Source organism: Cyclopterus lumpus, chromosome 12, assembly GCF_009769545.1.
Source record: "Cyclopterus lumpus isolate fCycLum1 chromosome 12, fCycLum1.pri, whole genome shotgun sequence".
Lineage (NCBI taxonomy): Eukaryota > Metazoa > Chordata > Actinopteri > Perciformes > Cyclopteridae > Cyclopterus > Cyclopterus lumpus.
The window spans coordinates 16,278,217-16,401,895 of NC_046977.1; the positions used below are offsets into that span (position 1 = coordinate 16,278,217).

Genomic DNA, 123,679 nt, shown 5'->3' on the forward strand with positions numbered 1-123,679 from the left:
AAATCGTTTGAAATTGAAATTGCAATCTGTCCAGTCAAAGTATTGGCCAAATTAGAATTTTGACCTGTGGGTGTAATGCTAAATGAAAGATCAGGAAATCATAAAAGTTGTGAAAATTCATTCAACAAATGTGACCAAATTTCATAGCAAGCCATCAAACATGATCTTTTCCCCTTGATAAACAATCTCGTTGTGAGATGTTCTATTCTCAACTAACGTGGTGGCCTGAGACCCAAAAAAGACATTGCCATCAATTTAGCCATTCCACTAGCATTGCTTTAAAAAATAGCTGCCATTGTAAAGCTTAACGAGTACGTGCAGCTCAGTGCATCCTTCAGCCCTTCGTTCCAAGAAGTCAGAAAGTTTCTTTTAAGAGTTTTCTTTTAAGCGTCTCCATGGATTGGTTTGCATCATGGAGAACAGCAGAGTAGGCAATCAGCAACAGTCAGTCAGATTTGGTTTATCTTCCCCCGACAGAGAGCCCTAGTTTGGGTTGGACAGCTTAATATCTTTAGTTGTCTCACCCTGACAAGTTATACACGTTGAACATGTCCATTTACTTAGAGAGCAGAAAGGCCTCAGCAGCAGATGTCGGCCAGCTGTTGCTGAAAGGCTGTATCACAACAAAAGCTAAAATAAATACCGTCTCAGCCCATAAGTCAGGGATGCACCGCTACCAACACTGTCAGGATGGTTTACCAATTGTCTCGATGAGAAGGCTGTGACGTCACACATCTGCACCGGGGGGAGCTAGAACCCGGACAGCTGAGGTTGCAAAAGGAAAGTGCCTTCAGGAGTGGGAACGGGGACAAGAGTCAAAATCCAGGTTCAGCAAGGTGAGAGATGCTGAACGTAGCACCGTAGCATTAGCACTGTAGCACCGTAGCGTTAGCATCGTAGCATTAGCATCGTAGCATTAGCACTGTAGCACCGCAGCGTGAGCCTCCACAAGCTACGAGCACGCACAAGGGCGTTTATGCTCAAGGCGCTGTTGGTTGCATTCTTCTCCGTAACGCCAAAGGGCGTACAAACAAAATGTACTGTGAAGAAGCAAGAAGACAATGAGAGTAACAGCCATAAACCAACCTACTGGTGATTTACTGTAAACTCATATTTCATATTTGCTTTATTGCCTTCATTCAAGCCCTTTAAAGAATAAAGTTGAGTATCCATTACATTATTATGAAATAAAAGGTTACATATCCTGTGTAAATAGTTTGATATGGCTGGCAAAATCTATATTTTAATGTAGAACTAAAAAATAATAACGTTACCGACATCTGGCTGTAAATATAGCAGTATGGTATAAATACTTTTATTTTGAGCTGGAACTAAATGTTATTTTAATTAACAATTTAAACAAGTTAAGTTGTTAAGTTAAGTTGTCATCATAACGCCATCTCACGGAAGTTATATTAAGGAGATACCCGAAGCTCAAAAAATGAAAGCTTGCTAGAAGTTGTTAATTAAGGTTTCCTGTCGTCAACCGATGCTTTCAGTTGAACTCAAACATTGACTATTTATTGCCTTGTTCTTACTTTGGAGAGAAAAAAGGGAAGAAGTGGAAACCCCAAGGGTGTTTTAAAGCATAATTTACACTGGCCAGTTTGGAGCTGCTGCTGTATTTTAAATCAATGACTGCACTTAGTATCAATCTATTTATAAAAGTATGTAAGTATATTCCAATATCAATAGGGGGAACAGGCATTCACGCTTTACAGCTCCGACATTGGCAGAGCTAGAAAGCATGTTTCATTAACTTGACTACAGTAATAACTGGATTTAATAAAGTGCCACTGACAGCAGTATCGGATTATTCTGAAAATCCCGTGATTTTAAAGCATTTTAGGGACTGCAACATTTAGCTCCGACTACAACAGCCATCCACTTATCCATCTTGTCATATTACTCAGACTAACCGAATCTGCTCCCAAATTGAGAGTCAATAGAGATTGTTGAGCTGGCGCACTGAGAAGATTGAAGATTATTCACTTTGCTTAGCTCTGTCAACAAGTGCTGCTTGTGAGAGGCACGGTCAAACCCTGAAATTACAAACCATATGTCATCGTTTCTCTTGTTGCCATACAATACATGCTCCCCCCCAGTACATCAAAGACACAAATGGTTTGAGCTAACAAAGAGTGTGAGAGATAGAATTTGAGCTTTTTCTCTTTGCTTTCTCTGGATGCAAGCATATGTCTAATATGGTGTTATTGCGGTTATATTAATGTAATTTATGACGCTGTTGGATTGCTGCTAGACCACCGTAAATACCAGAGAGAATTTTTTTAAAAGGCAAGGAAGAGAAGCCGGTGGACTTTCCACACAATGTTTCTGTAAATTGTTAATAATAACAATCCAAATGTCAGTGTTATAAGTAAGACTTGAACTATTCGGTACAGAATAGTTAATTATTTCAACTGTTAAACCTAATTACCATTACCTCATGGCAACATATGCCTTTAAGATGTTATCACTGACTAAGGTCGGTGGGAGGTGCTTACTGAGGACTTCCACCACAGCGTTGGCTTTTGTAAATTTACTAAAAAAGGTCAGTGCTATACCAATTTTTATTCTATTTGGATGTTTTTTTCCCCTCCTAAATATATGTTAATAGCACATTTCCTCTTTTATTTGTATTCATTTCAAATCTCCACAGTCTTTCCACGTACCGCCCGGGGTACAGTATTGCCTTCTAGTTGTTTTTTTTGACAATGTTGGCTGATCACTGCGGTTTCCCTCTGGGCACCTTTCTTCGCTGACACATCATTGAATTACTCCCACAACACTTCACGAAGGCTTCACGGGGAATTTCGGCTGGACAGCAACTTACAACCGCAGGGCACAACCTACCTTTACAGCCCCTTTCTGCTGCCTCTAAGCTGTAACCTCAGACAACATAAGCTTCCTCGACCGAATCCTCCCGTGGCACCACGAGCATGACAACAAACACAGAGTGCTGCGCCTCTGAGCACTGCACCGATGTCTGAGATCACTATCTTCTAAGGGATTACAATCATCTTCCCGAAATCCCTCCTTCTGCCTGTGTGGCCCTCTTCCTGCTCTTCAGATGTAGGCGGAAATATTTGATGTGCTCGTTTCCAAAGAATGAATGAAGAGGTGTCCGTAATGGCCAGTTTCTGTGACTTTCTGAAACTGGCAGCTATCCGTCTCAGAACAGCAATGAGAAGCACACAGAGGTGTAAATGAAGAGCTTCAAGTGAACTTTAAACTCTTTGTCTCCACACTCCTACTTTAGTTTCTGTCCCTGTGTGCTGCCAAACTACACTAATATGGCAGAGTTGGAGTTGGGATTTCTTTTTCAAATAACAGATGGAAAGAGTGGCCGTTTCTCAATATGCGTTCTTGTCCGTACTTGTGTTCTCGTGGACTCGTGAAACGTCATCAGTCGCGGCCCGAGTACTGTTCCAATTCAAAAGTTCGCTTCTCGCAAAGCACGGTAAAAATGCCCGGATGTGACTTGATCCGCCTATTTCCCAAAGGATGCATCAGAGGAGACTTGTGCGTACTTGGTCTCTGGCTTTGAAGTCAACCACTGCTTCTGCCTTTGCTAATGGCTTATTAGCAAAGGCAGAAGCAGTCGTTGTGTATGTCTGGGACTGATATGTCGCCTAATGCTTCTACAGCACAGTGACACACTGGACAATGCATGAAGGAAAGCTCGCTTCTGGCAGTCAAATACAAAGCAAAGAAACAAAAATAGAAGACAAGTCTGTCTGATTAAGATGAAGGTCAGAATTATGAAATAGTTAATGAAGGAAACTTTCTTGTTTCAGTAAATATTTTTGAGTTGTATAATAAGAGTTTGACCTTTTAATATTAGATAAAATGTCAAAAATGTGAGTTGCTAAATATAAATGTTGGGACAAGAACTCAACATTGTATTCTATAGTAATAACTTTTTATTCAGTAGGTAAACATTTCAACTCTTTCATAATTTTTTCTCAGGTCAAAATCTTTATCTCATTATTTTGATTTCAACAACTTTTGACGTTATGACTTTTCATAAATGTTTGTTTCCTTTTACTGTTGGAAATGAGCTTTCACACAGTTAGTGTTCATTGATGTTCATTGATCTCTTCTGACTGTGGCTCAGTGGTAGAGCACTGTCGTCCTTCTATCAGAGGATCGGCGGTTTAATTGCCCGGCTTCGCTGGGTCCTTGGGCTAGACATTTAACCCCAAATTGCTCCCGTAGGTGTATGAATGTTGTATGAATGGTAGCTAGTCCTGATGAGCAGGTGGCACCTTGCATGGTAGCCCCTCCCATCAGTGTGTGAATGGATGAATGATGTCATGTAGTGTTAAAGCGCTTTGAGAGGTCGGAACACTAGAAAAGGGCTAAACAAGTACAGGTCCGTCCATTTACCATTCAGTACGTAGAGGACGAGGCGTCACCCAACCTTGTCTTCAAGGGGTAGAGCTTTAGTCTCGGCCATATTTCAACCTGTTTAACAGAAATATATACACCTAAGCAGTTTTAAAAAACAGCTGCAACAACTGATAAACAGACTAACTGGAGACTTACGTGAACAATGTAAGTTCTAAGTTCTCCAGTCTGTCCTAAGACATATGCTTGGCCGCACCTGATCTCAGTGGTGTTGGCAGCCGGCCCAGGGCCGGAGAGTCAACTGAAGAGCTGCCTGCGTGAAAGAGAGAGAATAGAGCTAGGGGGTGGGGGGATGGTTGGAGAGAGAGGAAAACGAAAGGAGATTTAAAACCTCCATCTATTCGGATTGGGCAAAGTGAGATCACTGGCAAAAAAACCCAGAAAAAAGATTGATGAGCTTCCTGGCTTGGTTACGACCCAGCAGGAATATTGTGAATGGATGTGCTTCACAGAACCTTTGCTACAAGGGAATACACCATACTCTATGATCACACTCGGGGGTTTGAGGCAAGCAGACACATGGAATCCGAGCAGTAAAAATTAAGGAAGAGCTCCTGCTGTCGATAACATTTATAGAACGCAGATTATTTAGTTTTTCCTGCGGAACAAAGGCCGCACATGTAAAAGCTTGCTTAAAAAAAAACCACACACTTGCCTATGAAACGCACGTCTTTCGCCAAGATGTTTTTTTTTTTTTTTCTGGGAAGGGACTGTGTGAAAAATTACACAAACGTAAAAGCTTTCCCATGCTGTGCATTGCTGAAATCATTATTGAACAGGATCAATCACTACAATAGAGTTGTTTACTGTACTCCATCTTATCTACAGTCATCCAATATGAGTAAAACCGGAGCATGGGGAAATGGTAGCGGTGCATATAGATTCATTAGTGAGCGTTCGTTAGTCATTGGCATCAGCAGGTGCTTCCGCTGATTGGCTGAAAGAAAAGCCCGCAGACTCTTTGTCCTCTACGGATATCGATTCGACGTCACCGCTGTACGTGACTAAATGCACATATGGTGCAATAAGAGGAGGCGGTAAAAGGTATTGGGCATATGTTATTTTAGAAGGGTAAAGTCAAAGGCATGTTTCCCCGCTTCATCTAGAAATCATCTATGAGACTGCTTTCCGCGGTTGGAAATGGAACCTTCGGCCCTAATGCCATTGCCCCCCCCCATTGTAGCGATCCGCACTCAAAAAGGGAATCGACAAGCAAGCAGGACGGGTAGGTGTAGGAATGGGTTTTATTTGGACGACAGCTGGTGATTTGTATGGCAGGAATCGAATGCAGGTATAGAGATGTGGTGGCGTGAGCGGCGGTGGCCCGGGCTGAAGGGTCGGTACGGGAATCCTCTGACATGGCAGAATAATCTGGCGACGAGTCGAAGGAAGCCGGGGTATTTCACAGGGGGGTTTGATTGCAGACAGGTGCTGGAGATGAGCCCAGGGTCCGGTTGACACACACACACACACACACACACACAGGGGACACAGGAAGCCGTAGAGCCGTGATATTATCCTTTCTTTTATTACCACATTTTCCCTTCAATGCGACTGTGTGATTGGTAGTCGAATCAGGCTCCTTAGATCGACTTGTCGACTATTCTGGGTCACCCTTACCCTAACTTCAAACTCTCCTCATGATATTTAAGTCCAATAAAAAAATGTTTCCCAATAAACACAATCTCTTTGGACGCAGAAAAACCCCAAAAAAGTGAACTTTTAGTACTATAGACGGCGACAAGTCCACGTCTGTCCAAAGATAGCCAAAGAACACAGAGTGAGAGGAGACTGACGGCACACTGCAGCAGTAAATTGAGGGAAAAGAAGTGTGGCTACAGTCAGCCAGATAATCACGTCCATGATTATCCGTTATCACACAAGGGGGTCAGAGCAACAAGACCAGTCTCCAGTTGTTCTCCCATTCCCTACCAGATTCACACCAATGGCACCTTTTAATTTGTGTGACTCTTGTGTAACCGGTATGTGAGCCAATGAGTCAGTTCAATGTGTTGGATGTATATTTCCCTTTGTTATAATTGATCTGTTGCTCTCTTTCTCTCCCCATGTATCCGGTTTGTGTCTCTTGTGTAAACTATCTAATGAAGACAGATTGCCTTATGAGAGAAATCTCACAAAGAGATTTGAATAGTGTCCGTGAGTCAGTTTCTCTGCCAATTTGTTCCAATAGCAAACTGTGACCAAAAACTCCACCGCAACACACAAAGCATTTCCCCTATAGAGAACAAAAAACACAAAAAAAATACATGCCTTAAAAACTCGACACTTTGCAGGCACGGCTTGAGAGAAATCTTCACGGGGCTGGCGTGGAGACTCGGGCTGGCAAAAAACATGCATTGTATTTCCCAGTATTTGCTTGGGAAAACTCTGTAAATGAAGATATTCTGACTTAGCTTATTCCATCATTTCAATATTTGAATAATGTTCTCTCAATATGCATTTGCCGTTGCAAATTGAAAGCGTACACATTTATTAGTGGTTGCCTTTGTACATTTCTGCTAGACAGGGTTGAGTGCGCCACACAACACGTCAAAGCCAACCTTTTGTGTTCGGGCAGCCCATCTAATCCTCCATTTCTCATCTTACATTAATGCCAAGAAAGCAAAAAAAAAAAAATGCCTCGCAGGTTGACACCTGTCAACATTCCAGAATAGCAGCAATTTCATGTAATGCATGACGTTATGCGTGTTTTTTGTTGCTCTTATGACTAGACCAGGAGAACACATGCCACATTATGCCATTTCTGAGTAGCTTAAGCTGTCCTTAAAGTCCCAATATACTGCATGCCTGGCTGTAACATACATTGACTATGCAATTAGCCTAGAATAAAAGGGAGTGAAATACAGCCTCGGGTTCAAGTGGTTAATGGGACTCATTCGGGGATTTCCGAAAGTGCTATTACACCAGTGTTGAAACAGCGTGAATGCAAAGCGTGAAAGTGCCAATCGGTCATTTGGTGGTGCGTCTCCATGCTCGTCCTGCAGTGCATCTCACACACACTGCCGAGGACGTGGACGTAATGATCACCGCGCAGGGCGATGGGGTTGAGGAGCTGTGGCTGGGAACGAATGGCGGCTTTAAAAACTGGACCGGCGTCACTTTGCGATAGCGGGTGGGCCAGCGTTCATTTCGGGAAGCGATTCGAGGTCTTTTAAGATATGCAAGAGTCACTGGTCCATGCTGTGCCGATCGGTGGCAGCTGCATAGTGTACTGCTTGCTGCAGTGCAGGAGGAGGCTACACAAATACATGGTAAGGAAGGTAGGATAAAACGGCATGAGACAAAGCCCGACGCCGACTGTGTGGCCAACATCCTAGCAACCCACAGAGACCGTTTGATCTACTATAACAACAAGCAGGCCTACAGGATGGAGGTGTGGGGGCCGTACCTGTGCTATGAAGAAAATAGCCAGTCTCTCAAAACAAAACTGGTATTGATTTTTTTTTAAACACAAAAAAACAACTTCTCTTCACTGTCTATTTATGGCAGGTGTTTGACGCTGTGATATTATTACTATTTCCCCACAAACGAGTAGTGTTAGGGATAACAATTTCCAAAACATATTATGAATATTCATCCAAGTTTAAGTAATATATAATATGTCATGTTTTGATACCAACTGATAAGTCATTTTTAAAAGGTTAGGTAATAACTAGCTTATCTTCCTGAGTTACTTGCACAAAACCATCTATAGTGCTGCTTTTGTGACTTTTTTTACATTTCAGATGTTCTATTCCTGCCATTGGCATGGCAACAGCCAGATTAACAAAGACTCCTCTCCCCTGGATTAAAAAAATAATAATGTTATGCTTCAACTAGGACAATATTGAAAGCAGCCCAATGTTTATTAGTGTCATTTGACGCCTCATCTGTAAAACATCTGGAGCAGCTCAGACTGTGTACCTTGCTGTGCGCCTGTCATTGAAGAAACAAGGACTACCCTCGTTTCTACAATGACAGGTGCACAGCAAGCTGTCACGGCCTTCGGGGACAAGTGTCTCAATGCAGGAGGACGGCATACATATTATTATAATTCCTCATCCAAGCAATGATCTATTTACTACATTGTTACCATCTGAGGGTTGTCAGGGCACCACCAAGTCCCACACCACCTGCTTTAGGAAGAGCTTTTGCCCACAGGCGGTGGGACAGCCCACGGGGTTGTGGAGGAGAGGACGATACCTATAACTGATTATTCATTGATGGAATTGGTGGATCATGTTGATTCTTAGCTATGTTACGATTCAAAAAAAGTTGTAATGGGCCCCATCTTGAGCTCCTCTTGAGATGATTTTAATGCGAACAATGTCGATAAGGAACCTCCATATTTGACTTTTAGTTAGTTCGTCTGACTGCATGCACACATGCACACTAACATTATTCATTTCTACAGCGACAATATTCTCAATTTGATAGGTCATGAAAACATCATATTCTGCCTGCGTATTCCAAATGGGGGTCTTATGCTGAATGGAGCATTTTCCTATGAAGACGTGTGTGATATGCTAATATTATTTGGGTTTTAGAAGCATGCTTTGGGGCGTGAATTAAGAATATGCGTCTCAATACGTCAATACTCCCCCACCCCCACCTTCCTCACTGCCTCTTGTGTGAGTTGTACACTGCGTTACACAAACAAACAGTTCGCTGAGATGAGTGCCCAAAAGAAGATCCCACAGTTCTGGTCCGAAGGAAAAAACACACCCACTTCACTTCATGAAAGGATTGGATATAAGCAGGTTTTTGGCAACCCCGTCCCCAAAGAATTGCGTTCCCATTCAATGGAACTGCATTGTGAATTACATGGGGAAACGGATTTAGGAGTGGATTACGTTTGGTCGAGGAATCACAAATAAGTTTCAAATCAGCAGCAGTAGGGAGGAGGTTGTGGTGCTGGATGGGTGATCAAAAACAAAACCTTCTGTTTGTGTCGCGTGTTAACCAAGTAAGGATGCATGAAAACAGGAGTATTAATGTAATATTCATTCTCATCTGCCATGTAAAAAGGTTAGTATATAAATATGATATATTATGTGGAATAAGGACAAACACCAGAATGTTATAAGCTTATAATCATAGTCTGTGTTTTACTTAATATGCAACACATTGGTTGAGTTGTAAGCTGTCCAGAGGGCTGTTGCCAGGGCAGATGCTTTTAATTGCATTGCTGTACTTTTCAATATATACTCACATATATATATATATATATATATATATACACACATATAGATGTATATATATGTATGTGTGTGTGTATATATATATATATATATATATATATATATATATATATATATATATATACACACATACATATATATATATACACACACACACATATATATATATATATACATATATATATACATATGTATATATATATGTGTGTGTATATATACATATATATATACACATATACATATATATATATATACATACATACATACATACATATATACATACATATATATACACACACATATATATATATATATATATATATATATATATATATATATATATATATATATGTATATGTACACTGGTTGACAGTTTTATTAAAAAGTGCATGCTTTTATTAAAAAGTGCATGCTTTGCATGCCATGCTTTTTTTACTTAGGCTAGGTAAGGCTTTATGCTCTGCTCCCATTGTGTTTTCCAGACCATAAGTCACAGCTATAATCATCTGCAGGCATCTATTTCACAAAAATATTCAGGCAGAAATAGAAAATATTCTACTTATGTGTGTGCCAACTTATATTACTCAATGTCAGCAGCACTTAAAGTGATTCTGACTGTTGGGGGGGAAAACACTTTAGTGTTACCTTTCAAAAGAGACCAAAACCTGCATTTACTCCAAATGGTTCTCCTACAGCTTTCAATTCACTTTGGGTACGTCTGGATAGGCGTTTTTCGTGAATTTTACAGGTGATTTTAACATACAAAGACTGCTGCCTTGCTTAATAATCCTTTGACGTCCCGCAGAGAATACAAGAGCCAACACCAGTGGAAGGGTCACAGCTTTGATCTGGTTCTGTTCAGCCTCCTCAGCCCCGGCAACAATGAGACCAATGACATCTGTGCGTCTGATCTCAACCAGTCTTATTCAACTTCCTGTCACACAGTTCCTCTGCAGGGTTTTTCTGCTAGCAAGTTTTCTGGGCTTTTTAACCGCTGCTTCCTTAACTGGCTTTAATCCACATTTTAACATAGAGGAGCTGGTCTCCCATTTTAATCACACATGTCAGACGGTCCTGGACCCCGTGAACCCCCCCTACAAAGACAAAAGGTTCAAGTAGAAAAACCTGCACCTAAAGAATCCAGCCAGGAAGTAAAGAGACTGTCGGAGTATTTCATGAGTTTTGGAAAGATGCAATAGAGATTTCATTTATCAAACGGCAGTTAAAGAGGAACATCGTTCTTCTTAGACTTGATTTTAGAAAACCAATCTAACCCTAGATCTTTATTTCAGATAATTGACTGATAATTTTCCTGTCACCTCACAAGAGATGTGTGAGCAGTTTTCAAACTTTTTTTTTTTCTTTCTTTTCTTCAAATGAATGCCGTTAAACTGGTTTTCAGCTAATCTGCCATGACCGGTCTCATATTTCAAATGTTTCTCACATTGCCACACGATGGTTTAACACGCAGCGTGGAACCTCCTCAGTCTGAGTGAAGAAAACACGAAGCTCACAATTTGATCAACCTTAAAACAAACTTAATCAGACACTTATTATATTGTAATTAATTCGCATCATTCTGCTCATAGTAATCACAGTGACCGGCTCTTCTGCCAACAGCCCGGGGTCTCTCCTTATCTCACTCCTGCTTATAACGCAGCTAACCACTCCATGTGTTCAAGCTCTACTCAGTAAAGTCAATTATGATCTATCATGATGTGTTCATGTATCTTGTAACATGCAGTTTTTTTTAGAGAAATTTAAATACATAGTTGTTTGATGGAGATTATTTTCACAGGGAAATAAAAATATGTATTCATATTAGAGAGGGAATTGTGACCTGTACTAATACATACATAGTCAAAACTAATAAGTACAATAATTATTTTAATTTTGATTAAAAAAAGAATTTAAAGAATACAATCATTACCTACCTTGTCATTTTAAGTGTGTGTTTAATGCAAATAATCCCTATCGATGGCAATAACAAAGTAAAAGCATAACATTTAGAATGTTTTACTTTATTTTGAACACTGACTTTGGGACGTCATAATACATGGAGACGGCGGTAAAAATGTTACTTTTCTTAGAATGAAAACTGGATTTGACTAATAAAATTGCAATCGGTGGATGTCCAAATAAAAAGGCATGGCTGTCATTTAAAAAAATCTGAATTCATATCCCACATTCTCAATCTTCATACAATTTCCAAATCACAATCCCCTTGCAAATTTGGTGCTCTGCATTGTGCTTTGACATTTAATTTATACAAAACCACTAATCGTCCTGCATAATGCATCGAGGCAAGTGTGGAAACAAGCTCACAGGCTTTGGGTAATGCTAATTGAATTTGAAAATGAAGTATCTCGTCGACAAATTGTTTGCGACTTCATCCTGTGCTATTATTACTCATGTTAAATGAGGGTGAAACATGGAACAGTATTACAAATGCATTCCTCCAACAAACAAATCACATTTTAATCTTGTGCCTGGATGTGTCTAAAGCTGTACTGAACACACAATAAAGTACCATTCCAATTTTCCATGACTTTGTCAACCAGTTTGCTCATTACTTCATGTTATCTGGATCTCATTAATTAGTGCTTTTAAATATACCAATTTATTGGGGTCCTCGGAGGCCCTAGCATCCAATAATATGGATAGAACCATTTATTGAGTTTGCCCTGGGTGCTAATTTTAAGTATTAAATATAATCAAGTGTGGTGGAGGGGACGGAATTTTGAAGGAGACGGAGATGCTTTTTCTGTTTTTATTTTGCACAATATGTAAATTAACTGCAACTAGTAAACATGAATTAAACAACTATATATTTGTGCTATCATAGTTCTATGTTCCTCTTAAAATAGACCAATAGAAAAACTGATTTATTCACATGCGATTGTGCCTAACAAAAGAACAAAGGTTCCATGAAGTGGGAGAAACTAGGGCTAACTACCTCTAGGAAAGAAACAAACAAAATGGCTTCACATGCTTCTCTTACAATGTTCTGCCAAAACACTACAGAGGGAGCACCAATAACCTAATGTTCTAGACGCAAAGTGCCTACGTGATTGCACACATTTACAGGGTACCCCAAACTTACCTACTGTCCTCAACCTCTCACCACAGACCTTCACGCCTAGCACTGTCAGTGTGTACGTGGCATCAAACGGGGCCCACTCAGCTGATTGGCCAGCTCGCCTACAGGAACCCAGGTGCAGCAGGATTGGCCGGCACAGGTGGCAACTATTCACCAGATTGGCACCTGAAGGGAACACAAGGGGGGGAAGGGGAGAAACACACAACACTGGCACGTAACAAGCCCAAAATCACATATTTGCCTCAGAGGGCTTTACGCTCTGTATGACATCCTGTCCCGGGACCTTGTTGGGAGGGCTGAAGAGTGTGACAACCACCTGACACTAGTTTTTCTTTATTTGACTAGTTGGGAGTCCTTGCACGCTAAATATGTTGCTAGGATGAGGGTTAATTAACTCCTTGCACAAAGATATTCCATCCTCTTTGTATGCATTCCATAAAAGCACTGCTAATACGATCAGCCCATTCATGTAACAAGCAAGCATGAATAATACCATCAAAAATGAAGCAGGCTGTCGCCATTAATAAGGCTTCCCCACACCTCCCACCTAGATCAGAACAAAAGAAAAACACGCACACACACACACACACACACACACACACATGCGGGCCATTGCATCAAAACATTAGTCAGGGTAAAGCAGATTGTGGATGTGACTGGTCGAGTCAAGCAAAAAAAGATTAACCCCAAGTAAGTTTCGACCCAATAAACATCCCCTGAATGCCTGTCTGTCAGATTAAAAACCTCAATTTAACAATGTGCTCTTGGCACCACAGAAGGCTCTTGGTAAGACAACAGCAAATGCCTAAATGCCAAAGTTGCTTTGGGTTAAAGCATCAACTTCACAAACATAATAGAACATAATTTGAGGAATGAGCAAGCAAATGAGTTACTTGTATGAATACAAACTGTAAACCAAGCCCTAAGACCTTGTGAAGCTCAAGCAGTGATCTTGACACTGATACACCTTCTGGTTGAGTGGGCGGCGAGGCCCTTTAAGGGCTTTTGCACTGTGTCCTCTGTTTAACTGGCGTCTTCAGCCCGAATTCCCTGTTTTAATATCCTTCTCGGGCTGCATGTAAGATCTGGCAGGCAACCAGTTCAGCTCACATTATGGAAATATGTATTGCCCCTGAATCTATGTATTGTTTGCGTAAAGGGCGAGTCCTGCCAGTTCACTGCTTCAGTGGTAAAACTCTCTCATAACTTCTCTGGAAGTTTAATATTACGACTTTTATTGATTTGAATTTTATTTTGTATTAAACCTGGTGCCCTTTTAAATTTTCTTGTAAACAAACGAAGTTACCATTGTAACTCATGTTACAATCAAATGTCTCATTCGAAAACATTGCATGTATCATTATGGTCTGACAAACATGTTGTTTCCTTGCTGTCTTCTACTTCCGTCCCACCTTTTGCTGTTGATCAGTGGAGTGAAGCCATCAGCAGTAATGCACATTGTGTTGCCCACGAGTAGATACAAACATTGCTTCATAGGGCTTCTAGTGGTATCAAGTATATATAGATATATATATATATATATATATATATATATATATATATATATATATATATATATGTATATATGTGAAGATGAGCCCATTAATCCATTTTAGAACTTTTTTACTCCCTAATATTGGGAAAAATGGGGGAAAGAATCCCTTATCGGTTAAATTATAGTTTCATAATTTTCATGTTGGTCCTCTGACACCATTTCACCACTCATCATAGTTCTGCCACTTCCTAATTGGCAGTAGTTTACATTTCTGAATCACATTCTCTAACTCCTCTTGTGGGAGGAGGTAGTCCCAGATGGTTTACAGATGGTGAATGGACCTGTACTTGTAGAGCGCTTTTCTAGTCTTCCGACCACTCAAAGCACTTTAACAATACATGAAATCATTCAGCCATTCATACACTGATGGGAGGAGCCACATGCCCATCAGCAGTAACTAACATTCACACGCCGTAGACACAGCTAGTGGAGCAATTTTGGGGTTAAGTGTCTTGCCCAAGGCCACATCGACAGGGCCTAGCGGAGCCGGGGATCGAGCCGCCGATCATCTGATTCAAGACGGACCTGCACACCACTGAGCCACAGTCAAACCACAATAAGATATGGTGTATTATTCTTCTCGGGCCTTGTGGGTTTACCTTCGGGTCTCCTCCCAGGTGGACATGACAATAATTCAGGCTTTTGCCCACACAATCTGTCATTTTGGTCTATCAAACCAGAAACTGGAGGCTGCTGCTTCGTACCAGTCTTGATTTCTGTGCTTTTCAGTCAAGAGGTTAAAAATTAAGTCTCTGTCTGAGACATGAGCATTTGCTTTCAAGACGATTCCCTGAGGCAAAACGCAGTGTAGCCATGTGTGTGTGTGCGTGTGTGTGTGTGTGTGTGTGTCCATCATACTGCCAGCCGCTGTAGAGGATCTACTGGATTGCAGTAATTGGTCCAGTTCTTTTTGATGTGAACTTCCAGAATGTTTGGTAATGTATCCAACTGGGCTCCTAACTTCTCAAAGTATAGATATTCTACTGCTGCAGTATAAGCTTGAGAAACTCTCCTTGCTTTTGTTTTTCCGCCTCACAAATAAGGGAATCATCACTGCTTGAGGGCTACATGTCATTTCATAGAAGGACGTTTTGCAGGGAATAAATAAACCAGGAAAAAAATGCATAAGACTCTGTGTGCTGGGATTCATTTGATGATATGTAGGCCAAACGATGTTTGGGTGTGTAGGTTACAAGTTGAATTAGATACATTTTCAGACATCAAGGTCTTTCGGGACTTTCACCAAGGACACTGCCATTCATGTCCTGTGTGAAAGCCCAAAAAGTCAACATAGATGTGTTTTAACTTAGGTCACATGTGTAGTGTACTTACTCTGACAGCACTGGGCAGCTCCTTCAGTGACAGGCTGCTTCACCCGCGGTGTGTGAAGGAGAGGTACCGCAGGTCTTTGCTTCCTGCCGCTGTCAGACTGCACAACCAACACTGCTCCCAGTAGACCGCGCATACCAACACACTGAGTCCTCAATCATTTATTCATTAATGTACAATATAAATAATATGTTCAATTCACTGTGCTTATTTATTATACTTTTACTGTGTGATTACTTATTTACTATACTTGTTTTGATCTTGTTTTGTTTCACTCACGTCTCTCTTGTTCATTCGCACTCTCCACTTTGTTGCTGTGATTTCCCCCGCTGAAAAATACAGGATTATCTTATTTTAACAAACACACTTATTTTAAGTCAATGCATGCATTTGTCCTCAACCACATTAACCATGTATTTTAAACTGTGACTCTTTCACAACATGTGTCGGACGCTGACAGTCATATATGTTGTTTTGACAAGCCACATATTAAATTCTGTTTATTTTGTATAGCCCAATATCACAAATTACAAATTTGCCTCAGAGAGCTTTACAATCTGTACACATACGACATCCCTGTCCCAGGACCTCACATCGAATCAGGAAAAACTCCCCAAAAATAACCTTTCACAGGGAAAAAAGGGAAGAAACCTTCAGGAGAGCAACAGAGGAGGATCCCTCTCCCCGGATGGACAGAAGCAATAGCATTACAGAGTTACGTAAACACATTACATGAATATGACAATGTATGAATGGACCTCCACAATCCATGAAACAGAAGGAGTTAGGGGGGGCATCAGCAGGGTCCATGGCAGGAGGCCGACTCACCAGGCTTCAGACACCTCCAGGTCCAATGGACCCTACGAGACGTGAAGTCACAACGACTCGGGGGAGGAAGCAGAGTTAGTACGGTGCGATGGAGAGATGTAAATTCATCCATAAGTAAAGAGACAAGATCAGATAGGTGCTCAGTGTATCCTAAAAACATCCCCCAGCAGCCTACATATTCTGTTTAGAAATGTGGATATGTTGTGATTTTTATAAAACAAAATTACTGAAATGTCATTGAAACACTGAACATCAAATCAACATTGAAAACAAACTTGACATCTCGCAGAAACAGAAACACAAAGTTTCACTTTCCAACCAAATTTGACCCAGTTGTAATCTAAATATAGATGTTTTTTTGACATTCAAGAAATATTCAACTATTTTTAATATGGCACAGAGATAAGAAAATAATACACTCATGGGAGCACATACAATACAATACATATTACATCATTTGATCACAAGAGAAAAACATATAATAAAATAAATAATTAAAGGTGTAATGAATATATATATGTAAAATGTCTGTTTGTCTAATCTGAAGTGAAAATCCACAGTTTTGGACCAATGACTGCTAGAGAGTGAGCAGAACACTGAATAAGAAGCATATATATATATGTATATTCCGCTGGCTGTAAACAAAGGCATGACTTGTGTCCTGAGATGAAAGAAAAAAGATTGAATTATGTTTTATGTTGAAGATGAATAGAGACGCCTACTTCTATGAGTAGGGTCTGCTATTTTGTATACCCTCTGTGCTTGATGGGCTAAATAACATCTTTTCAGTTTCATCTGCATTCATCAGATGTCAAGGGACATTATGTCAGACATCCAGGACTTTACATCTGCCATGCAGGTTGTGGCAGAGGAGAGTTCTGTTGGATTTATGGACAGGTCATCATCATCAGCATATGGTAGGAGTGATAAGACTTTTTTCCAATCAGCTGAATAATGTGTGATCAATAGGGGTATATATCACAAAACACACATAAAAAGAGGAGCAAATGTAACTTTGGTGGCCGATCGTCAATGAGCCATGTCGGCCAAATCAAATCGTTTGTTGTCGAATCTGAAAAAAATGAATGACTAATTTTCTATTGAGAGCAAAACCTTGGCATCAATAGTTTATATAATGTAGATTGGGAAGATCATAATTATCGCTTTATCTTATATTGCTTGTCCTTCAAAAACCGTACACTTGTTTCCAACATTACATTTGAGTACATCATTACAACGTTATAATTGACCATTGCCTGATACGCACGTTTACTGAAATGAGCATGAGCGCTTCATAATGTAACTCATGTTTACATTATGAGCGTGGGCGCTTCATAATGTAACTAATTGGAACCTCCGAAAGTAACCTGTGAGCTCCGGCGCTGCCAATGTTGCTAGTTCTCTAGCCAATTTCAACTTCACAATGTAACATTACATTATCATTGACTGGCGATTAGAAAGCATTAATGCCAATTTTTGGATTGCACATTTTTATTTAATATTGGCTGATAATGAATTCCAGTAAAACTTGATTTCAAACTATGATGATAAAACTTTGTAATTAACATGCACTTGACGGAGGGGTCCCTATGGACCACGGATCAACTTCTGTCCATTACACGACCAGTGATTAATTGAATAAAAGGCAGCAGAAAGGTCAAACAATATTAAAACGTTACAAAAGCCAGCATCTGAATTCAGTTCGAAACGTCATTCACAGAAACCTCAGGATTCAAAGACTGCAGTCTCTGTGGGTTCAAAGGCCTGATTGGAACCTTTCAAAGAGAGAGCGCCCATTCAAAAAGCTGTGCATAGACCACGTTCTCTAGGACCTTGGCAAGAAAAGGTAATATAGTCCCAAAATCAATTCCTACAAAAAAAAATAAAACGAGAGAGGCATCCAGGGTGGTACATGCTGCTTTTAACATTAAGGAATCTATTCTGAGCCCGGACACCCTGCAAAGCAACCTCAATCCAGCCACTTGTATCTATGGCCTCATTCTGTTGGTTTCTACCCAAAGCTCGTGACAATAATTGAGGGTTGGAGCACATGTGGACTAGTAAATTAAGAGCTTCAGCTATAGCGTCTTGTTCAGCACAATAGTCCTTCATCTGCATGACTGGAGATCAGCACCAAACTGCCCTTTGGTCTCAGACTCCATCTCACTCTCACCAAGGTCGTTAACATGGGGCATCACCTCACTCCCAAACCGCAGAGGGTTAATACTCCATTTGCCTTGTTACGGCACTCTCTGCTCACCTTGCGCAACTGTGTTCTTTATACGATGACTTTCATTTCACAAGGTGTGTTTTTCCTACTTCCGTTTGACATTTTCTTGCCTGAAGTGCGACATTAATCCTTCCCTTAAAACGTGCAATTTAATTAGAGCCAAAAGCAGCGCATAAAGAACGAGCGGACACTTATGTTTTGTTTACCTCTTGGCTATTTGCTTGCCTCAGTTTAAAATTGTACTTTCCATTAATTGGTTCTTGAAGTGCGGTAATCCCTCAGAGATAGCTTTATAGTGCTCTATATTCAATAGGCGGGGTATTAGAGAGCCAGCGGCAGCACCTTGCCTCCTCCTCTGAGACGGGGAGAAACAGTGGGTGCTTTCTCCAGAGAACAGACCCCCGTATTCATTAGGATATTCATGGGCGCAGAGGGACGGCTGAGAGCAGCTCAACGGCATACACTGTGCAAAGCAACAGTTTAACGAAGAAAAAAGGCTTATACCGGTGCAATTATTATTATGGAGCACATCTCACAAAAAACACGGACATACTCATGTAACAGACGTGCATGCGCGTCAGTCATGTCTATTTTATTTTCCCGTCTCCATGCCCATGTTTCCTGGTGCGTGCACCCATCCATGTATTCCTCTAAGCCAATTGCAGGGTAGAGGTTTTCCTCCTATGCCCACATAGAGGTCTATACCTCAGGCAGCCTGTTCCTATCGCCGTCACCAAGGCGTTCTGACTAACCTCCACACCGCTCTAACTCAGTCAGGCTGCATGTAATTTTAGCTGCCAGACAGAAAATGCGCTTGTGACAGAACTTCCGTGGATGCATTCTGCATCTTTCGGCTGATGCACAGCAGGTGCCCAAAATACAGTGTTGCCAGAACAGAAAATGATGCTGCAGCCGACACGCTGTCAGTGGCTTTCACTCGCCAAACCTTTTGTGTGTGGATGTCTCTCTATTTTAAATTTTATTCTGGATAGAACTGGATTCAAGGATATGTCCTCAATCCTCACAAATACACATTAATGCATGTGCACCGTGTGCACCTACACGCACCTACACACAAAACGATCTCCTCCTACGTGTCCTCCCCGAGCGGAAAGTAGCATTGTGTATTGAGCTGCAGTGTGAATTAAATTGATGTGATGAGTATGGTGCACTGTTCACTAACACTCATCATCAGCCTGCAGTGGGGAGAAGGGGAGAAAAAAAGCAATGACAGTGATGAGTGTGCGTGTGCAGAGAGAAAAGGGGATTGCCATCACTTACTGCGTCAGTGGGAGAATTAAAAAGCAGACAAGTGGAGGAAGGAGATATCAAGTGGCAGAAAAAGAAAAGAGGCGAAGCGAGCTGCATGTTTCAAGATGTTAGGAAAACTTTTTAATGAGGTCAATTCAACACACTTAACACATACACATTCAGAAGTTAACAATATATATATATATATAGATAGATAGATATGTTGTCCATATATTAAGGGAGAGACACGGTGGAATCCAAGGGTGGAGCATTTCCACCAAGGGGGAAATAAATAAAAAATTGTGGGTTACATCGGTGTTACCAACAAGCATTGTGTTTGTTTTCCTTTCTCATACAACATTTGCAAAGCTGAATTTTGAAAAAAGCCTTTTTTTTTTTACTGTATATCGTGCATCGTTTACATACGCTAGCTTAGATTATTATTTTTCATTGCACACTTTTCTCACCAGCCATCCATCAAAAATAAAATGGTCACAATAGATGAAAAATCCTTTGGAGACTATGAAGGCCTGTCCTGAATTTCAGGGCAATCCAAATGCTTCATCACTCTCAACCAAGTGTGTGCATCGACCAACAGACCGAGCACGCAGTATTCTTACCACTTTCTATGACAGAAATATTTTTCTTGCAGCATCGATCCATCAACTGAATGGGGAAAACAGCACAATAAGTAGATGAAAGAAATCTGCTCATTAAAAAAAAATAAAAAGCTTGCAATTTGTCCCAACTGCAAGTCCCAAATATGCCGTGGCGGAGCATAAAACATTTTGAAAAAAACGAATTTAATCAGACTCTTTTGATATTGTAATTCATTCCCATCATGCTGCGAGTAATCACAGGCTCTCCCCAGCATAGTCCTGCTTAGAACACAGCGACCAGCCAATGTTGGCGGAGGTTGCGTTGTCTTACATTATGATGCATTCAAGCTCTATTCAGTATAAATGAACGTTGGGCAAGGGCACATTATATCACTGCTGATCTGTTCAAATGTAATCTCTTTTAGGTAATAAACTTGGATGAATACAGTTGTTTTAAGGAGATCTTTTCATAGCAGTAAAACGAGACATAAAGAGAACTATGATCTGATGAACTTTTCAACGCAGCTTACATAATACATAATTACATACATCAATTATATACATCATTACAACTACTAATGTCATTCATTCTTATATTCAAAGTAAGTAGTTCAATCATTAAATGGTGTGTATTCATGCAAATGACCACTATAGAAACTATAAAAAACATTTAAAAAGGATGAAATTGACAATTGCTGATGGTTTACGCTGACAAATCAGATGCCAGTATTTGCTAATGCAATAATTCATATTGATATCAGATCTACAGCCTGGCATGTTACACTCAAATCACCGTCTCATATTTATATTTATAATGCAAACATTCTGCGCAACGTTTAAATGTTTTATATTTCATGGCAACACGTACGATCGTGTGTTTGTGTGTGCCTTTCACGGTGCAGCGCGCTGTTATTATTAATAATGAAAGGTTCATCTCCTGTCTCATTAGGTGGGATGAGAACAGCTTGCCATCAGAGAAGCGTCTCTGTCACTCTCGCCTCCATACTCTCACACTGCCCCACTGCACATGCTATTATTAGACGCCAGATGAAAGGTTGGACACCACTGACAAATCATTATGATACATTAATGAGTAGAAACACCTGAACTTATCACACTGACATGAATGCTATGATTCCATGCGTGTCTGAGGGAGTTGGAGTAAGTTGGGTGTCATCAGTGTGACATGCAAGTCAAAATACACAATAAAAATACTTGATCACTTCCCACCTGTGCAGTCTGTGTAGCTGTTGCTGCTCGTGTATGATTTGAAGTAACAAAGAATGGAAGCAATGGAGTGAATTTTGTCTCAGAAATGGTCACCAACCTGTGAGTCACATCTACAAATGAAAAATAAGATGTACAGCCACGTACAACAATTTTGTGTAATATTGGGTATTCACAAAAACGTGTTCCAGACTACACACAAATACCAAACAGTTACAAATGCTGAATATATATTAAAATGTTTTTTTGAGAGTATTTTCCGTCTCCAGCCCCACGCCGATCCACACACTGCATGCTGTGTTTAAGTGCTGCTGGAAACCTGGGACTGCTGGGCTTTTAGTGATTGTGCAATTGCAAAGTGAGAAAACAATTTTTTTCCCAAACAGACCTATTAACTTGTCACCCCTCAATTCGAACACATACATTGACCAACTATGTACTCTATACAATAATATATGAATGTAAATACATATACAATACATATTTAGTCAAAAAGAAGTCAGCGGCTGAATTTAAGCCCAAACACCCGAGGAGGGGAGCTGTGTAAATTCTGACGGGAGGGAAACCTATTTTCGGCTCAAGTTGTTTTAACATTTTAAAGCTGGATATGTATGTGCAGTTGTTTTAAAGAGATCTTTTCACAGCAGTAAAAAAATAAATAGAGGGAACTATGATCTGATGAACTTCCTAACACAGCTTACAGACACAGCTGGGGATATCTGAAATTGATATCCGCAGCACTTAAACGCAGCATGCATTTGTGGTTCTGTGTGGAGTTGTATTGTGAAATATAGTCCCAAATCATTCGGCTCAAATGGAACCTGTGTGTGTGTGTGTGTGTGCGTGTGTCTGTGTGTGTGTGTGTTAGTGAAAAATTAATATTTATCCGGGTTGTGATGTGTGCATCTGTAAAACAGTTGTAGTTTTTGAATTCCCAAAATTAAACACACTGAATCATTTTACACGTTTCGTAAATCTTATTTTCAAGACCATGCAATACACATTCATGACCCTTTTGAGACTAATTTCACTCAGCCAGTAAATATTTAATTGATGCCTCAGAGGAACGTTAAAAAAAAAAGTGTGAAAAGCAGGAAGCAGAAAATGAACATAAGGACGGATGAAATTTAACACTCACATATGCATATCTTGTTTTTTTTTTACCTCCTGCTTCTTTTAATCTGATGCGTTAATGGCATTTTCATTTCTGTGAGCCTCAGATCGTTTCGACCACTTTGGAGCCCTCCTCCTACCTGTTTTTAAATAATTTTGTTTGCAGACCAATGAGAGTATAAGTAGGGAGATGGTACAAAGAGCTACATTTCCAAGTTAGTTTTTAAGCATTTTTAATTATAAAGTCCAATTAATTATAAGGAGGAACTGAGCATTTGGGGGCTGACTGTGAGTTAGTGTTCAAAAGATAAAGCAAGCTACCAAATTCATTCCGTTCACCAAGAAAAAACATCAAAGAGACTGAACTGAAAGAACTTCTCTGTTTTACATCAAACATCATACAGTCTTCGGCTATCGGTCATTTTACTGTTATTCTTTCTTGGGTTTACAGAGTGGCAGAACATCCCAGTCAGCAGCACCAACAATGCATAAGATATTTAGAGAGCAAAATATATATTTTTTTTAAACTCGACACAGTGAAGAAGTAAAAAAGACGTTAATTCTCCATTCAAGATGACGGCTCATTCTGCATAGACGAGTCCCATCAGTGAAATACATCTTACTTATGGAGCATGGTCCAAGGGGAATGGGTCAGTTCTGTTATACACTATAATATAAAATGGTGTTGCAGACTTGTCTTCAACACTGACAGATTATGACAAAAAATAACTTTTACTGTAGCTAACAAGCCAATGTTTTATTATCGATTCATAGTCATTATTATTGAATAACACTAAGGAGTCTACAGCCGTGGAAACGGCGGTGTGAGGCTGCACTTGGGCACATCCATGCCAACATGCTGATGTCAACTGGTTTAGCATCTTAGTAAAATGTTAAAATTAGCAATAAAACACGCGTAACACAGCCGAGGCTGATGGATATGCCATTCGTTCTCAGGACCAGAAACAAAGGGTGTAGGATTCATCTCCTGGGGACCACGAATGTCCTTACAAAAGTTCATGCAAAGTGGTGGAGCGGCAGACCGATAAACACATCGTTTGTGTAGTCGTTCTGCGCCGGGTCACATCTTTGATATGATTGCCATTTGATTGAGACATTAGCTGGAGTCTAATGCGTGCTGCAGTTCACAATCTGCTCACAAACGGGGATGCAGATGGCGGGACGGTGACTGTCGCTGCGAACGCGGTTGAACAAATGAAACGCTTGACGTGCGAAGGGGTGCTCCATCGGCAATAGACGGACAGAAAAACAACAGCTTTGGGCACACGGCGACAGACGGAGTCGTATGATTGAATCGGCGATGGCCGTGCGTTGAGCAGACGAGCTGCCTGTGAACGCCCGAGACTAACGCGCTCACAGCATCGACCGAGACGGCCATGGACCGGGAGTCAGCTGATTGCTGAGGAAGACCGTCCCTGAACAGAAACAGAAGGTTACGAACCTACAACATATGCCTCCTTTTGAGATCACATGAACAAAGTTCACAGGAAGGGAGCGTTGCAAGAGAGCGATAACCGAAACTCCCTTTTAGTCTCATACACGTCCTGTGTTTGCTTGGGCCAACAAATGGTGCTGTAAACACGTGCCTTCCCCATCACACAATCAGAGTTAATATTGGTTAGTACTTCACCTTTTCTGTGTTCCTTATTATTTCTGGAGAACAAGTGTGTGCTCAAAACAAACAAAACAAAACGTGACAATGTATTCCACAACTTCCACCATTGTCAACCTTCCTCACACCCTGCTTCTTCTCCTCGTTTTCTTATTACCTTGAGACCTCAGCTGCAGAAGGATGTGAAGTGCATAAAGGACGAGGAGGCACGGGGAGGGAATAAACGCTGATCCGGCAAGCAAGGGAGATCCCGAGGGAACCGCAGAGTGGGCATCCACAAACACAGAAACACACACACACACATCACACACACACACACACACACACACACAGTTTTTAGACCTTGCCAACTGTTGCACTTTTAATACTATTTCAGTTTCGAGAGTTCAAACCAGTTGAAAATATGCCTGTAAAACCAATTTATTGGATTTCCACGTGACATCAATAACAATGGACTTTGTTAGCTCGGTTTCCTTTGAAAAAGCCCTATCAAAGTCGAAAAGCACTGTAAATGTAATTGGAGGAGGCATTTTTGGCGGTGACAGGAGGCTTCATGATGAACATGGTGTAACATATTATTGGGTAAAGTAGCTTTGTCAAAATGTGTTCCATTCAAGCCGGCGAGGCACACAGAGCGCTGGAGGCAGATAAAGGAGTTTAAAAGACGAAGAATGAAATTTGGGCCTCACAGCAAAGATAGCGAGGCCAAAGTGTCCATTAGTTAAAGTTTGCAGCACATTCAAGGTGAGGCACGTTGTTTACGCCAGTGACGCATTACTAAAACCGGCTCGTTCATTCCCCTTAACTGGTTTTTCAATGAAGTGTGTAAGCAATTTTTAGATGAAGGCTTTGTCAGTAAATAAATCGCTATGTTGATTCCGCCCCCCCTGCATCTACAGAACGCACTTTCATTTAAAAGTGCTTTACTGCCGCTAGTCATATTTAAAGGTTATGTTGACAGCATCCGTGTGCAACGTATCGCCCCCTTCCCATAAGAGAAAAAAAAGAAACCACCTTCTGTCTCTGTGCAGCTGTTCAAAAGACTGTGTGGACGTTGAAAGTGAATTTGTTATCAGCCCGTGGGACCTGTCTGCTGGTTGAACATCGGGCCGTCCTTTATAGCTGCCTTGACAAAAGGGTTCACACGACCAGTTTCGTATCAGCGTAAACCCCCCCGTCACGACCATCTGTTGCCGAGGCGTTACCAAGTGGGGTCAACCCCGGCAAGATCTCTCCTCTTTAGTTTGACGCCGCGACTTTGGCCAGCCGAAGGTCGCCGGAGTTCAACCATTTATATAAATGTAAAAATATATGTAAGCAGATTTCTCTGTTATTATAACATTAATCCATTTAATTTACGGTTAAGAAGCCCACATTACTCTATCAAAGATCAAACACACGTTATTACATTAACCTTTTTTTGGGGGGCATAGTTGAGAAGGACATAACTCTTAAATGGTCTGGGGCAGTGGTTCTTAACTGGTCTGGGACAGTGGTTTTTAAATGCTCTGTGGTAGTGGTTCTTAACTGGTCTGGGGCAGTGGTTCTTAAATGCTCTGTGGTAGTGGTTCTCAACTGGTCTGGGGCAGTGGTTCTTAAATGCTCTGTGGTAGTGGTTCTCAACTGGTCTGGGGCAGTGGTTCTCAAATGGTCTGTGGTAGTGGTTCTCAACTGGTCTGGGGCAGTGGTTCTCAACTGGTCTGGCTGTGTGACCCAAATCAAAGAACTTTTGTAATTGATTTAATGACAAGATGCAGTTTGAACCTGAGATAGTAAAGAATATCACAGTATCCACGTACAAAACTAGTTAGGAATATTCCCTTTTTCAGTCAATTAAAAAACAAACAAAGTGCATCTTAAAGATACAGGGTAATACAACAAAAATAACAATTCAGTAACTTCAGCAGCTTTTATCCACAAACTGCAATTAAATAAGTTTCAAGTATACAACATTTACTTTTCTTTTGATTATCTTATCAGTAGGTAAATACTGAAAAAAACATTAAGCAGGACTCACTTCAACCTGACCTGAGAACTGGGGATGTTTATTATCAAAGTGAAGAATGTGGCTCATTCTCGCAGAAACTGAATTTTTTTTCGCGTGAAAGTGTGTGCCTCTCAGCGTTGAGATGCTCCGCCTGTTGAATCAGAAACTATGGACGATAAATTGATCGTCTGGAAGCGGCCGTCATCCAGACGCAGTTCCTGAAGAAGCTGTCTGCGGCTACGGATAATATTATATATCATATTAATATTATGAACCCAGACATGATGGTGCTTGATGGTCCGACGTTTGTGGGACTTCCACAACACGTACAAAGCAGAAAAAGTGGTTATTTCTTCCATGGTGGACGGCGGTACTTAACAGTTTTTTTTACAATAATCAGAACCATATACTGAATAATTGTGGGATCAAGACGTGTTCCCTCAAGAAGAACAAATTATGTATGAACAAGCAGAAAAGCATCACAAAAGACACGCAGCACACACAAGAAAAGCGTGCAGTAAAAGTACATTTGGTACAAATACGTAAACGGGCTTATTGCTGCCTGCCATTAAGGCCCAGTGGGAAACTGTCCATTGATACAACTCGGTGTCACAGCGACTCCAGGAGAAGATCTCCTATTCATCTCCTATTCTGCAGGGCTGGGGGGAGGACACAGGGAGAATCTGCTGCTTCAATGACCACGGGGAACGCAGCAATGAAACTTTGCCACATTAATATGCAACAGTAAATGCCATCCATGGGGGCGACCTGAGGATCGTGAAACATTTCTGATATTGCATCCATGATGCTATTAATAATGAAGTAAAACAAATGTGCCCTGAGCACCACTGGCTTGCAAACAGATCTTTTTGCCATGTTAATGTACAGGTTTTTAATTGAGTTATGTCTTTACAGCCTTCATTGGCGATTTAAACTTCAAAACGTAATTCGTTCCAGTTCATTTGAAGACAAACCATGTAGTCTATCCTAAAATATGTTTTACGTGTGATTTACAGTATATGCCTGTTTATGCAGCTGAAGGGCAAGATAATACAAGCATCATAGACTATTGGTGTTAGCCTTCTAGTTATGATAGTATCCACAATGTATGCTTACAACTCTGCAGAATCTTATCAAATCTTTGCGCCCGTACATTTTTCAAGGTATAATCTGGTCTGGCTGTCTTCAGTTCATTCTAAAGTTTCCATCCATCTTTTTTTAAGCACATTTATTTCATTTGAAAAGTGGAAATGCTGAAAATGTGATCATAAAAGGCTAGTATCCCACAGGCTGGCTGTGGCTTGTAAAAGGTAAATGGCACAACTTAAGATACGCTTTTTATATATTAATAAGTGGATAAGGGATGTGATATTGTTTTATCCAACTTTAAGAGGAACTACTTTTTCTAGTGGCTTCTATGGACAGTAAATATAGTTTGGCTTTCCGAGATGCTTTCTGACATGCAGAGTCCAATAAGTTCTGTTTAATTTAAGAAGATGTTACGACGATGCCAGAGTGGAGATACAGTTCATGAGGCGTGACAAGGAGGTTATTAATGAAACTTGTCACAGCTGAGTTCCCACACTTTCTTTCTGCAGAACCATTCTGACACGCATGTCACCTTGGTTCATAAACATGGCTGCTCCCTTTTACAATAAAGCTGCCTTAATTGCACCTGTCAGTTGAAAACTGAAATTTCTAAATTAGCACAAGAGCAAAAGAAGAATCCTTGGGATGTCATCTGATATTCACGAAAACAACTCTTTTGTTTAGATAATGTTTAGACACTGTTCATTGTTTTCACAGTAAATGAGCTGAAGAGTCTAGAAATAATGAGAGAGACATGAGAATAAAACGTTTTTACAATGTTGAAAGGAAAATGTACACCAACGGTGTCAATACAACTAGTTTTTTTAGGTGTTGTAATAATTTGTTAGAATTATTAAACTTGAAGCTCCACAAAGCATGTATAATCAGAATTAGAGGCAGCAAAAGCCCGCGGAATATCTCTCATATGAAAAAAAGTGATGAAAATATCTAATTTCGTAATACAGCCATAGGCTGTTATTCAGTGTTTGTAATATGCTGAACGGAAGATGACAATCTCCAGACGAGCCAAACTTTACACTACAAAACCTTTTTGTGTGCTCCTGCCAGAAACACTTAGGTCCAGCGAGGAGAGACAGACAGGAAGGTTGTTTTTTACAAATCAATATGAGAGATCAGACCATTCGTATCATCGCCAGAAAATAAGAAATCACAGTGTCTTCCCTGATAATGTCTGACTCAATATTTCCTGTGAGAAAAGTGGTACTATGCGATGCTTGGACTGATGATGGCCGTTCACCGACAGCATCCGATCAAGATGTATAATTAGCGCAGGAGGTGAGTGCGCTCCTGAGATCCATCTATCCATCCATCCATCCATTTTCAATACCGCTTATCCTCATTAGGGTCGCGGGGGCGCTGGAGCCTATCCCAGCTGACATAGGGCGAAGGCAGGGGACACCCTGGACAGGCCGCCAGTCCATCGAGGGCACATGTAGGGACATACAACCATTCACTCTCACACCTATGGGGCAATTTAGAGATCAATTAACCTGCAGCATGTCTTTGGACTGTGGGAGGAAGCCGGAGAGCCCGGAGAGAACCCACGCTGCCACGGGGAGAACATGCAAACTCCACACAGAAGGACCGCTCCGACCGGGAACCCGCGGCCTGTGAGGCGACAGTGCTAGCCACTACACCACCGTGCAGCCCGCTCCTGAGATCCTGCACTAGAAATCATTTTCATTAGAACATGAAACACAAATGTATGTTTAAACTGCACACTGGGGCTCGGCGGCAGCTTAAATGCGGCACGCATCAGTTGGACGCCGGAGTCTAAACAGCAGTGGTACCCAAACCAATACATGAGCAAAAGTAAAGATACCTTACTGGAAAATGACTCCAGTAAAAATCACCTCTGAGAATACTACTTGAATAAAAGTCTTAAAGTATCTGATATTTAGTGTATTGAGTATTGAAAGTAAAATACAAATAAATGCTGTTAATACAAAAGCAAAGGGTCAGAATTATGAAGTTTATTCTTTTAAGTGCTGTGGCCACCATGACCAAGGACACGGAGTTGTGTTGAACATAATTGGGTTGGCGGTGATCCATCCAGGAGCAACAATGTTCAACATAATATATTGTGCATGCTTATACTTTTGCATCTATGAACTTATCATCATAATTCTCCGAAAAGCAATATGGCACTATGAAGGAGTTGTAACAGTGTGTTTATAAGTATGCTCATTCCGACTAGAGGATGTAGAGGGCAAATGCAGAATATTGTGTTCAGCAAAAAATATCAACTTGATGCATCAGGTCCGTGTTTTGAGAAGCTGCCTTCCATCAAAACTCGATCTGATCATCCACAAAATGACTCAAATATGATCAATACTAAAGCAGCACCGAAAGTAACAGCCTGGTCATTTATTGAAACTGACAAATGTCCTGTTCATCTTCAAAATAACTTTTTGGGCTGAAGACTAGTCCTGAGATGCCATGGAGGAGAGTGGTCGTGCCACAACCACAAGGTACCCGGTTCGATCCCCGCTCTCCCCATAGTTGCATGTCGAAATGTCCTTCAACAAGACACTGCATCCCCAGTTGCTCCCCGGGCGCTTCACTGCAGCCCACTGCTCCTTAATAACTAAGTATGGGTCAAATGCAGAGAAGAATTTCCACACTGGGATCAATGAAATAAAAAAATGCGCACAGTCGGCGCACTACAACGCGGTTCAAATCTAATGCTGTGCTCTCGCGGCTCCCGTCAATCCTACGGTGTGGTGGCTAGTTAGCTAACGTTAGCCAACTTGTGCTGCAATAATTATAGCTAAAATGACTCAAATCAATAACATCTCACAACTGTCAACACTTCCTCAGTTCACTAACTCGCTAGCGATCTGTCTACTACACTAATTGTCTCATTTGATTTACGATAGCTAGCAAACGTTAGCCTAACATACACCATGTATAGCTAGCGAACGTTAGCCTAACATACACCATGTAATAGCTACATTAGAAGATCTGACACCTGTCTCCACCCCTCCCCCGCCAGAGATATACTCCAATCCGATGTTGGTCTTCGTCACCACCGTTGTTTGTTGCGGGAGTAGCAGGTGCTTCCATTTCTGCTTCCATCATGAAATCAGTCATCTACTCATGTAGTCGCTCGCTAGCTAAGTTAGCATCCTGGGCATCACTGGGGATCAAAAGAACACGGCTTTGAGAGCACTTGTTGCAATTGCGCAATAACGTGATTAACCAATGATCTAACTTTTAAGTTTTTATTGTCTGTAACTATTTTATGTTGTATCTCTGAAACTTTGTTAAATGTGCTTTTGCTGTCTTTTGAGTCTGTGTTCCACCACAGTCCCCGACGTTGGTCTCATGATTAATTTTTTTTCTAAAGATAGATTTGATTTTGTAGCGAATAACGAAGGTTTCAGGGGAAATGCATCGGAGTAAAAGTATCAGTTTTTTTGAAGTAAAAGTGAAAGTCAACTGAAATATAAATAGTAATGTAAAGTACAGATATCCCAAAAAAACACTTAAGTACAGTAACAAAGTATTTCTACTTCGTTACTATACAACACTGCTAAACAGCAACACTGCTGAAGAGGCCAGGCTGCACACATATTCCTAAGTGGCCTGGTAAAAACGTCAGCCATATATCCCGAGAGAGAGCGGTGGAAGCTGCTCAACTAAAACATTTAATTAGACGGCAGGCCACTAGTCATCTGACGTGTTCGGATCCGAGGGCGAGCATTTTAAAACCGTCAGCAGTTGACGTCTCCGTCTCAACCTGCTCGGAGCGCGAGGGATCAGAAATGACACGCGGCGTTTATTTATTGTCGCCGATCCCAATCAGAGCACCTGCCACCGCCACTGATGACAGTTTAACAAAGAACACAAGGAACTTTGACTGCATAAGTTAATTATATTTTTGAGTGTTTATCATGCATAATATGATCTCCTGATTAGTGTGGCATGAGAAATATGTGGTATTAATGAAGAAGAAAGTATCTCCCAGCTGGTTCCTCTGTTGTGTTAAAACAATTGCAACAACTAAACCAAAGGGGCCAGCTGCATTGGAAAGTGGGAGACGTATGGTGGCAACGACACAAAAAAGGTGTAAATTCTTTAGATTTTTTTGAAAAGTAGCACGATACTACAATTATATTGCGATAACGTGCACGAACGAGATCATGTCACCTTGTGTTGAGCCACTGTGTTGTTGTACACTATCGTGTCCCGTTTTGAACATGTCCGTTCCACACAACGTGATTAGCGGATGCCTTTAGTCTCAGTGCTCAAGGTCCCAAAAATCAATCTCTCTCCTCATAAGGATTACATTGCTTTTTCGCAACATAGTATTCACAATCTGTGTGACAGTACCACGGACAAAAAAGCGCACATAGAAAATGTGTCCCGACCCCCCCCCCCCCCCCCCCCCCCGCATGTAAAAGGCCTTAAAAAAAAGCTGCTTTTCAGGTAAGGAAAAACTCCCAACATATTATTCAGTAACAGTTGAACACTGATTGGTGCGTGGAGTTTTTAAATCCTTTCGCCAATTGGTCAACAAAAACAACCGCCGCAGCAGGACCCACATTAAGTCGAATCCTCCTAGTCCCTGTTCAATTTGTGAAAACAAATCTATTTGGGTTCACATCCTCCAATGAAGCCTCGAGCTTCCCCTTTCCCCCCCCCTTTTGCTCACACACGCGGGAATCAATCACTAATCAGCGTGCTCTTAATTGACTCAATAAGCTGTTTCTATAGCTCACTGCCTCCAGCACCTGATGCCGACATCCAAACAACATCCTTACCACCATCAAGCATCCAGCATCCATTCAGAATGAGAGTTGAGAGGTGACAGCGCTCTCTGATTATTATTAATTTCCCTGAATTTGTGCGTTGGCTCTGCATGGAGTCAATGCCTATATCTAACCTATCTTTACCAAAAGATGAGTAATTCAGACCACAGTGAGTTACTTCTGACTCAGTTTAATTCAATCATATTAATGTAACCGACATCATCCCACCTATTCATTTTTTAATTTGGTAAATGTCAAACTGGTTTTACAGCTTATCATCGTCACTAGGGAACATATTGAATTAGTGTTAATGTGGTAATTTTGCCATTTCTCAAGGGTTTATTCTAAACTATCAAAAGGAATAATATTTCCAGCCACTTTTATGCTACGCCTTGATTTACAGTGAGACTCTTTTTTTGCATCACAGTTGCTGCCATAAGCTGCTAAAGAAAACCTCTGTGAAACCCTTAAGGGAATAAGTTATGGTCCATCAGCCTGGCCACAAAGTCGATGCCTTTCAGTTATGGTGGGAATAATGCATGTACCGTGTGTGCATATGCGCCCATTTGCTGGCAACCAATATAGCAGTTCTATGAATAAAATGTATGTATTCCATGAAATTGTCATGTGTCTGATCTGCTTCACTGCAGGGATTTCATCTTCTACGAAATATAAATAAACAAACTGCACATTAAGTGTTTGCAGAAACGTGTTTATTCAGATGCGCAACAGAGATTATCGCACGCGTGTTCTCCGCACAATGCTTCCATGTATGATTTAGGAAGAACAATGCCGAATGTGTGCTTTGAGGAACGAGCAAGGAGCGCCAGCTGAGGGATGTGAATGTACAGCCACGGCTCCGGTTCAGCTACCGAGCCGGGACTCTCCTCTCCGTGAGGCTGCTCGGTGTGCAGCGAGTTGGCCTTTGGTCTTGGAGCGCTGGCAAACAAGCGTGAAGACCGTTTATGGGGTCAGTGGCGTCTGTAGCGTACGTGATGTTAGTCATTCGCCGCTTACACCCATCTGCTGGCTCATATTCTAGTCAGCAGCTGTGGAGCGAGGGCCCAGCACAATTATAGCAGGGAAGGGTTCCCCTTTCAGCCAATGTCAGTGCAGTGGGGGGGGGGGGAAATCAATGGCTGCTTATCTTGTCGGCTGTCACGCGACTGGAACAGCGGTTAGCAGAGTGCCTTTCCACACAGACAGTGATACATGGGCGGGCTGGGGGTTTTAGGCGTCTGGCCAACAGGAGTCACTTCGCCCTGCAGTATGCGAGGCCATTAATGGTTTATACCCACGAGCCGAAGGCGACGCTGTCATTCCAGCGTCAGGAGGCCTCGCTGTCAGGCAAACATGGATGGATCACATTGAGCTACGGCGAGAGAAAGGCAGTCCAGGTTGAGGTGACAGTGGAAGTCTTGCGGGCACAGTGTTAACTGGAATGTATGCCCACGGTAGGGGGTGGGTGGGGGGGGCGCACCATCCACCAGCCGCTCGCACAAGAAAAAAAGAAAAAAAGGGTGATATTTAGAGTAATGAGCATCATTTATGCAAGCTGCCTTCCTCTGGTTATAATCAGAAACACACCCGTGCTTTCTCCCACACACAGTGTGACATTAGCGCAGTATCAACTCACACACTGTTTCGGATGCGACAAACAGCTAGCATCAGTGGCGTCTGGAAAACATCTGTCCGAGATGCATAATTGATATTTATGCAATTGTTTAGCACCTAGTTCTTTCGTGTGTTTGCTGTGTATTCACTTTATTATTATTTTTGCTGTGCTGCTCCAATATCTGAGGAGGAGATGTTTTCAAAGCAGACAAAGATGAAAAGTATTCTCCCAATGTATGTTCAAAGAAATGGCATCTACTATTGCAGCCAATTAAAGTTTGTAGGAAAGTGTGACAAATTCAAGGTCTGCAGGATGGGGCAGAAACTGCTTAGTTTCTTATTCGTTCATATTTATTCTCTCAGCTTTTAAGACATGCCATTAAATATCGAAAAGATTATTGCTGTTAAAATTGTAGACAAACACAGCATCCCTTTTCGGGACAATCTAATGATACTCACGTTTAAACAAAAATCACCTTATCCACCTCATACAATTATTATTTTTGATTCACTTGGTCAGAACATGGAAATTAATTCAGTGCCAAAACTGCTGACTCATTCTCTGAGGCCTTTTCCCCCAAAATGTTAACAGTCATATACGAGAAAACACATCGTCTGTCAAAGCAACGTTTCCTGTTCCTTTACACACCACTTTTAGGCAGAAACTTGAGTGGTAGACATCCGGGAAAAAAAAGTGATGGAAACCTGGTCAGTGGGCTGCTGGTGCAGAGTGAAGTGTGTTTGATAGGGTCTGCAGGGGCACTGCTCAGCACCGCCAACAAATGGACTCCACTGAGCGCCAATCACAAGGAGCCAGCAGGAGTCCAACTCCCCCACTGAGGTGAACTCCACGGTCGCTCAGGCAAGTAGTGCAGGCTTATGTGCATTGTGTGTGTTCACTGGTATTGATGGAGGTCAACCAGGGATGGCCCGACACGACTGCTGTGTGACTCAACTGGACTGACCTATGAAAGGGGAACGGTCGTACGGGTTTAATCTGCAGGGACACGTGTCCATGAAAGGCTGCACAGTAGCGCTGTGGAGTGGAATCAGCACTCCAGTGGAGGACAGCGATACTAATTATTCCATCGTGAATAGTGCAATTTTAAACACAATATTAGAGATTTATTGTAATTAAAAGCTTTAATAAAAAGAATAAAGAAAGTGCGTTTCAAAACACACTTTCTTTTTTATTCTTTTATTCATCAAGGTAATGAAGCACCTTTTTAATAAAAAGAGCAGGACTACTTTATGATAATGTTTGATTTAAATATCATAAAGAGTAGTCGCGCTCACTGATATGCAAACATGTTCATATCGGTGTAAAGTGGACACGATGGTGGCTACTCCAAAATAATGTCTTTTGTACAATACCTGCGCATGGCAACAGAGTTATGGTTAAAAGATAGATGTCTTAAAACAACCCTCACACACGCTTTAATGGTTCCCCTGGTCCATAGTGGCCGTGAAAGGTTCACTTAATAACACTCATACATATGAGCACAGAAGTCAGGAGGAGTCTCCGACAACATTTCACGTAAGACCAGATAAGATACAGGTCACACATTTGTGTGCCTCTAAAGTGGATTTCCCTGTTGTCTTGAGACTGAGTGCTTCTCCAAAGGTCGCTATTCACAGCTCAGCACTACAGTGGGTTAATGGCCACCAATGTGGGCAAGGAGGGAGCTGTCGTGGGTTTGTAAGAAACCATAAGACGGCAGAGAGTGACGCTATATTTCATCTCATTTTGGCCAAGAATGGGGCCCACAAGTTGGCCATGGCAGGAGAGCAACTAAGCCGATAGAATTAAGGAGTAATTGGAATTTGCTCTTGAAAAAAAAAAGCACACACGCACGCACTTTCAAGTTCCTTTCCAATTTTGGTATATATTAAGAATGCTATGTTCAGGCACAGCCATCCTTCAGGAGGAGTCTCCACAATATCTCCTCTTGCAACACTGGAACCAAGTTGAGTTTGCCAGTAATAGAAACGCAGGCAGAAACCACACGGCAGACAAATGTGTGCGTATTCACTGCGGCTTTGCGGCTCCCGTTTGTTCATCAATACCTCATGCCGGTGGAGAACACATGCAGAGAACTAACTGTAACCTGGGAATTGAGGTGGCCACAGCCGTGGCTGTGATGAAAAGAAAAACTGCAACAACAATAACAACAACAACAACAACAACAAAGGCAGCAAAGGGAATGTTTGATCAGAGCATTTGTCGTGCAAAAGTTGACACATAATGTGTTAGAGACATGCCAACAAAGACCCAGAGCAGGAAAAAGTCTTCCGGCACACCAAATATCAATATCAATATCATCACTACAGATTATGTAGTGTATTACTGGACTCGCTTTTCTGTCATCAGACAGATGAAGATCAGATGAAGATTTACTCAGGATTTGTAAATATCCTTTTATCAGGCCTAGTTCACACTTGTCTTTTCAATGTGACTTGTGTGATGGGATGTTCCAGATCAGAACTCAGCTGTGTCTGCGTACGTGTGTGTCCACACGTAACGCTTCAATGCGACCTGCCTGATCGTATAGTGATTGGCTATCACGGTCAGAGGAGCGCTGTAAAATGCTGGATATACAGATTTAATTTCCTATAATTTTTTTATTATTTCTTTTGACCATAAAGTGCCCTCGTAATTTTTGCTGTACGCTCTTCTTCCCTGCAGTGTATGTAGCCTGCAACAAACAAAAAAATTTTTTTAGCACAATAAAAGCACCCCATTATTTTGTGATTTGAAAGCTTTTATTTTGATGGAGCAAAATGAAGAAATGCTGTGTTTCTATCAGCAGTAACTTAACAAGACAGCGGTACCCAGCCTCCTCTGATCCCATTACTTTCCTCCGGAGAGGAACTCCCGTCTGGGGTGGGGGGGTGGGGGGGTGGGGGAGATGATGCGAGATCTTCATCTGATAAACTGTTGGACCGTGCCAACATGCCGTCCACACCAAGAGCCAGGCCGCCTCGGCATGTTGCCTGGCTGATCCGATCCCAAGAGGAGCAAGATCCGATCTCGGAGCGAACAGACGTGACAGTTGATGCGTCTGGCACGACCCGATCGCCGGCGTAACCACCTACAGAGTCTTCACCAACTTAACTTCACTATGCCGTTAAGCACTAGCCAGTCACATTAACGTTTGCCTGCACGCTGGTTTGGCGCTGGTGAAATTGGTGAAAAGTTGCGTGTTTGGTCCTCGTTGAGTCTTCGTCCATCTTCTTCTGCAATGGTTTTATTGGTAACCGACTAGAGAATCACTGACACCGACTGTTTATTTTGATGCGCCCAACTATTTGCATAACAGTTATGGATGGAAATGCACATTAAGTATATTTTTTTAATTTACGATTATCCGGAAATTCAGAATTTGCAGTCAATTTGGATGACAATGTGAGAGAAACCGTCAGAGCAAGAAAAACACCAATTATAAGATAGATTTAAACGTCACTGGCACTCTCGGCTCAGCACGACAACAGAAGACAAAAGAGCGACAATAAAAAACAACTAAACAAAGACTTAATGGCTCTCAGCAGCTACCGTCCAGTACCATATGAATGAAGCAGCATGTATTAAGAAGGCTGTTATCTATTTTGATCTCTTTACAGAAATAAATTACAGCAAACAAAGCAACTTGGAAAAGCACCCCCACTTATTGTCATTAGTCATTCACTCACTCGTGGTTTTGTTGACCTGTCAACATTGTCTGCGCGAGAACAAATATTTGAGGAGTGCACAACGTTTACAGCATAAATGTCTTCATTTATGTTTATGAAAAAAAGCTAAATTTAGGGGCCGACACATACAAATGCAATGGAATATAATGCGATAAATATTAGTTCCCCCTGTAGATCCGTTCATATAATGTGATCCGTGCTGTGTAAACACACGTAAACATATGATTTACTATTCTTTCCTTTTTTTCTGTTTGGGGAAATGGCCTTTTGTTAAATGTGCATTTTAATAAATGCATAAACCGCTGTACTCTAATTGCTCATACGTGTCTCAGCAAGAGTTCTGCTATTATTCAAAACCATCTGCACATTCAAAGCATGTCCCAAAAATGACTAGGGAAAAAAAAGTCATTGTTTTAATAAGAGGAATCTGCTGTGCATTACCGTCTGACACAAAGTTATGCACTTCTTTTAATCATCCGGTCAGGAAGCGCCACCAAATTTGATTTTGCGAAAAAGGTAAAAACCACCCACATAATGCGGTCTTTTGCGAAAAGGTAAAAACCTGCCTGAAGCCGGCCTGGCCGTGGTTTTATGATGTTTTTAAACCGAGGAGATTGTTTCCAAATGAATAGTTGAATAATTTAACTATACCCATTCATCATATAATGATAATTCATTTTGAGAATGTTGCCGGGGCTCAAAAGCTCCATTAGCTCATCATGTATGGCTCGTTAAGGTTTATTCATATACAGCCATCCTTTTGCAGGGGGAAGACGGGAAAAAACATGTTGTTTTTGTTCCATTCACATCTGTAGTTCTAGTAAAAACACTGCCCAAGTGAAGGTAACCAAACGTTTTCAGTTTTATATACGTGCGCCGACTGCATGGAACCGACACGCGAAGGTGTAACAAGTTCACAGTTGGAGGTTGGCGCCTTGGCTGAAATGCATGGTGTGAAAACCAGTCAATATACCAAGAAAAGAAGAGGTCGAAGGTGGAGAAACTGCAAGGGTGAGTGGACTGACACAGATATGTGTTCACTCTCAACCTAAAGGGAAGCGGGAGCAGTGGACTTAATTTAACAGAGATAACTTGCCATCACGTTGATGCCAGCAGAACCGTTGTCATGCAGCAGGAGAATGCGACGGAGTCAGCATCTTCAACGAAGATTATCACAAAATGAGGATTTACATCAGCGTCTACACCTGGCCATCCCATCTTTCATGGTCTCGCTTACAACACTTCTCCCTGACATATGTAGTCCTGCAGCTTTAAGAGCTTCAGCATCGCTCACTTAATCCACTTAAGGCCATTTGACCGTTGAATTAAATATTTTTTGTGTTTGCACTGGCACTGAATGTTCCCTTTATTGTGAAATAAAAATAAAAAAATCACACAAATAAGCTACATCCAAAGATAATTGCTAAGCGGCAGTTTTGCAATCACCCGGCGAGGCTTCCCACTGAAAGCTCTAAAGGTTCCATTTTTTTTTTCTTCCCCCAGACACGAACACGTGTGGAGTCTGAAACATGTGCTGCATTATTCTCCACATCCCACTCGTTCCATGTAGGTATAGAGGCTTTAAATCGACTTTGTTCGTTTCCATTGTTAACTAAATCACTCAATGGAAGACCCCGGTAAGATGGATGGGACGCGTGAGGAGAGTGTTATTGTACATTCCCGCTACAAACCATGAAAAAAAAAAAAAAAAAGTTAGACCTCTCCTGGTTTTCTGCTCGAGTCTGACAAAGTAGTGGCGCTGCATGGGAGGCTACGGTGTGGCACAGACATGGGGGAACAGTGTGGTTCCTGCCTGTAGACACCCCGGGGACCTGATTGTTGATTGCAGGCAGAAGTCATATACATAAATGTTTGGCCTGTTAGTGCTGTGGGAAAAACAACAACACATAGGTATGTAAGCAGTTTAAGTTAAATGCATTTTCTGATTTCTGTCAATGTAAATCTACTTAACTGAAAGGAATCTCAAGCTGAACACCCTTGGAACAAACTAAAAGCTCGGTTTCATCCTCGTATGTAGTTTCTCCAGCAAACCTCATAAAGAATATAAAGCACACATGTGGACAACAAAGTGCAGGACATTGGCCCCTCTTCAGTCCACTAAAAGGTGGAGAGTGTTTGTGTGTGGACGGAGGCGTAGAGTAAATTCATTTAATCTTTGCTGCTGCTTCTCGGTTGCTGGTTCCCTTCTGATGTGTGGCTCTGCACATGCTCAAGACTCTGTGCAACCTAGCAACCAAATCTGCAGCTTATGCCAGTACATCATGAGTGGGACTCCCACTTAAGAGACAGACCACACTGTGTAGAACAGGAAGCGGCCCAGAGCGAGAGTCCCGCTGCACGGGAACACTGTAATGTATCCTGTTAGTAACATTTGAAACTTTGATATTTTTAACCGTTAGATGACACTCTCGCTTATCGTTTCTCAATGCCAGGTGCAAAGCAAATAGCTATCTCGCTGACCTTAATTCAAACGGCCAAAGCAGCCGTTCCATCCAATTACTTTATAGCTTAACTTCACTTAGACTGTTTGCCACAAGAGAGCCGTACAAACGTACATTGATGACTGTCTGCTAGATGGATGAGAAATTGCTTCTTTTCTCTTTGTCTTTCCCTGTGTTTCATTCGTTCTCGGCTCGTTCAAACACACACACACACACACACACACACACACACACACACACACTAAAGATTCTATTAAGATTATCCTGTATGAAATGGTACAAATTGAAAAACTGAAACTTCTTCCTCTAGCTCCAAATAAAGTACACAAAGCGAGAGGTTCTTCTTTTATCGGTTTGTTTAAAAAAGAGGAAGTCATTGATTCTTTATCCTCAACAAATTCAAAAAGAAATCACCTCAGCGATCTATGAATATAGGCCAACCAACTATGACAGTACATCACTGGTGAATTTATTCTGAAGGAATTAAAAGCATCCTATAACCTTTACCGAATAGTAAGTATGGTGCATGTAATAAACAGGTCATATGATTGGCCAAAATATATACTATATTTCAGTACAACAAAAGCATTTTATGGATCTACTTCCATACATCTATTGTAGCGTAGGTTTCACTTCCAACTATTAAAAAGGTAGGAGTTGGGCGCCAGACAGGAGAATAATTTAACTTCTAGCCTGTCATTTTAAGAGGATGCTACAAAAACAGTTCGAGGATTAGCCCGGTTAGCCTGCTAACCCCACTACAAAACCGCACAAGATACACAAAACAAATACAGTTTCATCCACTTTTTACTGCCGTTCCATCGTAAATATGAATGGTCAAATCAAATATAGCGTACGGTGTATACTCGATACGGTCTTACACACAATGTCCATTAACGAAAGAAACAATCCAAATATGGCAATAAAATGTCCTTAAAGTAATTAACTTAAATGATGACTCCAGGGAAATATTAAGTATTGTGGGTCAACGGGGTGGCGTGAGTGTTCAGGAGGGTGAGTGTGTTGGGAAGGGAAGGGTTGGTGAGTCCTTTCAATCCGAATGAATACTTCAATTCAATGTTTGAAGGTCTGATGATAGGCAGTTCAGTTAAGTCCAGTGTGTGTGTGTGTGTGTGTGTGTGTGTGTGTGTGTGTGTGTGTGTGTGTGTGTTTTGGGGAAAAGAAAGGACAAGCCTGGAGATTTGCATTTGAAGGAACTAAGCTTGATGGCCCAACAAAGGAGGTCCACAGTGTTGGCAAGTATATATATACACACACATATACATATATATACACACATATACATACATACATACACATGTGTATATATATATATATATACGTATATATATATATGTATATACGTATAGATATATACATAGATATATATCTATATGTATATACATAGATATACATATATATACGTATATATGTATATATATACACGTGTATATATATATATATATATGTATACGTATATATATATGTATATACGTATAGATATATACATAGATATATATCTATATGTATATACATAGATATACATATATATACGTATATATGTATATATATACACGTGTATATATATATATACGTGTATACGTATATATATATACACACACACATATATGGATATATATACACACATATATGTATATGGATATATATATACTGTATATACATCCATTTGATTTCTGTGATGTTGAAAAATGTATAGAAATAGTGTAAAAACTGCCAGTAGCATACACAATTTCTCAAGAAATTTAGATGAGTCGGCTACTGCCGTAAGACGTGTTATTGAGGTGTCATTTCTGTATTTGTGATGGACTTGAGAGCAGCTATTGCTTCACAGACACAGGTCACTATGGTGAATTTTCTACAAAACCATCTGGTAAACCCTGGCTTCCAAGGCAAACACATGGTCAAATCAACAAAATATTACAATAAACAGAGAGGAAGGGACTCAGCCGAAAGCGTTGATATTCTTATTATGTTTGTCGACTTTAAAATGCCGACTTTAAAATGTGAGTGTCTGTGGATCTGTTGCTCGTGTCATCTCTGTATTTAAAGTGACATACACACACGCACACACACACACACACACACCTGAACGTACGCCTGTGCACATACGCGTACCCACATGCCTACACAGACAGTCAGCCATGTTGTCTAACTAAAGCTAACTTCATGCTAGCATTACATTCAAGACTTCAGTTGGTTTGTGTGCGTTAAACTGCACTTATTAGCTCATATGAGCACCTGTGTACCTTAGTGTCGGTGTCACTCGTTTCCAACAGCTGGGTGAAAGGCAGCCGACTGGACGGTGGATTTAAAGAAAGAAACCTGTCAAACTCCTGCATATAATAAAAGAAACCATGACTCCCAACGGCAAAACATCTGAATCATGACAGAGATAGTACTTTTGTGAATGTTTAGGCGTCTTTAAATGTTTGTTGGGTGTAGAAATGAGAGCTTCACGACAGATCAGAAAGTGCACCCGTTTGCTTCTAAAAGAAAACTGTGGTCAGATATACCAGTGGAGTTGGTTGGACTTTTACATTACATTACATGTCATTTAGCTGACGCTTTTATCCAAAGCGACTTACAATAAGTGCATTCAACCATGAGTCCAAACTCAGAACAACAAGAATCACGCAAGTACAATTTCTTCAATAACGTTAAACTACAGAGTACTATCCGTAAGTGCCATTTAAGTGCTACTAAAGTGATAAACAACAAAGTGCTATCGGTAAGGGACATTTAAGTGCTACTAGAGTGCTACTATGGCTCTACCCTCCCTATTCAAGGTATAGTCAAAAAAGATGTGTTTTTAGTTTGCGACGGAAGATGTAGACACTTTCTGCTGTCCTGGACTTCATGTCGCTTTCCGGCTTTTTGACAAAAAAGTATACGTCTGTTGGATTCCATCGACACGAGTCGACTAGCACGAGATTTCCTACGTTTTGATCCAACAATAGTGTATGAAAGAGTTTACAACTGTCTGTTGCTCCCTCTCACTCTGACAGTTGGCTCTCCACTCTAGCTCTGAACATTCTGTGCCATACACACCCATTACAAACTCTGAAACGGTCCCAAATGGTTCCTAAACTTGAACAATGATTACATGAAAACTGTGCTAGCTCTCAAAAGAGTTTTGTTAACGTTTCAAACTTTCAATAATTGTTCTACGTTAAAGTATGGCGAGTCCCTGTGTGCACAAAGATGATCTCTTCACGCCTGTTAAGTATTTTGAAAGAAATGTATAACTCTGCTCAGTAGACTTGCTCATTAAAGAAATGCATTCAGCAATACCTCATTGTACCGCCATGCTTTAAACTATGTAATGGATCTCACTATTAAAGAAATGCATTCAGCAATACCTCATTGTACCGCCATGCTTTAAACTATGTAATGGATCTCACTATTAAAAAAATGCATTCAGTGCAATAACTCATTGTACCGCCATACACAACTGCACGTGGTCTGTGGATCACAGACGCTTATGGGGACCTCAGCTGAGACCATACTCTGTATGTCAACTTATTCAATGCTTAATTAAATACGCTTTATTATAACCATCTATACAAGATGTCCTTCCTGAGTCTCTTGAAGATTTTTGAAGACGACACGCCAAAACCCCATTCAAGTTAATTTCTCGCCATTTTTCGGGAAATGGACGGGCAAATCAAGCAAGTCATAGCCAACGATTCCCGATGCAGGCCGCATATTGTGATGCATGTGCTGGCACTGCTGCAGGATGAGTTACTCTACAAATTTTTGTACGGAAGATGGAGAATATGAAGATTAAACCCACAGGAGAACAGCCAGCATACCGAATAATCTGTAAAGCAATAATAAATGAGGATAAATTCATAAGGTTAAATGTTGCAATGCATGATCAAAGCTACACTCTGGATATTCTGAAGAGGATAACATGATGTATAACATCTGAAAATTAATGTTGACAATGTTTTTATTTTATAGTGTTCAAGAAAAAGGAAATCGCACCCTCTGTATTCCCTGCCGGTCTTTATCTCCGTGACTACTCGCTCGTCTCTCCTGTCAACACATATTGAAAACTAGTTTTGAAATTATATGAATTGTTGGCGTTTGAGTTTGCATCATCATGGATTTGAATTACAGACATGTGTATCAAATGGCACATAAACATAAGCAAAATGTGTGTTTTATAATTACAAATGTAAACAATAATACTATGCATAAAAAAATGATGCTGGGTGTTTGTGTTGTAAAATTGAGCCTATGCATAAACCAAGGAACATATATATATTTATGTGGTAACAACATTGATTGAATTGGATCCGGTGAGTTTTAGTTTGTGTTGAACGGCGTAACTCAAATCCTTACCATGGGCACATCTGACAAAACCTGCTCTTCCTCTGTCATCTCTATCGCCGTCTCCCTTCCTGTTTCCTCTGGTCCTCCTCATCTTGTCCTGTGTCTCCTCACTTCCCCAAAAACTGAGCTTTGATTGACAGTTGTTTCATCTGTTGTCTCAGTAAAGAAAGTAAACACACGCATAGGGCTATGTAGGGGGCAAAAGTGAAACTAGCACAGACCAGGAAGACATCAGATGAGTGAGCCTGACATCTGTGTCGAACCGACATAAATCCATTTTTAGTCATAAAATACCAACGTCCAAACCTCAGTGACCTCAATGGTGGTCAACGAGCCATGGTCATTGGTAATAGTAGTGCAAATACTACCCTGTGGTTTGAATCAACACCTACATGCTGTCTCATTTGCAATAGCGCATATGGTAGTGTATAGGATATGGGATATTATTCATGTTCAATGTTAAAAAAACAAGTGAAAGACTCCGGAGAAAGAACGGACAAGACGGGCCTCCCTGAAACCTGTGATTTCACGCCTCGCCAAAGTGTTGCCAGCACTGAAATTCAAAAGGGCAGAAAACTCACACTAAACACTGCCAAGAGGCTTCGATCTGGGTGCAGAGTATCAGCTACTTTTTTTTTCTTTTTTTCTCAACAGTGCCAAACCAGCTTTTTGTGTGGCTGTTTTTCTTTGCATTCACTAAGATATGTACTTTTTTCAACAGTTCACTCTGTTCCATTCTTGTTAGACAGCCAGTGATGTCACTCTAAAGAGACCAGGGCTCCAGTATCAAAGCCGGCAATCATCACGCCCCATTCTTGCCCCGAAATGATTGTAAATTGGCACACATTTTCTTGAGTGCCTATAAATACATTGGTTTGTTCTATACCTTTTGACTGCCAGAGGCAGAGCTGTAGCCAGGCCACATTTTTAACCAGGGTCCACCATCTGCCATGGGGGTAGTGGTGAGTTAGCTTCCATCTATTCTTAAATGCAAATAAAAATCATTTTGAGCTTTGTACTTGCTCATCCTTATCTCAGTTTAAGCTGGTCGGGATTTTCCATTGTCTCAACTCTCTCACCAGCTGCGAGAAAAATATATAATAAAGTGAAATACTAGCTGAATTCAGTAAATCACTGTAACTTATAAATGTGCTCAATTCAACATGTCTTGAATAAGATTTATATATGTTAATGTGTGTATGTATGTATATATATATATATATATATATATATATATATATATATATATATATATATATATATATACACACACACTGTATACGTATGTGATCTGAGGTTCGACAATCAGTTGAAGCCTCCTTTCGGGCCCCCCCAGGGAATAAACTGTCCTTGGGAGGCCGAACAGTGGGATAACCCATAATTGGAGCACACTCTCCGGTCCCCATTTTTTAAAACGGGAGCAACCACACAGCGGTCTGCCACTACACAGGCGCTGCCCCCGACCCCCAAGCAGCACTGGAGAGCAGTGGCGGCTGGTGGACATTTTTTTGGTAGGGCCAACCAATCAATTTCAGCAAACGTACCAGTGCGATTCAATATATGTGTATATATATATATATCATATAATAATATTCAGTATAATATGATATATATTAATACTATCTAATGTAAATATACATTAACCTCCTGAGACCCAGCCCATTCATTTGTACATATAAATTATAATAGAACATGTGTATATATTAAGATGAACCTTGTTAGGGTTAAAGTGTGCCTGTTTTTATCCTCATTGTGTTTCTTCACCTCATCCCGTGTCCGTCGTCCAGCTGGTAGTGACGTTCACTTCGCCCAATATGGCTGCTTGACGGAGTTATCGTGTGTGTCCTGGTGTTCATGTTTTCTTAATTCTTCCAACAAGTGCTTTGTGTTCTTACTCCCGTAACTGTCCATGCTGGATCTGTCCCCGTTGATTTTACAGAGTCGGGTCTTCTTGGAAGAGAAGTGCTCGCGCTCGCCGTCATGTCGTTAAAAAAGAAAAGAAAAAGCGCCTGACGAGAGCGCGCAGCTGAACCTATTCAAGGACGCTGATTGGCTGAATTGTATATCACTCATTTATATCTTTAATCAGTAATTGGCTAAACTGCTTCTTAGACCCATCTCTTGTGGGCCAGAACGATTCGGCCCCAGCGCAGCTGATACACGCAGACAGGCGGAGAGGACGTGCAGGAAAAGCATATATTTTGCGCAGATATCCTATTTTACAAATATTACTGGGTATATTCCATATCTCCAAAACACATCCATCCATTATCACCCGCTTATCCGGGGTCGGGTCGCGGTGGCAGCAGGTTCAGCAGGCCGACCCAGGCCTCCCTCTCACCCCGCAGCACTTTCCAGCTCATTCTGGGGGATCCCGAGGCGTTCCAAGGCCAGCCGGGAGATATAATCCCTCCAGCGTGTCCTCGGTCTTCCCCGGGGCCTCCTACCAGTTGGACGTGCCCGGAAAACCTCTAATGGGAGGCGTCCAGGAGGCATCCTAACTAGATGCCCGAACCACCTCAGCTGACTCCTTTCGACACGAAGGAGCAGCGACTCGACTCCAAGCTCCCCCCTGATGTCCGAGCTCCTTACCCTATCTCTAAGACTGAGCCCGGCCACCCTACGGAGGAAGCTCATTTCGGCCGCTTGTATCTCCAAAACACAAATATTGACAATTTGTATAATTTATCAATATAATTAATATTATTATAATAATATCATTTTGTAATACTTTTTTTTTTTTTTGTGACTCAAGGTGGGTGGGGCCAGGGCCCTTGGCCCTCTATTGGCCAGCCGCCACTGCTGGAGAGGCTTCTCGGCTGTGATCGATTTATCTGCCTGTCCAACTGATCGGGCGGCCCTTTCAGTCACTTTCGCCTCTTGAGAGCTGGCGGTCTGGTCTGGTGAGAGAGGCAGCAAGGGTCTTTTCCCAGCTGTGATCACCGAGATGTGTATCCATATGTTTTGCTTTGAGAAATTGCATTACACACTAATTTGTGATCAAGCACCGAAACCATTTTGGCTCTGTGTTGTGTATTGATAAAACTTCACTGGATAGGATGAGTGGTGGTTATTATGATAATGTGACCTTATCCGCTTCACCGACCTCTGTGTATAATGTTGAATAATTGATATGCACGCTCACAATTTATGTCAAATCTAACATGCACTGTTTAGTCTAGTTAAGAGAGAGATTAGGCCTGAAGCCTCAGCTTGTACTTCTAAAGTGATTTACAAGAAAATGACATCACTCATACTCAGCTTTGCATTGGCTCAGATGACATGTCTCTAAAATTATGCAACCGCAGTTGTTCATGTCTTTTCAACCTTTGATATCAACTCTGTCATTGTATAACATTTGTTAATCAGAGTCAAGTCTAAAAAAGTATTATATTTTCTACTCTTCATCTTACTGTATTTATGGAAGCCTTGAGAGGCAAGTGAGAAAAGAGCAATTCTGATGGTCCAATTTCTAAGTCTGACCTAAATTGCTGTCTTTTCTGTGTTTATGATTTGAAAACAAGACTTCATAAAATGAGAAACACTTCACTTGTTTATCACAGAAGCAAATCATGCAGGCAACAACAACAACAACAACAACAACAACAAGAAATCACCTGCAAATACTTTTTTTCCCCTCCTACCCGTTTTACTGATGAAAAAAAATGAATTAATTATGAATTCATGAATTAATTATTGATTTTGCTGGCAAAACATTTTTTTCACCTGTTTACAATTTAGATCAGACTTAGAAAATAGTTCACCGGAATCTTTTTTCTCTCCCTTTCCTCTCAGGGCTTCCGTATGCACGTGTTGCTCTTTACCTGAATCCTTGCAACGCGTTGTCTCGGTTGCAAATTAGCAACAAGAGGTTCACAATTTAAAAAATATTAGAAGTGACACTCACTAGCATTTCACAATTTATAATCCTTAATGAATGAGCAATTTCATTAGTAAATAATCATCTGGATACGCCATCAAAAATCCTCTATCCTGTTAATTATGCACTATTATATTATTAACCTCCCACTGTATGTTCTAACCATTATCCTAGTTTCATTTTCTTGATCCCAATTAGGACATGCTGTTCCCAATAGGAGGCACTAGAACATTAGTGAATGACGGAATAAGAAAATAAATTGCATCTTATATTTGTAAGCTTTTACAAAATGGCAAGAAATTACTACTTATCATCACTTCTCCTTTTGGGACAATATGAGTTAATGGAACTTCCTGTCTGTAAGTCCATTAAAGACAACATGGGGAGTGAGACAACACCCGCTACCCACTCTGTGCTGTGTGACGTCTCCGTGCAGAGCTTCAATAACCTTTGATGTGAGCTACTATTGATTTTTGCTGCAGTTCTCGCATGAATCATATGTCATGATTCATGTCATTCTCAGCAGTCAATTAGAAGGTGCACTAGGGCAGTTTAGGATCATGCAGTGGAATTAGTGATTTCCATTACACCTTTAATTAATAAACATTATACCATTTCACAGTAAGTGACAAAATTAGTTGAAAAATTACTAATTTAGATTATTTATTTACTTAGGCTTTACAACAACACTGTAATTAGTAAGGCCCTTTGGTTTGTGTTGCTTAATGTGACAAACGGCAGTGACTTTGGCTGGCAACTTCAAATTTATCTTGGGAGACTGAAGGGTGAACCGTGATTTTTATTCATATATCTGTGGATTCCAACTGCTGCCTTTTAATTTCAACCATCAAATAGAAGTGTGATATTGTTCTGGAAACCTGCTAGATGTAATCATCCACCTACTAGGATAGAAAACCAGCAGGATTCTGCATCTCGAGGGCCATAATTTAAAACCAATTCTATGCAGGTCAGCGCTGCATAGCAGCTGTCTTATATCATAATCTCAGACATATGACAAAGACGAGGTACTACACAGAGCTGCTGGTCCTGGAAACTTAAAAGGTCCAATGTATCAGATTTAGTGGCAAACACCCCTCCCTCTCTGAGACTGCGGTAGCTTGAGCCGCTGAGTGGAAAACCATGGCAACGCCGTGGTATCTTTCACAACTTTTGCCTTGTTTAGAGGCCATTGTTACTGGAATAATATAGGTGCTCGAAAATTCATATATTGGCTGGCGTTACCGCTGTTTCACGAGCATGTTGGAGAACTTACGGTGCCCCTCAAGTAACAGAAAAAAACCCAGAAAGAATCTTCAGTATTTGGTTTGTCCGATCTGGGCTAGCTTAAAGAAACATGGCGGTGCATCGGTGCAGACTCCGTGAAAAAGGACCCTCTCAGTAGAACTGAAGGGCTCATTCAAAGCTAATAAAAGCACCATTCTTATAGTTGTAGGTGATTATACACTAATAAAAACATAGTTATTAATATTACATAACATTTCTGCTAATAGGGACCCCGAAATCTTACACGCTGGACCTTGAGGCACAGATCATCGATGGGGGACCAAAGAACTTTGATTTAAGAATTTGGGTATTGCATTCAGGGAAAGAAAGTGACCAAGTAAATTAGCCGAAAAGCTCAATGATTTGTTTCTTAAACAACATATTAGAAAATATCCTTTTTTTCTCTTTCTTGCAGAGAGTCATTAGCCTAGTATATTTAAAAGACTGGAATTGAGTCTTATTCACAGGGTTGCCAGGCAACCAGTTAAGACTCATGACAATGTGATAATCCACAGACCTCTCTGTCTACCATTTGCCAATGAAAACTGGCCTATATAATAGCATTGTTTCTCGGAAGACATGTTGTTGGGCGTTTTAAATGTCATGTTTACTTCATTTGAGTAGTGCTGAGACTGATATATCTATTGACAGAAAATCAATCAACAACCATTTTGACCCATTAATCGTATTGTAAGCCATTAGGGAGCCACACTGTGATGGAGTGGAGCAGCTGGACCCAAATGCAGAAGACTCCAGGCAACAGACTTGAAGAAACAACTTTTATTCAAGGTCCGTTCTAGCAATGCAAAACTAATCATTCCTGAACAAAACCAAGGATCCAGCAAAGACTGAAATTAAAAACTTGTAAAATCATTGCAAATCCATTTTTCTCGACTTCGCCCAACAATAAAAGCGTACATTGTAAATAGCAAACCATCAACAAAATGGCAACATTAACATTATATTGGCCTGTATTCCATTGAAATAATACACCATAAAGTATAAATGTAAATTCGAAATATGCTGCAATGTTTATAGGTAGCTGGTTATGGTAAACAATCTCTGAACGTTATCTTCCCTGATCAAAAAGGCTGTGTGTACACTAAAAAGGTTGATGAAGGGCAGATATGGAGAGATGGTTAGAGAAGCTCATTATGGAGTTGACTGGCAGTGGAAAAAAAGGTTCGGAACAGGAAAGAAGCTGATTGGCCTTGAAAGCTTCTGGGAGCAGGAAAGTAATGTCTCTAAACAGACTCTGGATTCACATGTAGAATCTGGAGGCAGCATTACCAGCTTTGGAAGCATTCTGGTCTCCATTTGTAGTCGTAGTGACCAATCACGTTGGGGCAGGCTTTGGATGAACGCAGTCTTTTACAATTCGTAAACAGTCCAACCAAACCCCCAGGAAGAGTGCCGGGCTTTGGAGCAAATTGCACTGGTCAAACGGTGGAATTACCATGATGCTATGGGTGATGCCATATACTTTCCCCCATAGACTTCCATTGGGAAAGCAACGTCTGTAGTTCAACGGATCATTTTTCTTCTTCTTTTTTTTTTAGGTATAACAACTTCCCAGTACAAACGCTTGAATATCCCTTGTTTAAACCATTAGGTCGTAACAGTTGGTAAATGAACTAATAGCCAAATCTGTGTAATAGTTATTTTCCGTGAATGAGCTCGATAACAAGTGTTGTACCTTTTTGTCTGAGAAGAGGGGTTAAGAAAAAAGCAATCGCACATGCTCTATCGGCCCCACAATGCGGAAGATCCGGGTAATAAGGACTGCATCCAGTTCTCTTCATACATCCATGATATTAATACACTCGTTGATGAACAAAGGGGGCATGACAGTGATCACTCCATGTCTGGTGGCTGCACAGCATTGTGAGCTCCATGTAGAGATGCTCTTCTCATCTCTGCCTCTTGAACAGAGCTCTCTCCCCATTGAAGGTTGGTTGGAAATATGGAGTCTAGAAACCAGCCTCTGCGCTTTGATTATATGACACTGACAGCAACTGTTTCATGCTCCAGAGAGCTGAAACATGTCCTTCAATCAAACTCGATAAAAAGATATACATCATGTTTTCTGATCTGCATTTTTTCAGCATCATATGAAAAATAATACAGGACTGTTCATGGACTAGAAATGTACTTTAAAATCGGCAATACATTTCAACACAAGTTGAACAATAGAACACAAGTTTAAAGTTTGGGTTGTGCATTAAAAATCAAAATGTTGCTCATTCTTCTCCTCTTCAGACTCTCCCATGGCAATGTTCTGACTGTGTGTAGTGATAAAGAAAGATGGCTGCCCGGTTGAGACATTTAACATTTGGTATTCTTTCTCTTGTCATAGATATGACAAAAAGTTTTTACCCGACTCAAACTTGCAACCGATTCAACAACCGAATCACGGACAGATCCTTCGCCTAATCATAACCACAGAGCCCTGAAAGATGTCGAGAAGTTTGATCAACTTTAATCCTCAAATAAGAGAAAGCTCTTCTTCTTGCCATTCTTCTTGCAGCTTTTTGCACTTTAAAGCAGGGGAAACTGCATCATGCATAATAATGAAGCAGCAACTTTCACACAATTTGCGAGATAATTTTTTCATGCACACCTACAGGGGGTGGACTTTAAAGGTAATCTCATTATAAATAAAGCCATTAGCCAATTCCTTCATCACAATCCTGTCTTAAATCCTCGCACGTATTAGGAAATGTATAAAAATATTAATACATGTGGAAGCCAGTTATGTAAGTAAATGTATTTTTAAAATGGCCTCGGTGTGCCCATACAGTGTGAACACAAAGGTTAACATTAAGCTTTATCATGAAACCACATCGACATTTCTCTAATTGTATTCCATCTATATAGGCAACATGCACAATTATAAAAAAAAATTCTCTCATAATCTGGACAAAGTAATTATATATGAGAGCACTATACAGGAAGGTTGACAACTTAATGAAAACATTGTTCTCTGATTTGCAGTCATTAACCCTTTCAACCTTCATGTGTTCATCAGCAAGTAACGAGGACCAGCCAATCAGAAGCCGAGTAGGGCGGGTCTCCGTGGAAAAAGGAGCTACCAGGGGTGAGCTACAGTGTGCCAATGGTGGCACACTGTAGCTCACCCCTGGTCTAAGGAATTATCTACGCATGTTCAGACACAAGATCCTTTTGTCAGTTGAGTCTGGGTTAAATTGTCCATATATAATAGCTATATTGAAAGCAACACTTAAAATCCAAAGTGCTTTACAGTGATTAAGTACATATTAAGAATTTGGGCCTCACTTTTTAACATATAAGCATAGGGCAGCAAAAAGCTAAACGTGAACCCCAAAATAATTGAAAATTGTTCGCATTAGTGATAATTAAATGTTGTCGCTTTAGTTAGTATATAATAGTTGTATTATTTTATTGACTGTATTTTCCATTTCATAACATAAAGACATATGTTATTGTTATTGTGAGCTGTTGCCTTTTTGGAAATTGTTTGTTCAGCGTTCGTACAGTACAAAACAAAAGAATGTCGTATGAATGAAATGTTCCTTCTGTTTAGAATAAAAATAGTTTGGGCGGCGCGCTACATCAGTCCCCAAGAGGAGGATTGTGTCTCTCTTTCACATGAATGGCGTATTAGTAAAGATTAACAGTGTACAGTCACATATGTTAATATGGGACAAGATAATAAACTTTTTCTTTTGACTGATGTAGAATCTGCTTGTCTTTTTAAAAGTTGATAAAGATATAAAGTACATCCATTCGTGTTACTCTTATTCTAAAATAGTGGGGAAGTTAAAATGAGTACACACAAGATGTTGTATGTTCTACTTTTCATGCATAAACTGGTGCCATTGCCAGCACCATTAATAGGTGGGATCACCGCTGAGTTTGCATGCCTGGTATTAGGGCCTGAGTCCATTTTGTGCTTTATAGAATAGGAGAAATATGATTTTGGAGTGTATCCTCACACACAGGAAGTCAATGATCCAAGGGCCGGTGTAATGTGCTCCACTTCTTTGGTTTCATTGAGAACATTCTGGACGAGCTGCAGCTGTCCTGAAGACGTCATTACAGCCTGCTGGAAATAAATAAAAGGATGTTTTTCTGCATCCTGTTTGGACAGAAATCCTTTTAATCTTGCTACATTTTTTTTTTTTTTAAGTTTTAGACGGCTGACCCGGCCCACAGGATTCTCTCTTTGAGAGACCCTGTTGGGTGGAGGAGACCTAGGGGTCGCCCATGTGCCTCGTAGCTTCGTCAGGTTGATCGTTACTTCGGTGGGATGGGGCTGGGACGAGTGTCCTCCTGGAGGACGGCCATACGGAGACCCCCGGAGTACCGTCGGAAGGTGGACGCAGCAACGCGCTGCCTTGGCGCATGCCCCCATACCTGACCTGACCTGACCTTCATGTTTTTTTTATTGTCTTGATATGGCTGTTGAAATTTAGGTCAGAGTGATTTCTGGCTTAATCTCTACATTTTAGTGTCACGAACTCTCGGTGAACACAGACTTTTAATCTTTCATCTTTGTGGCCAAAAACGATTATTTCTGGGTTTTTTTCTGTCAATACATTCAGTATATCCTCACGGCAGTTTCTTCAAATTAAATGAATAAGTTGTTGGTCACTGCCCCGCAGATTTTGGATCAAGCGTATCTATTGAGACGGTTCTCGGTGAAAAGAAACAAGCGTATCGGTCACTTCAACAAACGCTGACAACATGTTTATGTTCCAGTGACCAAGCCCTCTTGGAATTATGGGAGCAGAGGTGTATATTGTTGTTATGGAGCCACTAATTCTGCAAAGAGGGAGAGTGCCGTTTGTTTTCTGCTTCACGCTGACAATCAATGACCCCGCGCCTGTTTCCCTAACCTGAACCACATGGTAATTATTGTAACCACAGCAACGGAGGTTCCTCTAAGCCAAACATTTTTCTCTATACCAATAGCGCTGCTGATTTACGGCCCTGCCTCTTTGTGACAGTGGCTCCAGGCACCGGTGGGGGGGGGGGCACCGTCAGACCTCCGTCTGCTCCGTGTGCTTGTTAGCTCCTTGTCCGAAGCGTCTTCCCTGACTGAGCTACACTGCACTAAATGTTATCGCTATCACTCTTAATTGTATCGTTGAAATACGTGCGACATTCTGGAAAATGCAACAATAAAATCAAATGGCAAAAGGCTGAGGGGCAGGATCCCGCACACACCTGCGAGGAGTTTTTCTTTTGCACGGCTTGTTAGGAAACATCCATCCCAAAAATAAAGAGGCGTCGTCTGACAGGTCTGACGGCCAAAAGAGCTCTGAGCTCCATAAAAGATTCTTGTGACAATGTCAGTTTGGCTACACACGGGCGAATACTGCAGCTGTTTTGCCAGCAGCAGGAAGGAATACAAAAAAAGCCCCAAAAAACTAGGTTGGAAAGGTGGGTTTTGCATCTCCGTGGCTCAGTTCGTATTCCCGTCTCCTTGTTGTTATGGCTCGCTGTCACACGTGCACTCTGATTTCAGTACGTTTGCCGAGTCGAGATTAAAGTCAAAGGCACGAAACCCTCCTGGAGTTCGGGGCTTTATTTCAAGAGTACAAGTGAGGATATTTTAAGAAATGCTTTGAATTTTAAATCAATGTGCCTTCTGATAATTGGCCCACACTTTATGGCGCGTCCCAGATAATGTTCGTGAAATGAATGATAATGAAAGATCGTGGACACGGGAGCGTGCCCACCTGATGCTCGATTGCGGAACGTTCCATTCCAGAGCCACACGTTTTTAATGTGCTGCGATTACAGCCTCCATATTTTATCCTCTGTGTGAAACTCAAAGATTGACTGAAGGAGGTCATCGTTAATGTCATATCGCCATAAAACTTTTACTAAGTAAGTAAAAGGTGTTCCATGGCTAGCCTCAGTCAGGCTGGAGCCATTTTTTATAATGGGCACAGTTTTATAATAATTGATTGTCTTTTTTTCCATTTCTTGTGTCTGAAACGAGGTATAAGTGGTAGACTAAACACCATTCCTGGAATGAATCACAATGTGATGTGATTGAAGAAGGGGGAGGGGACAAAATCAAATATTTGAGGAGTGTTATGGACTGTGACGCGTATAACTTCCACTGAATATTTCAAATTACAGAGAAATGTCATTGCCGTAGGACTTTTTTCTTGAAAATGCCAGTAAGATTGTCTGAGAAATTCACGAAAGCAGGTATATTAAAAATAAATAAATAAACAGATGCTCTTACAAGGCTTTGTTGGGAACAAATAAAGAGAAGGATTAGACTTGTACTTAGCTTTGTGATAAATGAGTCATGAACGCACAAAACACCATGGTATAGTGCTTTGCAATAACTTAAAAAAGGCTTTAAAAAAATGGGACAAGTGACTGCTCGCAGATATACCAAAGCTGCCAGGCAATTGCAATGCAGGGTAGAAATGGAGAATGTAGTCAAGCAGGTAGGTGTGCATATAAATAGGTCAATTATAGCAAAGCATTACTATCTTTAAGGTTAGCAAGTCCAACGTATTCACACACTTTTATTATGGCTCAAGAAAAGAGACAGAACTACGGCTTTTTTATTTAATAATACAACAATCCAAAAAACAATTGGGACTTGAAACAACCTCAATGACTTTATGCTTTAGGGTATCGATTATTTGTAATTTTTTTTGCATGTCTTAGAAAGCATGTCCAGCAGTACCCCAGCTGCAACAGCATTAAGGCTTCCCATCCGCAATAATTATGCAACAAGATGTGGGATCGGGCCGGCTACCCACTCGTGCCATAATGATGCCCACATCGAGCCATCAGCATATCCTCCTCAACACCTGCATCATGGACTTAAATATGAAAAGCATGAAGAAATGGGGGGAGACGGCTCCTGCATTGGGTTATTTGTGTTGGTGGTGATGGAGACTGCAAAAAAGAATAAATACATAAATAATAAAAAGGCAAATCTAGAAGAAACAAAACCCAACAACATCTCCACATTTGACCAAAACAAAAGCCCGAAGCTGTTAAACACTGCATCGAGTGCTTCTCTCCCTCATGTCTTTTTTCTTTCTTTCTTTCTTTCTTTCTTTTCTTCCCTTTCTCCCACATGCGCGCTTTCTCTGCACACGCGCGCGCGCGCACACAACGTCTCCCCACGCAAGCCGGGCGCGCGCACCCGCAGACCTGCTCGCCAATGCACAGCGCAGCACAGGAGCCCCGGACAAGTGCCAGTGCCAGACCGTGGAACGCTCTGCCTGGAGCCTCTTCCGCTCCACTGGATGTTTGCGCAGAGGACACCTGCCTCCGCCGGCGACCCACGCCGCGAGATCCGCCTCGCGCCCGCCTCTTAACTTTTGCAACGACGTTTGATTTTTTTATTTTTTTTTATCATTATAACAACAACAAAAAATTGTCCAAGACTCTATGCATCGGGGGGAAAAAAAGGAAGAAAAAGCCCGTACAGCCGTGCGTTTGACATTCAACTCGGCCCTTGATGGATATTTGTGAGTGACCGCTCTGGAAAGTTGCCCTGCGTCAGGGAGCATGGGCTCAAACTTCCGAAGCTTTTTTCTTTTTGTTGCATTCTTATAATCGAGAGACAGTTATTTTTTGTTGTTGTAATCTTCTTCAAATGAAGGCAGGTGAGTCACCCCTCGCGTGAGAGACGCGCAGAGCTCCGGGGGCTCTCCAGGCACGGAAAGGGAAGGGAAGGCGACGCGGTGGAAGTCGTGATCTGTGCGGCGGATTGCGCCACGGAGGACGGAGGGGAACGGACCGATGAGACAACATGGGTAAGGAAGTGGAGGGGTCGTGTCGTCTTGAAACGAGTCGCGCAAACCATGTACCTAATAACCATATTATTAGTTGAGCGCAGTCCTTATGACGGTCATGTGGGCTGATGTTTCTCCTCTGGCGCATCTGAGAGTGTGTTGGATTTCCAGAAGATCTCCCCCCAAAAATCTATATTTGTCGCGGCTCATTCCTGGGCTGAGAGCTGACACATCCCGTGGTTCAGAGGAGCACTTTTGTTCTATTTTCCATCAAAATATTCAAAAAATTCTTTCATTTTCATTCAAGAGCCTCCTAAATCACCATTCAGAGCTTCTCCATCTCTACACTCGCGAATACAGATATATTAAAAAAAAAAGAAAAAAAAGAGGCAAAAACAAATAGCCTGCTGCAGGAGGAGGGAGTGCTGGTGCCTCAAGAGAGGGAGGAGGGAGACAGGAACGCTCTCACCTTTTATCATGTGGGAGAGATGGAGCCCATATTTTTAATCGTCCGTCAGTCTGGAGGCTCCAGTGAAAACGCAGTTGAAGCTATACAACAGCTCATTATGTGACGTCCCTGTTGTTATTGAAGCAACTTTATTGCCCCAAATCCCAAACCGACTTTAAAAGGGCGCAACTGTGATGATTCGGTTTTTCTGTGGCCTCCCCCTCATCCTCCCTCATGTCGTCCACCTTCAAAGCATGTGGCATGTTTTGACTCCATCATGTTTCTTCTCCCCCCCCACCCCCCCCCCCTCCCCCCCATCTCCTCATCTCCTCTCTGTTGACAGCTCTAGGCACCTATCTCATCCCACAATGCATATCACCTCCACCATTTTACTGGCTGTAAGAGCTCCAAACCTAAATTCACCGCTCAGCCTCACAAACCTACACTTCTCTTCGATGTATTTTTTTGGGGGGGGGAGGGTGCTCAAAGAGAACTGTGGGTGTCCCGAATTGCCACTATGCAATGAAAACAGCGCTGACTTTTCGAGAACTCTGCAGCTGCTCCGACAGAAAGCTCATTCGCTTCATTTACTGCTGTTTTGTTTGTTTTTTTCTTCTTCAAATTGACTTAAAAGCTGAGACATTCTAGAGAGAGAAGCCTGCTGCCCGAACATCTGTGCCGAAACGCGGCACGTACGCAAGTAATGAGCAGCTTAGTGCAACTAATGAGCACATGCTATTACAGTTTTGATTATGTCATCACAATTATATCCCAAATAAGAGGTTGTATTTGTTAGGATATCAACACTTCTGACTGAAGTAGACCCCCCTCCCCCTCTTTATCCTTCCCCTTATTTTCCACCAATTAAATGGGAGTGAAAAGTTCACGCTGTCTGCAGTGGCGATGCTTTTTTTTTTTTTTTTTCTCTCCTCGAATTCAACAATAAAACACGACCTCAACACGATTTGGTTGTCATAATCATCTGCACGGAAAGGGCAGACTCAGGTTTGGCTCTATGTTTGACAGAATAGCGACCTGAGGTGCAGCTCACCATCTTTTTTTCAATATTGATAATTAGATTTCTGACAATGTGAATATTGCCCATCACAGTTTCCCCTCCAATTTGCTTGCTTTTGCCCAATCAACAATTCACACCACCAGGATATTCAATACATGATATGAAAAGGAGCAAAGCAGTGAATCTTCACACTCTTGGGAGGCTTGAACTAGAGCGCGTATGACATTCTTTGCCAACTGGTCATTACAAAACTAGTATCAAGTCACTTCTTTTCATTTTCAACATGAAAAACAAGTAACGAGGAGCATACTTTTTTTACTGACAGCTCTGATACAGTGCGTGCTGATCACATATCTGTGGCCCAAGCTAGGAAATGTACCTTTCCTCCTCCTCCTACAACAACAACAACAACACGAGGGCTGCATTTCCCCGCTGACAGAATATAAGGGCAGGGAAAAGCAATGCAGGAGTCATTGGGATCAACACAGGGAGCTCAACGGTCTCCGGTCTGACTGTACACACTCAAGAGCAACAGGGCAATTACACTCAAATAACCTTCAATTTATTCAATGATCCATCAGTTTCTGAAGGCAGACAGAGACAGTAATTGGTCCAATGACCACATGTCTGGAAAAACTAAGCTTTTTTTATCTTTGAAAAAGATAATAACCAACCTGCGGGGCACATTTTCTTGTCTTCTATTTCTCCATTCCACTTCTTCGAACATACACCAGATGAGTAGAAGGTATTATTCACGGGTTTCCCACTGGCACAAAATGACGTACTTTTCTCTTGCCGATGTGAGACCATTATGTGGTCGTAGACAATCGATGTGGATCTGGTGGCTCAGCTCTATGCGTTTATCATTAGTAAAACTGCCAAGTCCTAATTAGATCAATTAATGAGATTGACACCTTTTATTGAAGGACAAGGTCTCTCTTATCTGTAGATTAAAGCAGCAGCACCACATGTTGCTAGACTGCGTGTGTTTTAACACGACTACGTGGTAAGCCAGTTTACGGATAGACAGTGTTAGTCGATGAGATGATTTGTGGTCAGATTGTCACGTAGGGCGTATGAGAATTCCTGGATGTGAAACGCTCTCCGGAATGTTTGATAATCGTCCGGCTAATAATCCGACTACCATTGACGTAGCATATCGCATGGCGTGGGTTAAGCTGCGCTCGAGACAAATCACACAGGACTCTTTCAATGTATTCAATCCAACAATATGATCGCCAACAAGACCCGCGTACGGTGTGATTGTGTCATTAGCCTTTACTTTGTTTACTAGGTGGCATCCCAAGACCGTTTGACATGCTCGCCCACAGCCTTTAAATGTCGGTGGAACAGTAAACACAGATAACATTACTGCTTCAGGTTGCAGACGGTGGTTGGGCCGCCTCAGGGGAGACTTTGTTTTGCCCTCGGGGGGCCAAAGCTGATGCTCACTTCGGTGAGCTGCAGCCTTTATTCACGGGCAAACACTGAACATTTATTACTTGACAACTTTACTGTTAATCTCCTCTCTCATCGCCAACAGCTGTCTGCTTCCAGCGCCCTCATTGTCACGACCCCCCCCACCCTCTTCTTCTCTCTCTCTCTCTCTCTCGCTGCCACTCGACCACACAGCGACGCCCACACTACCGCTACTGTTATGACATATGCGTAAGGCCTGGGTCATCCCCCTACAAATAGAAGGGTTGGAACACATATACAAGAAAACAAACGTGTGGGAGAGCAACAAGTGGATCGAGACGATTTACCACACAAGGCAAAAGTCGTCACCGGTGAAAACGCGGGCCATTTTTTAAAGCAACGACCAATGGGAGAACTCCAAGTCGACCGACCAATGACGTAGCTCCGCCACTCACTCACTCGCTCACCCAGTGACAGGCTTTTCCGTTGATACTGTGGGGCTGGCCGCTGCTTTTCCGCGGTCCAGTGAGAACGGAGAGTAGAAAACCTAACTAACCTTGAACAGGCTTCAGCTGCAGCTCCTTTTAAGACCGCTAAAGCCATCAATAAGGATTATTCTGTCAGTGTGAGGCGTGTTTCCTCATTCTGAGCCTGACTGAATGCCCCCACCAGGCACTTTTTGAAAATTCTTCCCCGAATAATGTGCCCTGCACATTGAGCTCATGCGGTGGAATACGGGCAGAGAGACACATAACTGGGAACAAAGTCTGGCAGTTAGCTGTGGGACCTGAGGTCGCACAAAAAAAGAAGACAATGCAACAATAAGCACATGATGATGGATTGTGTTATTATTCGTATGCCCCCCCCCCCCCCCCCACCCCACCCGATGGACGCCGCGGCCCACGTTTGCTTGTCACGGTCTCCGAGGCGCAGAGATAAAAAAAAAAAGAGGATTTGCCTTCCAAAACAAGACATATAACCTTGTGGATAAGTTTTAGGACGCAACATGACTTGAAGGTCGGGGAAAGATTTTGGACACCCTGTTGGTACAGTAGATGACATTATAACAACGTGAAAATACTCCCGCCTTCATTCCTCAGTCATTATTCCCTCAGTCAGAAGAGGTCAGTTCTCAAAAAAGCCCCTCAAAGCTTGGTTTGCATATTTTGGGGCATTTCTCGCTTATATAAATATCAATGACAAAATGACCAAAGCTCAAAGTCAAGGTTCTGGAACTTCTCTTTGAATAAACAGTGTCAACGTTTATTCAATGTGACACAGCTAATCTGATTAATCGGGACGCGGCGTGGTGTGATTAGATTTGATTGACAGTGGCATGGCGACGTTACCTCGCACGGCAGCTGGATTCTCCCAATGTCACGAGGATTAGGGGAGAATCTCTGGATTACATATCGCAGGGAGGATCCATCATGTCGGGCCTCAAGAAATGCGTCTGCGTGCGGGCAAGCCGGTGCATGGACCAATCAGCTGTGGCTCAGGTGCGTGCGCGACGACGTCAATGGCGGCTCCTGAGCGAGATAGCTTCGGCTCTTCAATAGCATCGTGTGTATCGCGACAGAAAAGTATTTCTCCATCGAAAGAAGAGCGAAGAGCGGCCCTGAAGGCTCTTCTTGATAGAACAGATGTTTAGCCTTGGTAAGAGTTTGATTGACAGATGGTTCATCCAGTGAGCCTCCACATATCTTTTGAAAGTGCCCGACCGTTTTCTAAACGGACTTAATTGACGTCTCAGATGGTTCTGTGTGACACACCATCTCGTCGGTCAGGTTACTGGCAACATGAGCAACGCAAACAACCCCCTCAACCTTGGTCATACATACACAGATATTGGGATTTTCAGAAAAAATAACTTGACTTTGGTGTGGCTAATATATTATACAATGCCAAGATTACCAACATGTTCATCTCATGTACGCTTGCATGTGTGTTCGTGTTCGTTTTTTGTACAAAATCTTTGCTCGCCCCGGTGTTTTTTTTCATTATGTCAACAGGCCGGACAGGCAGCTGAATCCATGCCAAGCGTGATTCAGGTAACGAGACAATTTACCAAGTGGACTGTTCGGAGTGCGATGCTATTCATCCCCAGACAGACATCGGCCGACAATAGCTCCTGTGCGCTCGCGCTACGTTAAGCAGTGGTCGTCAGTGATGCCGGTTCGTTGGTTTCACTTTCACCCTCAAATAGCCGACATGTATTTACTTTCTTCACTGAGACTGACCAATCAAAGCTCAGCTTTGAAGAGGGAGGAGATAGAAAACAAGAAGAGGAGCCCCAGAGAAAACAGAAAGAGATGGGGATAGGATTATTATGCTGTTCAACACAAACAAAAACTCAACTGATCCAATCTGAACTTTTATTACCACAGCAATATATGTGCATTTTGGTTTATACAGTGGAACCTTGAGGCTCACTTTACCAATAAACAATTATAGGGAAATAAGCTAGTATTAATGTATAAATATGTTATTGTCAAACACGCATTTTGTCAATGTACCGTTTGAAACGCATTTCTATGTTTCAAATCCAAAATAACGCAAACTCAAGCACAAAGATGAAGTGAAGAGGGAGCAATTTAATTCCACTAAATTCTTTTTTAATAAACTTTGGCAGGAGAGACAAGCGAGGAGTCAGAGACAGGCGGTGAAAGCACGAGGTGAGAGAGAGCAAAGATTCAAGGACAGAGTGAAATTAACAGAAATAATGTAGTGTTGAAGGCAGAAAGATGAGACGATACCAGAGGGATGGGGGGGTGGGACAGGTTATGGGAAGTAGAGAGACACAGAAACAGGGTCAACATGATTTTTCAAATGTGTTTTGCTCATTTTTCTCCTCATCTCTGTTTTCAGATTGTAGTGTGTGGTTCATTCATTGCAACATTTCACCTGCTGTTCATGTATTACTGCTGACAGGTCATTTATGCTCATGCCCACTGACATGCTATCAAAGCTATTGTTATAGCACTTTCGCTCTCCAGACATCTTAAAAGGTACACTTTTGGTCAAGAGGCATATCCCCGACCGTGGTACATCTAAAACCCTGCTTATGGCCATTCCAACAACTGTCAACAACTGTCATCATATTTTGACTTGAGAAAACCAGACTGGTTTGAAGGAGGGGGGGCTCCTTCAAACCAGTTAGAGAGCTTAGCCCAAGACAAAAAGTCTCATGTGAAATAACCCTAGCTGTGCTGACTATGTCAAAACATGCGAGTTCAGGTATAGCACCAGAAGCACCTCACAGTAGGAGGCTGATATATAAATATGGTTTTCAGGGCTTTTAAACAAATTGCCATTGCTTTTCATTTTTCTGATGAGGGTAGTTACTTTACTTAACATACGAATCCCCACGGAACATGGAGACGAATATAGATCTCAAAAAGGTTTGAACCCAGATGTCCAATTGTTCTTTCAGGTCAATTGGACATCTGGGAAACAAAGACAAAACAACAGTAACATTGTTGGTGTGCACCTATGATATAACGTGAGTAAGGTTCCTATCAGGAGCAATATTTCAATATATAATCTGTGTAGTTTTATAAAGGATACTCAATATTTATTTTGGACATCGAGCCTATACTGACTCAAATGGCTGAATAAGGTATCAGTGACTATGCGGATGATCTATTAAATGTATCAATCAATCCATTATCTGTAGGATCCCCCTAATGTCGCCCAAGACTGTCGCAGCGATAGCAGGGTGCACTCTCGACAGTCCGCCAGGCTTTCCCACAGCTGAAACATTTAAAAAAGCCATTAACGCCATTAATTACATCGAAGTGCAATTTGGAGTCCTCAGTTCACCTAAACTGTAGGAGGAAGCAGGAGAGCGCCAGGAAAAACCAATGCTGACACAGTTGGACCATTTAAACTCCACAGAGAGGGCTGGCCACTCTTGCTGTGAGGCGGTAGTGCGAGTAGCACTGTGTAGCCCCCTATTGACCAATTATTTTTGCTGCATTAGACATTTTTACACTTCAATTCTACTTCCCGTTTGAAGATTTTTTTCGAAGTTGTTCGCTTGTACGATACATTATTTACAATTCAGTAGATTTATATGACGGTATTTATTTCTACAAAGTTCAGAAAGCAACGTTTGAAGAAAAACTCTCCACCTAAACATGTTTTTAAGCTGTAAACCAAAGGATATGACGGTGTACTCTGATAACACCCATCAACAATAATAATAATAATAATACATTTAATTTATATAGTGCTTTTCAAGATAGTCAAAGACACTTTACATTATACACCGTAGACACAGCTACGGGGAGCAATGCAGGGTTAAGTGTCTTGCTCAAGGACACATTGACTAGGGCGGGGATTGAACTGCCAACCTCCTGATTGAAAGACGGGCATGCTAACCACTGACCCATAGTCGCCCCACAACGGCGGTGTTAATGTTCACACTCCTGACCAAATTTGTCAAAATCAGTGTTTCATGTTGCGAGGCAAATTATGAGATACAGCCCACTGTGTAGGACTAAATTATGGCCTGAAATAAAAAAATTTAAGGGTTAACGCCCTCTAGCTTACCTCAGGTGGTACAGCAGACCTATGCTGTCTCCACCATGGCCACTAAGCACTGGAGCTAGCCAGTAAACTATGAAGGCTGTCCTGGACTTGACCCCGCCTTCGCACCACCTTTTCAGGGCCACCCACTAACGAGCGGTTTCCTCTCAGCCAGCCTGCTAATGTTCCCACGTAGCATTTTTCATCTTCACAGTACATGCTCCCCAAACCAAACATCTGCACAAACAGCTGCAGAGACAAACCCAGACATTTCATCACATTTTCACGAGTAGCAATCCTCCTTATTAATATGCATGACTGACCTTAAAGAATTATCAACCGCTTCCCTCTCGTCGGAGTGGGTTTGTGGGGACGTCCCAGCACACAACCTGTATCAAACTCAGGGTTTTTGACTGCTGACGCTGTCATGCGTATCCCTTTTGAGCCACTAGCCCGTTTTATCCAAGCTGCACCTTCCGAGGCTGAAAAATGAAGCCAACGTAGAATTGCCAAAACTGCAGTTCAGAGGGCCGCCCCCCTCATAGAACCTCAAAGTGAATCACATTGCCTATGCGATTTGGCAAGTCAGTTATGTATTGTGACTCCAGAGTCTATGAGTATTGGCATAGCCGTCTAAGCTGTTTGCCGCTTTGGCTCCATCTAAGCCAGCTGAAAAGAAATGCTGTTTTAATTTCGGAGCAGAACTATGGGCGTATGGCTTTTATGTGTCACAAGTGCGGATGTAAGGGAGGTCCCTGTCGAGCATACGGCTACGAAAAGAAATATTCTCAACTGCACATGTGCACGGCGCTAAACCTAATAGCATCGGCTCTCACAGGGCTCCGCCTATATTCATAGAACCTGGAGTTACAATACCTAATTAACGGTATTTGGTATTGGCCAATACCCAAAGCCCAGGTCATCTTTTTCGCATCGGGACTGAAAATGTCCTTACCGTTTTTGTATGTCCGTTTTTTTTAATTCAGTTATCATTGATGGTGCTTATATAAAAAAAATGATTCACTTCCAAAGGCTCCACAATAAGGGTCACATACAGAAAGTTAATTTGTAAAGGTTATGTATATACAGAGTGTATATTCAATGGAATTAAGTGCTGAATTCTGATTAAAGATAAATAATGTTTTTCACAATATTGAACAGATCTGCTGCTGACCTTTACTGATTACCAGCGTACCAAACACACACACTCATCCATGATGTGAACTCCTCAGCCTTAACACCAGACTTGCCTCATATCGATCAATGCAGCACTCTGCCGCTCTGCACAGCTTTCTAAACCAATAATGTGTGTGTGTTCATTTGTGTGTGTGTGTGTGTGTAGGTCCATAGAAATGCCAGTGTCAATAAAGTTCCTGATATGTGTAATATTATTGGCCCGCAAAGCCTTTCGGCTGTCACTTTTTGACACGCTGAGTCTGGATGTTAAGCGCTGTGGGTGTAAAGGGGGGAGACTTGAGATTTATAGGGTGCAGCTGCAAGAGAACTGTAAGCTGTACGAGGCACACTGTATGACGTAAGCAAATATAAATATATATGACGACTAAAAGTCAGACTTCACCCCAATTAGACCTTAAATGCCACCATACTCAAATAGTTTCCATTAGGCTTTAATCATTTTCAGGGGGAACGTTTTGTATCTTTACAGCCATGGAATGAAGCTACTGCCAGTGTCTAAGGAAGATAAGCAGTACACTAGCTGGATAAAGAAGCGGATATCAAGGCAAAAAAATTAAATCGGTTCACTGTTTCATAAATTTAATTATCTCTTGCTGCAGTTTTGCTATCTTTGATAGATCTTCATCGGGCACGAACTTCCTGTTAGATCAAAACACTGCAGCAAGAGATAATTAAAGTTTGAATGGGAATATAAAGCAGTGTGAACTTTTGCCTTGACCTCTTAAGTCCCATCATCTTTTTTTTTTGTAATCTTTTTTTTGTTTTGTTTGTCTCCTCTGAAACGTGGCGTATTCATGTTTTTATTGAAATAGGCTTCACGAACACGCTGAAACAGATGTGTGGTTACAAGATATTTATGGAGGCTCATAGTCTCAAATGGACCTCCATCCAACACCACCTCACCTGATTCTACTGTCACGCCCTTTGCCATCCGCCTTATTCCATATCAGTGCAGTGTTGGGCTGCCTCTCTCCAGAGGCTTCCACGGCCACCCAAAACCTGCTGGTGTGTACATGTTGACATTCAAAGTAATCCATTTTTTAAAAAGTCTCCCTAAAGGCAAATTATGTTTCACACCTTTTACAAGTGTACCAAGTGGTTTCTGCAAAAACTGTTTCAGATCAACTTCTAAATCAATGGTTTTTGAAGATTTGTAAACTCACATAAAAGCTTGTGGACATCAATTAGAATGCTAAATGTCAAATCAATTGGTTGATCAATAGATATGAACAGAAAAACAACAATTTACATCTATCATTAAATGACCCATGGTTCTCTGTCTCTGTATGACTGTAAATTCAATATCTTTATGCTTTGAACGCTTGGTCGGAATCTTCAGAGAGGACAGTTAATCAAATAATAAATAAAATGTTGTTATCAGAAGTCTGAATTTACAGTTAATTAAAATACTAAATTATGTACTAATTATGTTTAATTTCAACATCATGAGATGAAGAAATTCCACAGTTTTATTTCCCCAAATCCTGAATATACACAACAACGACTCAGTATTTAAGATTAGAGAATGTCATTAGTCTTTCCAGTGGAAAAAACTCTCTCTCTCTCTCTCTCTCTCTCTCTCTCACTCACTCTCACACACACACACACACACACATTGGAGAAAAAAAACAACTTTCAACAAAATTGTATGTTACATACCTGATTGTTATACATGACATTATCAATGCCCCTCCGCTGTGTGGTTACTAAAAGTTAATCCACACCTGGAATTTATTTTGAAATAACCACTATTTCTGCTTTGTACGTGTTGTGGAAGTCCCACAAATGTCGGACCATCAAGCCCTCGTGTCTGGGTTCATAATATTAATATTATATATTATATTTTTACACTCGAATAAACAATAAATGCAAATACAGTTATTTTATATGTTCGTGAGTAGTTACAATTATAGAGTGTTACAGTTACAACCTGCCCGCGGTGAAAATGAGTTTGACACCCCTGAACTAGAACGATCGACACGTCAGTCAATAGAAATGGCGTCCAGCGCTGCACTTACAGTGAGACGTTGATGCTCGTTACAGGCTCTCTCTTGTGGATGAATACCAATTCTATACACCGTATGTTGCTAATCCAATTGCTCTGGAGTGTTAATGCTTAGACTTAGCAAATCAATGCACCTAATCATGGCATTAGATCTTTAAGTGATAATAATTTAGCCCTCTCTCATTTTGTAGAAAAAGGGGCCAGCAGGCAAAACTCGAGCAATCTGTCTGCCTTCATTCCCCTTTTACACTTTCCTTTGCGAGGAGGTCACAGACTCGGTCGACCTCAATTACTACATTCCTCAGAAAATCCAGACAGAATAACTGAGTTTACAAAATCCGCTGTTGATTTAATTTCAGCTTTTAATGGTTGCTGCCCCATTCAAGCTGTGTTTTGCCATTCCTACTGGGATATTAACCAGCCGCTATTCCATACATCTTGTCTGCGTCGTGAAGCATGAGACTGGCTCTCTGCATGCATGTGAAGCTCCAGTTGTAGTAAAATATAATTTTAATCATAAATCGGTTGTTTTACACTGCCAGTTCAAATTACAGCTGACTCCAATTTTCAAATTAATGGGCGTAAAATAATGGGTTTTAAGGGTGTAAAAGGTATTGTAAGCGTGTCCAATTAATCAGCGTTGCACGGTAGGCTTCGGGACTGGTGATATGTCACACACTTCAGTGCCCTCAAAACATTTTTAATCCTATGTGCCTTAAATCTGAGCGAACACACTCAATAATGTAATATATCACGTATGCTCTAGAGTTTTGCTTGCCTAAGCTCGATCGCACTTCACACACTCTTTGCTTCCGTGTCAGAGAGGAAGACAGTCGGGGAGGGGAGGGAAGGCAGGAGGTTGGCTCGGAAGAATTGCCAAATCCATATCTGAGGCTTTAAGTTATGTAAAAATACACATTATATATCATACAGCCTCTTAATTCTGTTGTGATCAGTCTCTCCCTAAGAAAGCAACCTGTATACTTTTCTTACCGTTTTAGGGAGGGGATGTACACAATCTAGTATAGTATATAATGTCTGAGTTCATACACATGTTGATTATACAATTCTGCCAGTCTATAACCTTGAAAAGCTTCCACTTCCTTTTTAATGTGTATAATGTGTATTACAGTAGACTATTTAATAAGAAATATTTTGTTTTCTTGCACACTTTTCATTTCTTTGAAGTGCCCGAGCGTGTGGCCTTATCCCTGCTGGCCAAGCCACTCGGGCACTCTGGGTAATAGCCTCTGCATCAGTGCTCAGAGCACCGTGCATTCAAATGTAATATCAACTTTGTCGCACCGCCAAAGAAGACGACAGCTGAATCGGTTGGGCCTGCCAGAATCCACTCTTTCCCTGGGGGTGGGGCGGGGAGGAGAGTCTCATTGGAAGTAAACCGTAGGTGAGGTAATCGGGGATATGATATATTTTATTAAATTAACATTTAGTGTCCAGTAGCTGAGCCCAGAGGGAAACTGGAGCCCAAAGCCTGTTCTGTAATGGATACTCATTGGCTGCAATTGCATCTACATGAGACGCAAATTGTGTTGAAACATTGTTCACTGCATGCAATAAAAGAAAAAAACAATGTGCCCCAGTTTTCTTGAAGCACAACCACCCATCGTGTCCTTCTCCAAGAGCCATGTGCCAATGAATCAAGTGCAATGCACCGGCTTTTAACAGCAAGGTTCTAATTTAGGTCAGTTTGAGAATACAAAGTTTTACTGTTGCATTGTGTGTATGTAGGCACCGGTTTTTATATGGTAGAAAAATGACTCTCTGATCCCTTCTAAATCAATTTTGATTCTTTATTTATTTATGTTTTACTGCCATTAATGAGTCTGTCAATGTGTTATAGGGTTGTGTCGCTAAATTGGTGCAGTACTCCAAATACACAATAAATACAGTGTTTGGAGGATGGCGAGCCAAGTTTATTTGTATTGCACATTTCAACAACAAGACAATTCAAAGTGCTTCACATCAAACCATTAAAAGCATCACAACATAATGCAAAAGAAAACATCAAAACCTTTTTGGTAAAGTATAATAGGAGGATTTCATGCAGAAAAAAAAGACTGTACGCTCAATCCACTGATGTTCTGTGACAGATATTAATCAATGCACAATTATAGCAGCTAACAGCATTATCATACTGCAAGCCTACCACACAAACCCCATCCACTGCCATTTAATACTTAAAAAGAAGTGGAAAAAACAAACTTGGGACTTGAAAGTTATTAGGAAGAGATTTATCTTTGTGATAACTATACTAATGTGTACTTCGGTATTGCTGCATTGCATGTTGCCCAAATCTCCAAGATTTAACTTCTGCGAGATATGAAATCTCCAAAACCCTCCGGCTCTGATTGGTCATGCTCTACTAAGGCGAGATAGCCAGGTAAACAGATGTGTGTAGCTTACCACATTAGATCAAATCTCTTCTGGGGAGGGGGAGAAACTGATAGCAATCCTTGCCTGAACCATGTTTGCACATTTTATTCATATTTAATGTTCTAACTTTTCCTGCAGTGACGGATGTAGGGATGTAGATCTCTGTGCCGTTAGCTGTAATGGCCGTTCCAGGCAGCTATTTTCTGTGTTTTCTGTCGGTCAGACTCAGAGACGAGCATTTAAAATGATTAATGTATATTTGGAAAAGCTGTAGGAGGCTTGCACATCATGCCCAAATACAGGGTATGCATTCTGCCGGAGTCCTTGTTTCTTGCTTCTGACTGACTGGGTAATCAATCTGTGCTAAAGTGAAAGTCTCTCTTCATTCCGCTCTGTATAATCTCCCCTGGGAACCCGGAGTACACATGTCCAGTTAGTTGTTATTACTCTTCAGTCGACGCAGAGGTCCATGCTGAACCAACGTGTGCTAATTAAAGATAATGTCTTGCGGGGGCGTCAATGAGCCGGTGTCTGAAGGTTGTGGCTCGCTACCACATCGTACAGCCTGAAGCTTTGTACCATCTAAAATATATGTAAACCCTCAGGCTCGGTTTGATCCCAAATGTAGTTTTTGCGATATGACATAATGAGGTTTCCTTGACGGCTTCACAATGGACACATGATAATTCAAGGTGCCGCGGACGCTTCAGCTCACAGAGTACCTAATGGAGGTGATGCGTATCGTAGTCCGTCTGTTTGGGGCACTCAAGGGATTTTTTTTCCATCACATATTTTCACATAGCGTGCATCTACACATCTGCTTATTGTCTTTTCATGATAAACATATGTCCTTATGGAAGTTAGAGTTAGGTAACAAAACCACTTAGTAAGGTAGGAAAACAAAAGTGACTAGCGACTCACTTGACTAACAACACTTTCGACTCACGTGACTAACAACTCTATCGACTCACAACTCTAGCAACTCACGTGACTAACAACTCTATCGACTCACAACTCTAGCAACTCACGTGACTAACAACTCACGTGACTAACAACTCTTGCGACTCACAACTCTTGCGACTCACGTGACTAACAACTCTATCGACTCACGTGACTAACAACTCTAGCAACTCACGTGACACACAACTCTTTCGACTCACTCGACTAACAACTCTATCGACTCATGTGACTAACAACTCTAGCGACTCACTCGACTAACAACTCTAGCGACTCACGTGACTAACAACTCTAGTGACTCACGTGACTAACAACTCTAGCGACTCGCGTGACTAACAACTCTATCGACTCACGTGACTAACAACTCTAGTGACTCACGTGACTAACAACTCTAGTGACTCACGTGACTAACAACTCTAGTGACTCACGTGACTAACAACTATCGACTCACGTGACTGGTTGACTGATAACAGTTTTAGTTTCACATGCAACATGAACTCCTGGATGAAAGTCCTGTGTTCGTTCCTTGAGCTGTTTTTACTCACCTGTGCTTCTTTGGTAACTTTATGGCTCAAAACAAACCTGCCTGTACTGAGGTGTTGCATAGTGACACACAGGAAGTTTGTGATAATTTTAGATCATCTGTGACAGTGCATATTTGCTACCCATTTTAGCTAAAAAGTTTACCAGTGATGTGTGACATCCAAATATTTGTGATGTAATGATGCATAATAATGTGTTTCGCATACTTTCTGCCAGACGATGGAGGATTTATTTTTGTTACAACAGCAGGTCAGCACACAGAACAATTGTAATTTTCTGTACATGAAATACTTCTAGTCCTGGACCCTTGCTGTAGCCAGCTTTCTGAGGACTTGTCAATGTGAACATAAAGTGACTACTTCACGCAATATTGATCAAATTCCAAATTTGCATTTCAAAATGTCATTCCGTCTGTTTATCTTTAATAATCTCTGTCTGTTCACCAAGTTCTGGAAAGCAATATGTCTCTCCAAATGTTATGTATACAGAGTTGCACATTCTGCAAGTAATATGATCAGTATCTGTATTTGTATTCATCTCATTCACTTGCTGTCATTTTATTAACCTTGTCAAAAGTCAAACTTTAACTTCTTATGCATATGCAAAATCAAAACATTTGTGTGTGTTCTTGTACTTTTATTTTTTTGTGAGGACCAATTTGAGTGTTAGACCTTAAGAGTGAGGACATTTGATCCATTCCCTACCTCGACCAAGAGATGCTGTTTTGGGGTTAAGACTTGGTTTAATGGCTGAGGGTGATACTAAGTTTAGGTTTAGTTTAAGGTTAGGATAAATGTGTGTGTCCTGTACACGTAGTCAACTCCTTCCAACCCAAATACAGTTCTGTTGGCAACTAATAACGTTAAGCTAATAAAGTAAAGTCTCTAATATGCATGAATTGATGCTGATGTTTAATCATCATTTATTTTATATACTTGTTCTGTCAATATGTGTTTTTTCATATTTGCAACCCATGTGTATGAGAATAAATAGATGGAGGTATTTTTTGGTCATGTATAATATATGTAGAGCCTTGTAACCTAAATCATGTACAATACCAGCACTTTACAAACACAACTCAAATCAGTAATACAGGATGGAAAAAAGGAAAGCCACCCACTATTAAATATGTCATGAAAATACTCAAATAGGCTAAAAATGAATACCTTAAAATGTACCCCACTTAAGGAAATCATTTCTCTCTGAGATATAACAATCACACACACAATGTATAATATTAGTAATTCAACAACTGATAGTGCTCCCACCACTCAAATTACAAGATACCTGTGGCATCATTTATTATTAAAAACCACTAGACCTTGAAACCTATGAAATAAAAAAAGAAACTAATTAGATACAAGCTGTAACTACTACTTTATACATCTCCACAATGCTACTTGTCATTCCCGCCCTCACCTTCTCCCTATGTAGAACCATTGTCATTTCAGCCTGTCCAAACAAAAATTAAAACCCTGCCTCCCTTAATGCCCTTTTAGAAGAGCTTCTCATTGTTGATTTCAAAATCTGTCGCTGTTAACTGCAAAGCAGCTGCCGCAAAACCAAAGAGCAGATAGGTGCCTTGGGGGAGGTAAAAGTATATTTAAAAGCAGCGTTGTCCTGAGATATGAATATCCCGAGTCAGAGCATTACTCAGTGTGAGACCAGAAGAGAGCCCTCGGTCAAGGATGTGTGTCCTTGACATATAGTGCAGTCAGAATGTATTAGGTCAGTGACACATCCTTTAACTGTTGGATGTGTACTGCAATATGTACAATTTGAAATCAAACAAGATTATTTTGGTTAAAAAGTGTGAACTGTCAGCTTTCATTTTAAGTTTTTGCATCTGGTTACTGACATCGACAGGCAAAAACATTCAAACTCTTTGGCTATGGATAATCTTTGATTGCTTTGCCTGTATTTGAGGATTGTTGTACAACTGCATTGTTATATAATTGTAGGACTACTAAAAAAAGGTTGTTCAAACAAATTAGCTTATTGAGGGTACTTATAGTGATAAGTACCCTCAAGAAGCTAATTTGTCATTTGTTACATTTATATGAATTGTAAAGGTTATGGTTTCCATTGATCCAGATGAAAATATATGTATATCCAAACCAGCTCAATGCTGGTTCCATCAAGAGTGACACACCTTTTTTAAAGGCACAGCTCAACCTAAAATGAAAAAAAAGATGTTTTTCTTCTTACCTGTAGTGCTATTTATGATTTTTTTTGTTTGAGTTGCTTAGTTTTGGTGATATCGGCAGTACAGATGTCTGCCTTCTCTCCAATATAATGGAACAAGATAGCACTCGCCTTGAACCGCAATGTTCTTTCCAGAAATCAACACCCAGTTACTCAAGATAATGTACAGACCTTGTTGTGAGCAATTACATGGAGGAACTATTTTCATTCCACCAAACTACACCCGCACAGAAACATGCATCCATACCCGCACGTCACAGCTAAGCGATGATATTAATGTTTAAATCTCACAAGGTGGATTTTCTGCAACCAGGATTTCTGGAAAAAGAAATTGATCTTGAGTTTTTCAAATGTATTTGTGGGGTGGCCATTTGAGCAAGTGCCATCTTGTTATATTATATTCAACAGAAGGCAGACATTTCTAAGGCCGATATCACCAGCACATGACAACTCTCCACCAAACCAATCTAGATTGATGAATAGAACTACGTTTAAGAGGAAAATGTTAATCAAAATGTATGTTTAAAAACCTTCCCTGTACAATCAACATGGGGGTCATAGGGGTCTTGCAAATTGTGCCAAATGTCCAAAACTGAATGTTGAGGGCTGGTGCTTATCCTGAGAAAACAGTACTTTCATATGATCCTCTAAAACGTATTGACTCCTTGTTGGCTTTGTGAGTATTAGTATGTTTGAGGAGAGCAACATCACTTTTTTAGAAACGAGCATTGTGACCCATGATTAAAGGAAGACTAAAATGTGGTATGCAAAGGATAGATTGTGATTCTTGCTATGGCTGCGTTAACAATAAGTACCAGTATTGAAGGGAGAATAACCCAAATTATTATCGCAGAAAGAATTTTCCAAAAGTCGATATTTTTCAGAAAGCTTTAATGATGTTCTTCTGAAGATCATTCTTTTATTTAAAGCACCTGAGAGCATTTCAGATATATTTTTTTCATGTGCTTCTGGTACTATTTAACAATAAGCTTTGAAAAATCTTTCACTCACTAAATCTGTTGTAAAAGTTGTAAATCCTTTTTACTTCACAGAAGAAACTGCATGTTTTACTTATCTTTACTTATCTAAGGCTTGTCTGCATATAACTTCTAAAAATGTGACTTCAGTAAAATCCTTAAATTGCCCTCTTTCTTTTGTCTTATATTCTCTTATAGGTCCATTGCTGTGTTATGGAAGACTGAAACACCTCCTCTTTCCTCTTCTCCTTCTCTTGCGGGCTCCTCTGTTGTTCAGCTTTGGTGAACGCACCTGTCCCAATAGTTGCCGATGTGAGGGGAAAACAATCCATTGTGATTCAGCTGGCTTCTTAGATGTCCCAGAAAACATCTCGGTAGGCTGCCAAGGCCTCTCCCTGCGCTACAATGAACTGCACACCCTGCTGCCATATCAATTTGCTCACCTCGGCCAGCTTCTCTGGATATATTTGGACCATAATAAGATTTCAGCTGTTGACAGTCGAGCATTCCAGGGGGTCCGCAGGCTTAAAGAGCTGATACTGAGCTCCAACAGAATCACATCCCTGCACAACTCAACATTCCATGGAATTCCCAATCTCCGCAGTCTGGACTTGTCCTACAACAAATTAGAAATTCTGCAGCCAGGTCAATTCCATGGCTTGCGAAAATTACAAAACCTACACCTACGCTCAAATGGTCTCTCCAACATCCCAATCCGAGCATTCCTGGAGTGCCGAAGTTTGGAGTTTCTGGATTTGGGCTACAATCGAATCAAGGCTCTTACCCGTACCACCTTTTTGGGGCTGCAGAAGCTGATGGAGTTGCATCTGGAGCACAACCAGTTCTCACGGATCAACTTTTTTTTGTTTCCACGATTAGCCAACCTAAGATCACTCTATCTGCAGTGGAACCGCATTAGGGTGGTCAACCAGGGCCTTCCATGGACTTGGTATACACTGCAGAAACTTGATCTGTCTGGAAATGAAATCCAGATCCTAGACCCAGCTGTGTTTCACTGCTTGCCCAACCTTCAAGTCCTCAACCTGGAATCCAACAAACTGTCTAATGTGTCTCAGGAGGCAGTGTCAGCATGGATCTCACTGACCTCCATCAGCCTAGCAGGGAACATGTGGGATTGTGGAACTGGCATATGCCCACTTGTGGCTTGGTTGAGGAATTTCCGTGGTAGTAAAGACACCACGATGATATGCAGCAGCCCAAAGTATCTCCAGGGAGAAAAAATTATGGAAGCCACAAGGAACCATGGTATCTGTGAGGAAACTGATTATGTTCTGACTGAAACACCTTCACCAATGTCAGATCTCATTTCTGAAGCCACTGGTGAACCAACCTTTGCCCCTACTAGCGGCTCTCCACCTATGCCACCAGCCAGCACCTTTGGTCCTGTCCCACCATTTAGACCTCGACCAATTCCTCATCCTACCCTTCCAGGGTATATGAGCAAAGACCCCAAAAACTCAGTTACTCACACTCTACCCACTCCTATACCACCCCCAGAGATGGAGCACATGACTCTGCACAAAGTGGTGGTGGGCAGCGTGGCACTCTTCTTCACCATGTCCCTAATCTTGACAATTATCTACGTGTTCTGGCGGCGCTATCCAGGTGCAACCAGGTTGCTGCAGCAGCGATCCATGGTGGGGCGGAAGCGTCGCAAAAAGAGTCCAGAGCCAGAGCAGAACCTGAGCTCCCAACTCCAAGAGTATTACATGAGCTACAACCCTGCTGCCACACCAGAGGCATTGGAGGTGCTAGGCAATGGCACTGGTTCCTGCACATGCACAATTTCTGGCTCCAGGGAGTGTGAGGTATGATTCATCGCCTCAGCCCTAAAAATAAAAACTCAAAATCAAAATACAAGGCTCAACAGAGAGGTAAATCCTTTATCAAGTATGCCCTGTAAAAAGAAACTGTTGATTCACAGTTAAGCATATTTGACTCTTCACTCATAACACAATTGACTTCAAATGTTAGATGTGTCCAATTATTTAGGTTTAACTTTTAAAAACCTTAAAGTGGAAAACAGAAAATAACTAATCTGATCCAGGGAAAGCAATCTACAACATGGGTTCAGAGGGCCACTGTTTAACATTAACGCAGTACTCAATTGTTGTGTTCTCTGAGGTTAATTGTGTGTGGCTTTAACATGGTTTTCATCTTTGTATCAAATTGTTATTCTGAAGCTACTCTTTTTCAAATGTTCTTTGAGGTATGTTGACTTCAAGGGACCATGAATAATTGGACGCTGTCTAACTATTTTGACACTGCATCAGCATGGCATGGCAGAAGCCGTGTGCTTGTACCATATGTGTGTGTGTGTGTGTGTGTGTGTGTGTGTGTGTGTGTGTGGGGTGGGGAGTTTCGAGGGGGGTCTACAGACCTTAGATTATCTGGAAATGTGTATTTAATATACCAATACAAACCTGTGGATGTGAACTGTAAATGCCCTTCATGTTTCCCTGAGCTGTGTGGTGAGATTTATGGTAATCTGCACAGAGGAGAGGCACTACGGTAATCCCAAAGTGTATGATATGTCTTGAATGTGGATCACTCCGCTATGATAAGGAGCATATTTATAAACCAGGGTAATTACAGTCACTCGCCTCGTCTTTATCCCAGGAGGCATGGTTTGGGTGCACGCCTATGACAGTTAATGGGTGCTACAGGGTGCTTCCTTGTGATTAGTATTTAAGGAATACCCTATGCTGTAAAATATAGTAATACTACTAAAATCCTACATATTGTTCGAGCCACATTTATATTGTTACTGTTTCTGTGAATGAGAAAAAAAATACTCTGTATTTATTATTGTCATTATCTTTTATCCAGCTTTACTGCATAGGGAGGGCCAAATGGATACAAAGCATGTCAACCCACTTTGTAGAAGTCATACATCTCTTGATATTGACAATGGAGCAGATACAGCTTTTATCTTTTTGCATCGACTAACAATCTTCTCAAGCTCATACTTGCAATTACGGCAATTCCTGCTTGTGTACTGTGTTCAGAAGAAAAGCTTGACAGCTACAACAAAGTGGGTTTATTTCTTACTTTCTTATGTTCAGCTGGAACATTTGGAGCTATAGAGGAACTGTAGTGATTGCGCTGGATTATGGTGTTATGTTGCGCATAAGCAATTTTGAAAAGGCAATGGCAAAGAACATTATTGCGAGACCAAATTGATTCCGGTTTTATTCCGCCTGACTTGTGATGCCTATCTCCATGGCAGGGTGGGGAAGTTTCCATTTTTCATGTTAGCTGAGGAACACTCAATTTTGTGACAAAAGATGAGCCACAGCGTGGTTCAACACATAACTTTCAATTTGTGCTGAGTATGAACAGTAGCTTCAATGCTCTATTGTCCGGCCATATTTAGCAAATCACACATTGACCTCCTAACATGATCTCCATGGCATGCGTCTCATGGCAATACAGCATTGGCAGAAGTAATGATGTAGAAGAACGCTGTGTGCCTCTCTGAATTCAAAGTGAACCAATTCTATCCTACAATCCTTCTGGGGACGACCTCAAACGGGACAGAAAATTGATATTGTGATTATCTACGTTCCAAATGAGTCAGTAGCATACAAGTTAGCTGCTTTGTCGAATGGGGAGAGAAAGAAAAAAACACCTTTTGATGTATTTTTAACGAGAAATAAATACATTCTCATGTTTAGGTATAATCATTTTGAAGCTGCCATGCTCTAATATGAATATAATATAGTATGTCATAAGCAAATTCCCAACATGACGGATTTATTTCGGGCACGGCTGCAACCCTGCTGCGTTAGTCATACTTTTCGAGTCAATACGGAGCTTGACTTCACTCTGCTGGAAAACAAAAGAGGTGTTCTCATTCTCTCCTCCAACACTGCAAGTATTTCTGTAGCAATCAGCGTGATTGTATTGTGTGTCTCTACATACCCATAATCCAAATCCCCCCCATCTCGAGAACAATCTCTCCTTTTCAACATCACTGACAGGTGTCGACGCTAGTTTGCTGCCGGGTGGGCTCCGCACTGTTGCTTATTTCAGCCGTTTAATAATTGAGAAGCGGGCGTAAGCTGGGTTTAGTTTGATGAAAGTGGCATTTTTCTGGCCGGCTGTGCTTTTCATTATGAGTGTGCAGCGGCAGCAGTCTCTGTGGATGGCAATGTGCAAGAACAAAAGGCAACACATTCACCCTGCTGTAGGATTCAATGAGGTATTGACAAGGCATAGGATGCTATCAGAGCCCGGCAGGAGACGAGTTTGAACAGAACACTGTCTGTTTCACTTTGGGGCTGGATACTCCAAACTTAAAAGCTTCCTCAAACCCAGAAGGGGATCATATCTACTCTGATTTAGTCTTTTGCTCACGTAGACGTTGGGTGCAGAGACGCTGGGATTTTGCTGAGATCACCACCATCCATTCACGAATACCAAATTCACACCATATTGTACAAATGTTAATGTGATCAGTGGAATGGGAAATGCAGTTTAGGTCATCTCGAATGGGAGTAAGTTGGAATAAGCGAACAGCTACAACGTCTCCACTTGGAGAAAAGAACTACAGAAGTGTGAACAAATTGATAACAGAATGACTGCAAGGCTGTAAACATTAATAAAAGGAGGCTAATTAAAAAGCTAGCCTACACTGGTTATATCTATTAGGGCTGAACAATTACGTTATTTAATATTCAAGTACTATTTTCAATTCGCCAGAGCCACAATTGTAATTCTAAATGACATAATTAGCAGTGCCCTTATAACTCTAATATATATATATATATATATATATATATATATATATATATATATATATATATATATATATATATATATATATACTGTATATATATACTGTATATTTATATATATATATTTATTTATATTTATATTTATATTTATATATATATATATATATATGGCCTCGGCCACACAGCTATGTCCATACGCTACTCTCATGACGCATGCAACACACTGCCATAAAAGTCACATATGCATCAAACTGTTTCAACATCCTACAAATACAAGATTATTCAAGCTTGAAACACATATGCAGGAGAATTTATATTTAATAGGCCTATGGGAGAGAAAGAATCTGCCCATGTATTGAGGAAGTGGACGGTACACATTCATTTTGAAAGAGCATAATTATGCAACGTTACCACGCGAGTGAGGTAAACACAGAGGGAGTTTAGGAGCTTTAAAATATGCCCAAAACACAATTAGTGGTGCAGACTGCAATATGTATGCTATGTGATGTTATGTGACACTATTTTATTGTCCACCACTCAACTTTCTGCTGAATGACAATTGTATAACAAGACAGAATGAGGTTCACTCTGAGTTTTTCTGTAAATTCTTCTTTCGTGAGCTGATAAAACACAGTGGGACTGTTTATGAACTGGTAAACCAGGTTAGTAGTTAAATATTTAGTGTTGTTTTCAGACAGAAATGTCGTGGGGTATATTGGGATTTGTCTATAAAAAAAAAACACATTTCATGGCATAGTACTCTTGAGTTCTTTATTAATATCTGACTGTATTTCTACAACAATTACAATAAAGAACATGTATTATCAGCATGTTCAAAGGCTAAATAGAACATTTCCTCTCGAAAAATATGCTGATTGCATAAACTTATAATGCAGTCTCACGTTCAGATTATGTTCTAGATTTCTTTTTTTGGACGATAGGAAAAAGTAAGAAACCAACATCAATATCAGCAAGAGTTAATGTTAATAATACAGGTCAATACAATTGATTTACTCTATGCCTCCTTATAGTTTAACACTTTTTAATGATGACGATGCCTTGAGAGATGAATAACAATGTCTTTCAGACAGCATCAGTTACAAATACACCTCCGATGAGTTAAAAGAAAAGCAACTGGGAATACAAGAGTTTAATGTTGCTTTAGGGATGGTTACTGATGACTGATCATAAATAGGTACCGGTTCCAAAATGGTAAATTCAGTAATAACTAGTAAGCTATCGCACCAGTCGGTAATGCTATCTGTATTTGATTTCATTTATTCATTTAAAACTCAGCATTATCAGTTTGCCTGCTGAAATGCTCTGATGACTGGGTTAAATAACCAACGAGTCCTCTAATTAATTTTATTTAAAATTTTATTTTTGTATCTCGAACAACACATAAGCTATCAACAAGACAACATCATTTGTCTTCCAAGATAAAATTACTGACATTTGTAACATTTTGGTCTCCCTCTCGTTTCAAATCCAAGATGATATTCAATGTGGTTGCGCTTTGGTAAATTTAGGCACAAATATCAGGGGAACCTTCTTCGCCATGGTTACAAAGATAACTACTATTGTCAGGGAGCAGGAGGCCCTAATGGGACAGAATGTCATATTTTCTGGTGTTTTTATAAATGTTCTGTACCATATAGGCTGTACAGCCAATAATTAGATCTAGAACATTAATTATCTCTACCTCCCTGTAAACAGCAACTAAGAATAATAGGCCATGGTCATTTTCCAAAAAAGAAGAAGATATGGGCACATTGTGATACATTTGAGTCCATTTGGAATTATGAGGAGTATCTATAAGAGTCCTGGTAATCGTTGATATTGATCGGCAGCAAGGGCACCAATATTGGTACTGCTGGAATCCTACAATAATCGTCCCCAGTCATCATTTTGATGTGATTGATGGTTGAAATTGGACTACAGCATGCACAACTCTGAAAGGACGAATATATGACGGTACATACTTTGTTGGCAAACACAATCACAGAAGCAGTCTAAGAAAGCAACACTAGGTAAGTGACAAAACAATTGATTAGCCAGTTCACCGACCCCCTCCAGGCTTTCTCCTCAAGCACCTCCTTCCTGCTTCCTGGAAATATAGTGACCGTACGCCTCCTCCCCTTAGAAGAGAGAAGGATGTCACACAGCCTGCCACAGCACTCACTTTGCATGTCCCCTGGATAATTTCCCCTCCAGTTCCGTTTCCACTCCACAGGCGTTCCGCCAAAAAAACCATTTAGAAGAACACTTTCATTTCTCGGGTCCCTCTCCCATTTACTTCATCAGTTTTTAAGGAACCATTAAGAGCTTAAGTGCAAGCAGGCGTGGACCGCTGAGTGAGATCTCAAGGAAGTTGGTCTCAGAGCCCAGTTAAGACGTTTGTTCTCCGAGCCCAGCTACCCAAAAAGTATTCTCCCTTCAAGGCAGCTTTGAATGTGTACATCTTGAAATCTTGCTTTGAATTATTAAATTTGTCATATCTGTGATCAAGCAAGAGAAGAGTTTTAAAAGACTGAATTATTAAGAGTATTTTACAGTTTACAGAAAGCGATCCGTTTCTGGCCTCAGTGTGTGACTCTGGAGTTGGAGCGAGATCACGCTGCTCTCGTCAGCCAATAATTGAGCCGCTATTAAAGGGAACAGGGGGGCTAATTAGGACAAGATATATGTTTTTCTCTGCCTGGCTCAAGTGTTTTTCTGCTTGACGAAATAGAAGGAAACTGCAAAACACCTTGGTTTATCATCATTTGGTGAACGAACAGCTGCTCGGATGACAATGCCGGAAAAGCCTCTTGGGGAGAAGTATTTCCACTTATTCAGTGCAAACGCCTCTTAAATATCTCAGAGGGGCAATTTCATGCCATCTTCCCTCGATTGCTGGGTCATCCTCAAAAGAACTCCTCCTTGCATTAAGTACAGGATGATGATGCATGTGCTGAAATGTTGTAGACGTGGCTCTTTCTGCCCCAGGCCCTCCTCCTTTATTGCACATGCAGAAATACAGTCACACGTACTCCAAGACCCCAATGAGCCGTGTATTATTAGCAGCATCTGGAGCTTGGCTCGGCCCCGCAGCAAAGACAAATAGGGATCTTCTGTTTCCTGGATGTCACACACACAGAGAGAGGAGATTCTACAGCATGTTTTTTGAAACTGTGTATATGCATGTCTCTTTGTTTCCCAGGTTAACAAAGGAAAACAGGGCTCAGTTGCACCTTGTTAGAAAAAGATTCCCCGCATCTATTGCGCTCTCTATTGCCCCCAAATTGAATTGTATAAGCCCCACCTTTTTCCTCTTGCCAGGGGCTCTGGCTACCCCATCGTGCTTCGTCCTCAGATAACAGGAGTATCAACCCCCCCCACCCCCCTTCACGTGTTCTTTCAAAAGCCCCCAAACGTCTTTTTCTGCATGAATACATAACCGTCCCAGAAATGTACAGGGACTGAGAGGGGCTAAGTAACTGGCAGTATCATGACACTACGCCACTGAAAAGTGGAAGTGTAATTAAAGTGAACAACACGCCCACACAGTCTGTTTCCGAAAGTGCACACAACTTCACGGCTAGTAGTGAGCGCGCGATACAACGCTCAGACAATGAACTGATACATTGATGAGTTGCTTTACGAAACGTCCAGCCTTGACAAAAAAGATGACTGCGGTAAAGAAAGATACGGAATGGCATGCAACAAAGGTCCCTGGCCAAATTCGCAATATCGTGATTAGCGTCTTAAACACCCCCCCCCCCCCCCCCCCCCCCCCCCCCCTGTTTTCTTTGTCTCGTGTGATAGCAGAGAGGAATTCTTTTGGGTTTTACAATATATGCGTCCTGTCTGGCCGTGTGACAACCATCAATGTGAAGATGTCACCAAAGGCTTTGGGAAATTGCGATGGACTCTTTTTTGACAGTTTCTGACACATTAAAGACCAAGGGATTATTGAGAAACAAATATCCACAAGCTGCTGACAAACTCCTGGCCGTGAAGTTTGGAAGTTTATAAAAAACACCCGCAGTCCAGCCGAGTTTGATATGAGGCTTTGGCAGTCTTGAGTTTTTAAATTGAGTCGGTATCCTCCAATCTTCCACTCTTTTGCCATGCCGGCAGCTGTTTCAGGCTGCACTTCGGCGCAGCATCTCTTTGAGCTAAACGCTCATTCTAGCGTGGCACCGTGCTTGAACTGACAACGCTCAATGTTGACCTTGTTTGCCATCTGTGTTTCAGTCGTGGCAATCCATCCCAACACCTATGAGGACACACCAGTCCGCACCTGCAAGTGGTGGACTGGTTTACGGATTAAACCCTTAAATTGATAACATAAGCAAGCGATATTTACTCCAACAAGGAGTAAAAAATACACGCGGCCATTAACCCATTTTCCTGTATCAACCTTCTTCGCTCGGAGCACATTTGATTCCTGGTTCGCAGTTTTTTATCTGCAACATGTGAGCCAACTGAGTTGAGAGGATGAGGCGGAAATTAAGCCTGCAGGAATTCAGCTGGAATCATAAAAAGGAAGGAAGGAGGCTCCATGCCATTTCAATTGCTATTCATATACTTATGAGGTTGGACACTGCAAGAGGTGCCATGAAATCACCTCAATGCAGAGAGAGCGTGGCTGCAGCTCGTGACCAGTTTGAAGGTTTGAATAAAGCCGTCCTGCCACATTAATAATCCATTTATTCTTTGTTAGTAGTTTATAATTTAGCACAGTTCATTGTTTTGTGCTACAAGGCAAAATATGAGGTAAAAAAAATTAAATAAAACATGATCATTCGGTTCAAGTCAGAGAATATTAATGTTGTTGTTTTTCTTCTCTGGAGTGCCTCATTGTAAGGCGCCAGTATTATCAGACTCCTATTGGACGCTGTCTATACTATATAAGTTTGTCCTGTTTTTTTTAAAATCTTTTTGTTGCCGTTTTTGCTGAAAATGAACTGTATTTTACGAGTCACATTAATTTTAATTTCACAAGGATTTGGCTCCTACTCAGCAAATGTTTGAATTATTAAAGTGTTGTTCTCTGAAGGGAGCCGAGACATTTGCGGAGATTACATATCTTTTGAATGGCGCTCCCCTATAGGCATGTTCGTTTTGCTAGAATCAGGCTACAGCCACCCACGGAGGCTGCTCCTTTTTGGGGAACAGAGACGTCGAAATTTGCTTTTCTACTTTGAGAATATTTAAATTTGATGCCATCATAGGGGAGAATAAATATGGACAGACAGTTTTGTTTCGGATCTTGTAGTGTAAATGAAAACTGATTGCCATGTGTTATCAAGCATTCATAACTGTTTATACCACCGTTATGGACGTTAAAAATGTCTCCATATCGGCTCAGAAGTGCACAATATTATTTTATATTGTGTTATAAACTATTCGTTAATTGTTTATATACTGCTAATGCTTTTCAAGTAGACAGTATTGAAATGAAGAGTAACCATATCAATATTAGATCTGATTCAACTTTCAAATGCATTGTCACAGTAGGTACCAGTCCAATGAAATACTGTAGTAGTAGGAATGATATATAAATATGATCTTATATAAACATAATGAAGTGAAGACCCAGGTGGGTAGTGACAGAAATAAGCAACGCGTGATACATACAAAATATACAATAGTCATTTACAAAATGTAAAGCAGCTTTGAATGGTCTGATTGTGTTATCAGTATAAGTGGTGAGTCAAATGTCAGATTACTTTGACTAAACTGCTGGATCTGTGATGGGGTTGGCGTTACCAAATATGCAGTAATATCCATCCCTCAACATGTGTTGCCTTTTTTTTGCATGAGATTCTGATTTAAATATATTATTTTTTCGTTTTTTTCACATAATTCCTACCAAATCGATACCTCTCTCCTTTAATCAATTCTTGTAAAAAAACTAATAAAAATGTAAACAGCCTTTTGAAGAGGTTCCCCGTTGTGAGCTGTACAGCCTTTTTACTCCACACAAGGTGCTCATCCTGTACCAAAGGGGGGCTCTGCGCTTACTCAGAAAACACACCAAGATCAGCACCCCAGAGTCTGGTTCCATAAACTTCGAAACCCACTGCGGGAAGGAAGTAGTGCTGGAACTCGTGTGAAGAAATTATGACAAAAAAATGTTTCTAAATGTATTCATTTAAATTGACGCAGCTCCCGAGGGAGTCGGGGCTTTTCCTTTTAACTTCCTTTCCACGTTCCATTTGAGCCCCGGTAGTGTTTTCATACCAGGGCGCTTGAAAAAGTTCAAGGTATCACATTCAGGATCGTGATGTCATTTGGATTCCATATTCTGTTAAATGTCACATTATGCCCGCTATTTTTTTTTTTAACAGAGTATGACACTCGCTGGTAGTTGCTGTCGGAGTGCTAATTGCACAATTGCACCCTCTGGCAAGTGTCAACAGCCACTCTGGGAAGGGGAGGGAAATGGAGCTTTTGCAGTTCTTCAGGATCAAATCCAGTTCTATCAAAGTCTCGGCTGATTAGGAAACACGTGAACCTTTCATGAAGAACCTTTCACAAAAGGACAGGAAGGCACATTCCTACGCTTTGTACTTTAAACACATTGTTGTTACTGGCACGGCTTCGGCATGGCTGGGTTCCCTCTGAAATGAAGCCGATGCATTACTCAAGCTGAACTAATACAACTTAACTAAACATGCTTGTTGTTTTGGCCAGAAAACTAGAAAATAGAGGCAGAGTAGCATAACGATGAAACTGTGTTTGAGTTGTGTTGGATTAATGAGACTCTCAGCCACAGCCCTGTTATATTTGGATTCCTTTACATTTCCGTAGCATGTGACCAACCCTGAGATGCAAAAGAGGAGTTTTAACACCCTCTCATCCAAGCCGGGAAACCATTAACATTTAGCCCTCACATTACACCAAAACATTAAAAAATGACATTTATTTCTGAGATCAAAATCATACACCATCCAAAAGCTACACAGTTTCATGAAATAGTTTGAATAGTTTGACTCTGATCCTTATCAGAGCAATAGCAATATTTTAAAAGCAGCCTTTTTGATCAAAATGTCAGAGCCATTTTCGCTCTGGGGGTGTGGACGTGCTTTGCCCTCTTTCAATAAGTACCAGAAATGCAACTGAATGAGGCAACATTCACTAATTTAATATAATCTGAACATGCTTAACAGGAGTGCACCGCCTGTATGATTTAGATTAGTTTCCAATGAACCTTGAGTTGATTTAGATTTAGCTTTTTTTATGATCAGGCAGCTATCCAATTCATCCAAGATGCATGAGATAACATCAGATATCGATCTGAGGACGAATACGCCTCTGGGGGGCAAGGGGCTAGATTCCTCCAGTGTAACCAGCGGAGGCCAATTGTTTACAGTCCGAGTAGCAGCTTGAGATGCTGCACTGGAGTTGGAGTTGGATATGATGTGTGTACGACCACATTGTTTGACAAGTACCCAGCATACAAACTCATTTTAAAGCACTAAAAATCTAAATCGCCATCAGACGACGGCCGCTGGGTTCCACCAATTGCATTTCAGCCGATGCGTTCCGCCACACGGACTGTTTTCAACCAAAGCTCGCAAACCAGATCGCTTCCATTGCCAACATATTGTCCCGTTGCCTACAGATTCAACATGTGAACGGTTGTGTGAATGGCTCAATTTTGGGTCAATTTACTCCTGGAGTAGATGACGTTTACAGTATTTCATACCAAATGTGGCCCGTTCAACAGCCATTTCTTTCCATCTGGTTCACTTTATCTGCAGCCAGCTGTAAGCGTGCCATCATACAGCTATCAATATACAGTGTTTTTCACTCACCAACAGCTTTGCATGGTAACAATCAAATATTGGAGAAACAGCATATATAGTGTATACACACTACTGCAGCGTCGCATTATGAATAAACAATAGCCTCTTTTGAAAGGCTTAATTTGAGTTGACTGATTTCCATTTTACTTCTAATACAATTAGATTGTAGCAATATTTGTCCCAACGGAATATAATTAATCATCTAAAAAGGTTTTTATCATGATCATTACATTGAGTCCATTGTAATTTACATATTTCTCTGGTACTGATGCCAGAAATGCCCTCCTTTAAACAGTGGCCAAAATACTGTCCAGTAGGAATAATGGAATAATAAAAGTGTTCACAACAACTCTTTCAAGATTAATCATATTCAAATGCATTGTATTGCATCGAGACAGGCCTGAAGTCAACACGATTGATATTCTATATAAATATGTCAGTGTCAGAAGCAAAGATACAACCCCAATAAGTGACATATTCTCATTATTGGCAATAAATCATACTACTACTAACAGTATAGATCGCTGCACATTTTAGCACTAAACTGTATGAAGTCATGAACCAACAGTGTGCCGGTGGCAATGAGATATTCATGCTTATGAAACGTTAATAAATTGAACTGTCTGTGGCAAAAAGCTCTAATGAAGTCTAATTTGAAGCAGCTCTTTCTTTCCTCGATAAGTTATAATTGGGTAATTTCACACAGCAATTCATTCTGTCAAATATGTATCAGTTCAACTTCTAATGTTAATAATAGAAGATTAGAAAATGTACTTTAGTTTTGAGACACCTTTGCAGCTCGGGGTAATCACAGTATATTGCTGCTTTTTGACATATGACCCCGTATTCTCAAATACTCAAATAAGAAGCTTGTTTTTTCTTCAAAACAAGCTTTAAAAAACAGATGTAGAAGCTGAGTGTTAGTCACACAGAAGAACTGAAGGAACGTCCTGAGCTGAGGTGACAAAACGTGCAACGCCTTCAGTTTCCTGTCTGAGTCTCATAGCAGCACAGTGCACAGTAGGGATGGATGATTTGTTGATTTATGACAAGAAAAAATGGAAATTCTTCTGCAAACCAAAATGCAAATCTGTAGCCCTAATCATGTTAATTTGTTTAGAATGAGTTATAGAGTGGCCTTTTTTAGTGACCAGCTCAAGGTCCTAATAACCATGCTGTTTCATCAACATCCTTTTAGGTGGGTGGATTATATTGTTGTATAGCAAAGAAGAAGTGCTCCCTAACACAGAACTAGAAAGAAAAAAAGTGCTGCGTTCATATTTTTCATCAGTTACTGTTACTTATTTGAAAATAAATGCAATGCGGCATAATCTTCAGGCTGTGCTCAAATACTTGTGTGTTAAGAATCATAATGTAATTTAAAAGCATTAAAAAAAAAAACATTTCAGCAAACTATACACGCAAAGTTTATACATGGCAAAGTGCAAATCTGCAAATGTCTGAGGCAATGCAAATGGATTCGGCGAGGACAATGAAGGCCAAGGGCGCACAGAGGACACAGTTCATCAGCCCGATTGTCTGTCTGTAATGGAAACAAAGGCTTTAGCCTGAGGGTAGAATCTGCAACAGTCTATCAATATGGTGGTGAGGATCCTTCATAATCCTGCTCCTTCTGGTCTAAAGTGGGGAGTTCAGATCAGATGGTCCGCTGCTCTCTGGAGGCCAATACGGTCCTGGAGGGGGGGCGATGCCTTCTGTTGGAACAACCCGTTCTCAGTCACCACCGCGTCACACATTGATTGACGCACGAGGCACCCTTTAGCCGTCGTGTGAAATGCTCAGGGCGCTGCAGTGGAACCCCCACCGGGCCGGCGTGAGACGGTCAGAGCAACTGAACACGTATAACGAGAAGGGAAAGTCCACTTAGAGAGGCGGTCTGGGAGGATGGATGCGTCCGACAAACACAGAGTTTGACCCAGGAGACGGCTGTTTGTGTCCTGTGCGAAAACCACGTTTAACATATTTGACCGTAGTTTGCTGCATACGAAAAAAAAGGTAGTGAGAAGCACACTTATTCAATATAACGCAAACTTATTTCAACACAAACCATGATCTTTTCTGTCCGTGCCTTCCCTGACACGTCCAACGGCGATGCCAGAGCGTTATAGTTTAAAGAGCCTCGGAAACAACCTTCCGTATTGGACGAGTTGGGAGAGAGAACGTTTGGTTGGGATGCTTTCCAAAAGCACCACAGGAGACGGTCTGACAAAATGTCACTTTGCGTGTACTTTGATGAACATTAATTTGTCTAACTGAATGAAGAAAACATACACATAAGCTACACACGCTGGTGATGCTAGGGGACAGTTCCCAGCAGCAGGATCAGCTCCTCGGAGAGCTACAAAAACGTGCTTCTGCGGCTGGGCGCTGGCTCATAGTAAAGCCAGATTTACACATTAAATGGTGAGGATAATACACGTACACAAAGTTCCATTAATTGTGGGTAAATGTCTTTATTTCGTTGTCGTTCTCAGTCATGTTGTCGAGGGTGCAACACTGTTCTGTATTCTTCGCAGTGCGTTCATTAATTCAGAGCAGAGGATCACGGACGCTTTGTGTGATGAAACTTCTTTTCAAAGGTGTTGGAGACTTTCAAAAAAGCAGAAATCCTTGCACAGTCATGTACTTGTAAAGCTGCTTTCAGCCCTTTCATGTTAAGCCAGACTACATGCTGCCCGGCAACACAAACCGAAGGAATTCTAAAAAGGCACAGGAATATTTGGTGATATTTATAACAAAAGGGCAAGAGCAAGAATGAGTTATAAAAAAAAGAAATCATACATAAAAGATTTTTTATTGAGGACTAAGTTTGTTTGCAACTGTGTATTCAGGGGTAATATTAGTAATGGGTGTGCCTATATGGGTATGATGCCTTAGTATAGATACATGTATCCTAACGAGGGTAAGAAATCATTGTCTTGCTTTTTGTATACATTTACATACGTATCTTTATTGTTTTGTATTCATTGTGCATCACATGTAATATTCATAGAGAGACTTGGTGTGTGTGTGTGTGTGTGGGGGGGGGGGGCGGGGGGGGGTGAAACCTGCTGCTTTTAATGTGGTCATCCATCACCTGCATAAATCACAATCATCATAAATCATAACTCTCCGGGCACTGATAAACATGCATGTGCATGCACTTATGGATATATGCGCGCACGACTGAGACCTGTCGTCAGCCACAACGCACTAGACCAGATTTCCTCGGGGAGACCTTAAGAGCTCCACCACAGGTTTTCATCGCATTGTTTAATGCTTACACGCACACAACGTCGCTCTCTATTCAACTTCAAAATGATTCTCTTTGAGAGCAGCTTACCGTCACCGGCCCACTTGAATACGTGTCATTATGCCCTTGCGTCTAATGACATGTATTTTGTGTCGTTTGAAACGGGGATAGTGTGGAGCGCGGACGCACTCAAGCTCAGTTGAGCTTATTTCTTTTACTCTCAGATACTGCGGTGACTCAACACGCAGGCATTAAAACAAAAATGTATTCGGGTTACGCAGAAATGTGTACATTTTTTTAGAATATCGTTCACTAGAATTTCCAACGTGGCCGGATGGTAGTTGTTCCTGTTTGAATTGGTTGATGATGTCGCCCCATGAAAGTGGAAGTGACAGGTGGTACGAGGAGGAGGAGACATTGATTGATTGCATGATGCTTGTGTGCTATGATATCCATCCAGTTCACTCGCCATATGTTTTCCGTAATAAAAGTCATATATTATGGCAGGAGGCAAAATATTGCAGTTACTGTCAATATTTGTTACATACACGTCCATTCTTGCTCTTAGCATATCAATATGGGAACATATAACAGAAACGGGCACGCTTTTCAAAACGCACAACTGTGTTGGAAACTATTCTTAATTGGTATTCTCTACCTATTCATTTGTTTGAGATGCTTTTTTTGGAAATAACAATTTGTAAAGACAATTTAATTTCCCCACGATACAAGTATTGCATCAATAATGTTTTATAAATGTAATAGACCCGGCATGGCGGCTGGGAACTTGCTGAGATCACAATTACATTTTGTCAGACCATTAACAGGAAGTCCATTAATCTACCTTTCATTTCCACTCAAAGCTGTCAGTCTTTCAAAGAGAGAGTCCCAATTACTCAACGGATATTTACCGACACCTTCGTTCCCAGAGACCAATCTACCGTTGTGTCCCGTTACCGGCGACCGAAACAGCAAACACAGTGCCGCAGCTTGTAAATACATAAACATCACTCGGTCCTGGTTAATCAGAGGATTGAGTGTGTGTTTGTGTCGGGGAGAGAGAGCGAGGGCTTAAGAGAAACAAAAAAAGTGTAAGTATGTTGTGTTGCCGAGATCAAGAGCTTATACAGGCCTCAGCTCCTCGGGAGGAGCGCCCCTTTTCTTAAAGAAGGAATAAGCTCGGTCGTGATGCTTTAATTTGTGTCGTTTGTTGGGATTGGAGCTGATCCACGTCGAACATTATTTCATTTTATTGTCGGAGCGCGAGGATCTAAAACAGACATGCGACCACACACACACACACACACACTATACGTATGCACATAATGAACACACATTAGCGACTGTTCATGCAGACATACATATGTACATACCGGACCAAGTTGCAGCGCACACTGTAATTGTCTCATTAACTTTTGGTAAAGAGAGTCTGGCTCTCCTTTCGTGGTTGCTAGGGGAACAAGGGCAACGAGTTCGGGAGACGGAACCGGCTCGTTGAACATAATCAGAACATAAACCCTTTTGCTATAATCAGAGCAAAGTAATTACATCATGTATAAAACATGTTAATTAGCGTCCTAATTAAAACCACGTGAAGGCGTTTTGAAAGTAGGGACGGCTCTGGACACGTAACCTGAGTTCTTTGAAAGACCCAAACTTGAGTTTTGGAAGTGGTTTCCCATTTGGAATGCATTTATGATTATACGCATCTTTTATGATTCATAGTTTTGGTTTGTTGTGTACGCAATGATTTCGGAGGTCTACTGTTTTTTTGTTTTCACTCCCAAAAAAATACCTGGGTTTGTTTTTCAGTAGTAGAAAGATAAGTTGTTTCCCAGCTGTAAGTGGACTTACCGCTGTAATTTAAGTAAAAGGCAAGTAAACAAAGTCCTCTTGTGGTGTCCACAGTCCTGTACGTGACATTTCAATTTAACAGACAATGCATTTTGGAGCTTTGTTCTGATGTTTAAGATCATATTGCTTGGGCCAATGTCAGAGGATTGCTGAACTTAATTAACAACTTAATTAAAACGTTGGTCTTGGTGAACAAAGAGCATAACTCTACTGTCTTTGACACATGATTGACAGTGTGTAATAAAGAAAATAAAGATCCTTAATTAACTTTCCAAAAAATGGATGAATTAAGATTGTGAACATTTTCAATTAAAATAAAGAATATAAGAAAAAACAACTAAAGACCAAGCAAACGCAACATTGTATTAATAATGAATATTCAAGCAAACATAACTTCTATTTTAGATTTGAGGATCCCCAAAATAGATCAGTTTTCTGTGTTTTTGTTGAAATAATAATGTATCCTCATATGTCCATATGACATTCATAAACAAAAACTCATGGTCAAACCCAGCAGGTCCTCGAGCATGTGCCCCTGGAGAATTATTGGATTAGTCTTACTGCAAATGCACAAGCATCTTTGTGGTTCATGTACAGACCTCTTCAATAATGACATCTACATCTATATTCTATGTTCATTTTGTACAGTACTTTGAATGCTATCACACCAGAGTCTGGTTTAGATTAGCAGGAGTTCTTACTTTTAATGTCACGCACTAAAGGCTGATGGGATGTAGACGGGCTTCCCGAGGGTATATTGTCATCGGGTGGCCCGGAAAGGACAGTGTTTGTTTGTCCATGAGGAAAATGAAGCCGCTGTCTCTAAGACTCATTTAAATCAGACTCAAATGTTCAGGATGCTCGTGGCTTGTCTCTGAGGCCGAGCAGACGACTTGTGGCCCAGTGACACAGGTTCTCAGAGATCTTGAACAGTGTAAATAGCCAAAGGCTACACTTCTACCACGCGCCGCCATGCTGCATCGGTGGGAAGGAAGGACCCCCGGATCATAATGTCTGCCAAGTTCACCCTGGGCCCTCGCCAGCTTGTCGGAACTCCCACTTTCTCTATAACCGAGGAAGCTACCTTCTCCTTTGCTTTTGCAGCATTTTCAGAGGCTGCCACAGGGAGACAGTTGCTCCTTCAGATCCATTAAAGATGTCTCGCTCCGTTGTGAAAAGGCCACTAGTGCAATCCAAGTGCCTCAGATGTCAATGCCAGAGAACCGGCAGCAAAACATTGGAGTAAAGCTCCGCGCCTGAGAGTGTAAGAGTGCAGCCCGTGTCCCCGGTGAAAGGTGACAAGACCTCCTCGTGGAAACATTCCTCGTCGCCGTGAAGGAGGCGAGCAGTCAGCCTCGACCGCCGGCAGCAGACGTGATGAGGATTGGTGGACACCGGGCAATGCATATTTATATATGCCCGGTGCGTCCTCTCATGCAAAGTGATGTAAAAAAAAAATGACATTAAAAAGAAAAGTGCTGTCTACCACTTTATGGCTGAAAGCCATCAAAAGACTTTTTGGCTGTTTGCGAGGCTTGTTTTAAGAGGCGCGAGCAGTAGAGGGAATTCCGGCGCTCCTCATTAACGAAACACTTTGAAGAAAATCATGTTGAAGCATAATGAGTTTTTTCGCAAATAAAACAGCTCAGCTGTGTCGTGAAGCACGCATTTGTGCGGGGGAGGGGGGGGGCTGAAATACCTAAATGATACAATATGACGGCAACACATTTACAGAAAAGACAATAAAGGAAATTGCTTATGTTGCTGTGTTGTGAACATTGTGGTCTTTTACCAACAAATGAAGCATAATTGAGGCGGCACAAGAGCCGGCCCTGTAACCACCATCTTACACGCGCTCCTGCAGTCGCTCCACCAAGGGGCTCGAATCAGAGCGATGTGACAGCGAATTACTTTCCATTTGCCGCCATGTCACTGCATTTGACCGGTTTAATTCTGATTCTTCAAAGCATGCAACTAAAAAAAAGTTGAGCCAATGAGGGGGGGGGGGGGGGGGGGGGGGGGGGGGGGGGGGGGGTGGGATGAAGAAAACAAACCAATCATACCAGGCAGAATGTTGTATAACTTGCCATTGAGACCACATGCCTAAATACAAATATATCAAAATATAAACGGTACACACTCGTGTTACTTACATAATAATGGATTTCCTGTATCCTCTCAAGGCCAGCTCATGCAAAGAAGTGTCATATTAAATCCTGTGTAATGACAACATTTAAAAGGGTAGATGATCTGCTAATTTCATTTCTGTTTAAGTGCGTGGGTGTGTGTGTGTGTGTGTGTGTGTCGCTTGCTGCTCAGAGTTCACCTCAACGCGCACATGTTCACAGCCGTTTCTGAGCTTTTTTTTTTTTTTACGCTGCCACTCGCTTCTGTTTTTGTGCTCCGGTGGAAATTGTCCTAAGGTACGGACAATTTGTGCTGGCGGCCGTCTTCCCTTCACTCACATCCAACTGAGGACGGAGATAAAGAGTTGAGTGAAGGCTTATCAGCCCGCTTGATAACGCTTAAATAAAAGTCGTGCTCAGGGCATACTCGTCTGAAACCCGGCGTTACAGAGATCCGCTTCACGCCGACATCAATCTCGACTCGAGTCGTACAAAAGTCGATCCGGGATAATTTTTGCAGCAGGTTCTGAAAGCTTTAGAAATTTGCTTCGCCTGGCAAAACAAGGTTGATGTGGATTACCTGTAGCCAAGTTTGCAAAAAAAAAAGCCTCTTTCAAAAGGTGAAGATATAAATGCAGGCTCTGTGTTTCACTCGCCGCATCTTCAATCCAAAAGTTCAAAGCTCTCAAATGAGAGTAAAATGTGAAAAGAGAATTTGCAAGCTCGAGTTGTTGACCTGTGTCCCAAATTATTCACTTATCGTGATTTCTAATTTACTGTTTCTGGTGGTACGAATATGCGAAGTGATAGGAATGAGCCAGTTCATTTTAGGAACATTTATTATGTAATTGTAACCTGCATTGGGAATACACAGAACATTTATAAGCACCCTATTTTTTTGTCATTATTGAAAACGTATTGAAACATAACACAATGTGTTCTTTCTGTATCATTTTATTTTGTACATACAATTGAAATGTCATTTTAAATGCAGCATGTGAGAACTGCGTCGCTAAAGGAAAACCATCCATCTGAAAAACAAAATTAAAAAAACAAAAAGTAACATCTCTTGCATACGCTGACGAGAGGATAATTAGAATATCTATTGTTGCAAACAAGCCGACGTCATGTGACAAACAATTTTAGGTGAGCGGGTTCAATTAATTACATTTCTCTTTATTGAATGAGTTCATCCAAAAGAAAAAAATGTTCAGCACACATACTCGCACGAGTTCTCTGTGTTAAGCGTTCATTTTAATCTCAGCCTGGGACATTGGGGAGGTCTCTCCACCTCAGCCTTCTAAGCTATCTAACTACGTGGGATTTCATCATCTGCTTAATTGCCTCCCCTAATTTGCTTTGCTGGCTCTGTCACAACCCCATTGTGCTGTTATCAAATCACTGGACACTGCAATTAACTTTACATTGTTACCACTACTTCTATAACTGGCACAGACCAGCTGTTAAATGGATTTCACTACATTGTCTTTTTTTGTTCTCCTTTTGTTCTTTCCTTTGCAGAATGAGCTACACGTGCCACGCCCTCATACCTGGTGCCTGGCTGGGAGATGTGCCGACCATCCATAACCCTGAAAGCTTCGGATTGGTGCAGCAAAGCACTCTGAAACGGGGGGGACGCAGGAGAGAGAGAGAGACGTGTGCAGAGAGAAGCCATCGTTCACATGCAAGGATACATTTTGAGATGGTCCTCCCACGCTAAGGGGCATCCACTGACCCAAGACAAACGGGAGATAACGCTGTCTTTTTTTTTCTTTTTCTTACGATTTTATAATGTCTTCTTCTTTCTTTTTGTTTTTCGACCTGTGGTCTTTGGTCATCCGCTTTGCTGCATCCCGTCGCGATTCATCACCACACAAACACTGACACAGATGGCTGTGGATATGCGGCCCTATGATGGATAGCAGACACTCGGAAAGAAGGCTCATGGGCACTAATGGATGGTTATAACCAACATGGGAGCTTATTGTATAGACTTTAATAGCGTATTGTCTCCACGAGGACAATGTGGCATTGTGTTAAAAAGAGGCGAGAGACTGTACAAATTCAAGAGGCTTTAAAAAGTGTAAACTGAGCAAAGAATCACTAATGAAAATGCACTGACGAGGTGGCTCTGACCGCTCCGCTAACACAGCTGTGTATAATTTAAAGTGGGTTTCCTTATTTTTGATTCCATATTGAGCATCACGTTAATCACCTTTCAACACTTCTATTTTGTAAGAAAGACTAATCGAAGGCTAGGATGGTGTAAATGTGCCTCGCTTTGGAGCAGAAACATTATAAAACGAGGAGAGTCTGTGCGCCTGTCTGGTTTCCACCGATCCGCTCCATCAGGTGGAAGTCGAGGCAGCAGCTGGGAGATAGTTTGAAGCCTGTGAAAAGTCGCCAGATGGGAAAGCAAACTATCCCCCAGCCAAATGACCTATGGGGAAGTTTTTTGGTTTGGTTGTTTGTTTGGAGTTTTCTTAAAAAACAAAAGAAGAAAAAAAAAAAAATGTTCAAAGTTGTTTCTAATTGCAATCAAACCCTCGACTACTTAGTTTGATTTTGAGGACAGTAAGGGCAATCAGAAGCAAAGGAGGAAAAAAGAAGAAAAAAAAAAAGCTCTCATCAAGAGGGTTAAAGTGTAATTTTCTGGAATTATAATGTTGTTAATGTTGTACTTTATGAATATGTGTTTCTGCCATTTTCAACACCAAATACCAAAGAGCCAAATGGAGCATTTTTTTTTGGCTCTCCTAACCAATGGGGTGGAACATGTCCGGGAGTCGCGCTCATAAAAGAAATCCACGACGAATCAAAAACAAGCCTCAACTTTCCCCCCCGCCCAGCAGTGCTCTGTTACCCCATTGGCTTTCTTTGTTTTCCTTTCATTTTTTTTTTCTACGTGTGTAACGTGTTAGTCTTCGTGAACAAAGGATCTTTACAACGGAGGTCTTCATTAGGAGGATCTCCTCTAAAAGATAACCTTCGAGCACTGTTTACATGTTTACATTTTAGGACTTGTGTTCGATACGTGACTTCCATTCCCTTCAAAATTGATCTGCCCGTCCCTCCCGGGTGTTGCCGTGCACGGCTACGGGTGTGCTTGTGTTTCATCCGTTTATGGAGTTATGAATTCATTTTTGCAATTAGTTGTTTGTCTTTCCAAACCGTCAGACATAATCTTTCTACACCTAAAAATGATGATTTTCTATTGTACATTTCTCTTCTGCACCCCCCCCCCCCCCCCCTTCCCCCCCCCCCCCCCCCCCCCCCCCCCCCCCCCCCCCCCCCCTCCCCCCCCCCCCCCCCCCCCCCCCCCCCCCCCCCCCCCCCATCTTGAATTTGTTGATATTTAGTATGCAGCTGTATTCTTTGTTCACTTTCAACAGTATGTTTTATAATGAGAATAATGACTTTATTGGTGAGCAAATTGAATTGGTCAGATTAAAATATTCATTAATCATTTATTTTGTGTTCAAGTGTGTATGAAGCATTTTCTTAGAGTGTGTGTGTGTGTGTGTGTGTGTGTGTGTGTGTGTCTGTGTGTGTGTGTGTGTGTGTGTGTAATTCAATAAACCGCGCCCCAGTTTTGCGTGTCTCCATTCACGCCCGTTGAAATGTGTCCCGATCCCCCACAGATCCGCGTTGACGAGGCATCAACATTAGCCTCATTAATTTAGAAAGCAGAACATTGATCTCCGTTGGACCGTTCTGTTCACGCCGGCCCCCCGCCGGCCCCACCAGCCCCCCTAATTACGCTTCCTGTGTAATGTGTTTCATATCTCAAGGGGGCGGCCTTGGTGCACTTGGAACATGTCAAGCTGTCAGCTCAGAGGTCCAGATGGCCAATCTGCCCGACTCTTCCTGTGGTATTTTCTCATACTCCTCTCTACCTATATGTATACCCAAACTCAAAGATATGTATCGCAACGCCATATAAAAGAACATATCATGCAAACGTTCCAAATATTTGCTTGTAAACTGAATATCTTTGGGTTTTTGGACTGATAAATTACATTTAAAGAAGCCTTTGGCTCTGGTTTAAGGGTTAGGGCCATTTAAGGGCCACTTTATAAAAATGTAAAAGAAAAAAACAAACAAATTAAACCCAAATGAAAATGATCAGTAGCTGTAGTGTTTGTTTTTTTTGTTGTAATTTTGATATCTCGTGGTGTTTTTTCCCCCCCCCCCCTGGCATAGTACATCTCTGTGCTCGGTGTTAAGATAAGATCCTCTGTGTTTCCCCGTAACCCCCCCCCCCCCCCCCCCCCCCCCCCCCCCCCCCCCCCCCCCCCCCCGCCCCTCCTCTCCTCTCCTCTCCGTCTCTCTGTCTGATCCGCCGCTGTTCTCCATGATCTCCGTAACTCAGTCCCCGTGGCTGCATGTGCAGTGGCAGCACAGACAGGGCTGTATGCCGGAGAGCAGACAGCATCCATTATTCATGTCGCTCGGGCTCCCTGTTGACCCGAGTCCAAACAGTTGGCAGTCTACAACCCTTCCACAGAAAGGCTGCGGGAAGAAGTTAAACTAAAAGCAAAATACACTGGCGTTTCAAGCCGCTGCCGTGGCGTTGACATCCACCATGTCAGATTAGATGATTATTGAAAGTGTGTGAAAACCTTTTTTAAAAAAAGGCAAAAGACATGCACTTGCAGGACAATTAAGACGATGGTGACTTGAGAAATAAAAAAGCTCAATTTCAGACAAAAGAAGATTTTATAAGAAAGTTGAGATTACTTTAAAATAATTTTAAGAGACACTCAGCTTTTATGCCACTCCACAATGAAGAGCATAATAAATGCCAAATGGGACAATCCGTGTGAACACTGAAATAGTATTCAAAGGGGACCAGCTTCTGATAGAAAGGAGACGTGCCACTAATAACTTTGCCTAACCTCCTGACGGCTGGCTCACCAACAAATCGTTCTTTTCACGTCAGGCATGTTAATTGGATTTGACATTTAAATGTGACGTTTCATTCGGTCGCTATTTATTCGTACGACTCTCTAGGAACGACTCTGAATTACTCATAACCTCATGTAATCTCCAACTTAGGCTGCAGCTCACTGGGTTGCTTTCATTTTAATTATGACTGTTGCAGCAATTAGTCAGCGACGGCTGAAGAGAAATGGCTTAGAAAAACCAAAATACCAAACTCCATCATCGAAAGAATGTGAATCCTTTACGTAAGCACCAGCTATTTTCAATAACAGTCACATCACTGCTTTCGCAAAACCCACACTCGAAGTGTGCTTCAGCCATCTGCTCCTGACTGGGGGAGCGCAGAGTTTTTGTTGTGACCATCTCGGATGCCATCATCGGCCAACTGCTGGTCTGGTGCTTTTCTCCTGACCTCCTTTAAGATTCTTCAATCAGGATGAGTAAACACTGCCATGGAAACCAAGTAAATGCTAGCTTTTCGCCCATGTTTCATTGATTCCATATGCTCCGATTCCTCAGCATTCTTTAAGAGCCCAACGACACTTGACCTCCTCAAACAATGCTTTTCCAAGTATTCCACTAACATGCATTGGATGTGGGACAACATTGGACAAAGGCCAATGTTAATGAGCCTTATTTCAATGTGAGCAGCACAGTCCTGCTAGGTTGAATACCTGTGAAGAGATTCAATTGAGCTCCATAAGAAATGGACGACGGTTATACAGGAATCATCCTTTGAGAAAATAGACTTGCTTGACCGAATATCCGTGGTCAGCACAAAAGGAGTCTTTTATGAGCCGGTTGGTAAGGTTCTTTCTGACCTTGGTGTACATGGTGTCAGTGCTTCTCCAATAAAGAAGTGATATATATATAATATACTTTATTGTCCCGCTGCATCACACAATACATTTGCCAGCATCACACGTACACATGTCCACAATAGTTACGAATAATAAAATAATAAAACCAGGTGCGATCAACACGGATGATAAATACTTGTTGCTATTTATTCATTTAATGGAGGATGGAATTAATACATTTTTGTACCAATTTAGCCTGTAGATTGGTTTTCTGAACCAAAAGCCAACCTGAAGAATTCTGGGTTCAGAATACTGTTTGTGTTGGGTCATGTCATATTTTCTGTGCCTCCCTGATTAGATTAGATTAGATTAGAAAACTTTATTAATCCAAACTCATTTGCCACCAAAAATTCATACAGACAACAATAGGCACAGCCCACAGAGCACAACAGACAAGTAACGCACTACAAAGAACAAATAAAACCAGAAGATGCCCCATAAAACATGACCATCAGAAAGATGCTAAATCTAAATCAAAAAACACCTAAAGGTGTTCATTAAAAAATCAAACTGCTGCTGGAACAAAAGTGGTCCTTCTGAGTGGTTCAGTAGAACACTGAGGCATCCTGAGTCTCACTGAATGAACTTCTGAGTCTATTAAAAACACATTGTAGTGAATGGCCTTCAAAAAAAAGTATTGCTTTTAACTACATTCATATCAGGGCTGAAGATAGTGATGTTCTTTTTTTCCTATTATCTTCATGGCCGTTTGACTAAGAGGTGCAAGCTTCTAAACTAAACTGGCAGGTTACCATACCATACTTGTATGGGTCGTGATCCACTGATGCAACCGCCTTCGTTATATCGTATTATATGACATCATTCACACCCATTCATACTCTGATGGGAGGAGCTAAGGTGCCACCTGCCCATCAGCAGTAACTAACGTTCACACCCATTCAAACACCGTAGGCACGGCTACGGGAGCAATTTTGGGGTTTAGAGTCTTGCCCAAGGACACATCGACATGGGCTAGCGGAGTCGGGGATCGAACCGCCGACTGTCGTGGCATCTCTGCGGCAGCTGGAGGTGCCACCAGAAGTGCCATTCCTGCTCCTGCCACTAGGTGAGCTCCTTCCGTTTGCAGTAATACATTAGAAGTTACTTAATTTGTTGACTTTATTGAATTCATACATAGACAAGTAAAACAAAAATACAATATAAAACGTACAACTGCAAAGAGGATACCGTTACTAGTGATGCAATATACAATAATATATGTGAATTAAAACTTCAATACAATAATTTGCATCGTTGTCAATAAAATGATACAGTGCTGATGTCTTTATTTTCTGGTAAACTTAAGTCATTGTTTCCATGACAAATATGTCCTGCTACATCTAACTGTATTTGTGTACAAACCCGTTTCTGGTGATGGACTTCCTGCCAGCAGTGAGAAGGGTTTTGATCTAGTTTTGATATTCCTTTTGTACCAATTAAATTATATTGCCCAGGTATAAAATGAAACACTTCTTGCAGATTACAGTGATACCTTTTCAGGAAATTCCAGAGGATTTGTTCATGATTTGCATCCGTATGGCCACATTGCTCCTAGCATGTTTGTTGCCTTAGAAGTAGAAGTAGTTTATTAAAAAAAAATTTTGACACAGGGAGAACATGCAATCTCCACACAGAAGGACTGCCCAGTCCGGGAATCGAACCCCGGCCCCACTTCAGGTGACAGTGCTAGCAACTACTCCACCGTGAAGCCCCTCGTCTGAAATGATGATGTTCAATTCCTTTTACCTCCAAGTTTGATATAACAATTTAGTTTTAGACTGACATTCCATCCTGACATTTGTAATACTCTCTGTTAAAAATACCTAAATAAGTCTTGATTTTAAAGAACTAATATTTCTTTCAAATCTTTAAAAAATCATCAACTCTTGCTGTTGATCTCAACACTTGTTGTCCTCTTTTTCAGCTATCTGTTAAGAGTGAACCCCGATTTCTAAAATAAATATTGTTCTTGGATCAATCATACTCATATGTCCATGAAGAGCCTTTTCTCCCAAGAGTGTTTTGTGTGTGGTAGCCAGTGATATATGTTGTATTCCCTTTCCAACCAGCAATAAAGCTATCATCACAGAACCAAGTCAGTGGTCCAAGTTGGGCTGCACTTAAATATATCTTAAAATCCTAGCTTTGTCCTTTGGCAACTGGAGTGTGGTGTGTTGGACTTCTTCCCTCCCCAAATAAATCTGGGGATTGAACTAAATACAATAGCCTTTCATCACATATATCTTGCTGCTTGAATCTATTGTGTAGGTTGACTGTCTTTCTACATCCTTTCTAATGTTTTGCTTAATGATATAATAATTGGCCACACACAACATTGATATATTCTTGGTTACACATACCCCTTTGTATTTCAATTCAATTTAATTCAGTTAATTTTGTTTATAGCCCAAAATCAAAAAATGTACAATCTGTATACATACGACATCCCTGACCTTCGACCTCACATCGGATCAGGAAAAACTCCCCAAAAAATAGAAAAACAAGTGAAGAAACCTTCAGGAGAGCAACAGAGGAGGATCCCTCTCCCCGGATGGACAGAAGCAATAGATGTCATGTTTACAGAATGAACAGTGTTACAGAGTTACAACACATTCAATGAATATGACAGAATGTATGAATAATTAGTAGGCATGGACCATGATCCAGGCATCCATAATCCATTTGACTAAATTTGAATCCCAAACAAAATTATACCTTTGCGTTCTGTCTTCCTGAGGTGCATAATTTAACAAGAGAAATCACATTACTCTATGATCCCCATCATCATGATTGGAAAGGAGGCATTGCCATCTGTTAGATATATATCATCATATCATTCACGAAAAAAAGGCCAATTCTAAGTTCTCTGCCCCATATACAGTAGCTTCTCCTCTCAGTTCCCTATCTTGAGGGATCGCTTGGGCCAAGGGGTCAAACTAGATAGCAAATGGGGTAGGGCTCTGTTAAAAGAGCCATTCAGCTTCATCCTCGCTGTACGTTGCTGCTTAAATAGATTTAATAGATTTTTTTGGTAAAGCCAAATCTTTCTAGTCTTTGATATAAGCAATCCCAATGAACACTATCAAAGGGCTTTTCTACATCGATGCTGCCAATGTAGTTTCCTTTTGAATCGTGTGCATTGTATGTAGGGTTCCTCTAATACTAATAATAATAATAACAATAATGCATTTAATTTATATAGCGTTTTTCATAATACTCAAAGACACTTCACATAATTAAAACATCCTAAAAGCTAAAAATAAATAAATAAGAATAGCTAAAATACAGGTAAAAGAAATATAAACAAATAAATAGGGACTTTTGAGTCGCTCGGACCCTGATAAGAAAGAAAACAAAAACAAACAATCACACATTAAAAGCAGTTCTGAACAGGTGGGTTTTGATTTGCGATTTGGATAAGGAAAGATCAGTGCAGTGATACTGTCCTGTTTTGAACCCAATCTGGTTTATATCAATCAAATCTGGCATGAATGTTTCAAATCAATCTAAATAATTGAAGTACATCATTTAAAATCCACATTTAGAATTGATTTGGTCTGTATTTATTCCATTTTTGTTGTTGTTCCCTTTGGGGATCGCCTCTTTCTATCATGGTGGTGTCGCCTTCTTTGATGATCCAGGTAAAGTAGAGGCTATATAGCTCATTCAGAAGTATTTTCTTCCACCCTATAGGAACACAGTTTGAGGCCTTTTTTTGTCTTCATCTTGACAATTGCTGTGAACTATATATTCAAGACAGGGTCGATCTAGTGTACTCATAGATACCCCATCTACTGTAGAGGTATATTTCTTGATAATACTCCTGGAAGATATCTTCTATTTATTTTGGTTCACTCTTCAATGTATGTGTAGAGAGACTTTTTTTGTAGCCCCCATGCAAGTAATGTAATGCATTTAGGCCCTAAATGCATTAAATTACTCATAATATGTTTTTTCTCCACCTTATCATCAAGTCCTTCAGATCTAAGATCAATATATTATTATATTATATATCTTGGTCTTCATAATTTGTGTCGTCTCAGCTGTTAACCTACCTTGCATTACAGTCCCGTAGATACTGTATAGCTCGCCATTGTCCTTTTACTCTAGATTTCTAATTTGATGTCATTAACATTGGGTTTTATTTTGCTCATTATCTCGACATTAAATCTTTTCATCCACTGTCCACTTGAATTTTTAGGTATTTTGCATTATGTTCTGACACATCAGCTCTGCCAATTCTGCAATCTGTTACCCCGTAGTAATCGACTTTCTGCATTAAAAATGTTGAATACCGGAATAAACTCTGGTATTAAATAGTGTGTATTGTATCATTCTGGAGGATTAAAATTCCTCGAGACATCAAAAAGACCAAACCATATTAATTATTACTAAATTCAGTTCCCCTCGACAAAAACTAATTCCCTCTGCTTCAAATCGTTATCACTATCAGGGCGGTCGGGGGTGCATGAATACACCATTGTCAGGATATTATATTCAACCTTTCCCTTTACAATGATATTTATCTCTTCTTTGTCATTTATTTCCTTCCTCCTGTGTTAGCTTTCTGTTACCATCTCTTATGTTAACGGGTCGGTTTTGACCCGTGTCTTAAATCAGCTGTAAAATACACTAAAAACAATTATCTATCATCCAATTTGTTTCTCATCTCTTGGTTACCTTGTTAGGCTTCCTTATCCATGAAAATATTGGTTTTCATATTTTTGGTGTGGGCCTCTGGGCCTTTTCTTTGTCAGTATACCCCTCGATTTCAATTTAAAAAATGGTAAAATGAACCTCAAGAGAATCATATAAATACATAAAGGGTTGTTGTGTTACCTGACTATTATTGAGGGGTATTAGAACACATCTCTTAAATAAATTTGTTTTATTTATTTTTTAATTTTAATATTATTAACTATAGTAACATCTATGGTGTTAGGGTCAATTTCGACCCATGTATATTTACTTCAAGAAAAAGGCTAAAAAGTATTTTTTTCAGCAATAGAACTTTAATACAAACACAAAATAAAGAGCAGAACAAGTCACAACACAAAATATAGATTTGCAAGGTCAAACAAACAACAACCAATCAAGCAAATCAAACCAATATAAATCAATTACTAGTTCCAAAGAACTTGGATGTGTATGTGTGTGTGTTTAGATGCATGTGTGGCAAAAAGTGACACTTTTAGTGTGTTCTTTGCAGAGATATTTCTTGCAGTTGAAGCACAACACGTTTGTCTTTCTGTCCTTACTGCTTGGGCAGACCTGGCACCTCTTTCTCTTAGAATCAGGTGGCCTGAGTGGGGTTGTGGCTGTGGCTGTTCTGGTTGGTGTTGAGGGGGGGCTGGCTGAGGAGGATGCTCTTTGTGTTGCTGATGGTGTGGACGGAGTGCTAGGTGAGCTCTGTAGTTGTCTGACCAAGGCTGCAGCATCTGGGCCTCGGGGCACCCGTTCCCTTCGCTCAATGTGTGGATTGACAAGGGAATTTCCAAGCTCCTCAAGAAACATTCTCCGCTTGCTATTTTTGGTTGAGTTCCACCCTTGGTGGATGTGGGTCCACAACACAAATGCATTACATGCAGACACATCGAGGATGTTGTAAAACACAACCATTGGCCATCTCCTGGTCATTCGCTGGCAAGTGTAGGTGGCAGTCAGCTTGTCCAGGGTGTCCACTCCTCCTTTTTTTTTGTTATAGTCGAGGATGATTGTGGGCTTTTTGTCACTTCTTGATGACACAGCTGCATCTTTGTGAAGAGTAGACATAAGTATCACATTCCGGTTTTTTTTTGGACAATATGAGACAACAGTGGTGGTGTCTGTAAAAGCAAACTTTGCAGAAAGTGGAGCCCTGTCCTTCACCTGCAAGATTTCAACAGGCAGCTCAGGTTTATTTTTCTTCACTGTGCCCACCATGGTAAGTTTCCTCCTGAGAAGTTCTTGTCCAAGGTCATAGCTGGTAAAGAAATTGTGCCGTCTTTGTTTTGTTTTTGTGCAGGTATACTGGATAACAATGCAACATGAGAATCCCCTAAAGCTCACATGATTGGGAGAGGAGCTGGCTGTCACTGTGTTGGCTGACAGTGCACTTATGATTTCAGTTTTGGCTCTAATTATTGCTTTATAATCTTATTTTTATAACCGGGTCGAAACCGACCCTAACAACACAAAGGTCATCATTTCAACCAGAGCATTTTATAATTTAGTGAAACAAAATGTTTTTGTTTTATTTTGTTGAAATAGAGGTTCCTGACAAAGTCATAAAGCCTTGATGCAAATAAACCAATTTATGTGGTTCTTTTATGCATTTAAAACCTAAAACGGGTCGGTGCCGACCCCAACACAAGAGGAAGGTTAAACTTAAACAATTTAACAGAGTTTGATATCAATATTGCTACCCCTGTATTGTATTCTTACATTCAGTGTTGAATAAATATAAATATGTTCAGCTTCTCGTGCTCTTGTCACGTTAAACGGGTTAAACTTTTAAAGTAATATGCATCTTCTCTTTTTTCCCAATGTTGTCATTATTTTGGCCCGTTACCCAAAACCATTAAAATCATCCTAAGCCCTTGACAATACATCATTAAACTATGTGATTCAATTCATTGCTTCCCCTCAATTTAACTGAACAACCTGAACATTTCTGGACAGCGAACCGGAATCAACAAACGAAAGTGTTTTGTCTGCCAAAAGCCATAAAATAATGTTTTAAAGAAGAAAAAAAAATGGCACTCTATCCCTCCGCCATAGATCCTGAATTCCTGGGAAAGCCGAGCACTAAGAAAGGCCGGACACCTAAGTATGGTGATTAACCCTCTATGGGCTCATTGTCGCTCTAATATTTCACTAATATCAGTCGGATTCATATAGCATTGTGGATTAAATAAATATGAATTACAATAACATGTAGTCTGTAATGTTTGGTGATATTTTTTGAACAAGGCTTAGAGCAAACAGCTCTCTCAGAGAATCAGCATCTTGGTGAACGGCGTCTGAAAGCCGATTCCTTCCTCTTTTCGGATGCTTTTTCTTTAACGTGTGTGTGTGTGTGCCTCGTGTTGATGTACTACAGCTGTAGCACGAGTCGTTGTCAAAAGACAGCATTCGTTCTCTGGGTTGGACCTTCTTTTGCCTTTTTATTTAAAACCATCGGCTGTACTTAAAATTTGGGAAACGGTTGAGGATGGAAATCGAAGGTGACTTGAAGCTTGGTTTTTTTTGCGCTTTCGGGGCTCTCTCTGGTTACGCAATCGGTATATCTCTTGTTTCAAGGAGGAAAAAAACACATTCACATTCAGCAGCTTCTCCACAAACTGAAGTACTGAGCTGCCTTCAGCACTGTAGAGTTGTAATAGGTTATTTTGATTTGCACATGCACATAAAGGTAGTCTTATGTTTTATATTAATACATAATGGAAGTTATGATAATTAATAAGGAATATTAATAGACAATATTCTGCAAAAATATATTGTAAAGCATGAGATGATCATTAGTCTATTATTGTAACTCTTGATAAATGTATGCATTATAATTGTATGATGCATGACAATGAATGATAATTTATTGTTTAGCGGGGTGGGAAACCGTGACGTTTTATTCTGAAGGCAGGATAAGAGTTTTTATTCTGAAGAGGAACTTCTCGTCTTGACCGGAAGTGTGTCGTTTGACCCTGTGATCTTTATTCAATTCAATTCAATTCAGTTTATTTTGTATAGCCCAATATCACAAATTACAAATTTGCCTCAGAGGGCTTTACAATCTGTACACATACGACATCCCTGTCCCAGGACCTCACATCGAATCAGGAAAAACTCCCCAAAAATAACCTTTGACAGGGAAAAAAGGGAAGAAACCTTTATTATGGCCTCAAGCCAACCAAAGGTGATGTGTATTTGACCCGACGAATTACTAACATGGAGGTTCCTGAACGCATCGCTCTCTCTCTTCCGACAGTTACGCTAGTTAGCTCGCCACCCCCCATAGCCGGCGCGGGGCCTTTAGCTTTAGCCTCTGTTAGCTGTCCCCCGGCAGCCCCCGAGCAGCCGGATGGCTGGGTGACTGTTCGAAGGGGTTTTAAGTCTAAACAGAAGCCCACTGAGCACCGCCAACCTCTTCACGTTTCGAACCAGTTTTCCCCACTCAGCGACGCACCCGCTGAGAAACCCACTCTGGTTATAGGTAGCTCCATAGTCAGAAACGTGAAGATAGGGAAGCCAGGGACCAAAGTCATATGCGTCCCGGGGGCCAGAGCGGGCGACATTGAATCTTGTTTAAAACTGCTGGCTAAAGATGAGCGTAGTTACAGTAAGATTATTATACACGCCGGCGGTAATGACTCCCGACTGCGGCGGTCGGAGGTCACTAAAATGAATGTGGAATCGGTGTGTACTTATGCCAAGACAATGTCGGACACCGTAGTTTTCTCTGGCCCTCTCCCCAATCTGATCAATGATGACATGTATAGCCGCATGTCGTCATTCAACCGCTGGTTGTCCAGGTGGTGCCCAGCAAACAATGTGGGCTACATAGATAACTGGCAGACTTTCTGGGGAAAGCCTGATCTGATGAGTCGAGACGGCATTCATCCCACTTGGGATGGAGCGCGTCTCATTTCTGCGAACATGGCGAAGTTGATTAGCGGACTTAATCCATGACCCAGAGTTCAGATCAGGAAGCAGAAGCAGAGTTGTAGTCTTCCACCCTTCTCTGCACTTCCATTCGAGCAGTTACCCACCCTTAACCTTAACTCTATAGAGACTGTGTCTGTCCCACGGCCACTTAAATTAATTAAATCAAAAGTAACCAGAAGAGGAGTCATACAAAATAACCTCATAAAGGTTAACATCACTACTGCAACAGTGCAACAAAAGAAGAGAATTAAATGTGGACTCCTAAATATTAGATCTCTGTCATCTAAAGCTGTATTAGTACATGATTTAATATCAGACAATCACATTGATTTATTGTGTCTTACTGAAACCTGGCTGAGGCATGAAGAATATGTCAACCTAAATGAATCAACTCCTCCAAGTCATATTAATACTCACATTCCTCGAGGCACCGGCCGAGGAGGTGGAGTAGCAGCCATCTTTGACTCAAGCCTATTAATGAATCCTAAACCTAAACTAAATTACAACTCATTTGAAAGCCTTGTTCTTAGTCTTTCACATCCAACCTGTAAAACATTACAGCCAATTCTATTTGTTATACTGTACCGGCCCCCAGGTCCATATTCAGAATTTATATCTGAATTTTCTGAGTGTTTATCAAGTTTAGTCCTTAAAACTGATAAGGTTATTATTGTAGGAGATTTTAATATTCATGTGGATATTGACAATGATTGCCTTAGTACTGCATTTATCTCATTGTTGGACTCGATTGGCTTCTGTCAGAGAGTACAGAAACCCACTCACTGCTTTGGCCACACCCTCGACCTTGTTCTTACATATGGCATTGACATTGCGCATCCCACAGAACCCTCTTCTGTCAGACCATTACCTCATAACTTTTGAGTTTATACTCCCGGAGTGTACACCGTTAGTCAAAAGTTTCTACACCAGATGTCTAACTGACAGTGCTGTAGCTAAATTTATAGGAGCGATTCCTTCTGCATTTGATTCAATACCACGTCTCAATGTGACGGAGGACTCCTGTGCTAACTTTTGTCCGTCCCAGATTGATCATATTGTCGATAGTGCTACAGGCTCACTGAGAATGACACTAGACTTGATAGCCCCACTGAAGAAAAAGACAGTGAGGCAAAGGAGGTTTGCTCCCTGGTATAACCCTCAAACCCGCGACCTAAAGCAAACTTCACGAAAGCTCGAAAGTATATGGCGTTCCACCAATCTGGAAGAATCACGCTTAGTTTGGCGAGATAGTCTTAAAACATATAAAAAGGCTCTCCGTAATGCCAGAGCAGCCTATTACTCATCAGTAATAGAGAAAAATAAGAACAACCCCAGGGTTCTCTTTAGCACTGTAGCCAGGCTGACAGAGAGTCACAGCTCTGTGGAGCCGTGTATTCCTATAGACCTCAGTAGTAATGACTTCATGAACTTCTTCAATGAAAAGATTTTAACTATTAGAGGCAAGATTGATGCTCTCTTGCCCTTAACTACTGCCGATCTGTCATCAAGAGGAGTGGCCTTGGAAACGGTTGTATGCCCTGGTGTATATTTGGATAGCTTTTCTCCCATTAACCTAGACCAATTGTCCTCAATGGTTTCTACTTCTAAACCGTCTACCTGTCTCTTAGACCCCATCCCAACGAGGCTGCTTAAAGACGTGTTGCCTTTAATTGGCACCTCTCTGCTGGATATTGTTAATGCGTCTTTGCTAACAGGCCATGTACCACATTCCTTCAAAGTAGCTGTAATTAAACCTCTCCTGAAAAAGCCCACTCTTAATCCAGAGGTGTTGGCTAACTACAGACCAATATCTAACCTTCCCTTCCTCTCTAAGATCCTTGAGAAAGTAGTCGCAAATCAGTTGTGCGACTTCCTACATCAGAATAGTTTATTTGAGGAGTTTCAGTCAGGATTTAGAAAACACCACAGCACAGAGACAGCACTGGTGAAAATTACAAATGACCTCCTAATTGCATCAGATAAAGGACTCATCTCCGTACTGGTATTATTAGACCTTAGTGCTGCGTTCGACACCATTGATCATGACATCCTATTACAGAGACTGGATCAGTCGATTGGCATTTCAGGTACCGCACTAAGTTGGTTTAAATCCTATTTATCAGATCGATCTCAATTTGTATTTGTAAACGATGAAGCCTCAATGACCACCAACGTTAATCACGGAGTTCCACAAGGTTCTGTGCTTGGACCAATTTTATTTACCTTATATATGCTTCCTTTGGGCAATATTATCAGGAAACACTGCATAAACTTTCATTGCTATGCAGACGATACTCAATTATATCTATCGATCAAACCAGAGGAGACCAACCAGCTCGCTAAAATTCAAGAATGTCTTAAAGACATAAAAACATGGATGACCTGCAACTTCCTGATGTTAAACTCAGACAAAACTGAAGTTATTTTACTGGGCCCTGAACACCTCAGAGATCAATTATCTGGTGATGTGGTTTCTGTAGATGGCATTTCCCTGGCATCCAACACCACTGTAAAGAATCTAGGAGTTATCTTTGACCGAGACTTGTCCTTTAACTCCCACGTTAAGCAAATCTCAAGGATTGCATTTTTTCATCTACGTAACATTTCAAAAATCAGGCACATCTTGTCTCAAAAAGATGCAGAAAAGCTGGTTCACGCGTTTGTTACTTCCAGACTAGATTACTGCAACTCCTTATTATCAGGCTGCCCTAATAAGTCTCTTAAATCCCTCCAGTTGATCCAGAATGCTGCAGCTCGTGTACTCACAAAAACTAAGAAAAGAGATCACATTACTCCTGTATTAGCTGCGCTGCACTGGCTCCCTGTAAAATCAAGAATCACATTTAAAATTCTTCTCCTCACCTACAAAGCCTTGATTGGTGATGCACCATCATATCTTAAGGAGCTTGTAGTACCATATTGCCCCACTAGAGAGCTGCGCTCACTAAATGCGGGGCTACTTGTGGTTCCTAGAGTCCTAAAAAGTAGGATGGGAGCAAGAGCCTTCAGTTATCAAGCTCCTCTTTTATGGAACCAGCTTCCACTTTCAGTCCGGGAGGCAGACACAGTCACCTCATTCAAGAATAGACTTAAGACTTTCCTGTTTGATAGTGCTTATAGTTAGGGCTGAATCAGGTTTGCCCTGGTCGAGCCCCTTGATATGCTGCTATAGGCTTATAGGCTGCTGGGGGATGTTTTAGGATACACTGAGCACCTATCTCCTCTTCTCTCTCTCCTTATGGATACATTTACATCTCTCCATTGCACCTTATTAACTCTGCTTCCTCCCCGGAGTCGTTGTGACTTCACGTCTCATAGGGTCCATTGGACCTGGAGGTGTCTGATGCCTGGTGAGCCGGCCTCCCGCGGTGGCCCTGCTGATGCCCCGCCCCCTCCTCTCTACCTCATTCTGTTTCATGGATTGGAGTTCCATTCATACATTGTCATATTCATGTAATGTGTTTATGTAACTTTGTAAATGCTGTTCATTCTGTACACTACATCTATTGCTTCTGTCCATCCGGGGAGAGGGATCCTCCTCTGTTGCTCTCCTGAAGGTTTCTTCCCTTTTTTCCCTGTCAAAGGTTATTTTTGGGGAGTTTTTCCTGATCCGATGTGAGGTCCTGGGACAGGGATGTCGTATGTGTACAGATTGGAAAGCCTTCTGAGGCAAATTTGTAATTTGTGATATTGGGCTATACAAATAAACTGAATTGAAAAATTAACATTTAAAGGTATTAAAGGCGTGACTGAATACTTATAAAAGGGATTTGTGCTGAGGGAAGTGTTCTCTTTTTACTTTTCTTTCGGCTTGAATTGACCAGACAGCTCCTACTTCACCAGAGAAAGTGATTTAGTCTGTGGAAGTCTGTTCAACCGGCCCTCACGATCGTGAACGTATTATTTTGTCTGGTACTTCTTGCCATTAAATATTGTTAATTTTAAACCTATTGAATCCTGACTTTTCCTTAAGCCCGAGGCGTCCAGTATACTCGTCCTTTTTTTTATAGCACCCTATGGCACACCGTAAATATGCATGTTATTCCTTCTCGTCCTGGACTCAAGACCATGAAATGTGTTCCAATCTTTCAGTGTTTCTTGGAGCGTGTTATTTGCAGTAGTGCTCCATCTTTCCAGCTCCTCTTGTGAAGTTGTTTATTTTTATGTTTTTCTTGGTCTTGTATTGCTTATGTGTTCAAGGTCATTGTAGGTTCAATTCAGCGAGCTCTTTCATATCCAGCTTTTACTCCCCTAGAATCTGGTCTCAGGTTACAGGTTTGTGTATTTATTCATGTAATTTGCTATTGCCTTGTCTCAACCATCTTCTTTCTGTTTGTCTTGGTTTGTGTCGCTTCGAGTCGTTCCTTCAGCTTCGTGCTTTTATCTCATCCTTCTGTCAGTTAAAACCTAAACTAGTACTAGTACTAGTACTTTGATATGAATTATCAAAACTGCTCCATCATAAGCTGCCATGCAGCAAGTTGAAAGTCCAAGGAGTTGTGGTGGCCGATGCAGATGAAGCCATAGTTGCCATCTCTGGCTCTGGAGCTGCTCCTTGGTGTGACTTTGACCCTTTCACGTTGACGTCACGTGACGACGTTGGCACATCAGATTGCAGAAATTGATTACATTAACACCCTTTAACCATTTTTTCTTCTTCTGACAGGCACCTTATCATTAACCTGCCCCATGAGAGGGTTTGTTCCACGGCACCATCTGAGAAGCCATGATTGGAAACTGTTTGGAAAAGGGCAGGCAATTAAAAAAATATATACATGGCAGGTGACTGGATGAATCATCTGTCAATCAAACTCTTGCTGAAACCGCTCAAGTAGAAAATCAACATATTTTCCATCGAGAAAATGATTTTGTGCTATTCGTGGTTCTTCTTTCAATGACGAAGCCCTCTCCAAAATCTGATGTACAGTAACTGATGCTGATGGATTTTCACATGAGAATAGAGTAAATCACGTCATGTTTTTAGACACAGACATGTACAAGCATGGTTAAGACTTTTTATTTGCTGCAGCCATGTTTTTAACACGCTGAAATGACGCTTCAAGCACACTTATCTCTAAAACAAACAAAACAAATGCCCTGCTTTGCACCCAATGGGATTTTTGCAACACACATATGTTTTCTTCACAAGACACAGGAATCTGACATGCATGTATTATTTTTGTTAGAATATGTTCTGTTCTGATTTCACAGAGCCAAATGCAACATTTTGAAAATGCATTGATGACTGATTTTCACAATGTGGAGACGGATGACGAAGCAGACGCCTGGAGTGTGTGTTGCCGTTACCTCGGACGTGTGCGCTTCATGTTACAGCGGTGTTGTGAGGCCGAGCCTCTGGAGACTGTAGCCTGTGACTGCTGTTTGTGTCCCGTGCTGCTCTCCAGAGTAATAACCTGCCTTGAGGATTTTGCCAAAGAAAAAGTGATTTCAATGTTGACTCAATTAACCTCAGGACTGAATCATTATGGAGACCAGGATGTTTGAAAAGAGGATAGAATTATTAAAATATGCATGGAAAACATTAATGGTAATGGTAAATGGTAAAATAATAAACCAAATATCTCTGATCACACAAATGCATGACACAATCGTTAATACATTCACAGTCCTGCCGACTTCCATTGAAGTACTTAATAAAATAAGTTTAGCAGATTTGATTCAAAGAGGGTTATTCCACAGCCTCGGGCTTGCAGCCTCAAAAGCCAGAGCTCTTTGTGGAATCACTTGGAATGAGCTAGTCTAACAGTTCCAACACTATCCGGCCCATTTTAAGCCTTCAAAACAATCAGCAGGCAGCCTTAAGTCAACACGGGGTCCAACTGGGGGACAGTGGAGGGGAATGAAGTACCGGGATGAGGTCATGTTATCTCCCCGAGCAGCAAGAGATGAGAAGCAAAGTGTTCTACAGCAGCTGCAGACACAGACAGGAAACCAATGATTTTGAAAAGGTACTTGTGGACGGGACACAAATGTTATGACGGTATACATAAGGTTGTATTCAGCTGTTTATGGCCCTGTAGGGGAAAAACTGAATGAACAATGCAAGCAGGCACTATCAGCCTTCTGTGATTACCAGACCATAACCGGTGACAGCATCGACCGGGGAGAGGTCAAAGTCATCATCCAAGAGTCAGCGGACGGCAGGAGAAAGGTCAACGACTTCACATCCAACAACAAAAAACATCCCTTACATCTCATCCCCAGATATGAACAATTGTTACCTTGAAAGTCCTTTCTTAGGCCACGAGATGAACCGACTCCATGTTCTGATGAAGACTGTGTGATGTGGTTCAACGCTCTTTATTATTTTGTCACTTATGCTCTCTAAAGTTAAGAATGAACGGGGTGTGTGGAATTACCTCCAGAATAGACTTTGATGTTTCTTTTTTTGTAAGAAATTTGGCACTGATAAAAAAAAAATTGCACAAAATGTATGTAATTGTAATGTATCGAACATAATTCATCGTTGTCATCTCCAGGCCAGGTTGTGCATTTTTGGAAACCTTTCCTAAAAAATAAAATTGTCTCTCTCGTGAATACATTTTTCTGCAATTCTGCTTTTAAAATCCAGCATCAATCCAAATGACCTTCAAAGTTATTGAACCAAATAAATGTCACTCACTCATCAATAATTGGTTATTCAAAGCAACCAAATCCATAGTAGGTGAACTAAGTTAAACTGAAAAATACAAATAAAGAACCACCATCCATCATTTTTTTCATCATTAAAAAAAATTGGGAAGGTTTGCATACCCATACTAAAACCAGTTTCTCCTCAATTGTCAATTCGGTGTTAGAACAAAGAGAAAACGTGTGAGATTAGTTATGATCTGTATATAGCAGTATATGTGTTATTGTTTAATTGTTATGGAAGACACAACAAGAATTCAAAAGAAAAACAAAAAATATCTCTTTAAAATGACGAATTTTGACTTTGATAAAATGAAGTAGAACATTTCTAAAGAGGTTTTTAGTACAGACGTCTCCAAATCGTGCGTTTTAGATGTGTTTGTGGTATTCTCATTTAACACACTATTCATTTCTCTTTCATATCACTAATGGTGTTCAATACATCCACATGCATGCGCATGAATAGTTTTTCTTCCATAACTCATTATGTCCGCCTCACGCGGTCCGATTTGAGTCTAAGAACACTCCTTCTAGAGCCTGTGGGAGCTGTCTAAAGCCGTCCACATGAGATTGACAGCACTTTTAGCCATTGACAATCATCCCGCCTCCACATTTGGTGACGAGTAGGATCTGAGTCGCTGCCACAGCCGCTGAAAAAATTGTTTGGCTGGATGCCGTGTGGTTGATATTTTGCTGATGCTTTGTCTGAGAAGAGATTGGAAGGTTGCGTCTGAATACGTACATTGTGAGCTTTACGAAGGTGTCCGGCTTTCGTGTGTAGCATAATTCATTCTTATGGTTATGTGTATCTTTGCTGGTTGAATTGTGTTTGAAGCATGTCAAATTGTCTTACTCTTGAAGCCCAGGCGTTCTTGTTTAATCTGGTATATGGTATCATTATATTTGTTATTGATTCATAAAACACATGAACACATGAACGTGAACCCATGATCGACATTCAGGCACCATTTTAGGGTCTTGCGGGAATAAAACAGTCTAAATCGTTGTAACCCTTGTTCAGACTGCAAGCCCAAGTGTATTTTTTTGGCATATCGAGATTGATTTTTAGAAAGGCAGAACAGCAAAAAAAAAAAATCATCAAATGGGATTTTTACTGCTTGTATCTAAACCTCATTTTGGAGGTTTGAGATGCCACTCCAATCGTATTTCTACAGATGCATCTCAGCACAGACACTTCGGCTGCTCAATTGGGGTTTCAAAGTGTGGAAGCGCTGAGCAGAGTCCATGCATCGACTAACAGAGTACAACATGAAGAAGAACAACAGTCCGTGGGCTGATGCCAAGAAGACACTTTCAATTGTTTTTGTCCCTGCCTCGATGGGAGAAGTTTGTCTTCAGGGATTTCTGCCTGAAAGATGTGTCTGTCAGAAACCCTTAGGTTTAAGGAACACAGCTACTTGGTCCATGGAAAGATCACGCATTAAAAACTTTTGGCAGCTATAGCTGTGAAGGCAAACTTCTCCCGTGTCCTGTGCCTACTGACCCCTGACCCCGTCTCACCACCATACGGCACCATCACTGCTCCCATCGTCCATGTGCAGACCGCATCTAGCAGAGGCATAGCGTTCATTTAGAAGGTAACAAGCAACGCTCCAAACTCATACCAGTCCGTGATAATTCAAAGTTACTCATAATTTAGTTAATTTTACTCAAAACCCAGCGGTACAATTTCATGTAAATGAGATCTGGTGGTTCCAAAGAAAAGTGTAACATGTGTGGTAATGAGTTGGATAAAAATAAAGGTGGACATATTTGGATGAATATTTATACTTTATACTTTATGCGTTGTAAATAGTCAAATCAGAAAAAGTCAAGAGAAACCAATACGAATGTGAAGAATAAATCATTTGTGTCCTGTGTCATGGGGTTTGTTTGTGTCTGAGAGTGTACATCCTGCCACACTTTAAATAATAATTTTAAGATTTGTAAATAAATAAATTTACATTTAAACCGCAATAACCTGCTCTTGTTGAACCCTCTACCTCGTGTAAAGCCGAAACGTCCTACTCTATTGGGATTTACCTGAATATGAAAAAACTTACTTGAACAGCTGCCTTGGCATTTGTTTGTATCTAAAAAAACCCGCTATAAGCCTAAATTAAGTGCAATGAGACCACGAGATCCATAAAACAAATACTCATTATGTTTATGACTTGTCATCCAAACTGGACAATATTCATGATTACATGATTACACATTTTAGATGCCTAAATAGTCAATGCATACGCTAAAATCTCCCTTTGAAGCGGGTGGGCGGGGGGGGGGGGGGGGGGGGGGGGGGGGGGGGACAAAGTCGTACAAAAGCAGCGATAAGGATTCGAACCATAAAGTTTTCTTTACTGCCACATGAGAAACATTATTCCTCTCCCCATTCTTACTAGACACCACTGAGCCACGTTTAACTCCAGAGGAAGGCCCAGTTAGTGCAGCTGGCCATCGAGAGAGAGAGAGAGAGAGAGAGAACTTCTTGAAGAGCATAAACGTTAATGACCGGAAAGATGTTATCGCCGCACGGCTCGGCGCGGACACACGCCGCCTTCAGCTGTGTGAGTAAGGTTTACTTTCTGCACCTCCTTGGTGTTGCTGTTCATTTGCACGCCGCTCACGTCCGCATGCGCCTGCTTTTCCTGTGTTTAGTCAACGTGGTCGCTGTCCTTGGTGCTGAATCGCCGAATAGCTTGTGTCTTTCTTCTCCTTCTTTCTATTTCTTTTCCTTTCCTGTGGTGCGTCGGTGTCGTGTATCCACGCCTGTTGCTACACCCGACGGCGCGGCCATGTCTTGTTCAACAGAATGCTGTAGGCTGCCTATCTGTACACCTCTTTGCTCACATGCAGTGGCTTTATGTGAGTCCCACGTGGGGAAATCTAAGTGGATATTACTTTTGTTGTTTTCTGGGGCGGACACTGCACTGAATATAGATGGAGATGTTGGGTTGTTGGCCTTGATTCAGCTTAGACTGGCTTAAATGAAACCAGGGAGAACAGGCAGTTGATCCAGTGCAAGCTTGTGATAACAAAGACAAATAGCCAGCCATAGTGCCAGACTACTGTATGTTGGTGATACTCTCCAGGAGAGAAATGGGCACCGAGAAAAATCCTCTCGGTCAACTGTGCAATCAAGAGATAACGATTTAAATCACTTTCTCTGAGATGTTTTCATTGCATGATGTGGTTCATGCAGTTTATCCTGGCGAGACGATTCTTGTTGTTTCCCTTTGTGTTGTGTCAAGTATTTCCTTTTAAAAAACAACAGTGATCTAAGAAAAATGAATTGTGCAGGTGGCTTTTTGTATTTCCCAGACAATATGTTGATAATGAGCCAAACAATGTTATACAATTCAGTACAATGCTAAATTCTCACACTTGTACTTTCTGCCTCACCAGACAAAGTACACTGTTGGCACTGGAAGCAAATTGGTGCTGCTGAATCATGCAGCATGAACACGATTCCCAAAAACCTATCCTTTAATTTAGGAGTAACTAAATCTGAAGCAAAGAAAGCTGCGCAAAAAATGACTTAACGCCTCGATGCATGTTAAACACGGGAAAGCTGCTTTGGCACGAGGAGCAGAGGCAACGGATAAATCCTTTCAAACTAACTTAAAGGTGTGTTTGCATAGCAGAGCTACAAAATGCAATCTGAACACAATTTGACTCAACCACTTGCTGACATAATTCCAAATAAAAGATCATAATAATAATAATAATAATTCATTAATAATAATGGAACATATTCCAGGGTTGCTGAATTGCATTATGGTGCTCTTGTTATGCCAAGGGCCTGTATCCCTAAGTGCATGTCAGCCTAACATGCTGTAGTATCCCAGTCACATCATCTTCAAAAAAATAAATAAAAAAATGCAAAGAGTTGTTTATGGTCACAAATATTGATAAGACTGCAGTGCAGCGTATGCAATTTTAAAGTTGTTGCTGTTGCCCGAAGGCAAACACTAAGGCAAGTGCTATGACGGGTGTTTACAGAGGCGACCGTGATTACAGCAACCGTACTTATGTAAGACAAATGGGTACAAAAGAAAACACAGTTCACTTGGAAGAGTTCAGGGTGCTCGTGAAAGATGGCGATCTGTCTTTTCAGGGTTTTTTTTTTATTTGTGTACCACATTTCAGGCTTTCAAACGTTCAAGGGCTGAGAAATTCATTATTGCATATCACCCTGATCTTGGGAGCATCAAAAATATTGAGAAAACTGCCTTCCTTTCATATTCATATTGCAACACGGTACTCCCTCTGTATGATGATATCACTATTATATGAAATGCTTCTGCCTGCTGTGCCTCTTGAGGCTTTCCGCAGTGAAATGTCAAACTAGCCCCCACGTTGTTTTGTAGTACACGTTTGGACTAGGGATTACGATAAGAGCGTGCGAGAATACACTTCAACATAAATGAAGCTCTAGCGTAAGTTGACTCAGGAATACTTTGGCATTCTTTTCCATGTTGCTGTTAAACAGGCCCCTCCCCCTCCCAGTCTTCACAGATTCATCATTTATCTTGCTGCAGACGCCCCTCTATTACAAATCTCCCTCTAGAGTCTGAGCGCCAAATGTTCTGGGAATGTTCACATTCGATCAATAAGTCAATCAGTCATTCTGTCAATAATAAAGAAATAAAAAAAGTAAATGAAAAAAAAAAGGAATACATTAAATCATAAATATAATACAAAATACCGCCTGTAAAAATGTATCTCAGAGAATAATTGATCAGAATTCAAACTTACAATACCCCACGGAAGAACACAGCGTGTTTAGATTACTGTGGTCCCTGTTCCGGTGCTTTGTTTTGTGTGTGTGTGTGTGTGTGTGTGTGTGTGTGTGTGTGTGTGTGTGTGTGTGTGTGTGTGTGTGAGAGATCCTGGCCTGTTCCCGTGTGTGTGTGTGTGTGATCCTGGCCTGTTTCTGTGTGTGTCTGTGTGTGTGTGTGTGTGTGTGTGTGTGTGTGTGTGTGTTTAATCATGGCCTGTTCCTGTGTGTGTTTGTGTGTGTGTGCGTGTGTGTTTAATCCTGGCCTGTTCCCGTGTGTGTGACCCTGGCCTGTTCCCGTGTGTGTGTTTAATCATGGCCTGTTCCTGCGTGTGTCTGTGTGTGTTTATGTGTGTGTTTAATCATGGCCTGTTCCTGTGTGTGTGATCCTGGCCTGTTCCTGTGTGCATGTGTGTGTGTGTGTGTGTATGTGTGTGTGTGTGTGTGTGTGTGTATTTGTGTGTGTGTGATCCTGGCCTGTTGCCTGTCTCTTCTGCTCCCGAGTCTGGAATGGAATCTCTGGCTAGCTAATTGCCACTGCGCAGCGCTCATACAGAGGTTAACGCTGCCGGCTCCAGATCCACTGTGGCGGAACAGTTCCACACGGATTACCACTCTTAGCTCTGTCGGCAGCGTGCTGTTGTTAGCACTGAGATATTTTGGTCGATACCTTTTCTTTTCTTTTTTTTTTTCAGGTACCAAAGCCAGAGTGCAGATGCATGTTTTTGGATTCTAATGAGGGCATCTCTGCCGGAGGTGTTGGGTCAGACAATGTGTACAATTTCACAAGCAAGCTCTGATGCTCTCAGTGCTGCCATGTAAAAATGTCCACGGCCAGGTTTAAGTGTAATCCCCATGGTTACAGATGTCGTTGGTAAGAGTAGCTCAATGTGCGTTGCGAGTGTGATAAGAGAGAGAGAGAAAGAGAGAGAGCGAGAAAGTGACCGATTAACACATTAAATGTACAACAATAGCATCTAAGGGGAATCCGCCATTCCCCTTAGATGTTAGGATTACGGCACGCATGCCTTAAAATGGCAATGATATCCATATGCCATGTGACAAAACCTCTAAACAACGAAGAGTCCATGAAATGGAGTAATGTGCTTTACCCGTTGTCTTTTGTTCACAAAATCCCCCTGACAGACATTACTCTTGAGGCTGTCAATCAAAAAGAAAAGACCAAATCAGAGAGCAAATGGTGCAAACACATCTCCAAACTGACGTGTCTGGATTCAGCCTGGCTTTAATGAAACCAGAGAGAACAGGCAGTTGATCCAGTGCAAGCCAATGATAACGAAGACAAATAGCAGCCGCGGTGCCAGTTGAACATCGTCCTATGATCAGTGGGTGTTCGAGATGCACTCCACGAGAGGACAGACAAAATCCTCTCAATCAATTGTGCAATCAAGTGATAGCGATTTAATCACTTTCTCTGGGACGTTATCATTGTGTGACGTGTTCATCCATCTTTCGCCCATTCGACTGTCTGTTGGTGGTTTTGTGGGTTTACAGGCGTGCATGTGGCTCTGCTCCAAGCCCCCTCAAGCAGGTTTTATGGCTCTCTGGGACACAATGCAAGGTATGAAAAGCTCCCTTTTTCACCACTGCAAAGTAGTTTAAATGCAACATAATCTCTCCCTGACCCCTTGAGCCAACAAGCACAACCAACATTTCACGGTCATGATAATAAATGTTAAAAAAGCAAAAATAAGATGGGATGCGAATATCTTTTAGAGGTTGAATTTTTATTTTGTAAACAAGAATGGAGAAAATACAGAAAATAAACTAAGTTCAAATAAAAGATTTCACAAAAACATTTAGGCAAGGCAAGGCAAGTTTATTTATAGAGCACAATTCGTACACAAGGCAATTCAAAGTGCTTTACAGCTACATAAAATTGCAAAAAGGCAAATAAAATCATTCCATAAAAACATAAAAATAATCATTAATTAATTATATTAAAAGCGAAGAGTGCAGATAAAATACTTTATAATAATTGTCAGATAGAACTGTCAGCCTGGATTTAAACATTGTCAGAGTTGAGGCCTGTCTCACATCTTCTGGAAGACTGTTCCAGATTTTATCATGAAAGTGAAACGCAGCCTCACCGTGTTGAGTCCTGACTCTGGACCAGCAGGAGACCACTCCCTGATCTTCTCAGAGCCCGAGATGGTTCCTATGGCTCTAACATGTGAACCACTCCCTGATCTTCTCAGAGCCCGAGATGGTTCCTATGGCTCTAACATGTGAACCACTCCCTGATCTTCTCAGAGCCCGAGATGGTTCCTATGGCTCTAACATGTGAACCACTCCCTGATCTTCTCAGAGCCCGAGATGGTTCCTATGGCTCTAACATGTGAACCACTCCCTGAGCTTCTCAGAGCCCGAGATGGTTCATATGGCTCTAACATGTGAACCACTCCCTGAGCTTCTCAGAGCCCGAGATGGTTCATATGGCTCTAACATGTGAACCACTCCCTGAGCTTCTCAGAGCCCGAGATGGTTCCTATGGCTCTAACATGTGAACCACTCCCTGAGCTTCTCAGAGCCCGAGATGGTTCATATGGCTCTAACATGTCACACATGTATGTTGGTGCTTGACCATGAAGAGACACAAGCAGAGCTGTTTTAAAGTCTATTCTCTGAGCAACAGGAAGCCAGTGCAAAGACCGGAGCACTGCACTAATATGGTGGTATTTCCTGGTTCTAGTCAGGACTCGAGCAGCAGCGTTCTGGATGTACTGCAGCTGTCTTACAGCTCGTTTAGAGCCCAGTGAGCAGGCCGTTACAGGAGTCTAACCTGATGGAGACAAACGCATGGATTAGTCTCTCCAAGTCTGGTTTAGACACTATTCCTTTGGTTTTGGAAATGTTTTTTAGATGGTAAAAAGCTGTTGATGTTATTGATTTAATGTGGCTGTTAAAGTTAATTTCTGA

At 41.2% G+C, this 123,679-nt stretch overlaps 1 protein-coding gene across 2 annotated transcripts; it reads left to right on the forward strand.

Annotated features, from left to right (window-relative positions):
- The first annotated feature begins 56,788 nt into the window (after nt 1-56,788).
- Nucleotides 56,789-97,464, forward strand: lrrtm4l1 (leucine rich repeat transmembrane neuronal 4 like 1). Of its 2 annotated transcripts, none has more exons than XM_034547119.1 (3): nt 56,789-57,400; nt 75,271-76,901; nt 96,386-97,464. In XM_034547119.1, the coding sequence occupies exons 1-3, from the start codon at nt 57,397-57,399 to the stop codon at nt 96,449-96,451; spliced, it is 1,701 nt and encodes a 566-aa protein (XP_034403010.1). In that variant the 5' UTR covers nt 56,789-57,396; the 3' UTR covers nt 96,452-97,464. The 2 variants fall into 2 exon arrangements, 1 of the variants encoding a protein (XP_034403010.1); XR_004610632.1 differs by having other exon boundaries at nt 56,812-57,400; nt 75,271-76,967; nt 96,386-97,349.
- The last annotated feature ends 26,215 nt before the right edge of the window (nt 97,465-123,679 follow it).

Bases quoted from the DNA above. Each gene is read 5' to 3' on its own strand.
- lrrtm4l1 (XM_034547119.1), top strand. The intron at 76,902-96,385 runs GTATGATTCATC...TTTCCTTTGCAG, and splicing joins CTGGCTCCAGGGAGTGTGAG to AATGAGCTACACGTGCCACG.